The sequence below is a fragment of the Ylistrum balloti genome, unplaced genomic scaffold (assembly GCF_031769215.1).
Source record: "Ylistrum balloti isolate Yb309-2 unplaced genomic scaffold, AGI_CSIRO_Ybal_v1 Utg370288, whole genome shotgun sequence".
In the NCBI taxonomy this organism is placed as follows: domain Eukaryota; kingdom Metazoa; phylum Mollusca; class Bivalvia; order Pectinida; family Pectinidae; genus Ylistrum; species Ylistrum balloti.
In genome coordinates this window covers 35,669-179,847 of record NW_026782219.1, presented here as the reverse complement: position 1 = coordinate 179,847, position 144,179 = coordinate 35,669, and the positions used below count along the sequence as shown (strand labels likewise).

At 35.3% G+C, this 144,179-nt stretch overlaps 6 protein-coding genes across 8 annotated transcripts; 3 read left to right on the top strand and 3 right to left on the bottom strand.

Annotated features, from left to right (window-relative positions):
- Positions 1–12,192: 12,192 nt before the first annotated feature.
- On the top strand, positions 12,193–36,270 carry LOC132552929 (gamma-aminobutyric acid type B receptor subunit 2-like). Its single transcript, XM_060217130.1, has 15 exons — positions 12,193–12,318; positions 17,030–17,167; positions 20,104–20,274; positions 20,460–20,561; positions 23,003–23,188; positions 23,877–24,113; positions 24,782–24,845; positions 25,930–26,022; positions 27,929–28,073; positions 30,558–30,693; positions 31,563–31,670; positions 33,159–33,281; positions 33,977–34,303; positions 35,427–35,558; positions 36,161–36,270. The coding sequence occupies exons 1-15, from the start codon at positions 12,193–12,195 to the stop codon at positions 36,224–36,226; spliced, it is 2,154 nt and encodes a 717-aa protein (XP_060073113.1). The 3' UTR covers positions 36,227–36,270.
- Positions 36,271–39,661: 3,391 nt separating this feature from the next.
- On the bottom strand, positions 39,662–74,166 carry LOC132552910 (cell surface glycoprotein 1-like). 2 transcript variants are annotated; one of them, XM_060217110.1, is made up of 2 exons: positions 74,008–74,166; positions 39,662–43,013 (listed from the first exon to the last, which is right to left on the bottom strand). In XM_060217110.1, exons 1-2 carry the CDS (start codon positions 74,051–74,053, stop codon positions 40,669–40,671), a joined length of 2,391 nt encoding a protein of 796 aa, XP_060073093.1. In that variant the 5' UTR covers positions 74,054–74,166; the 3' UTR covers positions 39,662–40,668. The 2 variants fall into 2 exon arrangements, 1 of the variants encoding a protein (XP_060073093.1); XR_009554341.1 differs by lacking the exon at positions 74,008–74,166 and adding an exon at positions 52,667–53,488 and having other exon boundaries at positions 42,926–43,013.
- Positions 74,167–74,331: 165 nt separating this feature from the next.
- On the top strand, positions 74,332–85,420 carry LOC132552911 (TLC domain-containing protein 5-like). Its single transcript, XM_060217111.1, has 4 exons — positions 74,332–74,505; positions 82,722–82,992; positions 84,109–84,204; positions 84,444–85,420. The coding sequence occupies exons 2-4, from the start codon at positions 82,797–82,799 to the stop codon at positions 85,121–85,123; spliced, it is 972 nt and encodes a 323-aa protein (XP_060073094.1). The 5' UTR covers positions 74,332–74,505; positions 82,722–82,796; the 3' UTR covers positions 85,124–85,420.
- Positions 85,421–93,366: 7,946 nt separating this feature from the next.
- LOC132552916 (small ribosomal subunit protein eS19) lies at positions 93,367–95,829 on the bottom strand. The gene is made up of 4 exons (XM_060217117.1): positions 95,732–95,829; positions 95,221–95,321; positions 94,268–94,336; positions 93,367–93,627 (listed from the first exon to the last, which is right to left on the bottom strand). Exons 1-4 carry the CDS (start codon positions 95,827–95,829, stop codon positions 93,431–93,433), a joined length of 465 nt encoding a protein of 154 aa, XP_060073100.1. The 3' UTR covers positions 93,367–93,430.
- Positions 95,830–102,169: 6,340 nt separating this feature from the next.
- On the top strand, positions 102,170–121,729 carry LOC132552961 (uncharacterized). The gene is made up of 8 exons (XM_060217162.1): positions 102,170–102,231; positions 104,062–104,184; positions 113,237–113,408; positions 116,232–116,391; positions 118,012–118,079; positions 120,315–120,387; positions 120,729–120,911; positions 121,644–121,729. The coding sequence occupies exons 1-8, from the start codon at positions 102,170–102,172 to the stop codon at positions 121,727–121,729; spliced, it is 927 nt and encodes a 308-aa protein (XP_060073145.1).
- Positions 121,730–123,526: 1,797 nt separating this feature from the next.
- Positions 123,527–125,483, bottom strand: LOC132552922 (protein KASH5-like). 2 transcript variants are annotated; one of them, XM_060217123.1, is made up of 2 exons: positions 125,459–125,483; positions 123,527–124,517 (listed from the first exon to the last, which is right to left on the bottom strand). In XM_060217123.1, exon 2 carries the CDS (start codon positions 124,501–124,503, stop codon positions 123,754–123,756), a length of 750 nt encoding a protein of 249 aa, XP_060073106.1. In that variant the 5' UTR covers positions 124,504–124,517; positions 125,459–125,483; the 3' UTR covers positions 123,527–123,753. The 2 variants fall into 2 exon arrangements, with proteins under 2 accessions (XP_060073106.1, XP_060073107.1); XM_060217124.1 differs by having other exon boundaries at positions 125,447–125,470.
- Positions 125,484–144,179: the final 18,696 nt, after the last annotated feature.

The window sequence follows — 144,179 nt, the reverse complement described above, 5'->3', positions numbered from 1 at the left end:
TAACAATCCACATACAGTAATTCTAAACCTACTTCATCCATACTTTCAAATAATTCACCTTGTTCTACATTCCATCGCCAATCTGGACACACAGTACCTGGCGATTTAAGTACCATCGAAAACGTTCAGCTATGAAAGCTGTTCACGAAGGCTTCTAAATACCATAAAATCCTGTCAAGTAATTGGAATATGCAAATCAAGATTTTTGTTGAAAAACCATATCTGAAAGTGGGTAAAATTAGAACAAAAACATAATAACTTTCTGAATTTTTACACATCAGATAAGTTTAAAAGAATGTGAAGTATATGTGCATATTTTTAACAGTGCAATTAATTCGAATGAGTTAAAACTTGGCATGAAGGTTACTGCAAACCTCGGGGACTTAATGTCCTCCAGCAGTGTCTACCACCTGCTATCTTAATGACAGTACAAAAACACACAAGTGAATAGCACCTTTTAATCATTATGAGATACACAATTGAAAAGTACCTGCTACCTACAATGCACATGTCGATAATTTGCAGTAGTCACACAGGAAGAGTATATTACATAACGAATTTCTCGCATCATTGATTCACACATAGTGCTAATGTATAAATGTTACCTCCCAGATAGCATCAATTATTTAAGATTCTGCGGTTGGGCAAGTATTGTTAATTCCTTGGTGACGTGTAACCATCATGATCGAATTGTTTGGTTTAGCTTTGGTTTTTTTTCCTAAAAACATTTATGGCCGTTTTTTGGAATAGGGATGACTCACACGTTAGTTATAATGATAATGGCACAAGGGGATATCAAAAATAAAAAAAGAAAAGAAAATAATCTTGTCAAAATAGCATCTTAATTCAAAGTCAAATTTGATGAAATCATTGCGGAACATGAACACAGGAGAAACTGACATGGAGATTCCTGAAAATTACAGGGAGAATAAGACCAGGTGTTTCAGAATGGTGAGGGTCTTCAGCTTCATCAACAACAAGTAAGTGATTCTCGTTCAGAATAAGAACCAGGAAAATAACAACAGAACCAGTAAAAGACAATAACAGTTAGAAGGATCTAAATCAATTTTTAACAAATATGAGGGCTTATGAGGGTTAAAAGACACGGAAAATCATAACATTTCGAAAATAATTTCGACGTTTTGTTTTATGGTCCTGTTTTTCAAGCAAAGGTATGTGACTCCTGAGATATTAAATATTTTGTTTTGGATGATATAGGAAGATAAGGTGCACTGGTGCTTTTTATGGAGCAAATGGGAATTTTATCTTTCTTTCAAATTCGAAATACAGGTTCATCTTGGTTCCTAGTTGTGCCATTTTGATTTTATGACCGATCAGAAAAACAGCGACCATCCTAGATTTGTCATTTACAGATAATTATCAGAATTTAAAAAATAATCTTACATTCTGCTGCGACAAATATAAAAAAGGAGAAAAGATTCATGTTTTGAAGACAAGATAAAAAAAGAATCCGGTTGCTGGCAAGATCCCTTTGGGATCTCTGGTTGTAGAGTATAAATAAGAACCGTTACCATCGCCGTCACGACAGTCGATCACGGTTGACCTTAGATGTCTTGCTCGAAACTGACCTTGTTTCATGAAATTTGGATTCGTATTCTTTATGGTTCGATTTGTACATTATCTAACCAATTATATTATTATATAACTAAATAAGCACAACCATTGAAAAACAGAAAAATGTTCATTACATCGACCAGTTCAGATACTTCTAGAATGTTGTAGATATTGCGACCTCATTGGAATAAAGAAAAATCAACAGCGTTTTATTATTATGAATAAACTTTTGAGAAAGAATGTGACACGAAACAATGACCCGATACAAAAATAGATTGTTGGTAAACAGTTAAGTTATGGACTCTGTTTAGCGATATTGGTACATCCTTAACATTTTATGTTTCGGTTGACCAAAGCTGGTTTTCGTTAAAAAGGGAACAAATATTTACAGTTGATACATCTCTGCGTCAGTTTGGGAAGACACTTTATCCTAAATGCAGTGGATGCCATCCAAATGGCCTCTCGTATGTTGTTTAGCGAGGTAGCTTCAAGCTTCTACATAGAAACAGAACCCTTGCTGTATACGAGACAATACTCTCCAGCAAAACAAAATAAACTGATAAACTCGTAGACGATGAAAAAATAGACATACCAATAATTGTGTACTGTAAATAACTTCGTTTTCGCGAATACTTTATTTCGCGAACTAATCTCTTCAGAAATATTGGAGAATACATAGTTTCGCGATCGGTGATCAAAATTTGCAAATGATGGACTATTGAAGATATATAGGTAAACGAATCAGCATGTATGTCATCAAGACATCACGAGGGATTTGAATTCGCGATTGGCTTTCCTCGCGTATTAATGTGAATGCAAATCCAACGTGATATATAAATGATTTACGGTATAACAAACTAAGTTAGGATGTGTTGTTAGCAAAGCCTGATAGTTAAGGGACCATCACAGCAACGTAAACAATTGTTAAAAAGGAGAAAAATACATTTTCAATTAAATTTCAGATATTGTCCTCTTCAAAACAAGAATAATGAGTGTCCCTAGCGCAATGTTCCCGATCGGTGCCCATAACGTAATACACTGAAATGATTTATAAAGATATTACTTTGACTTTGACGCAAAAACCCTGGAACTCGAATTTGTTCAATATATTTTGATGTTTAATACATGTGTGAAGTTTAATTCCTTAAGAAATAAAGCCGTTAGAGGCTGACAATGATTTTCAAAAATAGCAGCATTGACCCTGACATTTACCCTATAACGCTGGACAAGTCACAAGATGACAATCACAGAAGAAATTAACCAGCTGTAGCGCTGACAAGGATTTCATAACATAGTAACAGTGACCTTTACCTTCATCTAATCATCCTGGATCTCTAAATTGTCAAGAGATTATGACGTTCGACGGCAGGAAAGGAATACTATCCCCTCCTCCAGTTTCGATGATAGAGGATTAACAATGTTAAACTCGCCTATAGATGAAGATATATTAACACGCAAATTTTTTCAGTCGAAATTGCTAATGCAATTAGTATGACGTAAAGCAAAGGTGTCGTAGTATACCTGAGTAGACACGACCAGTTCCATTATTCGCTGGACAGTCCTTTCGACTCCATCTAACGAAAGTTGTTCCCTTTCCACTTCCTATACAAAACACTTGTTTATTAGTTTGCCTTGTTTTCAAAATATGAAAAAACAGAGATTATGCCTCAGATCAACGATAAAAAGATAGTGGTTAAGATGACGAAATCATTATTGGTTAGTATGATTCCTTTTAATTCACTTGAGCTGTAACACTAAGTGAATGGAAAAATACCAAGACAATGAGCAGGGTCACAACGACTTAACCCCTCCTTCCTGACCTTTCCAATGTGATATGTATTTGGTTAACGTATCGTGGTGTATTTTGTGCACAACCTCTTTAAAGCGGTCAGTATCCCCGGTAAGAGTTTCCTATCTTCATTTGTACATTAGTAATTACAGTGTATTATCTGTAATATGGTGACGTGTTCATGTCAAGTTTTATGTCCTCTGTAAGTCTTTCTTAAATCGTTAAACATGAACCAGGTCAAAGTGTTGGAAATCTGAACACGGCGGCTACGTGAACACAAGACTTAGGCTACCTCTTGCCAATACATGTGTGCACATATTGCGTTATTCATACGAGAATGCAATTCCACTCATTCCGTGTAGCCAACCTCTCGAAATGATTTTTATGTATATAAGCCTGACACTAAGAGAAGGTATAATAATTAGCAACAGGGTGACCAAGATATATGTTACCTATATCAGTGATTGTACATTACGTCAATTTTTGTCGACACGTCACGAAAATGATGCTCAGAACAAAAGGGTATTCTTGAGAGGTCAACGAAATCCGAGTGATACTGGGATCATGAGTCTTTTCGAAAATAAACAAAACATCTAAAAATATCCTCAAACCAGCATCACCAATGTGAGCATGTCCTGTAAATATCGATATGTCTGAAAGATTGTGAAAAAGATATATATGTGAATATCACTTTTTAATAAAAATTAGAATTAGATAAAGTAAAGTCAAATAATGCATTTAACTGCATCCTAGAGGTGGTTCTTTGATCACTTTTGAGGAGGATGGTCTTTCTATTTCTAAAATTTATTTGAATCGTGATTAAGTACACAATGTTTAAAACAAATCAGTAAACAGTCCAAATATTTCAATTTATCAAATTTCAGTCTTTTGATCAATCTAAAAAGTTTAATTTTAAAGAATAAAAAAGTTCTGATTTCAAATTATCTATTTGCTGCACAACATAGCTAGGATCAATTAAAAGTTTTCTTTAATCAGCAGCGGTAGTTATCACATTCAGAAGTTCCAAGAAGGGGTTTACGTAACATTGTTGGACAATTTCACGGTTTAAGTATCGTGAGCCAGTAATCACTCCACACATGAGAACTTCGAAGTTCGATACGATTCCTGAGAACCAACTCATTTCACGAAAGACTTCGTTTTACGGTTTCGTTTTGTTCATTACCAAATTTGAAACATTTTATTCGCTTAACTAAACATGCAATAACCTTCTGCAAATCTGTCCAAAAAAAAAAAAAAAAAAACACACACACACCCACATACACAAAGAAAATGCCAGTGTGTCAGCATGCTCATATTTCAAAATCAAATTCAGTGAAGCCAGGACAAATTTATCCAAAGAAGACATTTAGATATAGAACAAGGAGAATAAGATCAGGTATTCCGAAAGAGTAAGCGTCTTCTGCTTCATCGACGACATCAGCCATGTAAATCTTGGTCAATCAAAGTAAGCAATTTCACGTTCTCAAGTTAGAGAACAGTAAATAACTACGGAATCAACATAGAAAATGGCAACCATCAAATATTTATGGCAAAAGGAATAGAACAAGTCTCAGTGATATCGTTATTGTGAAGGTGAATCTTCCAAGTCATTTTCATCATCCTGCAGGTGCCGACATCGTGCACGAAAGTCGTTATATTGATAGAAAGCCCTTGAATTTCGAATAGACTGTGACATGTAAACTTCATAGATTAGGGATGCAGGGTTGTTACTCTCTAGAAATGGAAACTTAAATCCTCACGGTTGGTGGAAATATGTTGACATCGTAGCAGGAAATGATCGAAGAACACGACTGATGCGGAAGAGTCTGACGTGTCATTTATACCAAACACAGTTAAGTTTAAACGTGTGTCATAGTCAACAAATTTCTTTATCACTCAGAGACAAGACGCTTTCAATATTTCTAAATGTAAAATTGAAAGACTTATCAAGGTATTTGTGACTCATTTTGTAAAGCTCATCGATTACTTCGCTCTTGTATGAAATCAAAAAATAGAATTCTACAAAAGGTGTGATATCTATCTGTCAGGGTGTTTGAAATGTTTTCCTGTTTTTCATGTAATGTAACAAGACATATTTCGACTATGTCACAGCATATTTATGTCCCAACCATGTTAAGGTCGGGTACCACATAAAATTCAATATTTATTCAAATAGTTAAAACCTCTAAACATTTTCTCAATAACCAAAATACCTAGAGATTTCTATTTCTAGGTTAAAGCCGGATAAAGACTGTTTCTTTATTCTTTAAGAGGCCAATTTCTGATTAATAAGAAGATGGAAAGTCTCGATTGGCCGTTAGCTTTCTTGGATAAACATAAAATTTTAGTAAAAAAATGGCTGCGGTCAAATTGTCAAAACCGTCAAATAACTTCTCATTGACAAGACTTTGAATGTGGTTGATATGAATAATATTTTTTTGTGAAAATTTTATTTACCAGTAACGTAAGCAATACAAACCTATTTATCTAATAGTAACGAGCTTCTAGTAGGAAACCATTCTAGCCATTTCTTTGTTTGAACGATATAAAGTAACCAATCATGATTTACTTTACATGTGGTGATTTGAATTCTCAAGTTAAAAAGACGAATCTCGTCCATTATGGATGCCATGCAAGGCAATTTCAGAATTTAAAAAAAAATCAAGTTCAAATGAAATGGAGAAGTACATACTTGAAATGAAAGTAATTGGTGATAAACGAACAAACATCTGAAGTAATAAACAGTAAACAAATAACAGAGATATTTGTAATTGAGATTTATAGACTGGAAACAGATCCTTGTATTTCAAATCAATTATATTGTGAAATTTTACTAAGAAACCTCGCGATATTTAAATTCAAAACGTTGATTTCAGAGACAGAAAGTGCATACTCAGTTATGAAATTTAATTTCTAGAATATATGATGTTTGATTACCAAACACATGATTTCATGCTGAAAAGACTTTCGAAGCTGTATAACATTAATGAATAAGATAGTATTAGAGTCAATAAGTGCAGAAGAATGTCCGTTTCGTTTTATTACCTGTCAATAGCCACACATGACACCAGGACATTTGTGTAGTGTAATAATAAATCATCCAGGACCCTCAGCAGTGTAATTGTTTGAATAAAGGAATTGTACTAAAGACACGATTGAATGATATGTTTTGATACAAATTTAGAACCAAACAATGAATTAAACTGCATCACAGAGTTGTTTCAACCTTCCAGGACTCACCCGTGACACTAAGGGCCTGGATTTTTGAAGTCTGAGAGACGACTGAGCAAAACCCAAATTAGAAAATCTTGGTGGTGAGGTACATTAGCCCGAAGAATCAGTAAAGATCTTATTCGTCATAAAATGACAATTTTAGAACAATTTCAGGTACAAGTATATTTTGAATAAAGCTACCATTCAATTGAATGTATGTTTGCCTTATTTAGTCTATTGAATTAAGCCTTTGGTAGTCACGTGATAAGAATCCATGAAAATACTGACGAAGCTAAGCCTGAATATTAGGTAAAATAACTCTTTCAAATACTCAGTGTTGCAAACAGTTTAACAATAATTATGTTGTTTATACTGGATTATCCTGAAAAATTAATAAGGATTTATGAATCCCAATCCGTTTATCTTTGGCTAGATATTTTGAAAATTTTTCAGTCAACGGCTGAGTATGTCTCACTGGAAATAGGATAAATGATATACATTTATATAAACGTTTCAAGGGTCAGGTCTTCAATTCTAAACCCATCGGTGTTTCCATGTCAACGAACAATGGCAGTTTTGGCGGGAAATAAAGTCACAAAATAAAACGGCATTTGGCAATTGCATTTGGTATCATTACGACTTGTCCCTCTGAAACTATTGCAAGTAGTGAAAGATAGCAGAATGATTTAGCTTTAGGAGAATGGAGAAAGATTAACGATGATGTCGATTTAAAACAGCCAAGTGGAGAACGACGCTGGAAATAAATAAATAAAACAATCCTTATATGACCCTAGCCATTTCAAGGAAAATCAACTGTAAAAAGAAACCCTAGGGATTAGCTAGACAAGTGGTAATCAAGGATGGTTTAATTGCAATTAAGGTTTTTCATGTTCTTGTTTAAGTCAATTACATGATATATTTTAGACTTTCGATTTTCACTCTGAAATCTATTAAATGGTTATCTGTTTTTAATGCAATACACACCAACTTGCGTGTACTCCCTTTGCCATATGAAATGCTACTCATGAAAATATCTTTATCATACAAATCCTACTTATATCAACGAAAATTCAATGCTATTTCTTAGATTCCAATGGTGTTTTTCCTAAAAGATGTAATGTCACAATTTTCACCAATATTTACAGAAAATAGATATATGCTTGTCGTTGGATACGATGCACAAAGACTGGTCAAATCGTTGCCATGGTAATGTAATTAACAGGTGCAGATCCTAAGAGCGTGGTTCGAAGTTACCTTCACAGGGCTGTGATTTTAGGCAAGATGCTTCACTCCGATTTGCTCTGGTTATCTTCCGGGCCTCGCGCATTCGGTACAATGAAGTAGTAAACAGAGTATTATTATGGCTGTCAACTGGGAAATAAACCCATCTGAGAATCAAACTGACAGGCAACTGCGACATTTCTGTGTGACAGCACTATTAAATCGTACGTCATTGCCACTATCCTCTGTAGTAGCTTTCTTTACGTCTATCCCATATCAAATAATACACTTCACAGACGATTCTGGCGATCAACACTTAAGTTTGACCTGAATTAACCGGTGTGATTGTAAAAAAAACAAGCAAACATTTTACGGTGATAAACGAAAAGCCATCAATTTGCAGTTTTAAATGTCCAAGTTATATTCAGTCTTGTTTTGCGGATTGTTTTAAAGAGGAACATCAAGAGTGAAAATCATATCAAGGAAAGCGAAGACAGAAAAGATAGGGAAAAAAACACAAAAGATCGTTATTAGAAGATATATAAGAAAACTAGTGTTCCTCAGAGGTCATACTTTTAATCGCCCCATAAGATCATGGAATATAGCAGGCCGTTTTCTAGGGTTATTCGGTGTTCCCTTAGCAAAGACAAAAGAGACCACCTTCGATCTACAGGTGTTGTCCGATAATTAGTTGCCTTTTACGACTTCCAGTAGGATACGTCTGACAATTTTCACCGTCTTCTTCACAGGCTAATATCTAACAAGACGCCGTGCTGATAGATGTGATCAAAATTTCAGAAAATATTAAAAGAAATTTTTAAATACAGCGAACATTTTTTCGAATTAGACAAAATTAGAAAGAACTAGAAATTGTTGCTAACATTTTTGCGGGCTTTTCACTTCTTTGGCGACAATCATGGATATCGGACAGACTCACCGAAAACAAAACACCAAATTCATCGGAAGGATGTTCTGCATCGATCTTAAGAAGAACATTTCAAGAAAGTTCAAAATTGAAAAAAAAAAAAAGAAAAAAAATTATTAAATTTTGAAAACTTTACCCCACAGAGAGTTTTTTTATTTGACACATTTTGTATAAATATGGCATGGAAAAAAGTTAGATATGGAAATTCACTACAAATAATATAATTGCACAAATTCTGTACAATCAATGGTTTTCGAGATATTGCCGTTTTTAAGTTTTTAACTTATGACGTCATGGCGGCCATATTGGATTTTTGACCTACTTTAAAAATCGGCATCGACAACTTCATATACGTATCTACAAATAGGTGAATAGACTGTATGTCTACTTTTTACAATTTAAAAGATTACGAACCCACAAAATTGGAAGAAGAATAATAATAAGAATAATAAGAAACAGAACAAAAACAATAGGTCTTTTCACCAGTTAGTGAAAAAGCCCTAATTAAAACAACGTCATGTAACTTAACGTGAACACATCGCTCCTCTGTAATTGATCGGAAAGACGAAGCATACACTGTGGGTCTTTTTCTTGTTGTCGTGGATGTGAAGAGTCACGTGCGGCCTGTGACGTAGTAGATTTACCTGGCTGCTGCTGGTGATATACAGGTAGGACTCGCTGGACAGTCGGCTGTGAATACAATATAGACTGACATATGATCGGAGCTGATTATCAGTGTTAGGAATACTGGGTGACACCTGTTGATTATGGTAAGTAATTATGTTGTTTATATTGGATTAATATCATACATCTTAACGAATAACAAAACCACGTCCTTTCATTTCATGTCGTTTATTCTTCAAATAACTCATTCTTGTATATGCACTTTGCACTCTTGGTCTAATATCGTAACTTTAATATACACATATACCAGAAGCTGTTCGAAAATTATCTGAAATATGAAAATAACGAAGTTTATCTAATTATTAGACTGTTGAACCTCCCCGTCTAGATTTTGACTTTTCATTTGATCGCTATGGATTTCATCAGTCGCCTCGTTGGCTCCAAAATTACTGACGAGTCCTAGAAAGATGAAACAGCAGTATATTGTAGTTTGATGAATAGTTTGGTCTCTACAGTGTCTAACTCTATATTATTTGAATAGTGATATTCACGTGTGTGTCATTTGCACCATTTCGAGTATATATCGTTATATCATGGAAAAGAATAGTGTCATGGTAGACCAGAAATGAAAACCAAATTGACCTTGACCTGCAGCGTATTGTATTAAAAAGGCATTTGTACATTTTGAGAAGCTTAGTAGCAGCATAAAAAATATACATGAATCCTAATTTCCATACCAGACGAACCTACAAATTGAGAAATGATTGCAAACATGTTTGTATGCTGATTTTCCAAACCAGACGAACTTACAGATTGAGAAATTATCATCAATATCTTTGTATGCTGTGATCCTGGTAGTGTAGTTTGAAGTAACTGCTGTCTGGTGTTTCACATGTTCCGTTACCCTGACAAAGTAACTATCAACTGGCAGTTGAAAATATCCGTGGTGTTACCAGAAATTAAGTTAAGCTTTCAAAAATTTTAAAAAGATACTAGAACTACAGAAATTTACTTATCTCCACTTATCAACATATATACACTTTTATGTTTTGTAAGAAATCAAACTTGGTAATATCAAATTTTGAAACAAGAAATCTAAAAGTGACCTGAGCCAAACTTTTAGGAGACCAAAGTGTACGATTTTTGTTATATATCAAGTTGATAACAATTGTTTTTAATATATTACCATTACCACGTAAATAGACTATCACAGAGATAATTCCTTTAGTGTGAATTTCTTTTGTTTACCTGCAATATATTTATTATCAATTATTTTTAAATAATTATTTTAAGACGATAACATCATGGACATTTGAGTCACACCAATATCATGAACAGTTTGTAAATGGTGTTGCATTTTGAATGTTTGATATCTAAGGTATAAGATCTATTTTAAACCATACAACGAGGACATGGCTGGGTCCTAATGTAGCTTATAAGTTTGTCATGCCTTGTTAAGCCTATAGTTATGTTAGTAAATAACTACATATAGAAATGGTAAAAGTCATGTGGGATGTTTGTGGTGTCACCAGTTTACAGAAATCGTCAGTGGTATCATCATTTGATAAAATACTGTTTTGTGATATAGGTAATTACAAATGAACAGTAACTCTTATAGAACAATACGTCACATAATGACGTCACAATTGAATTGAAATGTTCTCATACGAACGGCATATTTGACATCTTTACGCTTGTCAAATCTACGGTGTTATAAAATTTTGTCCATGGTTTTCGTATTTGATTGGTAACACAATGGAAATACGGCACATCACTTCTATTTCGCGTGGAATTTATTTTCGCGTTAATACGCTGGGAGAGTCAATCGATAATTTAAATCCTTCGCGATTATTTGTACGAAAATAACTCTGAATGTCACCCATGTTGATTTGGTTACCGATATCGGAGTTTTGAAGAGTCTAGTTCTCTTATAATTCATCAGTCACGAATTTAGTCATTTCTAGATCAGGGTTTGCTTTTGAAATACAACATTTCTATATTTCATTCGTTCGGAGTTGAAATATGTCTTTTAATTCGACGCCAGTTTCGTCGTTACAATATGTTCAATATGAATTTGTAATATCACATGTACCTTTTATGCCTTCTCTACCATCATCTGTCCGTTTGTTTCCATGCTTTTAGTTGTTACGATGTTACAAAATCTTTTACACACAATTATCACAAGTTAATATCCGATTTGTTTGGTACAAGTTCCGGTTTGGACTGTTTGAGACAGACTGAAGTTTTGATACAGGTATAAATTACAAGTTTACTCAATTTTTTTACGGTATATACATTGGATGGTTAGGATAAGTTGCCCAAGTGACCAAACATAGTCCAGTATTGTTATGTCTTGTTATCGCAAGCTGCTCTGAATGGGGGCACTTGATCATAAGTATGGTAAAATGTATGTTCTGTATGTTCAAGTTTGTTGCTTTTTCCGACAGGTAGCAATCCTCATCTTTTTGCTTTGTGTACATTTTATTGTAAATCTAAACAGATATACAAATGTATACAAATATTTGGTATTTTTAGGAAACGGGTCTTTTTCGACAATGCACGTGTTCTTTTGTTTTATTAGCAAAAAAATAGGACATTAACCTGTAGGTACTTGTTCATTTCCAAAATGGTCACCACGATAATATAATCTATTTTTTCCGACTCTCTTCTTCTTTCGACAGCCCGTATTTATAATTAAAGGATAAATGAAGAGTGCGATGTTTTCGTATTTCAGTTATCGACTCCATCTTTAGATTCGTCCACTATTCTCGCATTTGTTATTATCGTATCCCACTTCCAACCAATCAAATCCAAGATACCAATTTACATCGGCGGTTTCTTCCCGATGCAAGATGGATTGTGGGATGGCTCCGGTATACTTCCGGCGGCAGAGATGGCGCTCGAGGATGTGAACAATGATGACACAATTCTGAAGGAATACGACTTAAGAATGGCCTGGAATAACAGTAAGGTAAAATAAATAAACAGTAAATTTAAAGTATATAAAATTGCAATATCTTAAAACAAGATTCCGAAAATACATGTTTAAGACGACAATTGGAAAGTATTTTTGCTGAATTTGTTGCGATATGGCAAATGACGTATCAACTTGTTTGATACCGGTATTATCTTAGACCTAACAGGGAAAATTACCTTTGTAACATTACTTCAAAACGCCAGGGAGAAATGGAAGTGGACCGAACTGTAGCAAGCGAATTTCAAATGCTAAATTTATAAATCTTTAATTACGTTAATGCACGTGAAGCTCAGGTGCTTCCTGGTTTTGTCGTTAATACTCTGATAGGATTATTGATTTTGAATACTTATTTGGGTTCCTAAACGACGGCGCTGATTATTCAGTAGAAGAAAAATCACTTAATTGAAGACCTATAATACATGCCATATGAATCGATTTAAGATTATCACAAATACGAAAGGTTTGAACGCGTGTTCTCAACCCCTTTATAGGTCATTGCACTACGTGTTGTCACCACCTACTCTTTGTGATTAAAATTAGAACATATTTATTGCCAACCTGTCTCTATGTTACAACGCTTGACAGCAAAATTACAGAAAAATGAGAGGTGAAATTGGTAATGAATCCAACATTAAACACTTCACAATATCCATTGATTTCAAAACTGTCGTTTTGTCGACAGAAATGAGAAAACAGGTGAACTCATAAAATTTCCGTTATCTTTTTTTCTATTTTATCTTCGTTATCTGGATTTCTCCCTTCGTCCATCTCACTATCTACATAAACTCTTAGTCAGCGGTACATACATATATATAAGGTACTCCTTTTTTCTGGTCCAGATTTTTATCATGTCTCCCATTTGAACGAAGGGAGGGAGACATATTGTTAATGTACTGGCTCTGAGTCTGGTTTCGCTAATTCCTTGTCCGGCAATAACTTTTAAATCGTGAAATATATCTCAATGAAGGAAGCTGTACATCTTTATTACCTAATGCCGATTTGCAGTACACTGTCGTGATAAACCACTATGGCCTTGACATCAAGGTCAAAGGTCAAATAAATATAGATTTTTCAATGAATTCTTGTCCGGGCGGTAACATTTAAGCTGTTAAAGATATCTTAATGAAAGTTTATATACATTTTTATCTCCTAACGCTGAAGTGCAGTACGTTGCCGTGATATATCTATGTGGCCTTGACCTCAAGGTCAAAGGCTAGAATGTTTGTTCAATGCAAGGCCTAACTTGGAACTCTGCCAAAGTATTAAAGTCTTTCTAAGGATTTCAGTAGCAGTTGCAATGTTCTGTACATACAAGATAATTTTAGTTATCCGAGTCATGATGTCGCTACTTCGAATGAAGAGAGACATATTGTATTATTACGGACTCTTCTGGGTTTTTTCGTCGTTTTGTGTTACTAACAAAACTTCTACAACGTTAAATATATTTTGACAAAACTTAAACGTTTATTTGCAATATCTAAATCCGATGTACTGTGCCATACCGATAGGTCTCTTGATCTAAAGATCAAAAGTCAAGTTAATGCGATTTTTTCCCAATAATACACAAATATACATACTTGCTTCATCTAACAAGGGGAGATATCTGTTTTTGTTCTTGAAGACAAATCGATAGTCCAGCAGATTATGTAAGCCTTCCGCGTCTGTTTTTATAGATATTTTACCCCTTTGCACACACCAAGGCAATACCACATCTGATGTGACCTTTGTCTACAATTATCGATTTGTTTACAAACTCAGACACTGAATCCCTATAAATTAGCTTCAAAAAAACTATTTCATCGACAATGCACGATTCAGCTTAGAGCATTAGTGATAATTTACTAGCTTACATTTTTTTGTTATATCCATTCCTGATGTTATGTTACCCTGTTTAATATGATTTGCAATCACATACGAGGTAGTCTTTAACTGTACTCAAGGGGTAAAGAAACGCAAGGTGACATGATTTGCAATATCTTGCAAGCGTTGTTCAAAAACGATGAAAATCGGCCAGACACCTCTCTAGGTTACAGTACACGTGGTCCTCTATCGAATGATGCATTATTGTATTGTTTGACGATGTCTTCCGGGGAAAGCACGAAACGGGGAAATCTCATGCACAGCAGTGTTGTGATATTGAGTTACACTTCTCGTCATACCATTACATAGTCTTCATAGAGGCACATCATTTTCTGATATTTTGATTCATTTCTGATAGCATTTAACAATGGCACGGCTGACAGAAGTTCAGAGGGGTGCGGCCAATGCGATGATTATGCGAGGTCAAAGGCAAATAGAGGTTACAGTCATTTCCGTGTCCATATTTGCAGTATAGAACTTCTTGTTAGACGTCTTAGGGAAACTGGGCGGGTTGTTGACAGACCTACATCTGGGCGCCCGCCCGGTACTGACTAGCCAACTCCCACAATCAGTCCATTTCGATTTAAGATTACAGAGTTCTCTTTCAGTTCCCTTCAATTACTCCTAAATCACTTACCAGATACAAATTGTTGATTTTGCTATATATTCTGTATGAATTATCTTCATTCTTATTTAAAAATATTGAACATTATACTCAACGTCTTTGTCCCTTGAGTATATATCTGTGTAAAAAATGAAATAAAGACAAATCTAAACAACTACTTATGATAAAATTGATAATTTATCGATTTACCCGACGGTTCCAATCATATCGATTGTTTTAAATATATATTCGTAGATGACAACATGTTTACTCTGTATTTGAGGTTATTAGACATTAGATACACTATAAACGTTTGTTACTTAATTTTATCTTTTATTTATCTATCTAATTTATTCTATTTATCTATTCGTTCATTGGTTATTTATTAATTTTTATTTTTCTTTATTTGCATATTTATTAGATTATTTATTTCTTTATCTATTTATTTATTTTTATTTAACTATTAATGTACTTTTTTATTTGATCGTTTATCTATTTTTTATTTAATATTTATTTACTTATTTATTTATCATTTATATATTTATTCATTCATTTTTATTTATCTATTGATTTATTTATTTTGGATAAGAAAAGAAAGTTTCAGATAAGATAAATAAATATAGCCATTGTATGTATTCATACTTTAGCTTTGTCATCATTCCGACTCGGCTTTATCTATATATTCTATTTTCAAATTAGCATCGCCGTCACAGCGTCCTAACCCGTTTATCAAACATGACCCATATTCGTCACTCCATGTTGTTCGGGCAGACATCACGTATCAGCTATATATATATATACTGAGAGGAAAAAGAAACGCAATTAGGAATTTCCAGGTCAACTACGGGACATAGAAAAGGGTTTTAGAATGTAATCATGGTGTAACTGGAAGACAGTTGACCACTCTGTCATCTACGAGAACTTCATTCGTGTACGTTAAGTAAACCTTTCAAAATTGACGTTGATTCAAGAGTATCTCACTCAAAATGAAGTGCGTTCTGGACCCATCAATATCGTGTGTGCCCCCCGCGAGCTGCAGTAACTGCACGAACTCTTTTGTGCATTGAATTGATCAGGGTATTAACCCTCCTCATTGGTATACGATTCCATTTCTCATCCAGATCCAAAGCCAACTGAGTGACGTTGATTGGAGGATTCGGCCTACGTCTTATCCTTCTGTCCAACTCGTCCCATAAATGTTCTATTGGGAGAGGTCAGGGCTGTATGGGGGCCAGTCTAGGGTGGGGACATTGTTTGCTGCGATATAACCACGGCAAACCCTCGCTACATGCGACCGGGCGTTGTCCTGCTGAAACGTCAGTTGAGGCTGCTGTACTAGAGGAACAACATGCGGCAGCTAGGACTTGATCTCTATAACGGACGGCCGTGATATTTCCCTGAATAACGACCAAAGGAATCTTGATACCATGCGCAATCCCTCCCCATACCATGACCGATCCTCCTCCAAAGCGGTCATTCTCTATCACGCAAGGATCTGCATAACGCTCGTGGGTACGTCTATAGACACGATGTCGGTCGTCTACCCGGACTCATCTGAGAATAAACCCTTCTCCAACGTTGCATTGGGAAGCGTCTCACGGAATGTGCGTTCAGCCATTGCATTAGTCTGGCACGTCGCCGTGCTTTAAGCTGTGGTCCAAGATATGGCAGCCACGGTCTTAGACCGAAGGCACGCAGTCGAGAACGCACTGTCTTTGTCGCACTGCCCTATCCTGCCGACGCGTCGTCACACGCGGGCGACTGCTTCGGGGACGGTCTGCAACCCTTCCGGTGGCATGTAGTCTTTGGATGAGACAGCAAATGTTCGATGGATGGACTCCAAATGGATAAGCGACCTGATTTTGCGGGGTACCTTGCATAAGAAGTGCAATGGCACGACCCCTGTCAACTTCGGGCAGTCGAGGAATTTTTAACGGTGAACTGTTTATGCTTAAAATGTGGGAAGTCAAGATGGATATGTCTGAAGATTCGCACACACAGATTTTGAACCAATCCTTTATACTGGGTTCGAAAAGTCGTGCTTTTGTCTCTTATTCTTTTGTACAAGCGGCGTGCGCAGTTTAGTTATGCATCAGTGATTTTACCATAGGGACCTAACTCAAATTCACACATTTGTCAAGTTTCAAGGGTGTACGTCAAGGATTTAATTTACAATATTAACTTTCTGCTAATTGCGTTTCTTTTTCCTCTCAGTATATATACATTACATTTTTTTGACAGTGTGACACCGGGATTGCTGTTCAGAGTTTGTTTCACCAGCTGTATGCAGAACCACAAAAAGTCGCCATATTTGGACCAGGATGTAGTTCGGCAACAAAACCGATAGCACAGGTAGCGCCATACTGGAACTTGGTTCAGGTACGTGACTAATGTAAGTCTTCTGGGAAACGAGCTCCGCCGGTCTCTCTTACTTGTAGGTTGATAAAACCATAAATTGACCTCATCAAAAGGCAATCACTGTAAGATTTATCATAAAAGTTTACACAACATGCTGAAGATCAAACTAGGAAAACGAACTAACTTATAAATGATTCATCTTTGAAATACTTCTTATCAGTAATCACACGAGAAAATAATGTTTAAAACACTGGACCTCTTTACGACATTGTTTGTCGTAAAGTGTCATCCGGGTCTTTGCCAATAGCGACTATAAGGAATGTGTTTAAAAACATGGTAATTATTGTGTATCATTATTGTATTGGCCTTTTTGTGATGACAAGGCATTTGCTTTGATACAAAAGCGATAGAAGTATGACGTAACTGTGTTGTTGCATTACGGCCGTGTTGTGCATAAGGTGAGAAAAAAGTTAGACATGAATTTTCATTGAAACGGTCTCGGCGGACGAAATAACATACAACACAATATGCCCAAGTTAATAAGATTTTTTATAAGTATTCTTTCACACCATAGGCCAAGTAATTACTTCAGAATTTCTCCTGCAATACTGAGTTATTTCAATTATTGACTGAATTTCCTCACTTTCAACGTTACAACACACCTGGTGTTCGCCTTTGTGTGGTCGCCAAGGGCAGTCAGTGTGAGTCGGTCTACAGAACTGAAGGAGGAAAAAACGGACTTTATCGATCTATTGCCTGGGGCAGTAGATTAGCAATACATAGCACTATATGGAACTTCCGACCCTTACAACCAATGTTTATATCTGATTTCTTTTTAATTGAGGCGACGTTTCCTTTCCTAACACCAAAGGATGTGGTAAAATACCCAGATCTTCATGTGAAATGCCATGAATAGCATCAAACATTATACAGGAAGATAATTCTCCTCTTTTTTGTTATGTATAATTTCAGTTTAAAAATGTGATTACTGGTTTGAATAGAATTGTCCAATTCAACCTTTAGGTAACGACGTTTGGTGTAAATTTTGTTATCATAGCAGAGGTCATCGCTTATTTCAATGCCACGCTAGGGTTCGAACGCGGGGCCCCTGGCTTACTAGACTGGCGCTCAAGCGATCGAGATAAAGAGAATTTTTCACTAACCGAGCTGTATATTGCGGCTTGTATTTACATTATATTGTGTATTTATCTAAATCATATATTCAACTGCTGTTCACCTAGAGGGATATTGATTAACACATAAAAAAAATCCATCCATGATTATCAGCTTCAGACATTGATTTGCGTCTACCCAAATCAGTCAACAGACCCCCCCCCCCCCCCCGACCCCACCGCTGATGACGAGGAATAAAAACAAGGCGTATGAGACAATGGACAGTAAACACAGACGCTCCATTGCCAAGACACGTCCTTAACAGATATCAGTGAAGACTCTCGATTCACACTCTTGAGGTTTCAAGGAGTACACAACGTAAATGTTTCTCTGACATGCTATATCGGCTTCCTTTCAAGCGTCCTCGAAATTATGAATGAAGTCACAGATTTGATAAATGGCTGTATTTGAATCAGATAAAAACATTTGTACACGTGTAGCTATGATTTTAATTACAATAGTGTGACGATGAATATTTAGCCGTTCAATTTATGATTGTTTAGCGTTGTTCTCGCGCACCTTGTGTGATAGTCACGACATGCACATGTATTTTTTTTATCTGTGGTTTATAAATAATTACAGATCTATTTCAGGTTTTCATAACAAGGATTATGTTAGTTAAGTTGAGATGAAGACCCTGATGATTACAAGAGAAAAAGATAGACGTATATTGCAGAATTACGGATACATATGAAGCTTAATTTCCTGTCGGGAGTAGTGATGGAAACATTAGCAGGAGATAGAAATATCACGTGTCAATGTTCGTGAAAGTCCGTCATTAATCTCAACGACTCTTGACGCTAATCCAGGAAGTCAAACCTTCAGGAATACAAATAGTGATGTTTGTATGTGTTCCGACTCGAAATGCCAGCCTTATTAGTTAAGGTGTTATCTTACATATGGCTGACCGAGAAATGACATCACAACCGATTGTCGGTTTATCGATAACCTGAAATATAGGGAAATTAATAAAAAGAAACCTCTTGTATGTTGGCTTATCATCACCATCATGTCGTCCACTTGTCGGTCTCTCTTTTGTTAGCCTCTATTTCGTGAGGACCCGGGGATGAAATTAACTTTTACCATGTTTATATTGGTCGTATCCGGAAGACGGCCATCTTGGAATTTAAAAAATTGAAAACAAAAAACGTCATCGCTTTTTTCCGGAATAGGTGAATCTTCCTCAAAAATCATATGATTATGATCGACTATAACCGGTGTTGAGATCGGTCTGCCCAGCGAACAAAGAAACTATAAATGATCAATTAAACATACAAACATCCCTAGTATTGCCTCCCCTTTTTATTTATCACGAAATATATATCTTTTTCTTTTTGTACTATTTACTTTATTTTAAACGACCCAGCCCGATCTAGTGTTCTCAGTATGTCACCTGTATCACGTGTGATCACCATTTTCTTTCCATCTTTCCTTTGCTTTGATTTGATTCGTTTTTTGGTGTTTCCATCGACAACCTGAAAGTAAACCCTAATAAAATCTGGTATTTTTATGTCTTTTCAGTTATGTTGAATTTTATGTCTTCTCTTTTGACTGTAAGACGATGCCACTATCGGAGAAAAGTAATAAAAACGTGTTCTAAAAACTATTATAGTGCTTTGAGAGTGAATCCCTAAAAAGTCCCTAGTGAAACTGTCATGTGCAAACAGTGCGGTGTAACCGAATAGCTTTGGTTTTGTCCAAGCTAAAATCCGCCCTCGCGTTTTCTCTATATATAGTTTTACACAGTAGATACATAAGACAAACAATACTTTTTTATCTCTAAGGTAACACATGCCGCGAATTCACCAGACCTGAACAACAGGGAATTATATCCGTTGCTGTTTGGAGCCTTCCCGACAGAGTCTGTAACGAACCAGCCCAAAATCGCCGTCATGAAAGCGTTTGGATGGAAAAGGGCGGCATTTTTATACAGCACGGATGGAAGTTTTTCCACGGTTCGTTCATCATCAATACGAGAAATAAAAGAAAAAAATATATGATGCTTTCAAATAGCTTACAATACAATGTGAATTCCGAATCGTTAAATAAAAAAAATATCTATGTCCATTTTGAGAGTTAGCTCACAGATTAAACACGTTTGAAACGCAATTCTGGTTGAAGATATTAAATTTATTCACAGATTATGACTGACCTACAAGCCTTGTTTATCAGTAATGATTTTGAGATCATCACGTCGGAGACGTTTCACTCGGACGCGACTGTAGCCTTACAAAACATCAAGGTGAATAAGATGTGATAGCTATGACGTCAGTGTACGTTTCATGGATATTGTTCAGATTAGCTTATCATTTTATGTGTATGTATCAAATAAATTTGTGGCAGCTATAATCAACATGGAGCTATATTTAGATCGATAAACAAAGCCTTCGTGATTCGTTATTTTTAGAGTAGTTTTTTGTTACATCTAATTTTTTTAATTTCTTGTTAATGTTGGTCACTGTTTAATTATATTTTTTTATTTTACTTTTAATCTTGTGTCAGGTAAATGGATTATCTAGTACAGTATATCTGTGTCAGGTACCACAATGCATTGTGACGTCAACTGTGTCAGGTAAAAGGCTTTGTATTAGGATAAATCACTAAATCATTGTAATTTTCAGCAATTCTAGTTAAAAAATTAATAAACATTGTTTTGAAATATAACTAAATTAAATTGATCTGTGTCAGGTGTCCGGTAAACAGATTAGTCACGTGTAAACTGTGTCAGGTAAACAGATTAGTCACAGAGTAAACTGTGTCAGGTACAGTGTAAACTGTGTCAGGTAAACAGATTAGTCACGTGTAAACTGTGTCAGGTAAACAGATTAGTCACGTGTAAACTGTGTCAGGTAAACAGGTAAACAGATTAGTAAAAGGTAAATTGTGTCAGGTGTACAGATTAGTCACGTGTAAACTGTGTCAGGTAAACAGATTAGTAACAGGTAAATTGTGTCAGGTGTACAGATTAGTCACGTGTAAACTGTGTCAGGTAAACAGATTAGTCACGTGTAAACTGTGTCAGGTAAACAGATTAGTCACGTGTAAACTGTGTCAGGTAAACAGATTAGTCACGTGTAAACTGTGTCAGGTAAACAGATTAGTCACAGGTAAACTGTGTCAGGTAAACAGATTAGTCACGTGTAAACTGTGTCAGGTAAACAGATTAGTCACGTGTAAACTGTGTCAGGTAAACAGATTAGTCACGTGTAAATTGTGTCAGGTAAACAAATTAGTCACGTGTAAATTGTGTCAGGTGTACAGATTAGTCACGTGTAAATTGTGTCAGGTAAACAGATTAGTCACGTGTAAACTGTGTCAGGTAAACAGATTAGTAACAGGTAAATTGTGTCAGGTAAACAGATTAGTCACGTGTAAACTGTGTCAGGTAAACAGATTAGTCACGTGTAAACTGTGTCAGGTAAACAGATTAGTCACGTGTAAACTGTGTCAGGTAAACAGATTAGTAACAGGTAAATTGTGTCAGGTAAACAGATTAGTAACAGGTAAATTTTGTCAGGTGTACAGATTAGTCACGTGTAAACTGTGTCAGGTAAACAGATTAGTCACGTGTAAACTGTGTCAGGTAAACAGATTAGTCACGTGTAAACTGTGTCAGGTAAACAGATTAGTCACATGTAAACTGTGTCAGGTAAACAGATTAGTCACGTGTAAACTGTGTCAGGTAAACAGATTAGTCACGTGTAAATTGTGTCAGGTGTACAGATTAGTCACGTGTAAACTGTGTCAGGTAAACAGATTAGTCACGTGTAAACTGTGTCAGGTAAACAGATTAGTAACAGGTAAATTGTGTCAGGTGTACAGATTAGTCACGTGTAAACTGTGTCAGGTAAACAGATTAGTAACAGGTAAATTGTGTCAGGTAAACAGATTAGTCACGTGTAAACTGTGTCAGGTAAACAGATTAGTCACGTGTAAACTGTGTCAGGTAAACAGATTAGTCACGTGTGTCAGGTAAACAGATAAGTCACGTGTAAACTGTGTCAGGTAAACAGATTAGTCACGTGTAAATTGTGTCAGGTAAACAGATTAGTCACGTGTAAACTGTGTCAGGTAAACAGATTAGTCACGTGTAAACTGTGTCAGGTAAACAGATTAGTAACAGGTAAATTGTGTCAGGTGTACAGATTAGTCACGTGTAAACAGTGTCAGGTAAACAAATTAGTCACGTGTAAATTGTGTCAGGTGTACAGATTAGTCACGTGTAAACTGTGTCAGGTAAACAGATTAGTCACGTGTAAACTGTGTCAGGTAAACAGATTAGTCACGTGTAAACTGTGTCAGGTAAACAGATTAGTCACGTGTAAACTGTGTCAGGTAAACAGATTAGTCACGTGTAAACTGTGTCAGGTAAACAGATTAGTCACGTGTAAACTGTGTCAGGTAAACAGATTAGTAACAGGTAAATTGTGTCAGGTAAACAGATTAGTCACGTGTAAACTGTGTCAGGTAAACAGATTAGTCACGTGTAAACAGTGTCAGGTAAACAAATTAGTCACGTGTAAACAGTGTCAGGTAAACAAATTAGTCACGTGTAACCTGTGTAAGGTAAACATATTAGTCACGTGTAAACTGAGTGACGAGGAAATTCATGGTTCTGCGTTATATAAGATAATTCGTGATGAAATAAGTGACTTTTTTTCGTTGTGATGTTCCCTACTATAGGCGTATAGATTGGGAATGACGGGCACGTCTTACACGTGGTTCCTGCCAGGCTGGTTCACGAGACAATGGTGGAATGTCACCTTCACAGACTGTAACACTGAAGAACTCAAATCTTCAATCGGCGGACATCTTGCTTTTCAAGTTGTCTCTATTGCTGATCCGGAAACTCCAACTGACATAGGGAAGGTAACATTGACTATTAGTATTGACCAAATCACGCACTGTAAACGTCCTTTGTTTAGTTCAATGAAGATTTAATCAATTATCATTTTTTTTTACAAATTAGCGAAATATTGCATTCACGCATCCGAAAAAATTGCTATGTAAACAACAACATACAGATACTGCAAATTGCGCAATACTTTGTGTGCGAAAAGCGCTAAAATAAATTAAAAAATTGATGTTTCCAGTATTATAATGTTGTTTCTTAGTAAATTCGTTTAAATCAATATTAAACCAGCAGTAAAACAACAGTGATTCTGGTTAGTTTATCTGATGGGTCCATTTTAGAAAACATTGTTCTTATTTGGGAACGTGACATTAATTACTTGACCGATATTCTTGTCGATGAAGTAGAAGATGCTTACTCTTCCGGAACACATTGTAATTGTTGAAGGGGTCTCCTAGTAAATCTTTCTCTTTGGTTTTTATTTTGAATTTTGAATAATATGAATTAAGATTCTGTTGATATGTAAATGTGCCCTTTGTTGTTTGTTTACAAAAAACACGCGATATTATGTTGTTTTAACATCAGATAGCATAAACTAGAATAAATAACTGTCTTTTCTATCACCGGGTTTCGGGTGAAATAACATCCTTTTTTGTGTTTGTCTATAAGTATGCTTCTATATTTCAACTTAATCCACATTTTCAGAACCCAAGAGAATTTGCAACTGAATTCGCGGCACGAACCTCTAGTGGGGAATATGGAGGGAAGGAGTACGCCCCTTCCGGTTATGACGGGATATGGATGATTGCCCATGCGCTGAATAAAACATTAGACATAATGGCGGAGCGTGGGGAAGGATGGGAAGACTTCACGTACAGTCGAGATGATATGAAAAACCTGCTATTTAATGCGTTGGGGTCTGTGTCCTTCGCCGGAATATCAGTATGTATCAGTTGAGACTTGCTATACATTGGTCAAATAAGTCAAGCGTATCATCAATTCTGATGGAAGTTGCCTACTTCCGGAATGTTTGAGCTGTTTTAGAATATTTTTTATAATAATTTCAATTAGATATCCATTTTTGTATCATAATGACTGTAAACTTAAACGATCTTAAAAAATCTTTGCAACATTAGAATGGTTTCACGTACTTAATAACAGAATACTGGTAGTAACACGCCCTATATTGGCGTTCGTTTTAACATTAACCCTTTTCATTCCTATCTAACATACGTTAATTATATAATTAATATATGACGAGAAATCGAAATGTATTTGGAAAAAAAGTGTTGAACACTTATATGAAATACGATCCTCGTTATCTCGGACTCCGGCATGACCATGAGAAAACTTCGAGATAATTGAGTATTAGATTTACGTGATTTAGAATGTCTTGTGTAAAGTTAGGCAGAGACCGAGGAAATGCTTCTCAGAAAACGGGAACTTCGAGATAAACGAGTTCGAGATAACGAAGTTCGACTGTACATACATGTATGAAGCATAATGAAATTGTTTGTATTCAACAAGATAGACAAAGAAATAGAAAGGTAGGTCGAGGATTTAAGAGTTGCCCAGCATAGCACTTCAGCACAATCGTTTTATATTTTTAGGGAAATATTCAGTTTGATGGGAACGGATTACGACTTGGTTTGACAAAGATACTGCAGTTCATCGGTATGTAATGACGCGGAACCTATCTAAACGGAACACTCTATATTTCAGACACTATTTGACCAGGATATAGCTTTCAGTTGTTATTGTTAACGTAAAACTTTGTTGTTGTTGTTGTTGTAATCGATAACTCCTGTGGGAAAATCCAAATCGGCACGAATTTGGATTGGTGCTTCGTGTTCATTACAAACGTAGATTTAAGACGCGAAAATGGATCTCATTTCAATCCATTCTTCATGCTGACCCATATTTTGCATTTAATGGGCGTCTTTGTTCTACCCCAAGATCTGATTTTTTAATTATTCTATATCATTGTGCGATATAGCGTTGGATATGACCGATACTCATTAGTATACCTGGTGGTTGTGTTATTACCTGGTTCTGTATTTTGTCATCGATGAAGACGGAGGCGCTTACTCTTCCGGAACACCTGATCTTATTCTCTTTGTACGTTTCCGGGGGTCTCCATTTAAATATTTCTTTTGTTAATATTTTGCCATAGATTTTATCTTATTTGAGTTTATATGATGATGCTGTTGAAATGTTGGTATTTTTGGGTGTTTTTATTCGCCCTTAAATTGTTTTGACGGGACGTATAATAATATGACGTTGTCCTCCCGTCCATCGTCAATTTTAATTTATCCGGCGATCTCCTCGCACAGTTTTCAACCGATCTTTTTTCAAACTTGATAATTTTAATCATCATGACATGAAGTAGTGTTTTCCTGAATGACACTTTGATTTGATAATATTTGGTCGAGTTAATGCCCATTATCTTATTAATAATGTTTGCCTTATCCGGAGACCTCTCCGTTTTCGATCAATTTTTTTCAATCTTGGTACATTGAATGCTTAAATCACCATGATATGAAGTAGCGTTTTCCTACACAACAATTTAATTCAGTAAGTTTTGAAGGAGTTATTGTCCTTTGTTTTTGTTTTCAATAATTGTCGATAATCTCCCGATAATCAGATAGCTTTATTGTCTATCTATATCTGATGTAGAATATCGATTCTAATGGACGAACATGGCGCATCTAGATTATGGATTTTGAAAATAAACGTACGGTATTGTATTTTATTTCAGATGGTGATTACATTCATCTTTCAACGTTTGATTTGACAGTGGGGACGTTGCAAAACCAGAGCGTGGCGTATAAATGGAAAACTAGAAATGGACGTAAGCGACTTTAAACAAAATGTTTACTTTGAAGATGACGTGGTGAAATCATTTTGTTATACATAGTCTGTATCATTCAGTTAGCTCTTAAAATATTATATAAAATGTACTACATTTAACAAACGTATCTTCTAAAACTCACCTGAAAGGTACCTTTTTATAATTGTTATCAAGTTTAAAATGACCGACAGGCAATTATCTTGTATTTGACATTTTTGAAAATTTGTTTGATTTGTGTTACACTGTTTTGTTTCCCTCCACACATGTACGTGTGTTACACTGCTTTGTTTTTCTTCACACATGTACGTGTGTTACACTGTTTTTGTTTCCCTACCCTATGTACGTGTGTTACACTGTTTTGTTTCCCTCCACACATGTACGTGTGTTACACTGTTTTGTTTCCCTCCACACATGTACGTGTGTTACACTGTTTTGTTTCCCTCCACGTGTGTTACACAGTTTTTGTTTCCCTACGTGTGTGTGTTACACTGTTTTGTTTCCCTCCACACATGTACGTGTGTTACACTGTTTTGTTTCCCTCCACACATGTACGTGTGTTACACTGTTTTGTTTCCCTCCACACATGTACGTGTGTTACACTGTTTTGTTTCCCTACCCTATGTACGTGTGTTACACTGTTTTGTTTTTTCTCCACACATGTACGTGTGTTACACTGTTTTGTTTTTCTTCACACATGTACGTGTGTTACACTTTTTTGTTTTTTCTCCACACATGTACTTGCATAATTAAGAAATGAAAGATACTGACCGTTTTTTTTTAAAATAAACATCCATTTCTAGCAAGTAATACACAGATGTACTAACTAGCCCCATAGAAAAACTATCAAGATGTCATATGTTCTAAAACCGCCATCTGTAATTAACTCACAAATATCATCGGAGCTATAATTTGGTGCCAAATTATTGATGTTGCACAAATGAAGGTTTATCTTTTCATCCTGTGCAAAGCTGACAGAATGGAATGGAACTCTTCAGTTTTATTTTAAATTAAAACTCGCGTGTTTTATTACGAATTACGCGATGAAATTCTCTAATACACAAAATTAATTAAAATCGTAAATTCTCATATAACACATCAATCAATCTTCGTTAATAAGATTAAAGATAATTAGCCTCGTTCTGGGTACATATCACATGGCAACGAATCAAGTTACAAATCAATTTCATAGTAATGCATTTCTTAATTATTCAAGTTTTTTTTTTTTGTTTCTTAAATGGCCGTGTATAATGTTTAATTAGAGCAAAATATGGACCATGTGTTCAAACATTTTGGCAAAGTAACGCATATCTTCAATTTGATGAATATTTTTTAACATTAACCTAGGTCTGTTTAGCATAGAAGTGGTTCTCTATGCATGACCACTGAATGACCTTAACACAGTAAGGAGTGGCTTGGTATGTATCTAGGAAAAAACAGATTCGGATCAAGAGAATCCAATTTTTTCTTGGAATGAAAACAAATGCCGAGAATTGTTGAGCTGATATAGAATGTACTTCATTACACTTTATTTAAAAGTTTTTTTTTTAATTTTTGAATGAAATCAAAAGAAAAAAGATATGCCATGCCTTGTCCGCTACAGATACACATTTTAAGAGATCAGAAAGTTTTTTCTCCTCCATCGTATTCTCATGAATAATTCACTTTGATTAAGAAGAAAACACAATTTGATATGAACCTTGCCAGACTTAGTCTACAGTGCCTGAGAACTGAAGGGTTGGTCTTCACATCACATTGAATTGGTCATGAAATGTCAGCTCGGTGATCAGCAAAATTACCAACCTCCTGGCTGATTGCAATTTATGTGTCATAGTTTTGACTATTACACTTGAAAACAAATATTTCTGTTTGTTTTAGATATATATATATATCATATATTGTGTTTCAGTTCCTCCTCTGGATGGCCCACGGGTACTAAGAGAACTGCGCGATGTCAGTGAATTCTTGTCCTATTCTGTGATGACACTGGCAGCCTGTGGTGTTATCTTCACGTGCTTCCTGTTGGGAGTCAACGTCAAATTCAGACACCGGAAGTAAGATAATGATAGCATTTAATTTTCTCGAACAAATCCAACCCTCTCTTTTGGCTAGCTGAAACACCGGAAGTAAGATTATGATATATCTGAGTTCGCATGTTTTTGCTTTGTTAGATTCCCGAGCTGTTATTGCTTTCTCTATTGCTATCTACGGCACAGATAGTCTGCACCGGAAGTAACGGTTTGGTTAAAGATATAATGATGCAATTCATAATCTAAAAAATACGTATATTACGATTCAATGAAAACTCTCGAATATAGCGTATTATGATTAATTGATCTTCCGTCAATCTTACACACCGGAAGTAAAGTTATAGTGGTATTTGTTTTACTCTTCGGTTAATTCACACACCGGAAATAAGGTTATGATAACGTCAAGTAAATTTTCAGCCGGTCCGATAATAGGAAATCAGTATGTTATTGAAATAACTGAAGTCAAGAAAAAAAAGGACATTTTAGGTAAAAAAAAAAAGAAGTTTAATTGCAGACAAAAATAAACTTTGAATTTAAAGTCTTTTTTCACACAAGCAAAACACGAAACAACAAAAACGAAATATAAAGGAAAGTAATGGGAAATATATATATACACACTCAAATAACATTTGAACGTTTCAGCACAATTAAGTTCACAATAATCAACCTAGCTGTGACACAGATGGAAGCTTATCTTGGTGTCTTTTGATGTATTTTTAAGTATTAATGTTACACTATTAGACTTCCGGTTGTCTAATATTTATCAAGAATTCTGGTGATACCAACGTGAGTAAAACTTGGAAGGGTGGTAAAACCAATACTAATTTAGACTGTGTTTAATCTTTTTTATATTTCTCCTCTTCATGGTAGCTGTTTGTTTGAAATTTCCTTTTCTCCATTGCTTTGTTAATGTTTCCAGAATTCAGGATGAATAAAAAAATATGTGTTTACATATACAACGACAAGAAGAAAATATCAACATTTAAACAGAGTCGTTATCCGAAATTCAATAAAACCAGGACAATATATGTACAAAAAAAATATGAAAAAGTATACAGTTAGGATAAGATCAGGCAATCCGGAAGAGTAAGCGTCTTCTGCTTCTTCGGCGATACTCGCTTTGAAAATATTGGTCAATCCAAGTCAGTAATGTCAAGTTTCTCAAATGAGAACATTGGACTGAAGTCAGCAGCACGTTACGAATCCGCTGCGGATTTGTTATTCAAATCTTTTATCCGGATTCTTTATTAGAATATCCAAATTGCTGCTGGCAGCAGATCCCAGATATCAGTAACGAATTCAGCGCCCTAATGAGAAGATTTAAAACAAAAGAAACAACGTGTAAAGTAAGGAATATCACACGTGTCCAGCTCATATCGCACAATATATCTCTATGATATTATTATGACGATCATAAATCGATGCCATAATTTTCACCAACCCGCATCTCTGGAATGCCCGTGTTTTCAGTTGTCTGTCACCATTAAACAAGTAACACCAGTATTCCATCTACATTGGTGTGGATGAGTAACTTTATAAAATAATCCAAACCGGGAAAGATTAGAGACGAATATGAGATAAAGTGTGGAAAATAACATATATCAATCCTGAGAGAAATTTGAAGATTTTCAACAGGTGACAGCGAAATCAGAAATCATGAAATATATTTGAAGACAACAACTAAAGAGGAAATCGCAACTCTATTTATTTATTTATTTATCTATTTATTTATTTATTTATTTATCTATTTTACTTAAAATCCCAAAAAGACAGAAAAGACAAAGCTTATGTCATTTCGTAGAACTAGACGAGAATGGAATCCTCCTCTTTCATTACAAATAAATAGTTTTTATTCCATAACTTATAAATATAATATTATATAATATATATGACAATACATCGTACGTTTGTCCTGAACAAGCCTTTGAATGTAAAGATAGGAAAATCCCCGAGTAGAGAATGAACACACCCACAATTTGTTCAGAAAACTGTAGTATCCAAAGTCACATCATTAGCAATATTATGTAATTACGAGAGGAACACGTTTTATTTTGGAGAAGCAGATGAGTCTATGTCTGATAGATTTTAGAAAAAAGTATATTATTATTAGATAATGGATTCATCGATTAAACAATTTTGTCCATTAGACGTCCAGTCAAAGGAAAGCTTCTGGATTTAAGATTTAAGTGGACCTGTTCCTAAATTGGCTTAGTACCCATTCGGGGCCACATTGAAGTTGATAACTGAGAATTTTTTATAATTATACAACTAGCCAATCAAAAGACGCCATTGATATAATAGCTTATGTAAAGATACTTATATTTAAACCAAGAGAAAAAAATATTAATTTCATCTTTGACCTGTATTTTCAATATATAGTATCAGAAATCCGAGTGCGCCAAGCCGATATATAAATCTTCCATGCATGGATATATATTTGATGTAAGATATTTTCATATAAATGTTTATAAAGTGAATCTTTACCAATGAAATATTTGTCTTTGACAGAATCATGAAAATGTCGAGTCCGAAGGTAAACTACTTGATTTGTTCCGGAAGTATCGTTCTGTATACGTCATCACTTCTTCACGGTGTGGAAGTCATAGAAAATAGGGCGGAAGGCAGCCTTGCTGTAGTGTGTATTGTACGTGTCACTTCCGGTCGTGACCTGGTAAAAAAGATGTACTTTTACAATTAGGCTTTAAATAAATGTACGGTTTACAACAACGGTTTAAATAAACAATAGTCTATCGTTAGGATTAAAATAAATTTGTGGTTTATAGTTCGGGTTTTCACAGACTAATATTTAAAAAAAAAAATGGGTTTAAATAAACAACCAGGTTCAACTACAGTACTACTTATTATACTATTTGTAACAAGGGTTCATAGATTGTAAAGTTTAAAATCGAAGTCTGAATAAATATATTGTTTACAATAAAAGTGTATATCAGGAAAAAGACTATAATTTTGGAATAGATAAATTTAAATTTTAAAGTTATGCTTTGGAATAAATATATTTTATGCATTGAGAACTCATTTCTAACTTCCTTCGCAATTTGCTTTAAATGAAATTTCAGTTACGTCGAATTTTCAATAAAAGTGTATGATAAAAATGATAATGAGAAGTAGTAGATTGATTTTATAGCAAATGTTATAGAATCTTAACGAAATTAAAAAAAATAATTATGATCAGTACTGCTGTAAATCTCAAAGTCAAGTAATGATAATGTTTAACTCTAGTAAATACTAACCAGTGTTTACTATAGCACGACTGGTGATAACTTATCTTTAGCTCGGTCGGTTAGCGTCAGACTGGTAAACACGGGTTCGAATTCTAGCGGATCATTAAGATAATAGCCTCTGTTAGATAAGTGTGTTTACCTATTGGAGAAACAAGTTTCTAAGTTGTGATATTTTGTGAGCATTGTTCCTCTTGTTATGTCGAGAAAATGAAGTATGTTTAAATCAAAGCGTTTGGAGAATCCTGATCTTGTTTTCAATTTCTCCCACTAGCTGAAGTCTTGGTTTCTGAGTATTGGATTTACCGCGAGTTATGGCGCTTTAATCGCCAAGGCGTGGAGGATTCACAAGATTATTACTTACGCCAAGTATAAAAAACAGGTACATGATTGTATATATTGTTAGCTGTGTACACTGCTATCTGTTTACATACTGTAGGCTACAGATACACTCTATTCTATGAGTAAATTCGGATAACACTCAGTTTTGGAATTTCAGGTATTTACACCGACAGAATATTTATTAAATTACCAGCTTTGTAGCTAAAGCCCTGGTCAAATAAATAACATACACAGACGATGAAGAGTCTGCACAATTTGTAATGGTGATGAAAATGAAATTCACTTTGTTTCTAAAAATAGCATATCTCGACATGATTTAGATTTGTCCTAAGATAGAAATCTCATTACCATTTTGTCAACTCATATATATCTGAGATTTTATATAAAAATCGTATATTCATGAAGCAGTTATTAGAAATGGGGAGAATGGGTTTGTTTACAATATCACTCTACTTATTTTGCTAAACTTTTATGTATGTTGATGTAGATATTTCCACGAAAATACTTATATAATCAAAATTATGCAGTAGATATTTGATTTTGAATTTACATGAATTTAGAATATTCCGTACATCATTACATCGATACTTTATATTTGTGGTAATGTCTGTCACTTCGTTATATTAATCATTGTGTAGAAATGATGAGATGTAACCTTACCAAAGTCAGCTGTGTATTACCAGCTCATGAACTGCCAACAGTGTAGTAATATTGCAAGCGATACAAGCGAATTGAGGTATTCTTCACTTATTAGCAAATTGCCTAAATCTACTTTCTAAAATCAAACATTTAAAAAAAAATTAAAAAAAAAACATAAAAAGGAAAAAAGTTAAATACTATGATATTTTTCCTTCTCAGAGGAATGCGTCCTTAAATAAAATCGTTTGAAATTCCATGTTTTCATTTTCCCCCTGACTGAAATCCTGACAATTTAAACAAATTGAGGTATCCTTCCCTTCATAAAAGATGAAAATTGGAAACGGTTAATACAAGCTTTCAAATGCTAACGAAATTCGTTAGATTTGCCCCTATCCAGTTGGCATTCATATGCCCATGAGTGCCAACTGAAAGCAGTTCAATGCTGAATTATTTATCAAAGTGTGGTCATACGAAAAAAAAAGGTGTTTCTATCATAAGATCGTGTGGCTTTTCAGATTAAACGCTATTCCGCCGAGATACGACCCTTACATAGAAGATTCCATTTTCTATTAGGTCATTATAAACACTAGTAATATGTTCACAGTGGGTTAGCTTCATTTTCAAATTCACGATCACATTTTCACTTTTGTTTCGTCCTTTTCCCATTCATTTATGTATTCTTTCATACATTCCTTTCAGTCTTTAAATACAATTTCAAAATTGCATTTACAAAAAAATTGTAAATCGATTATAATATATTAGCTACATGGAGGTTTGGCAAACATAGATTTAAATATTAAATATCAAATATCCATTACCTTTCGTAATATCAGCGTCCACTTCCGGTCTTACTTGTTAACTGTTTACATCGTATATCATTTTGCCACAGAACATCAAGGACTGGCTGCTGTTTTTAATCATCGCCATTCTTTTGCTTTTTGATGCAATCATCCTAATCACGTGGTTAATCGTGGATCCACTCCGGTATCAGCTTGTTAACGGCACGAAAGAGGTAAGCGATGGTCATCTCTGGTCACCTGGATTGTTCTCAGTTATGTTCATCGTCAGTAATCCACGGTCCCGACACTTGCACAAAGAAATCGGGTAATACACGGTCCTAACACTTACACAGTAAAATCGGGTAATGCACGGTCCTAACACTTACACAGTAAAATCGGGTAATACACGGTCCTAACACTTACACAGATAAATCGGGTAATGCACGGTCCTGACACTTAAGCAGAGAAATCGGGTAATGCGCGGTCCTGACACTTACACAGAGAAATCGGGCAATACACGGTCCTGACACTTATACAGAGAAATCGGGTTATACACGGTCCTGACACTTACACAGAGAAATCGGGTAATACACGGTCCTGACACTTACACAGAGATATCGGGTAATGCACGGTCTTTACATTTAGACAGAGAAATCGGGTAATACACGGTCCTAACACTAACACAGAGAAATCGAGTAATACACAGTCCTAACACTAACACAGAGAAATCGGGTAATGCACAGTTATGATGCCCACGAAGACATACCTTCCCTGCGTGAGTGTTAGGGCCGTGCGTTACCTACACTTGTCAACAGTTTTTGGTATATCGAAAAAATCTAGACCTTCTTTTTCGACTTCGTTCTTTTTGTGAATTTTTCTCTTGAATTTTTCACCTGTATTTGGTTACAAGATTCTGATATCATTACAGGACTACGGACAGGATGTATACGTTTCACCATTCACCTTTAAATGTTCCTCAGAAAGTTATCTTTGGGTAGCCGTGCTGTTCAGCTATAACGGGTTACTGATGTTGTACGGGGCAGTGATAGCATGGAACACACGTAAAATCAGCATGACTTTACTAAACGATGCCAAGTCCATTGCTATGACAATATATACCAGCACTGTTCTGTCCATCTTTGGGGTACCGGTGTCCGTTCTTGTGAAAAGTGACCTTAACCTCAATTACGGGATATCAGAGTTCTGCATTGTCTTTGCCACAACGATACTTCTAGTATTCTGCTTCGTACCAAAGGTAATAATTAGTGAATTCACGACAGAAGAAAAATGTCTCACCCGTTGCCATGGTAACTATAAATAGTCTGTATCTTTTTTTTATTTCACTTGATTTAATTTAATTTCAAAAGTTATAAAATAAATTTTTAGCAGGTGTATTTTGTAAACTTATGAAAAATAACTAACAAGAGTGAAAGAAATGCCATACACAGCGACCATGTGTCTATATGACCTAAAATAAAACATGTTCTACTTATTGCGTGAATCGTCCTCGGTCAAAGTTCAACGTCTTAACCAATAAAAAAACCGGAAGATCATATATATCAGTATATATCATATAGTTATCCTAGCGTCAGTACGTTAACAGTGGTCTGAGAGTGGAATGTCACAACGTATTGTGGTAGGAACATGTATATGATCTCATCAATTCATTTTCTCAGTTCATCATCAAAATAAATTTTTCTTTTTGAACACCCATTTTTTCGTCGAAGTGTTCAAAACGGCAACTTTAATTTTTTCATTTGCTTATCGATCAAAAAAATAGATATATGAGATAAATGAGATGCAGAGAAACGTATATGTATTCTAAGTTACCTGTAAATGTGACAAATTAGTAAAAAACAGAAAACATTTAAACTGTTTGTTTTCAGTGTGTAAGGGATGTGTAGTTTCTGTGTAACAAGTATGATTCCTATGTGTAACAGGTGTATGCATTTACTGCTTCTAACAAGCATGTGTTGTTTCTGTGTGTAACAGATGCGTGAATTTGTACCATGCTCGTGGTTTTGTAACAGGTGTGTGAATTATGTTTGTAACAAGTGTGTCATTTAGAAACAGGTGTGTGGTTTAGTAATAGGTGTGTGGTTTTGAAACAGGTGTGTGGTTTTGTTACAGGTATGTAGTTTTGTGTAACAGGTGTGTGGTTTTGAGTAACAGGTGTGTGGTTTTGAGTAACAGGTGTGTGGTTTTGAGTAACAGGTGTGTGGTTTTGTGTAACAGGTGTGTGGTTTTGAGTAACAGGTGTGTGGTTTTGTTACAGGTATGTAGTTTTGTGTAACAGGTGTGTGGTTTTGTGTTACAGGTGTGTGGTTTTGTGTAACAGATGTGGTTTTGTGTAACAGATGTGTTGTTTTGTGTAACAGGTACGTCTGGTGTTGACCACGTCAGTGTCAGATGATAATACCATCCTCGCTAATTACGTCATCAACGTCCCGTCATCAAATGAAGTATCCAGCTTGCACACAACTATGACGTTACAAAGACAGTTGGAGGAGGTATGTTGATGCTGCAGTGCGTGGTATCGCTAACACGACTATGTCGCACGAGACATAACAAACAATCTCTTTATTATTCCATGACCATAAAAGGTTTGTTTTGTGTATGTAAATGTTTTGATCCGGTTGGTGGAAGTCATTTTTCTGATGTTAAAACAACTTTTTTTTGCATTTCAAAAGCCCAATAATGCTAAATAACCAAGCCCCATTTAGGAATACAACCATTTTAGGTTAAGGTTAGCTACTAATTACTTTTCCATTAAATAGCATGACAAAGCATCCTCATATAGCATAGACTCGTTCTTGGCAAGTCTAATGACTATAATACTCAATGGCTTTTCATAGTTAGGACCATTAACATTTATTCGAGTTATCTCCCTTATACCTGGTATGGAGTTCATTTTTAGTTCTCCAGAATACGAATTAAAACACCACTACTTAGTTTTATTTCATTTTGTAGTTTAAATAAATATTTTTTAAAAAATTCTCTCTCAATATCGTTACACGTATTTTTTTTATTTCTTCAGTAGATTTGTTGTCCAAATTCATTTTATTTTCGAATGACCTCGATGACTGTAGAAATAAATGTGTTTTTCTTCCAGTGCAAGAAAACCATCGAAATACAACGAAAACAGCTGAATACTCGGCAGAAAGACGATCGATTCTAAAAATTTAGATGTTTTATCAAACTGGTGAATAAACACGGTTTGTAGTTACAGTCAATATGTGTTATTTTTGTAACATTTAAGATATAAAACTGATATATAAGATATTGAGAATATTGTACGTCATCTTCGATTCTCCAGGGGTTACAATCACTTTCGATCTTTGCACCTCTGGATTGTGTCATGGCAAAATCGAAGACACAAGCAAAGTAATTTCATTATTTCCAGGAGAAAAACACCCTGACCAATAGCAGCCTAATACGCTTCTTCTGAAGATTATACAGGAGGGACACCTAAATTCAAAGCCGTTACAATATACCATTATGCGACCCCGAGATTCGGTTAATGTACATCAAAGGATCATTCTAGTCTTTTCCTCGAGTCCACAAGGTGTCGCACGCAGACCCTTAAATTTTACCATGACATGTTCCAGAGGTGCAAACAGCGAAAGTGATCGTAACCTTTGGAGTATCGAGAATGCTTGTATGTATATATTGGACCTTAATTAGCTTTCATCCATGCAATTTCATGCGTCGAATAATTCTTTATTTAAATTGAAAATATCCTGGCAAATTTTATGAATTTGAGATGAAGAGAAAACGAATACAAGATTCTGTTTATCTTACATATTTTTGCAGATATTCGTGAAAACAGTGTTGTTAGACAAATATAAAATTTTAAACGCGATATTCCATCTTTGATGATCTCTCAGTGTATATGACGACATGAAGCTATGACGTCACAATAAAAACAGTTGAAACCTTCAGCCAATCACAGCACGACTACGTCATATTACATGTGTGCCATACACATGTACATGCATGTAATGGGTGTTATAACACTTGATCAGAGTGTTTGTATGCGATAACGCGTAATATTGGATGTAAATATTATCATGACATGAACATTTTAGCCAAATATATAATTTAAGGGTGGGAAACGCAAAATATAGTTCTATATTCACTAGGACTGACCTAGATATGTATGACGGGAGTCGTTGATAAAGTAGAAAGTGTTTACCCATCCGGAACCAATTGATCTTATTTCATTTACTCATTTATCTATTCTTATTTATTTATTTTGTACTTCTTTTCCCAATATATTCGTGTAACTTTTTTGGTCACGATTTGCTCTCGTTTGATCGATAATCATTTTGGATTAAGATTGATCTACCCATGCTTTCTTTTTGCTTTCTCTAGCTTTTCGTGTTATTTCAATTTACTTGTTGATATATTATAATCAGTCTTTGATGAAAAATTGTATCCAGCCACTGATGAAATGTTATAACCAGCTACTGATGAAATGTTATAACCAGCTACTGATGAAATGTTATAACCAGTTACTGATGAAATGTTATAACCAGCTACAGATGAAATGTTATAACCAGCCACTGATGAAAAGTTATAACCTGCCACTAATGAAATGTTATAACCAGCCAGTGATAAAATGTTATAACCAGCCACTAATGAAATGTTATTACCAGTCACTGATGAAATGTTATAACCAGCTACAGATGAAATGTTATAACCAGCCACTGATGAAAAGTTATAACCTGCCACTAATGAAATGTTATAACCAGCCAGTGATAAAATGTTATAACCAGCCACTAATGAAATGTTATTACCAGTCACTGATGAAATGTTATAACCAGCCACTGATGAAATGTTATTACCAGCCACTGATGTAATGTTATAACCAGTCACTGATGAAATGTTATAACCAGCCACTGATGAAATGTTATTACCAGCCACTGATGAAATGTTATAACCAGCCACTGATAAAACGTTATAACGAGCCACTGATGAAATGTTATTACCAGTCACTGATAAAATATTCTAACCAGCCACTGATGAAAAGTTATAACCTGCCACTAATGAAATGTTATAACCAGCCAGTGATAAAATGTTATAACCAGACACTAATGAAATGTTATTACCAGTCACTGATGAAATGTTATAACCAGCCACTGATGAAATGTTATTACCAGCCACTGATGTAATGTTATAACCAGTCACTGATGAAATGTTATAACCAGCCACTGATGAAATGTTATTACCAGCCACTGATGAAATGTTATAACCAGCCACTGATAAAACGTTATAACGAGCCACTGATGAAATGTTATTACCAGTCACTGATAAAATATTCTAACCAGCCACTAATGAAATGTTATAACCAGCCAGTGATAAAATGTTATAACCAGCCACTAATGAAATGTTATTACCAGTCACTGATGAAATGTTATAACCAGTTACTGATGAAATGTTATTACCAGCCACTGATGTAATGTTATAACCAGTCACTGATGAAATGTTATAACCAGCCACTGATGAAATGTTATTACCAGCCACTGATGAAATGTTATAACCAGCCACTGATAAAACGTTATAACGAGCCACTGATGAAATGTTATTACCAGTCACTGATAAAATATTCTAACCAGCCACTGATGAAAAGTTATAACCTGCCACTAATGAAATGTTATAACCAGCCAGTGATAAAATGTTATAACCAGCCACTAATGAAATGTTATTACCAGTCACTGATGAAATGTTATAACCAGCCACTGATGAAATGTTATTACCAGCCACTGATGTAATGTTATAACCAGTCACTGATGAAATGTTATAACCAGCCACTGATGAAATGTTATTACCAGCCACTGATGAAATGTTATAACCAGCCACTGATAAAACGTTATAACGAGCCACTGATGAAATGTTATTACCAGTCACTGATAAAATATTCTAACCAGCCACTGATGAAATGTTATAACCAGCCACTGATAAAATATTATGAACAGCCACTGAAGAAATGTTATAACCAGCCACTGAAGAAATGTTATAACCAGCCACTGATGAAATGTTATAACCAGTCACTGATGAAATGTTATAACCAGCTACTGATGAAATGTTATAACCAGCCACTGATGAAATGTTATAACCAGTCACTGATGAAATGTTATAACCAGTCACTGATGAAATGTTATAACCAGCCAGTGATGAAATGTTATAACCAGCCACTGATGAAATGTTATAACCAGCCACTGATGAAATGTTATAACCAGCCAGTGATTAATTGTTAAGCTCACATCCCACGTATCAATTAGCGTCGATCTACAAGCATTACTTAAGTTCATGACAAGACATGTGCCTTACTTTAATAGTGACAGAAACACGTAGAATACAACACCGATTTGATTTCATAAACTTAACACAAAATTTTGGAAATATTGGTGTAAAAAATTCTATATGAAATTATTCATATCATTAGAAGCAGACGTAGACTTACAAATTAGCGAAAGGGACTTCATAATCATAGATTGGTGACCGGGACTCACCAACATGTATATAGATCAGAATAAGTGAAAAAAAAAAAAAAAGGACAAAAAAAAACAAAAAAAACAAAACAGAAGAAAAAACCACACACACAAACAAATAAAAGTAAATGAATAAAGAAATGTAATATAGAAAAGTCCTACAGAGCTCCGAACTGAAATGTGAATCGCGTCCTATATTTGCACGTGGTGTATGTAAACAGCACAGATATTACCATGACCTAAATTGGATACATTTTATTTCCTTATGTTCTGGGCAATAAAATGTGTTCAATGCTCGTCAGTGCGCCATTTGATTTCGTTGTTGTTAACCTTGTTCTCATTTGAACAGGCGAGCCTTCCTCCGTGGATTTAACGAAATATACTAGACGGAGACGATGAAGCAGAAGACACTCTAGAATACCCAGGACAGTGTAACATCCTCCTTGTGTCTTTTCGGAATGTCTCGGCGTCCCTTGATGTCTTTTTATCGATTCAAAGTTTGAATCACAACTCTGATAATATGTCGGTGCCTCTTTCTCTTCCCATTCCAGAACATTGACACTTTAAAGTTACTCTTTTCAAGTTAACTGTATAAACACTGTACATATTGTGTCATATGTACGAAAAGAAATCAATGTGGCGGGCATATATATATACATAAAATTCGCTTATAGATATCTTTTTCATGTTAGTCAATTGGGCGCATACAATAACACTAAAACAAACATATTTCATCAGTGGTGTGTCAATCGTCGTTGTTGACTCCAAAAATAAGAATATACAAAACGCGTATTAAAAATAATGCCAGTTTTAATCGATTACAAAAAATGTATCACAACTTGCATCCGTTCTCCTTTATAGCTATAATGCCAAGCTCGTTTCCTAAACTATTGCATATCCTTTTTGAAAGCGTTTGTTAGGAAATGTACGGTTGATTATTTAGAAAGTGATACAGTTTGTCTAACACAGAACAAGCTATTTACAAGTATACACAAATAATATAAATGACATATTACGAATCTTGATTGACATGAAAATATTGGAACATCACAGACTATGATTGGAAAGGATGGAACATTTTGTTCCTGTCAAAATTAATCAAAATTGAATAATATGGAATACAGCCTTAGGAAGACGCCTGCTCGGATGATTGTTCCGGTGCCGCAGACGATTCTGTGTCCTGTTTTGGTGTCTCTGCTTTTGGCTCCTCCGATGTGTTCTCAGTTTGTGCGTCTGCTGCTTGTTCTGGCATGGATTCAGCTGGCTTTTCAACTGGTGCTTCAGCAACTGGTTCTGCGGTTGACTCTGAATGTGATTCGGCAGCTGGTTCAGGCACAGACACAGCTGGTTGTTCGGATGATTCACTGACGGATTCTGGCTGTGGTTCGGCGGCTGTTTCAGCAGTTGTTTCAGGTGACTGCTCAGCTGATGTTTCAGCTGGTTGACCGGTGGACTCGGACTGCTGTTCAGCTGCTGATTCAGGTCCAGATTCTACCGGTTGTTCAGCTGGCTCTTCCGTTGTAGATTCAGTGGCTGGCTCAGATGCTGCTGATTTCTCACTTGGTGTTTCCGCTGCTGGCTCAGTGACAGATTCTTCTGATTGTTCAACTGGCGCTTCTGCAGCTTGTTCAGTGGTTGTCTCTGACTGCGTCTCAGCGGATGGTTCAGGGGCAGCCTCTACTGATTCTGATGGTGTGTCAGCAGGTTTTTCTGACTCAGGTTGTGGTTCCGCTTGAGCCTCAACCGGTGTTTCTGGTTTGCTTTCAGCTGGGGTTTCCGCAGCTGGCTCAGACTGCTTTTCTACTTCAGTTTCAGTTGGAGCTTCTGATGGAGTTTCAACTACAGGTGCTTCTGCAGAAGTATCATCAGGAGTCTGTTGTGATTCGGAAGGTACATCTTCCGATGCCTTTTCCTGTGTTGATGGCTCTTCTGTCGAAGGCTCTTCTGTGCTAGCAGTCTGAGCTACCTCTGGCTCCGTGGGTGCTGCTTCAGGTTCTGTATTAGCCTTTTCCTCGCTCGAAGCCGCTTTTGCCTCGGTTGATGCATCTTCATCGTTTGCACGAAATGCAGGATCTTCTTGTTCTTTGTTATCTGTTTTTGATGAAGATACTGCATCTGAAGTTGCTTCTTTTGTGGGTTCTTCTTCTGATGTGTTTACTGGTGATGAATCTTCTTTTGCAGACTCTGGAGAAGCAGGTTGTTCTTGGGAAGATTCTTCAGCTGCAGATTCTTCTTGTGAAGCTGGCTCTTCAGGTGTAGTTTCTGCAGTTGCATTTTCGGTTGGCGCAGGTTCTGATTGTTCAGGTTCTTTTTGAGTAGAGTCTGCAGGTACAGTCTCTTCTTGTGTGCTTTCAGAAGGTGCAGACGCCTCTTCTGCAGGTGCAGGTGCTTCCGGCACCTGTTCTGCAGTTGTGGACTGCTCTGGTGTAGATTCTGTTTGTGCAGGTTCTTGGGATGCAGGCTCTTCTGCTGCTTGTTCCTTGGCTGCAGGCACTTCTGTTGCGGGTTCTTCTGCTGCTGGTTCCTTGGGTGCAGGCACTTCTGTTGCGGGTTCTTGGGGTACAGGCTCTTCTGCTGCTGGTTCCTTGGGTGTAGGCTCTTCTGGTGCAGGTTCTTGGGTTGCAGGTTCTTCTGCTGCTGGTTCCTTGGGTGCAGGCTCTTCTGTTGCGGGTTCTTGGGCTGCAGGTTCTTCTGCTGCTTGCTCTTGAGGTGCAGGCTCTTCTTTTGCTGGTTCCTGGGGTGCAGGCTCTTCCTTTGCTGGTTCAGGGGGTGAAGTTTCCTTGGCAGGCTCTGGAGGTGCAGATTGTTCGCTTGAAGATTCAGCAAGTATAGACTCTTCCTGAACGACTTGTTCAGATGAAGGCTGAGCGGGTTCTTCTTGTACAGCCTCTGCTGGTGATGACTCTTCTTGTGTAGGTTCAGCAGATACAGGTTCCTCCACTGCAGGTTCTGTGGATACCGGTTCAGCAGGCGTCCCCTCTCCAGCTTTTTCTAACACATCAGATTGTGTCTCATGCGGTTCCGTTGGTTTTGATATTACCACCTCGGGCGATGCTCCATTTTCAGCTGGTGTTTCTGTAGCTTCAGTGCTTACATTTTCCACCGGCGCTTCAACCTTTGATACTGAATCCGAATCAGCAGGATTTACGTCCTCTTGGTGTACAAGTTGCTCTGTCTCACTGTCTTGTTTTTCTACTTCACCGTTTGCTTGTGATTCAGAGGCTTGTTCAGCTGTTTGGAGTGCATCTTCAACAACAGCTTTAACCTCTGCCGGTGTTTCTCGGCCTGACTCATCTGCACCAGTATTTTCAGATACCTGTGGAGCGACCTCCGCCATGGTCTCTAAATCTCCAAGAGACTTTCCCTTTTTCTGGATATCGTCGACTTCCGAACCAATGAGAGCTGGCTCGCTTTTTGCTCTGTCACCAACAGCTGGCTGATATGACTCCGGAGTTTCGTCTGTTTTAGCCTCTACAACATATGAAAAATACAAGACATAATTACTAAAAGGGAATACTGTATAGATGAACGTCTTCTTTTCTTATCATCGTTCTACATGTACATTATTTATTAGAACAAACTTGTGATTACCTACTCTAAGCAAGAAAACAACATCTTATTGATAAAATCGTTTTGTTAAGACGAAATAGGCATGATATACCGATATTGAAATGGTTTAGATATGGAAGATATCTAAAATGAAATGAAATGTATCCTTTGTTCAGCATGCTTAATTTCGAGGATAATTTTTGTCAAGAGCGGAATAGGCTCGTCACAAATCAAGCTCTCCGTTGTACCTTGTGCACAACCAAATTTGAGCCAGATCGGAGAAATAGCGAACAGCTAACATATGTTTCTTTATCCTGGGTTTTAACGCATTTGATCGCTATTGCCAGGGAAGCAACTGATTTCCTTGGTCTCTTGTTGTGTCTAACCAATGTTGAGACTGATAGACAAAATAAAACAACCGATAGACGGCGATCTTGGATATAAAATTTTGCTGTCATTATTTCGTGAAACAAATTTGATGAAAATTAAAATATAATATGTAGGTTCATCAGAAAGTTCACGACGGGTAGTGATACAATTGTATATGTAAGAATATGGCGGTAATATATTGTAGAATTCATTCTCTTGATGTTGATCCGAGTTATACTCCATAGGTTATTCAGTGACAAAGACCTAGAGATTTGGCTAGTGTTGTCTTTTTTTTTTTTAAATATTGTGTTCTGTTATAACGCTCAAAGACACGTTATAAATGTGTATTAGCGGTTGCTGTCAAAGTTCAGATATTCGAAGGCTGGTTAGAGATAATCAGTGGGTAGTGAAAATTTTCAAACGAAAATAAAACAACATAAGGAACGTTATTTATCATTTCCCAGCTGTAGGTTTGTTGCGACAGGTCAGTGATAAGAGGCAATGTTGTCTTTAAAGCTGTTTTTTTCAGTTGCAGCAATTAAAATTTTTCATTACTATTGGTTAAGTATAACAATCAGGATATGGTCTCTGATTATAAGGACAAAATTATTGTCCTACATCTCCATCAACAACTTTTCCCTCTGATTACAATTACGTCACGACATTGTGCCATACCTTGGGATGTGAGAAAAGTTTTGGCGAGTGTAAAAAAGGATTTCGTATATTCTGAGTCTGCCTCATCAGGTAGTATTACACCGGAACATGCCAGAATCTGGCATTTACAATGGAAGACACAACGAGAATTCCAGCACCGGCTATAAAAACGTAAGTGCTGAAATCCTCGGAGATAAAAAAAATATAAAAAATCAGACAGTGAAAGATAAGAAATTAATCTGGTACGTAAAACACGCTTAGAAAGTCTTGATACTGCTCGACTATTTTTACACGATATTCAATTACCTGAAACAAGGAGTCACGCACGAAGGGGCACTAAACCATATGTTTATAAATTCATTAATAGAACAAACGTCAATGACCTACTGCGAACCAGGAGGCTGGACACGAAATTGAAAAGGGTATATCGGACAAGATTTCACAGATTAAGACCTACAATGAAAATTTAGTTTTCGGTGATCACTTACAGGAAAAGTGATATCATGATATTTACAGTTATAGTTATTTACAAATGTTATATATCATGAAAACTAATATGACGCAATCAGGTTGTTATTTGAAATGTCAAATTTAACTTGTATCAAATGTATACAACGAAGGATATAATTATACGTTATACAACATAAAAGAGTATAAGGGTATAGTCTTATTTATATTTTAGAAAAATATGTAATGCTTGTCCAGAAACTGATGTTCAATGATGAACATTTACTTTGTTTATAGTGGATATATGCTAACTAACCACAAGAGGAGGCTGAAAGGAATTGACTTAGTCTATAACAAAAACCAGTACACCAATAAAAATCAACTTCAGGTCAAATGTAACCAATGAAATTAGGAAACAGTCAAAGGGCTTCAATTAAGAAATTGTGTGCATGATTGACTTCGTTGGTTTAAGCAACTGCAGATATGGAATGTATAGATCACCTGGACATCGCAATACAGACTCATCCGATACCACACCTCTAGTAATGCCATACATGTGTCTAAAGTACACAATATGTTAGGTGGAATTCTGGACAGTCGCCAAATAGTAGGCAAATTATGTGTGACTATCACGAGAAAGCATCATATGTTCCCATAATTAGCGGACTAACTCGATATGTGATTGATGAAGAAGACTTCGTAGTAGCTATTGCGTTGTTTTCTGTTGTGGTGATAATTGAGATTTAGGGTCGGTATGAAATGCAGTAGATAACATCATATTGGACACTGCTGGGAAGAAATGCCAGAAATAAATCTGTATTGCTTGTTTAACAGTCAGCAGTTTCAAAGTTTTCGGGGTAGGCTTTATTGCTTTGTTTTGTCACAGAACTTGACACGGTGCTACGTGACCGCAATAGCTAAGTAAGTTATGGACCTGCATACGAATTCAATAGTTGAAACACACACGTTGAAAACTTAATCGACATTTGTCAAATCCTCCTTTCTTCTCTAAGATCTAGAATCAGAAATGGGTGTTTGATACTTAATGTGATAAACCGGTTTCTTAAAGATTTGCAAAGATTATCATCTTTATGTTTAGAGCCAAACATGGCGTTACACGTGTGGATAATATTTCATTATGCAATAGAAGATGAAAATTAGTTCAATATTCGAAACACATACTTCGATGTGATGTTCGTTAACTTCTGACACAATGCTATGTAATTATTTTTATGCTGACTAGGTAGGATATTGCAGCGTTTAAATACGATAAACCGGTTTCTTAAAGATGAACATCTTTTGTCATAAATATTAAAATTCATATTGTAAGATAAAAAATACTTTACAATTGCTTTAAAATATTTTCAATTCGTACTAAATTTCATTGATTTATATTACATTTAAAAGACCCCATGAACGATTTAAACTGGATTCAGAAACAAGTTCTTTAACTTCTATATAAAGCCATCACCAAAGATATAAAATCGTCAAACTTTGAGCTAATGACAGCTATTATTGACGCTTTTAAAGCTTCGTGTTAACAATACAAACGTATTCACAAATTCTTCAAAACAAAAACACGAGAATAAATAGAGCATGTCTGACAGCAGAGTGTCCTCTAATTTCGGGAATGCTGAGTAGCATGTTTTCATGGTGCCCATAATTACCTACATTATTGTCATCTGAGCAAATATCTAGGTACAACGCGCCATACATATATAAAACAATGTTTGTAGAAAGTATTATAATTTATTAGCCAAATGTATTCCGTATTGCAGACCTGTACGCTAATTTATAAGAAACTTATTCAAATTACTATGAATTCTTTATGAATGGAATAAACGGCTAACTGAATCTTATGATCATGTGTGTCATAACCATACGTTCTAACGTAACGCTACAATAAATACAAACAGAGAGATTGTGAAAAGTCAGTCAGCCACAGCGACATATTTGGGGATCAACACACAATTGTGTTTTCGAGTGGGGAAGTTTAAAAGTGTTTTATTTCAGACAATAATACCTCATAAATCATTTTACTAGGTCAGCGCCATTCACCTGATAACCGGTATTGTTGTTCATAGAGATGTTTACTTATGAGCATATGTATTGCTGAAAGACCACAGGGCGCTCAGTATTTTCACACAATGGACAGGGTTGTGTGTTTTAGTGTTTGCACATTCGACCAAATATTTACAAAGTACGTTCAATGAAGATATCGGTGGCGTTATAACAATGTGGTACGTTGACTGAAATGAGGAGATACAACTCGTGATGTAACTTGTCCTTCAAATATAACACAATTTTGATTTCCATATTAAAAAGTTAAGATATTGCCTTATCCTAGAGGAATATAATGTGACTTGTGAATTGTTATATATATATAACCCTCAGACAATGTGACCGATATTCTAGATTGCATATATACACTAACATACGTGCGACTGCACCTCACACAATCAACACAGACAGACTGAGTCAGCTTAAACCATTAATCCGAAAGTAGTAGACAACTCATAATGAGTTTTTGTTGACTGTGTGAAAATTTGAACTGACGTTATCCAGTGCTAAGGATTTACGGTTCATTCATGTTTGATTTAGGCTGTGGGCAATGTCTTATAATAAACTGATATAATTCAACAGTAGGGGGTAAAAGAAGCAGAGAGAACTGTCTGTCGTCCAGGGATACTCTGTACAACGTCTGTTTACGGTTACTCGGCAATCTCCGGAAATGTGACAGTGTGTTTAGTGAAATATACCTGTCAACCGATAAAAGGACATTACAACATGCTACGTACCTGTGACGTCTCATGAAATTGATTGAATGAAGCTTGTGAGATACAAAGTACACTGGTTATTAGTCACTACCGGTAACAAACAGATTTTCTTTAAGACAAATCAATAAAGTTCTTATAATGTTATGCAATGATACTATGTTTACCTCGGTGAGCTGTTTGCTAATGTTGCATTTGTCTGTCTGCACTCTTAGCATTTCTTAGCATCCCCGTGACGATTTTGTCAGATAATACCCCTCACCATCAAACACAGTTGTTGATGCACGTACAGTTAAACTACATTTGCGCTTCTCGGGAACGTTCCAAAACATCCAAAGCATTCTATGTCTAGGCCAAATTTCCAGTCAAAAGGGCACCATGATTCATAAGATAAACCAGTAAATGACAATGCACTAAATACGATTCTTTATCATGGAAAATTTGCAAAGGTGTCCAGCCAAATTTCGCCCACCACTATTGTCTTTTTATGTATATACCTCTTACATTATGTTTGAAACCTAAAACATTATTAAACACGTTTTCTTTTTCTGAACTGTATATACAGGGCACAATGGCGCCCAAGAAAAGGCGCCAATATCATTTACGCAATAAATGTTGGTGGAACATCGAAAGAGGTGGGATAAGATGATATATCAAAACGGAATCGTTGATACCTTTTAATTGAAAGGTATAGGATTTCGATATCATACACTAGAGATGGAAGTTGATAGTTCTTGATACTACAGTAACCATGTGTATAGTAAGATAGTGCAATACATTGTCAGAAGAAAAGATACTGGTTTGTTGATAAAGAAAAACCAGAAGAATGTATCATAAAAAAATATCAACACAGCACGAAATGAATAAATACATGCTTTTGATATGTTATTGTGTTGGTTACTATGACATTTTGTAGTTGTATGATGCAGTTTAATTCATTGTTCGGTTATACTGTATCTGGAATTTTTGGATAGCAATATCTCTGTATCCCCAACCTATGGTATATACATTTCACAGCTGATTCGATATCCAAGGGGCTGTGCTCATTATCACGATTTTCGTACAAGAAGTCGTCAACTGACTGACAAACTCATTACACAAGGGTTCAAAAGATGCAGGTTGATGGAAATTATGGGGAAGTTTTAAGGTCGCCAAAGTGATCTTATATAGGTTAATATTCTATTTCTTTGTGCGACATGAAGGTGGACGTGTTTGATCCTCATTAGTTTGTCTGTTGGTTCAGTTGTTGAATACTTTGTTCTTATTTGAGAACGTGACATTACTTACTTAGATTGACCAAGGTTTACATGGCGGATGTCGTTGACAAAGCAGAAGACGCCTACTCTTCCGGAACACCTGGTCTAATTCGATTTGTACTTTTCAGAAGTTTCCGTTCTTTGTTTATATTTTGCCCTCGATTTATGGAATTTTAGTTTGAATTATGATTTTTTTGTCATTTTGATGTTTTCTTGATATTTTTATGTATTGCAATGTGCTCTTGACGTATGTTTTTCGCAATATATGTACAAACCATCTAATTCATCATGTGTCGGAGCTCGCGGTCTGTCTATAATTAATTCTAAAGTCAAGTACTACGCGAGCACTTTTTCATTTTATCTGTAACATTCCATGATGCCACCGTGATACGATGATTATAGGGTTTTTTGTAGTTTACATTCAATCGACCGATTAACGAGCGAGCAGTGACCCATTCAACTAACTCAAGAATGAAACAGGCTCCTAATAAACGAAAAAGGTTCGAAACGTACCAGCTAGGTCATTACTTACTTCTATTTTAAACCATTTTTATAGTCATGTTTGGATAACATACTGTCCAAAATATGTAGTATGGGGTAGTCCCTATCCACAGTTATCATATCATATCACCAAGCAGTAGTACTGGTGAAACACGCCCATTCATAAAGGATACCGAATTGGCAAAACTCATTAGATGGGGTTTTTTTTTTTTTTGAAAATTACCATAACCCATATATTTTATTATAGATAACGTTATGTTGAAGGTAAAGGGAGATGTTAACTCCCACGGTGTCAGTGACACTGAACTGGATCATCCCATCTCTTAAAATGACACACAAACAACATAAATCTGATAACATGCAACCCTCGTGGATTTTTTAGGTGTGTATGATAACAGAAACCTTGCATCCGTTAACGAATATATATATATATATATATAGCTGAGGATTGACCGAGTTAAACAGGGCTATTAACATAACCTCGTCCTGCGAAGGTAAATCAAAATAACGAACATGTATTATTTTTTCTGTATCTATATCTAAAGAGATCAACTATCTATCTGATCTCTCTACTCTATGTCTGTCAGTATGTTTAGATAGGACAGCAGTAGAATTGATTAAATTGTTATCTATGTATAACCAGATTCGAATTTTTGTCAGAAATGTGTAAGCGATGTTCTGCAAGAGAGACTGTGTTCAGTATGGCCTATATACTATATTTGAAGCGGTTTGTTCAGTTTAAAAATACTTTTCAAATCTACAATTTCAATCTACATGGGGTGAGCATCACTCTAGATTTATCAAAGGCCTCACAGGATATCGAATCAAGACAACACTAACCAAGTGTGTTTGTACGATAAGAAACAGTAGGCTCACATGCCATGTCTCCAGATGCTCTAGTAGAATTTCAACCAGACACGCATCTACGGGTCACTTATCGCAGATTTCTTCACAAAAAGAATTTTAGGTGAAACGTTGCTTCAGTAACTCTTTCAAAATTGCTCAATGCACTGTCAATCTGGACATATGGTGTTCTTTTTACGACTTTCTTAACGCCCTAGAAATAAAGGAAATATTTGTCATGGTGTCGATTTCATAGATACACCAAACTAAACCTACTATTAGGTTTGTCCTTAATTATTGTTTTTGGCAGAAATGAATGAGTAAAGGAGTGTCTATGTGTGTGTGTGTGTGTTTGTCGATAAAATGGAAACCTGACAAAGACGTAGTTAACTACAGCAATTGGCCGAGTATTTAAAAAGGTTTCAACGAATGCAAGAGTCGGTATATCACAACAAATTGCCGGCATATATTAAATGTCAAGGTGACATTTTTGTTGTTTAAGCGCAATGTAAAAACAACTAAATTATCCGTTACATCTATTTACTTTCAAATTTGCAGTGTTAAATGTTGATAAATCATGAGTTGATGTAAAGATACCCTACTATTGTATGTCAAGTGAGAAGGTAACTTAACGCCACTGGCCAACTCTAGGTAAAAAACAAATCAAAATTTGAACTGGCATCATTTGTATTTTCTGACATTTACTGAGAAAAAATGATCAGAGCACGGGCATTGCAATTAAAAAGCAGAAAATGTCAAAAGTTGTGAAAGTTGTGAGTCGAAGCATCTAAAATATATAAAGTCGTTCATGACAAACGTTGTTAAACCAAGCCACTAGTCACAGGTGAAAATAACATTAAATTCTGATGGAAATTCCCTTGACACCTGAACACTGTAAAACTGATATGACAGCCTTGACATATGAGGACGTTTGTCTGTCTCGTATATAGAAGTTAATCCTAATGCGAAAGTGTGAACAGCTTTCTTTTTTCATTCATTTTCTCAAAACGGCACTTTTCCATTCGTTTGCACTGAATGCAATTGCATTTATATGGAATCAATATAGTGTATTTCGATAAAATCTGCAGCAGAGAACATTTGACAAAAATTATTTGCATTACATACTTCAGCTTTGGCGAAAACGTGCTGATAGATTACGGATGATAACAAGGAATAAATAATTCAATATTAAGTGAGGGCAGAATATGATTCGACATGAAAACACCGAAGACCAGAAAGATAATGTAAATCCCCATTAAAAAGACAGAGTATTTTCTAATACCATTTAATGCTGATGCGCTGTTTGGGGTTTTCGGACCTCTCGTATAAACAGACATAGAAACTGTTTTAAAAAAATTGGTTACATTTGCAACAGCCGCTGATTCTAATCCGATCAGATATAAGCTTGTCAAAGTGTGACGCACTCCTCAACGCACAGTACATTCCTGCATAAGCTGTAAAGTGACGAGACAGCGAAAACGGTCGTGTGCATTGCAGGTACGGTGAGAGTATTGTCAGAAAATCGCGACAGATACCAACAAAGTCTACCAGACATGCTTAAATTTCACTCATATTCGGTTAATCAACATATTCCTTAAACTTTTTTAAAGAATTCCTTTGGAACAACATCAAAAATGCAATGCATGACTCAACGAACTTTTGCCAAAAATACATTTATTACAAGCGCCTTACCCCAGCAATGGAAAGAGCCTGCTTCACATAAAAGAAACGGAGTCGATAAATTTTAAATGTTTCGTCAAGAGTTTCAAATGATTGCATACACCACGCGCTACTACTTGTAAAAATATTAATAGGTTTGAAATGAATCCAAAACCGAAGTCTTAACAGTATCTACAATCTTGAAGCAATTGTTTACACAAGGATAGTGCTGTCACACAAAACCATCAACAAACCACTAGGTATTTTAAAGAGAACAAAGTCGGGAGTCATGAAAACCCTTGTACTTTAAGTATCGCCTATCGCATCTTCTAGTCAATCCTCGTTGTTTTGATGTTCCAATATAATGAAAGCAGTCTATTAATTTGTGCAATGGAATTTAGTTTGTAGTGAGAAAAGTAAGAAAAAAGAAGCAGGCTTTTATGATTACAACCGCTTTCCTTTGAAAAAATATGCGCCAAGTAACTTTTTATGTGTATAAATTTCGCTCTTAGCGTTTGGAGATGGGAATCCACTCATTTGAAAAGCATTTTCTTCTATTTGATATTAAAATGTGAACACACTATCATCTTCAATCTGTATACATGATGTAATTTGGTTTATCATTTATTGAATTGTTAGTGATAATTAGTCATGTGACGTCTACATTATCGTATAATCTAAACCATGGATCGTATGCTTTATCTTTACAACAAGGTATCACTGAAGTCAAACTGCACAGGTCAGCAACACCGATCAATACCGAGTATAAAGGTCACAGTGACAAGTTAATCATTTTAAGTTAATACAAACTTGCGAATTAAAAAAATGTTAAAAGTAACAAAACATATGTTAACGAAATACGTCACTTTCTCGAAAAAGTTTATCGAAAACCCTTGATTGCATCGTTTCATCCTGTCGTGCTTTATCATCTGGTCACTCGCTCCAAGTCAAAAGGTAGAAAAATGAAAGCAAAATAAAATATTTTCTTGAAAAAAAGCTTGAAATGAAATAAAACATTTTAAAAAAATCGAATATACTGATAACAAATATTTTGTATCAAATTTAGTCTCACCTTATTCGCCTCAAATTGCTTTCTTTTCTTGATTTCAAATGGTGATGTATTTTCTCGAAAACAAACTTTGTCCGATTCCAAAAGATTTTCGAACGAATAACTCACATGGGTTCTACAACTGTACCTACGGCTTTGCAAACAGAATGTAGGTATATACGTTAACACTGACACGAGCCCAACCCATCGATTCGCCAGTACGTGACGTATTCAAATGCAAAGGAGGCTCGTGGATAGTGCCATTTACAACTCAGGGGTGTACCATGCTGACCCACAAACCGATATAGATATATATATATATACACATGTACAAGAAAATAAGCCCGCCTACCTTCTGTTACGTTCTATCTTATTTTTGATTGTAAAACTTCCCTATTTAGAAAGTTTTTTTTTTTGCTAATAACGGGACTTTAGCGAAATTAGCTGAATAAGCATACCTGAATTAAACACAGTAACATAACACTACACATCACAGATAATTCAGCCCAGGAAAGTAGTGTGTGTATGTAAACAATTCATTCGCTGTATATATTAAACAACATAGGATGACCAAAGCCATGACAAGGAGTGAATGGGTATATTGAGAGAGAGAGAGAGAGAGAGAGAGAGAGAGAGAGAGAGAGAGAGAGAGAGAGAGAGAGAGAGAGAGAATTGAAACATTAAGTCATATTATAGAAATTTGACAAGTTGAACCAAAACGAGGATAAGGCTAGTTTTACAGCAGAAGTTACACAGGATGGGTAGAGTTTACTTTACAATGGATGAGTGAATACTTATGACAAACTACACACGACGCTTTATAGTAAATTTTACGAGAAATCAATAAAGACAAATGATAAACTATAAATACGGATTTTTTAACGTGGATGACAGAATCTACGGTGAAGTAAAACTCCCACGGGATGACTAGAGACTGACGTGAAGTAAAACACATCGGACGAGGTTAGCGTAAAGTAACAATGACATGGGACGAGAAGGGATTAGCGTAAAGTAACACTGACATTGGACGAGAAGAGATTAACGTAAGTAACACTGACATGGGACGAGAAGAGACTGACGTGAAGTAACACTGACATTGGACGAGAAGTGACTGACGTGAAGTAATACTGACATGGGACGAGAAGAGATTAACGTAAGTAACACTGACATTGGACGAGAAGTGACTGACGTGAAGTAACACTGACATTGGACGAGAAGTGACTGACGTGAAGTAACACTGACATTGGACGAGAAGAGATTAACATAAGTAACACTGACATTGGACGAGAAGTGACTGACGTGAAGTAACACTGACATTGGACGAGAAGTGACTGACGTGAAGTAACACTGACATTGGACGAGAAGTGACTGACGTGAAGTAAAATTGACATTGGACGAGAAGAGATTAACGTAAGTAACACTGACATTGGACGAGAAGTGACTGACGTGAAGTAACACTGACATGGGACGAGAAGAGATTAACGTAAGTGACACTGACATTGGACGAGAAGTGACTGACGTGAAGTAACACTGACATTGGACGAGAAGTGACTGACGTGAAGTAAAACTGACATGGGACGAGAAGTGACTGACGTGAAGTAAAATACATGGGACGAGGTTAGCGTAAAGTAACACTGACATTGGACGAGAAGTGACTGACGTGAAGTAACACTGACATTGGACGAGAAGTGACTGACGTGAAGTAACACTGACATGGGACGAGAAGAGATTAACGTAAGTGACACTGACATTGGACGAGAAGTGACTGACGTGAAGTAAAACTGACATGGGACGAGAAGTGACTGACGTGAAGTAAAATACATGGGACGAGGTTAGCGTAAAGTAACACTGACATTGGACGAGAAGTGAGATTAATGTAAAGTAACACTGACATGGGACGAGAAGTGACTGACGTGAAGTAAAACTGACATGGAACGAGAAGTGATTAACGTAAGTAACACTGACATGGGACGAGAAGAGATTAACGTAAGTAACACTGACATGAGACGAGAAGTTATTAACGTAAGTAACACTGACATGGGACGAGAAGAGATTAACGTAAAGTAACACTGACATGGGACGAGAAGTGACTGACGTGAAGTAACACTGTCATGGGACCAGAAGAGGCTGACGTGAAGTAAAACTGACATGGGACGAGAAGAGATTAACGTAAAGTAACACTGACATTGGACGAGAAGAGATTAACATAAGTAACACTGACATTGGACGAGAAGTGACTGACGTGAAGTAACACTGACATTGGACGAGAAGTGACTGACGTGAAGTAACACTGACATTGGACGAGAAGTGACTGACGTGAAGTAAAATTGACATTGGACGAGAAGAGATTAACGTAAGTAACACTGACATTGGACGAGAAGTGACTGACGTGAAGTAACACTGACATGGGACGAGAAGAGATTAACGTAAGTGACACTGACATTGGACGAGAAGTGACTGACGTGAAGTAACACTGACATTGGACGAGAAGTGACTGACGTGAAGTAAAACTGACATGGGACGAGAAGTGACTGACGTGAAGTAAAATACATGGGACGAGGTTAGCGTAAAGTAACACTGACATTGGACGAGAAGTGACTGACGTGAAGTAACACTGACATTGGACGAGAAGTGACTGACGTGAAGTAACACTGACATGGGACGAGAAGAGATTAACGTAAGTGACACTGACATTGGACGAGAAGTGACTGACGTGAAGTAAAACTGACATGGGACGAGAAGTGACTGACGTGAAGTAAAATACATGGGACGAGGTTAGCGTAAAGTAACACTGACATTGGACGAGAAGTGAGATTAATGTAAAGTAACACTGACATGGGACGAGAAGTGAATGACGTGAAGTAAAACTGACATGGAACGAGAAGTGATTAACGTAAGTAACACTGACATGGGACGAGAAGTTATTAACGTAAGTAACACTGACATGGGACGAGAAGAGATTAACGTAAAGTAACACTGACATGGGACGAGAAGTGACTGACGTGAAGTAACACTGTCATGGGACCAGAAGAGGCTGACGTGAAGTAAAACTGACATGGGACGAGAAGAGATTAACGTAAAGTAACACTGACATGGGACGAGAAGAGATTAACGTAAAGTAACACTGACAAGGGACGAGAAGAGACTGACGTGAAGTAAAACTGACATGGGACGAGAAGTGACTGACGTGAAGTAAAACTGACATGGAACGAGAAGTGATTAACGTAAGTAACACTGACATGGGACGAGAAGTGACTGACGTGAAGTAAAACTGACATGGGACGAGAAGAGATTAACGTAAAGTAACACTGACAAGGGACGAGAATTGACTGACGTGAAGTAAAACTGACATGGGACGAGAAGTGATTAACGTAAGTAACATTGACATGGGACGAGAAGAGATTAACGTAAAGTAACACTGACAAGGGACGAGAATTGACTGACGTGAAGTAAAACTGACATGGGACGAGAAGTGATTAACGTAAGTAACATTGACATGGGACGAGAAGAGATTAACGTAAAGTAACACTGACAAGGGACGAGAAGAGACTGACGTGAAGTAAAACTGACATGGGACGAGAAGTGACTGACGTGAAGTAACACTGACATGGGACGAGAAGAGATTAACGTAAAGTAACACTGACATGGGACGAGAAGTGACTGACGTGAAGTGAAACTGACATGGGACGAGAAGAGATTAACGTAAGTAACACTGACATGGGACGAGAAGAGATTAACGTAAAGTAATACTGACAAGGGACGAGAAGAGACTGACGTGAAGTAAAACTGACATGGGACGAGAAGTGACTGACGTGAAGTAACACTGACATGGGACGAGAAGAGATTAACGTAAAGTAACACTGACATTGGACGAGAAGTGACTGACGTGAAGTAAAACTGACATGGGACGAGAAGAGATTAACGTAAGTAACACTGACATGGGACGAGAAGAGATTAACGTAAAGTAACACTGACATGGGACGAGAAGAGATTAACGTAAAATATCACTGACAAGGGACGAGAAGAGACTGACGTGAAGTTAAACTTACGTGGGACGAGAAGAGACTGACTTGAAGTTAAACTGACGTGGGTCGAGAAGATATTAACGTAAAGTAAGACTGGCATGGGACGAGAAGTGACTGACGTAAAGTAAAACAGACATTGGATAAGCAGAGATTAAGATAAAGTTGCAAAAATGAATACAGATAAAGTAAAAGTTACACAGGATGAGTAGAGACTAAGGTAAAATAACAGTTATTAATTATACAACCTCAAAGAGGAGGCGAGTAAAAACATTTCGTTTCACGTAAAGTTATTGTTAAATATACCTATTTGTCATTAACAGCTTCCACGATTCCGAAATAAAATTTCAATATTTCTTAACTTTTGTTACGCTAAACATTTGCATGGGGTGCTTTGATGTATTTGTATTAAAGTAACAACCCTTTCAAATTATACAAGGGATATGCTGAAACGTCACAAACGTCAGGTCTGCATTGTCAAAACTGAAACAAAAATTGTAACAGATGGTCTAAATTCGACATTACAATTTCTGAAGAAAAAAACATACCCATATGAGCCATCAAACGTCCCGTATGATACGGCAATACACCATGGCATTCCTCTTATAACGATGGAATGTGCTACATCCTATTTGCCGAAGCATATTAGATAAGGTTTCACAGATAATAACCAGAGTTAGTTTTGTCTCATTTTACTTGATCTAGTGTCAGAAGCAATAACGTGGGTTACATTTGTCACGTCCTACTAGATACAGTATCACAGGTAATTATCTTAGTTACATGTGTCACATCCTACTAGATACAGTATCACAGGTAATTATCTTAGTTACATGTGTCACGTCCTACTAGATACAGTATCACATGCATCTTAGTAACATGTGTCACGTCCTACTAGATACACTATCACAGGTAATTATCTTAGTTACATTTGTCACATCCTACTAGATACAGTATCACAGGTAATTATCTTAGTTACATTTGTCACGTCCTACTAGATACAGTATCACAGGTAATAATCTTAGTTACATTTGTCACATCCTACTAGATACAGTATCACAGGTAATTATCTTAGTAACATGTGTCACGTCCTACTAGATACAGTATCACAGGTAAATATTTTAGTAGCATGTGTCACGTCCTACTAGATACAGTATCACAGGTAATTATCTTAGTTACATTTGTCACATCCTACAAGATACAGTATCACAGGTAATTATCTTAGTAACATGTGTCACGTCCTACTAGATACAGTATCACAGGTAATTATCTTAGTTACATGTGTCACATCCTACTAGATACAGTATCACATGTAAATATCTTATTTACATTTGTCACATCCTACTAGATACAGTATCACATGTAATTATCTTAGTAACATTTGTCACGTCCTACTAGATACAGTATCACAGGTAATAATCTTAGTTACATTTGTCACGTCCTACTAGATACAGTATCACAGGTAATTATCTTAGTAACATTTGTCACATCCTACTAGATACAGTATCACAGGTAATTATCTTAGTAACATTTGTCACATCCTACTAGATACAGTATCACAGGTAATTATCTTAGTAACATGTGTCACGTCCTACTAGATACAGTATCACAGGTAATTATCTTAGTAACATTTGTCACATCCTACTAGATACAGTATCACAGGTAATTATCTTAGTAACATTTGTCACATCCTACTAGATACAGTATCACAGGTAGTTATCTTAGTAACATTTGTCACATCCTACTAGATACAGTATCACAGGTAGTTATCTTAGTAACATTTGTCACATCCTACTAGATACAGTATAATTCGTAATTATCTCATGTTAATTATTTTTAGTTATATTTCTCATAACCCACTTGATAAGGAATTACATACAATCATCATAGTAACATTTGTCATAATCTTCTTCATAAGGTGTCATATGCAACAAACTTATTTACATTTCTCATAATCTATTACATAAAGTGTCAAACACGAATTAGTTAAATTTCTCATAATCTGCTTGATCAGATATCATAGGTAATTACTTTTTTATTATTTTTTTTCTCATCTTACCTGGTACCATATACAATTATCCTATTTAACTTTGTTCCTGGCCATTAGGTATGAAAGGCAATTTTCTGAGTTATATTTGTCACGATTTACATTATTTACAATCTTTCTATCATCCATCATCCAAGTTACATTCTCCCTGCCTACTTAGTAGGTTGATATCTATTATCGTCCAAGTTACATTCGCCCATGCCTACTTAGTAGGTTGATATCATCGATCATCCAAGTTACATTCTCCATGCCTACTTAGTAGGTTGATATCTATTATCATCCAAGTTACATTCTCCATGCCTACTTAGTAGGTTGATATCTATTATCATCCAAGTTACATTCTCTATGCCTACTTAGTAGGTTGATATCTATTATCATCCAAGTTACATTCTCCATGCCTACTTAGTAGGTTGATATCTATTATCATCCAAGTTACATTCTCCATGCCTACTTAGTAGGTTGATATCTATTATCATCCAAGTTACATTCGCCCATGCCTACTAAGTAGGTTGATATCTATTATCATCCAAGTTACATTCTCTATGCCTACTTAGTAGGTTGATATCTATTATCATCCAAGTTACATTCTCTATGCCTACTTAGTAGGTTGATATCTATTATCATCCAAGTTACATTCTCCATGCCTACTTAGTAGGTTGATATCTATTATCATCCAAGTTACATTCTCCATGCCTACTTAGTAGGTTGATATCTATTATCATCCAAGTTACATTCTCCATGCCTACTTAGTAGGTTGATATCATCGATCATCCAAGTTACATTCGCCCATGCCTACTTAGTAGGTTGATATCTATCATCATCCAAGTTACATTCTCCATGCCTACTTAGTAGGTTGATATCATCGATCATCCAAGTTACATTCGTCCATGCCTACTTAGTAGGTTGATATCATCGATCATCCAAGTTACATTCTCCATGCCTACTTAGTAGGTTGATATCATCGATCATCCAAGTTACATTCTCCATGCCTACTTAGTAGGTTGATATCATCGATCATCCAAGTTACATTCGCCCATGCCTACTTAGTAGGTTGATATCATCGATCATCCAAGTTACATTCTCCATGCCTACTTAGTAGGTTGATATCATCGATCATCCAAGTTACATTCTCCATGCCTACTTAGTAGGTTGATATCATCGATCATCCAAGTTACATTCTCCATGCCTACTTAGTAGGTTGATATCATCGATCATCCAAGTTACATTCTCCATGCCTACTTAGTAGGTTGATATCATCGATCATCCAAGTTACATTCTCCATGCCTACTTAGTAGGTTGATATCTATTATCATCCAAGTTACATTCTCCATGCCTACTTAGTAGGTTGATATCTATTATCATCCAAGTTACATTCTCCATGCCTACTTAGTAGGTTGATATCTATTATCATCCAAGTTACATTCTCCATGCCTACTTAGTAGGTTGATATCTATTATCATCCAAGTTACATTCTCCATGCCTACTTAGTAGGTTGATATCTATTATCATCCAAGTTACATTCTCCATGCCTACTTAGTAGGTTGATATCATCGATCATCCAAGTTACATTCTCCATGCCTACTTAGTAGGTTGATATCTATTATCATCCAAGTTACATTCTCCATGCCTACTTAGTAGGTTGATATCATCGATCATCCAAGTTACATTCTCCATGCCTACTTAGTAGGTTGATATCATCGATCATCCAAGTTACATTCTCCATGCCTACTTAGTAGGTTGATATCATCGATCATCCAAGTTACATTCTCCATGCCTACTTAGTAGGTTGATATCATCGATCATCCAAGTTACATTCTCCATGCCTACTTAGTAGGTTGATATCATCGATCATCCAAGTTACATTCTCCATGCCTACTTAGTAGGTTGATATCTATTATCATCCAAGTTACATTCTCCATGCCTACTTAGTAGGTTGATATCATCGATCATCCAAGTTACATTCTCCCATCAGTAGGTTGATATCATCGATCATCCAAGTTACATTCTCCATGCCTACTTAGTAGGTTGATATCATCGATCATCCAAGTTACATTCTCCATGCCTACTTAGTAGGTTGATATCTATTATCATCCAAGTTACATTCTCCATGCCTACTTAGTAGGTTGATATCTATTATCATCCAAGTTACATTCTCCATGCCTACTTAGTAGGTTGATATCTATTATCATCCAAGTTACATTCGCCCATGCCTACTTAGTAGGTTGATATCTATTATCATCCAATTTACATTCTCCATGCCTACTTAGTAGGTTGATATCTATTATCATCCAAGTTACATTCGCCCATGCCTACTTAGTAGGTTGATATCATCGATCATCCAAGTTACATTCGTCCATGCCTACTTAGTAGGTTGATATCTATTATCATCCAAGTTACATTCTCCCATGCCTACTTAGTATGCATCCTCAGACAAAAGACGGAATTCCGCTATGTTATAAAAATGGTTTCCTCTTGAAAACATCTCTGACCGAAATACCATGGTGACTTCTTAATGTAATGTGTGATTGTGTAACGTCATTATATCATCACCTCATGCCTTCTGATGTAATCATATAAACACAGCATTTATATGCATATATATATATTGATGTGGTGGTGTTTATTAACATGAAAATATGACTTCATGATAACGTCTTTAATCTACGATAAATCTATGACTGATCAATGATAATGTCTATGACTTATACATATGTATGTGATAATGTCCATTATCTATAATAATATATATTATCTATAGTAATGTCCATTATCTATAATAATGTATATGATCTATAATATGTCTGTGATCAATAATATATATGATCTATAATATCTATGATCTATAATAATATATATGATCTAGAATATGTATGTGATAATGTCCATTATCCATAATGATATATATTATCTATAGTAATGTCTATGATCTATAATAATATCTATGATCTATAATAATATCTATGATTTATAACATGTCTATGATCTATAATAATATCTATGATCTATAACATGTCTATGATCTATAACATGTCTATGATCTATAATAATGTCTATGATCTGTAATAATATCTATGATCTGTAATAATATATATGATCTATAATATGTATATGATATATAACATGTCTATGATCTATAATAATATCTATGATCTATAATAATGTCTATGATCTATAATAATGTCTATGATCTATAATAATATATATATGATCTATAATAATGTCTATGATCTATAATAATGTCTATGATCTGTAATAATATCTATGATCTGTAATAATGTCTATGATCTATAATAATATCTACGATTTATAATAATATCTATGATCTATAATATGTCTATGATCTGTAATAATGTCTATGATCTGTAATAATACCTATGATCTGTAATAATGTCTATGATCTATAATAATATCTATGATTTATAATAATATCTATGATCTATAACATGTCTATGATCTATAATAATGTCTATGATCTATAATAATATATATATATGATTTATAATAATATATATGATCTATAACATGTCTATGATCTATAACATGTCTATGATCTATAACATGTCTATGATCTATAATAATATCTATGATCTATAATAATGTCTATGATCTATAATAATGTCTATGATCTATAATAATATATATATGATCTATAATAATATATATGATCTATAATAATATCTATGATCTATAATAATGTCTATGATCTGTAATAATATCTATGATCTGTAATAATGTCTATGATCTGTAATAATGTCTATGATCTATAATAATATATATGATTTATAATAATATCTATGATTTATAATAATATATATGATCTATAATATGTTTATGATCTATAACATGTCTATGATCTATAACATGTCTATGATCTATAATATGTTTATGATCTATAATAATATATATGATCTATAATAATGTCTATGATTTATAATAATATCTATGATCTATAACATGTCTATGATCTATAACATGTCTATGATCTATAATAATATATATGATCTATAATAATGTCTATGATCTGTAATAATGTCTATGATCTATAATAATGTATATGATCTGTAATAATGTATATGATCTATAATAATATCTATGATTTATAATAATATCTATGATCTATAATAATGTCTATGATCTATAATAATATATATGATCTATAATAATGTCTATGATCTATAATAATATATATGATTTATAATAATGTCTATGATCTATAATAATATCTATGATCTATAATAATATCTATGATTTATAATAATATCTATGATCTATAATAATATCTATGATCTATAATAATGTATATGATCTATAATAATATCTATGATCTATAATAATGTCTATGATCTATAATAATATATATGATCTATAATAATGTCTATGATCTATAATAATGTCTATGATCTATAATAATGTCTATGATCTATAATAATATCTATGATCTATAACATGTCTATGATCTATAACATGTCTATGATCTATAACATGTCTATGATCTATAATAATATCTATGATCTATAATAATATCTATGATCTATAATAATGTCTATGATCTGTAATAATGTCTATGATCTATAATAATGTCTATGATCTATAATAATGTCTATGATTTATAATAATATCTATGATCTATAATAATGTCTATGATCTATAATAATATCTATGATCTATAATAATGTATATGATCTATAATAATATCTATGATTTATAATAATATCTATGATCTATAATAATATATATGATCTATAATAATGTCTATGATCTATAATAATGTCTATGATCTATAACATGTCTATGATCTATAATAATGTCTATGATCTGTAATAATATCTATGATCTATAATATATATGATCTATAATAATGTCTATGGTCTATAATATCTATCATCTATAATAACTATTACCTATAATATCTATTACCTATAATATCTATCATCTATAATATCTATGATCTATAATATCTATTATCTATAATAAAATCTTTCATCTATATTAATGTCTATTATCTATAACATCTAAGATTTATAATAATATCTATGATATATAATAATGTATATGATCTATGATGAAGCGTCTATCATTTATTACAATGTTTGTGCTCTGTGATAATGTACATATTTGAAATATCAGTTGCGGACGACAGGTATAAAATTAGTAAAGCATATTGAGCAGGTGCTATGAAATAAGCATCCGCTTGCAAAATTACTTTAGATCACAGAGGTCTGGAAAAAATACAACAATGTATGGATATTTTTTCTTTTATCAACTCGGGAATACGTCTTGTTGTAAAATATTTTGAAGTATGTTTTCAGTATCCCGCACCCTTGACATTAAAAATTCTTATCACAAGCTTTAGAAGCCAGACCTCAGAAAAATACACACAAGGAGAGCAATGCTGCTGATAAAGATAACTAAGATAAATAAAAAAAACTAGATTAGCTACAAAACTACATGTGTGTATTTATCAGTAAATAACGTTTCGGTGTATCTACATGACTAATACATCGGGAGAATATCTGTTGGACCTCGAGCACCTGTTACGTGTATTGTACCGCCGGATTATATATGTGTGTTTACTGAAACCCGCATTTCATATATAGAATAGGTTAATACAACACACGTCTCCACAAATATAACAGATGGTCAGTTTATTACAGTGTATAGGTCTAACTACAAACGAAATGATATATTTCAATTAATGCTGGGATTCAAGAGGTTGAAGATATTTTCTTTTCATAGGCTACTATTCCAGTTTTGTTCAAATCACAGAATCTCCTCTAAAATGTCATATATTGCTTCTCAAGTTAAATTACACAATGTTTAAGTATTTCCCATTTACAATATGTCGATTTTTTTTATCTTGAGGAATCACAACACTATATTCTTAATCAACAATGTCTGAACCAACTCAAACATGAGGATAGGATTATTGAAAGGCGCTTCAACAATGCTTTTGGAAAATTATAAAAAATGTTTAAAATATTCAGTATATCACGGTGTCACGTTTCGCGATCAGACTGCTAATGTATTACGGCAAATGATAATTGCAACCTGTCGTTGCTTCAGGATATATAGTCTATAGTATGTCATTTTAGAAATACATATTTGTTTTGGAAAGTTTCGTTTAATTTCTAAATTCGTTATCAAAAGAATCGTCATATTAAAAAGCAACAGAATATCTATACTACGTTGTAAAATTTTGCCGATTTTGCAGAAAAATCGCAATGAGAACCAAAAGTTCGCAAGCTGTCTCTGCACTTAACAGTTGCGATGACTCATTCAAGCAAACGACCCCATTGATTGATCGAAAAAGTGTAGCTATAGGTCATGCCTGTATCGTCTACCTGTCTGAAGCACAAACAAACTTGTCTATCACAAGTAGGTTGTACGACAAATTTAAGGCCGACCAGCGGGCCTGTTGTACCCTTAAAAGCGTAATATTACGTGCGTTTCGGCAGAAACTCTACAAACAACATAATCGCTTGCATTTAAACAACTTTCACACCAGCGAACACAATGATAAATTAAAGTCATATTGATCTGGTCAGCAATATAAATCTGGGTTATCTCTTGTCAACATAACCGGGAAATCATTGACTGTTTTTCGTGGCTACGTGTGTTTGTTTTTGGAATAGAGTAAGGAAGTTTGATTTTGCCCAGGTGATAGGACATATCATTGTCAATTAGTTATCATAATGAGAATATCCTTTACCAAGCGTCATACCGAGCAGGATGACATTAGTGTACTGATATCTCGTCTAAAGTTAGACCTAAAATTATATACAAAAACAGCAAGTATTTGTTTAATTAAAGCAAGGAAAGACACCAATTATAATTGTTGGAGCAAGATCTGCACCGATCCGAATAAAGTATATGCTGTGATATGAATATTTGATAAAATGATATATGCAGCTTCTACTTAAAAAAAGATATTTCTGAGACGTATTCTATAGCTATTTGTATGCTAAACATGCTTGAGACACCCATATTGTGAACAAGAATGGCTGTTTGTGTTCAAAATACAAAGCAGGCTACTTTACACAGCGTGATGCTGACTCACATCTGGCAGTGAATATATATCACAGCGACAACTTATCAGCTGTGACCATCACTGACATAGGGTGTAAGAGGGGCGTTATGAGTCATGATAATTATATATAACGTGTTATAATTCCTTAATTTGCATCTATGATTCCTTCAAAATGTACATTTACTCTATTAGCGCCCATGCCTCTCTTACTTATTCGCAATACAAGTCGCGCGATGAAGTTGTGACGTCACGATGCACCATTGAAGCAAACTTTATATGAAGGGGAGATAACTACGCTCTCCGTTCATTTTTACACCTATATTGCGGTATGTATGTATAATTAGTGTTTATATCGTCGGAAATATATCTTACAAGTTCGGTTACTCGTCATTATGAAAATTAAATCTTATAATAGCAATATTTCCATGGGAGAATTACTAAAAATGTTTATTCAAATTCCAAAAACAAACTGTTATTTAAAAGCATCTATTTTCAGTCGATTTTGTACCTCCAAACATCACTCCTTCATTTGTGACGTCAGTAACATTCGAAGTTTAGTGACTTTACATTGCATTTCAGTAAAAATCACTATTGCGGGTTCAAACTTGCAGATGGTTGAACGTAGCTTTAGTGTAACAATATAGTCCCAGCAAATTCCGCGTTTCCTGTTAGCAGCGCAAAGGCGGCAAAACATCCTTACGGCACACAAGTGACATTCCTTTCGGTACAAGTGACAACCACTAGTTTGAAATAAACCAACTCAAATGTTTATGTCGTTTTCAATTGATTTGTTTAAAAGAAGCTAAAAATGTATTAATTTACGTACTCAAAAGTTGACGCAAACTTAAGGTTATCGGTAACTACTCGAGACTCAAAACTGTTGTTTTTTCCGATATATTGGTAGACTTGTAAAGATGTCCATTTATTTTGAGGAAATAACATCATCAATGAATACAAGTTAGAGTTATAAATAGACTAATTTAAAAAATGACAAAATATAAAAGAAAGATTTTATAAATCATAGCTTCAATATTGAATGTCAAGACTTGAGTTATAAGTTATGTTTGGTATAAATCTTGTTGTTGTGGTCACCGTGTACACGACTTGAACGATATCTTTATGTTGTGTTACCCTAGTTCTGACTACGGAGAATTGTCTATAACATGTAAATATAACAAGTACCTGTCAGATCTCCTAGGTCGCTGAGAAGGTTTTATTAGATGTTACGACAGCTTTAAACAGAGGTGTTTATCATCTGTGACGTTAAGTCAAACACATTAAAGTCAGACGTATCCATGAATCTGTCAACCTGTTCTAAACATATTAGGTTTTACATTAAGTAAATTTCATATCAACAAATAGATATCATTTACATCACCGACAACCTTCAATTTAAAGAACGATGACACATACGGCCCAATAATCGTTACATGGAAATTTTTTTTTATAATAATTGAGGTTTATTTTTCCTGTACCGAGTACAATATATTTGAAATATATCCTAACATAAGTAAATATGTTGCAAACACTTATATATTGCATTGTATATTCAATTTTACAAGTTTTATAAGTTGTATTTATGACGGGGAAATCTCATATACCGGAAGCGGATGTCCAGGAAATACCAGCTATTCCGGAATATCACCACAACTTTAAACTTAATTCGGCCAGTGGAGCGACTTTATCGTTTACAATAATCTCGTAATGTACAGCAATCGTGACCAGTGACGTGAAAGAAAACAATTATTCTGTGTTTTCTCTTATAAACAGCCATATTGGTAGTAGTATCTACTTTCCAGACATGGACAAGGAGATCTTACAACTGACACACATGTGAATGGTGATTTCCTATACATTTGTAGAAACAGTTGAGCCAGCTAATGCATTAAACTATATCATATAGCTATTTCGTACTTAAAGGACTCGTCAGTGTTACCGAGGGTTTAAATTTTGAAACCTATAAGACGACTGCAGGAAATCCAAAGTATATCTAGATGGGGAAGTGGACTATCCCATACAGCTATTTCGTACTTAAAGGACTCGTCAGTGTTACCGAGGGTTTAAATTTTGAAACCTATAAGACGACTGCAGAAAATCCAAAGTGATATGTTGATGGGGAATAGACTACCTCATGGTGACTACAATACATATTTGTTCCTAAAATACCTAGATTACATGCAACATGAATGACATATCAACCATCATATGAATAATCGTGAAAACAAACCAGAAATTATACAATGATACAAACAACAAAATATCTATTCGATGATTCAAAGTTATGACCACGTGCTCTGCGAATGTGTAATATCTGTGACCTCCGCGCCCAAAAATATCCCTAACTGGGTACTGATAGCAAAACTGTATTTCTCATATCTATTGGCATGTCAGATCTGCCTAATGAACCGACATGTATACATTATCATGTGGTTTACCCATCCCGAACACTTAGACAGACATTAGGGGTGTCCGTTATCTCAGTACGCTATACCAACAGTCCAGGTCGGGGTCACACATGGACAACAAGCTTACTTACACGTGTATTTAGTCTCTGCCAGTCGGTCATTAGGACACAGCATTATTAGCAATATTGGCAAAGTAAAGAACAATAGAGGGAAAATCTTGATGAAAACACCTTTATTTAGAAACTTATCCCAAGTTTCATGAACACATGTACCAAATCAATCAGTGGACCATCTCTCAAAACAATTATCGCTTAGAGGCTTCTACGATCAAAATATTTCATTTGTCTGCACTATCTACAAAATAATATCAACAGAACGACTTGCAAAATATATGTACCAGCATCTATCAAGTCTTTGATTTGATATATCAAGACGAAATTAATATGTACATGAAAGCAACATATATCTTTATATATATAGTGTGTAGTTGTTAGCTTTACAACTCTTATTGATGTAACTGTTTTGAGCACCTTTGGCTACAGGACCTCGTTTTCTATTTAAGAACACTAAGTATGATATCTCCAGTAATCAAGAGAAGTCTGTTAAACGTACATGGACAATATGTACATTTGAAGCTTTTGCAGTGTTGTAGAGGTACGTATATGGTTTAACAAAATTTTTATTTGTTTATGATTTTCAGAAATCAAATGTTACAAAAACTAGTGCACTTCCCTAGCTAGATTGTGACATTTCTGTCGATCACGTTGTATTTTTTCTCAGATTCCTTCAGGCTTCAAACTTTAAGCTCATGACATCACCGACAAGTCCTGGGAAGACGAAACAGCTGTATGATGCGGTTTTGATAATCACTGGCTCTATCTGATTCTTAATTTGTATAAAAAGGTGTTTTTCACTTGTGTCTTTGTTCACTCTTTAAAATTATTCATACAGAAACTTTAACGCTCAGAACAATACGACTAACACATCTCCACAAGAGATCTTTAAAGAAATGATAATAATTTCAAAAAGCATATATTAAGAAATAATTTTATCTGTAATATGTGCAATTACTGCAAAGAGGTAGAAAATAAACGCAAATGTGAATGACCTAAGATACTAACGATAGCTCAGATCGAAATTATCTCAGCTCAATGTGCCATTTACATGTGATCTTGATGATATTAATGTAAGATTGTGGCAATATCTGCCTAAAATTGAGACAATTATGTCGATTGTCAAGTAGAAGAGTCATCATAAGAGGTCAAATAAGTACAACGAAGGTGTATGTAAGTGGTTGAGATGTTTGTGGTAGGGACGTGTTAGTGGTAATTATGTCTGGTCAAATATAGAAAACACACTTAAGTAAAACTTTCGATCAAGTTCATGTTAGCATACCCTAAAACCTCGAAAACAATTCGACCTCAAAAATAAGCCTATCATACATAAGCATGCATTTGCCTACTTTTAAAGATTGTACAATAGACACACCAGTGAATAGCAACTTTTAAATCAACTTTAAGTAAGATGCAGTTGTAAATAAATTAAACTGCGTCATACAGCTATTTCGTCCTTCTAGGACTCGTCAGTAATGCTACACTATACAGCTGTTTCGTCCTTCTAGGACTCGTCAGTGATGCTACATCACATAGCTGTTCCGTCCTTCTAGGACTCTTCATTGATGCTACATCATACAGCTGTTTCGTCCTTCTAGGACTCGTCAGTGATGTTACACTATACAGCTGTTTCGTCCTTCTAGGACTCGTCAGTGATGCTACACTACACAGCTGTTTCGTCCTTCTAGGACTCGTCAGTGATGCTACACTACACAGCTGTTTCGTCCTTCTAGGACTCTTCATTGATGCTACACTATACAGCTGTTTTGTCCTAAGACAAGTCAGTATGCTACAATATACAGCTGTTTTGTCCTAAGACAAGTCAGTATGCTACAATATACAGCTGTTTCGTCCTTCTAGGACTCGTCAGTGATACAGCTGTTCTAGGACTTGTCATGCTACATCACATTGCTGTTCCGTCCTTCTAGGACTCTTCATTGATGCTACCTCATACAGCTGTTTCGTCCTTCTAGGACTCGTCAGTGATGTTACACTATACAGCTGTTTCGTCCTTCTAGGACTAATCGTCAGTGATGCTACACTACACAGCTGTTTCGTCCTTCTAGGACTCGTCAGTGATGCTACACTACACAGCTGTTTCGTCCTTCTAGGACTCTTCATTGATGCTACACTATACAGCTGTTTTGTCCTAAGACAAGTCAGTAATACTACAATATACAGCTGTTTCGTCCTTCTAGGACTCTTCAGGACTCTTCATTGATGCTACATCATACAGCTGTTTCGTCCTTCTAGGACTCGTCAGTGATGTTACACTATACAGCTGTTTGTCCTTCTAGGACTTGTCACTTATGCTACATCACATTGCTGTTCCGTCCTTCTAGGACTCTTCGTTGATGCTACATCATACAGCTGTTTCGTCCTTCTAGGACTCGTCAGTGATGTTACACTATACAACTGTTTCGTCCATCTAGGACTAATCAGTGATGCTACATCATACAGCAGTTTCGTCCCTCCAGGACACGTCAGTGATGCTACACTATACAGCTGTTTCGTCCTTCTAGGACTCGTCAGTGATGCTACATCATACAGCTGTTTCGTCCTTCTAGGACTCTTCATTGATGCTACACTATACAGCTGTTTTGTCCTTCTAAGACAAGTCAGTAATACTACAATATACAGCTGTTTCGTCCTTCTAGGACTCGTCAGTGATGCTACACTATACAGCTGTTTCGTCCTTCCAGGACTCGTCAGTGATGCTACATCATACAGCTGTTTCGTCCTTATAGGACTCGTCAGTGATGTTACACTATACAACTGTTTCGTCCATCTAGAACTAATCAGTGATGCTACATCATACAGCAGTTTCGTCCTTCTAGGACTCGTCAGTGATGTTACACTACACAGCTGTTTCGTCCTTCTAGGACTCGTCAGTGATGCTACACTACACAGCTGTTTCGTCCTTCTAGGACTCGTCAGTGATGCTACATCATACAGCTGTTTCGTCCTTCTAGGACTCTTCATTGATGCTACACTATACAGCTGTTTTGTCCTAAGACAAGTCAGTAATACTACAATATACAGCTGTTTCGTCCTTCAAGGACTCGTCAGTGATGCTACATCACATAGCTGTTCCGTCCTTCTAGGACTCTTCATTGATGCTACATCATACAGCTGTTTCGTCCTTCTAGAACTCGTCAGTGATGTTACACTATACAGCTGTTCGTCCTTCTAGGACTTGTCACTTATGCTACATCACATTGCTGTTCCGTCCTTCTAGGACTCTTCGTTGATGCTACATCATACAGCTGTTTCGTCCTTCTAGGACTCGTCAGTGATGTTACACTATACAACTGTTTCGTCCATCTAGGACTAATCAGTGATGCTACATCATACAGCAGTTTCGTCCCTCCAGGACACGTCAGTGATGCTACACTATACAGCAGTTTCGTCCCTCCAGGACTCGTCAGTGATACTACATCATACAGCTGTTTCGTCCTTCTAGGACTCGTCAGTGATGCTAAGAGCCTAAATCCTAAGCCTAGTAGGCGACTGAGGAAAATCCAGGGATCGAAAGACGCGTCTTATTTTTGAGTTTTTAGTGTATTCCCCTCTGAGTCAGGATTTATTGTGATGAATTTTCAGTCTTATCGCGATATTTTTCACACTTCATTTATATCAATCACACTTTAGTAAATAGACACATTCTCCTACATGCTTGTAGATGTTTGATTGCAGTTTTCTGGCAGCGTTTACATTATGGAATGCGTCCTAGTGCCACGATATGTGTTACCAGATACGTGATATGATGACAAGTGCTGTTCGCATTACTGGCATACAAATCATTACTCGGGATGTTCAAAGCTGCGCATCAACCAACAGTTACCATTACGTAATATCGACATGCACGCAAACATATGCTGCAAATGTATTCTTAATTAAACTATATAATGATTGGACACACGGCATGTTAAAACAAAAAACTATTTGGACTACTTTTATTAACAGCCACGCCTAGAAATAGTAAGTGCAGAAAAAAATAATAGTATTGGAACCGTGTTCAGCGTATTCTGTCACATAATCTTTATTTCCTTTAGTCGTCTTCTATGTTTCAACACATCTGGCTCTTAGCACGAGTCTTAGGACGAAACAGATGTATGACGCAATTTAATTTTTGACACTACTTTATCGTCTCAAGTGTCATTCGTACAGTTCTTGCGGGGGTTTTTTTACACAGAGGTCACCAACATTGTACTAGATCTTTCGATTAAAATTTATGATCTTATGGGGATTTGAAATCTTCCTTTTCATCATTCTTAATCATGACTTCACGGGCATTTCCTTACTTTTAGATTTTGAAAAATAAAATATTTTCAACTATATACGAGATATGACGACTGTGAAAAATTTTCTGCTCTTGTTTCAAATTCGCCAATACTGGAAAAATTAATCGCAAATAAAACTGCAATGTAACGTTTGTAAACTCATAAATATTTAATGTTTAGTACACCTGTGCTGATATAAATACACAAAATCACTTAGGTGAAATGTAAATGAAAACTAAAGAAATTTTAAGTGACGCTGTTTGCAACATTAATCATATTTTTACGTGAAATGCAACAATGTAAGTTTGATTTTATTACTGTGAATTTTTCATTAAAATTGATGGTAACTTTCAATTGAAAAGTAGAATTAGATGCAGTGAAGCCAAGAATTCAAGTGCACAACAAGGCGGTGTCTTTCTTCTAGGACTCTTCAGTGTTGTTAGGGGCCTTCAATGTAAAACTCTATGAGTACATAAAAGGGAATGAAAAACAGGCAAATGAAGATTGCCCAGTCTAAGTGTCAAAATATTGATTTCAAATTCATAAGCAAAATTAAAATTTTCCATACAGGATAAGTTCAAAGTTTATCAGGAAACATGCGTGATGGGGATGTATGAGTAGCCGAAGAAACTAAACCGAAGGATCGAACCCAGGCCGTCTTCGTAAAAGAACAACTTCGTTTCTCTGTCACCATGCTTTACGCAGTTCCTTCATGTTCTAATCCAATGAACATAATATACATGAATGTAGTTTTTTCTGGAGAAATGTCATCGTGGTTTTATATAGATATACGTGCATTCTTATCTCGACCAATCCCAGAGCAAGATGATAGCACAAAATAACCGATAAACTGCGAGGGGTCCCTTGCTTGCGAGATGACCAGACAACGCAAATATCGAAGGAGGCGTGATTCATCCAAGAGTTCGGCAACTACGTACTCGCATCTGTTTCTCTTATAACACACTGCACACACAGACGGCTCGACACGTGTACCTACATTACAGAACCAAGATGTGTCTGCCAGGCAGTACATGCACGTGCATTTATCAATAACATCATTAGGATAATGTTATGTGTTCTTTATGATACAAAATTACTGAAGTTTAATAAACCAACACTTTTTTTTAACTTAATCAAATTTCTTATTCTCTGGAATTTGTTAGATGAAGGGATTTCGGGTTGAGAAAAACTGAGTCCTTAACCAATTATAGTAGATGAAGTGTGTCGATCTCTACATTAACAGACGTATAAACCTGTCTGTTTTGTATAAACGAGTTAAAATGTCTGAGTTCTGATGTATAGACGATAATAGATATGTATGAAATGTTATATGTGTAGAACACCCGACCAGAGTTTCAACACTATGCATGTTTACTTTGTATGTATTGATATCAGCAGGAAATACATGGCCGCATGGTGTACCTAGTATATATATTGTGTATACGTATCAAATAAATGCATGATTACTTACCAGCGGACGAAGGCGCATACCGGAACTTTGAAAACAGTATCCCCATGTCTTAAAGTTATAATTTTCAAGCAGATCTTTTCACACAAATGTCTCACAAATGTTCAACTGATGAAATTCTGTTAAGTCTACACAGCACGAGTAATGGGTATGATTAACGCTGCAATTATTCCCGTGCTTAATGGAGAAGGGAAGATAATTCAAAAGCCTTGCTGTAGTCTGTATGCTGCCAGCAAAATGTCTGCTTCCTCCGATCAGTATTTTGTTTAGTCACCATATGTGTATATACGTAGGAAGATTATACTTGTAATGCATGTAAATTTTAACGTAAAACAACGATGAACTTAACACAGGTAGATCTCAGTACATTTCCGTGTGGGATATATTTCAACAATGACTTTTTTATATTTATTTTTGTTCGGCTGATTTGGATTTCCTTGCATGTGTCACCAACTAATTGCCTGCAGAACTGTCTGATAGCGTCAGATCAATATAACACAGGTAAGGCTATGGAAACCCATTACGTAATGTATACACTTTTAAGTAACTACTTAATATCTGCCACGACTAGTTTTTTGTATTAATCTATGTAACATGTACATGTACAGCATGAGAAAAGCTGCTTTCAGCTTATTACATTGATCAATGCATCCTTCCCAGCATACGATAAATTTGTAAGCTTTTCACGTACATATTTTATATGACATGTCCCATAAAAATATTTTAACAAAACGGCTATCTTTACAATTCATCAGAAAAAGTTTTGCTTGAAAAAACATCACATGCTTATTTAATTTATCCCCGTGACGATAATGTCAACATGACATTTCCCTTCAAAAAAGGCCTACATTTCTGTGGCCCTGAAATGTTTTTGTGGTAATTCTAGAAAAACGTATTAGTTTTCTAGTTTAATTCACACGTGATGTATCAGGAAAAAATCTTATACAAACGCGATTTATTTGTGCACAGATGACCATAACTTAAAATATTGACCAATCAGAACGGCGATTTCCATTCGTTTCAATGAAATGTGGAATCACGTGAAGTGATATCGAATCGTTCACTTACTATGAAAAGGTAAGGGGTCACCTACCCGACCACGTGGGTTTTCCCCGGGTACTCCGGTTTCCTCCCACAATAAGACCCCTCGCGCGCTTATATCCGGGCCAACAAGAGTGATTAGTATAAGTTGACATAACTTGTTTCGCAATTGTTGTAAAATAAATAAAGTTTATATTTATATACTATGAATTTCATTTCGTCATATCTTATTACAGTTTGTAAATAATAAGTGACGAAGGATACTTGAAAATAGGTAGAATTGTGAAGAGCTGTCACTAGAAAACGATGCTGCCTTGTTGTCAAGCGTTACGTCGTTATAGTACAACACAAAATATTACTAACACTACTCATCCCAATGCTGTTTAGTGTATATCGTAACTGTTGCTATGTGAAGATAAGAAAATCAATAATTGTCCTTAAAATGTCACATATATTATATCAAATTTATATGGGAGAATACTTTTCATTCAAATATTCGTGAAAATAGAAATAATGGAACTTCAACGTAAACCATTACATATCTTCTATACAAAATCGAGGTGAAGTTTTTTTTTTTTTTTTTTTTTTTTTTTTCCTTAATGGTTCTCAAAAACAATGAAAAACATAACTAAAATCACATCATTTACGAGCATGATGGATGCTACATAGCCTATCCGTAATATGTCCATATGGACAACGGAAATGGAGGGGTCGGTGGGGGTGAAACATACCTTCACTCGGTTCTGCTACATCAGATTGGCTCTCTTTCCTCGCCATCATGCTCTTCAAATAAGACACCTCGGGAAGGCGTTTGACAGCAGCTTCAAGAGACAAGAAAACACAATATGATTTATAAATGGTAAAAAGAGCATTGGTAAATCGTCGTGAATTTTACGTTGATTGATAAAACTAACGATGTTTGGGAAAACTTAAAATACAAGTTAAATTGAATGAGGTTAAAACACCGAAACATTTTCATCAAAACGACGCATTGATTTCCATTCATATCAAAATCTAATCTCATAATTCATTTTCACGCTCATTTTTCAAAGAAAATATCCATGAATGATGATCTATGAAACCTTAACATGTGTATTGAAGGCTTGCATACTATTTAATCAATTAACAACGAGAGTGAAATAGAAAAAAAAAATATTACATATACATAAGGTCTGCATTAACATTCATTTCTAATAGAAAATTGAAAACTCATTCCAATCATATTTTGTACATATTCTAAGGTAGGTAGGTAAATTCCAGGTCAAATTACATTCTTAAAACATAAACTTAATCATTTAAGATTTATCTTATTAAATAAGGTCAACACGGCAGTCAAGATAGGAAAGTGCTTTGTCCGTCTTTCTCTTTGTTTTCAGTACAGGTTGACTAGACTGGTCCCGTTCTCAAATTAGACTATAAATTTCACAGGAGGGGAAGATAAGCTAGTCTGGTAAAAAAAGGCTGTGGACATTTCTCCACAAAACTGATGGCCAGAACACATGTTGGCGTATAAAGAAAAGTAGAAATGGGCAGACGACAATCTTTGACTTCAGAGGAAAATAAATCAAATACAGGCATTTGTCTGATTTTACACAACAAAGAAGTGGAGCAGACATGCCTATAAGGAAAAAAAACCTTTAAATTGGTAATCATTGACGTCCAGATAAGCGGACAGTTAAAAACATTGAGAATTCTACTACACTCACTGAGTCAGATGACTGATTGTATAAAGCTTGGTAAACCTCGAGGTCACCATCACAAAACAAACGCAGTGTGATCAACTGCTAGCTGGGTATAAAGATGGCCGAAGTTTGAATTATCTACTTCTGTTCAATAATCAATTATATTTCTTTCTGCATTGAGGAAAAAAATAGTCATTAAAATAACATGAAATTGTAAAATCAAACATGTCCATCTTTAAAAATCCCCATGCGAAAAACATGAATGCAAATAAAAAAAAACAGAATTGGACTTGTTCTGAACACGGACAACATCGACCATTGTGCTTAATCTTCAATTCAGATAAAGGGAAGAAAACCGGAAGCAAACACGTGGGTGATTGGTTAGGTGAAATTATCATCGAGTAAGTAAAGGTATTGGAGGTGAAAAAAAATCTAAGCTGAATGGCTGATTTGTTTTACACAAATTTCTGTTATCAGCTTTATATATTACGCTCTCTTGTTATAACGGTGGAATTTATGTACTTACTATCAAAGTGGCCGTAGTTATTATAACGATAAATTTCTTCTGTTAGCTTTAGTGTTTGGAGATTTACTATATCATGGATAGAAATATTTACAGGGTAGTTAGGATATATAACTACATCTATTTAGAAAATTATTAGCAGTTAAGATAAACAATTGCAGGAAGTACATGTGTACCTATATTCAGAAGAAATATTGTGGCAAAACGCTTTATAAGTATGGGTCAGCGGGTACGTTCTATACCAAAGATTTTGATGATACAAGGGAGCTAATCCCTATCTACCGTATGTCTAATACGGGTGCAGTAAGAGGGTCGTTTATTGTGGTTAGCTGTAGTGTGTACGGTTAAAAATGGGAATTCCACTTAGCACAGGCACTCAAAAGGATTATGTTCCAATTATCTTATAAAATAAAATCTAACAAACTATTTGAAATATGTGCCATGTGACCAAAATTACCTATCCAAATTTATGGTCGCCCCAGACGAAGTACAATTGACAACTACAAATGTGATTATGTGTCATTATCTTGTCTCCTGACAAAGTTGGATTTTTAACCCAGTACAAGACTGTGAATTACCTTTAAGATAGTTACTGGTTTTTTTTTTTTTTTTTCCGTTATTATTATTTTTGTTTATAATAACATTCGTGTCCTACCATTTCTCTCGACTATCTTGGCCTCCAAATACACAGCTGCATATTCGTAAATGGATTCTGGACGACTTCCAATGACACTCCGGGCCAGAGATTCCATATAGTACTGGAAGCCTGGCGGCAGCTTTCGCCGCCAGTACAGCTTCTCAGCTGTTGTCATATTTTCTTTCGGCTCTGAAATAATGGGAATGGGAAAAATAAAGAATGATAAGTAGAGAATGCATAATATTTCATGACATTTTTTTCCAATTTTCACAATAAACTCATCATATAATACTAGTAAGGAAAGGGACACGTGATAATTAAGGAAAGGGGTGGGGAGGACTTGACAATGTCGATGAGGCTATAGATTCTAAATAATAATAATAATGAACTTTATTTTCTGAGGATTACATATTTAGCCAACGGCTAATCTTCCATATGATAATTAAGATAACATTTCATATGAATTTACAGCATATTTTCTATAGAATTTCGGTCTTTTTTTACATTTCTTGACAGAGATCGATTTTCCTGATGTAATAAAATTATATGCACCACTTAAACATTTTTATCACCAATGAAATTGAACAAGTGGCCAGCTTCTGGAGAGCCACTTTTGTATTTCTGTCTCGAGCCAAAATGCAGCTTATATTTTAAGACACTGACCATGTACAATATTCTGTTTATCCTGCAACATTGAAAACAAATTCAGACTATCTGAACTTCAGCAGTTTGATGTTCAATTTTTTTTGCATGACTCTGACGTTACGCTGAATTTTGCCTGGTGACGCACGCCAAAATATCTGCTCCGCGCTAAGTATAGATCCAAATTTAACGGAAAAACAACAACTTATGAATTTTCTTAAATAAACTTGTTCTTTACGACATAGCGAATCGCTTATCGTATTAGATGTCTGATTAATTAGATATTAATATTTCATGCGAAATTTTAACGAAATTCAGAAAGTAGCTCTGTCCAAGTTTTCCATCATTGCCAAATACAGCAAAAATAAAATAAATTTTAAATTCTCTGAATTGTCTGAAAAAAAATTGCTATCTTTTGAACTGACCTTATATTTTAAAAAAAAACAACAAATATCCAATCTTGAATTAGGAAATGGGACAGTAAATCAGTAACAGCGGACGACGGTAAAATCCAGGGGGTTTGATAGAGTCTTCGTTAGAGTATTAATAATGATAACGGTTCGATAAAAATACCCAGCGAGCTATTCTATCATGGTGTATCTAAACGAAAAATGATATATTATGAGAGAGGTCAGACTCCCATAGTTTACAAAGGAGCTGGACAGAACATCAAACTCGAGGCGTTAAAGATTATACACGAAGATACGGGGAGAAACGATTGCAGAAATTTCTTTCATTTTGAAAAGGGAAGCAAATGTCAATCAACATCAGACCAGTAAGCCTCTTTAACATAGTAGTAAAATGATAAGTCACTAATTTGGGATTGTATTAAGGACCGGTGACAGGGAGAAATAATTTCTTCGGAATTCATCGAGTTATTCACCAGATCTTGGGTGGCATAGCATGATTACCAGGTAGATATCTTAAATTTACTATAAAATAAACAAATAAATAAATAAATAAAATAATACAATTTTGACACTGCCTCACATAATGGACTCGTCAGGGAATTAAAATCAGTTGGGATGCAATAGGGTGAATAACACAATTCCTAAAAATGGGGCGAAACTGGAGATTGAGTGCCCAGTCGATTCATTATTGGGGTACGAGTACAAAATTCAAGAAAGCTTTGAGACACTTCACTACAGACAGGCTTTAATTAAAATTATAAGATTGCATCCATCTGGTCCATTAGCCCGGTTAGTTCTAAGTAATTGTACTTTTGATCTCTGTCAAGTTCCATAATGAAATTGCGGATGGCAGATATTCCAAGTAACAAATCAGAATTCTACTGGATCTTAAAATTCAGTACGTAAGGAAACTTACGAAACGTTCCTCAGTCAAAAATATTAAGAACAAAATATTCATAATGTTTTGTAACATTACTTTCAGGTAAACACTTCAGAAAATATAATGTGATATGATACTCATGCCATAGACGTTAATTAAACGTTGCTTAAATCATATTACATTTTGCTTCGTAAGAGAAAATATCTTCATTTTTAAAAATACAATCTTCCATCGGGATAAAAATCCGTTCAGGAACGAAACCGATGAGTCACTGTGACATGCGATTGTAGCATTAATGTTTTCTTTTTTCGATAAATAAAAAAAAATGCACATTACATACATTACCCTTGATCGCAGTGGCTTCTATTCTTTCGGGAAAAAAAGTGGAGGTCCCCGTCCCTAATCCCGGCAAACTGTCTTTCCTTTTAACATCCCATCTCAAAATTGAAAAACGATGAAAAACAAACTTCCTGTTGCTGTTGCCATGGTGTGGTTCATTAACGATGACGTCACAATTTAATTAAGAAATATATAAAAAAAAATACATAGCTTTGTTATTTTAATAACCAGTTCGTTGCTATTATCTTTTACCAGATAATGGCCATAGCAGTATTATTATTCACGCAAGGTTATGATGGGCAGCTGGAATCTATTTTAACCAACCAATGTGTATTCGTTATTTACTCCGTGATATACGGCGTTGTGACTTCCGCTTCATAGTTGTTGATCGAAAGTAAACAGAGCAACAACTAGGGAACTGACGAGAAACAAGAGTAGCGTTATTTATTGTGAAAATTCTGCGATCTTTCAGTTGAGACTGGTGAGTTTTTATCAATTCATTTTGAACAGTTCTTGATTCGTGACAATTTTTTTCTCCAAATATGAGCAATAAGAGGCCGGCTTCACACATGACATGTGCGTGAAAGTTCATCGGTCCTTGTCCTAATTTTCACGCGGGTCTTAGCTTGTGAATTTATGACCATGAAGCTATTAATATTTGTCTACGTGATTCAGTACTTATTTTATTAATTAGTTTTTTTCTTTATTTCGATTTGCAATTAGATATTGTATTAGTGAATAGTGAGTGACCCAAGCCCAAGGTCCTTTTCACCTTTGAACTTAACAGTAAGGAAGGCGTTCCGCTAATTTTTGATAACTTATTTTCAGCATACTCTGAGAATTCTTTTTCTGTAGTGAAAATACGTATTAGAACGAAATTTGAAAAAATCCATTCAAAGTTTACCTTCAAAATATTGAGAATATATTAAAATAGAGCTATGTATAATAGTCATGTTAATCGACATCAAATTCAACTGTTCTAATTGATCATTTACAATTACATGCAAGCTTAGAGAAACTGAAAAGATATTTTATATGTGAATTGAACATAGGTTAAATATGTATACATTCTTAGTCACTCAGCTGAGGGAGCATGCATGCTTCTTTGTCTAAGTTGGTAGAGTCATGGAGACCCAGATTTGTTTCCTGTCTGGGTACTGGGCAGAACATGTTTTTTCCATGATTGTTAAACGAGTATGCAGAGTTGGATAAGGAAAAATACAAAAATGTACTAAGAAGGTAGAAAATCAGAGTGAAATAATGGTACTGGATGTGAATAAATAAATAGATATATATGTGGGCCATGAAGTAAGGAAGTGGAGAAATACATTGTCAAATTTTCATAGGAATCAACTCCTTTGTTCAGACTTGGAATATTACAAAAGATACATCACATCCATAGAATGTAAAACAAAAGTAAATACAACAGGCTACAGTTTTTATGCATATACAGTGTATATTTGTATATTGAAGTAAGATCTGATAAAAATCATCTGTCTGTGATACTGATTCTGGTGAAAAATGAGTCCAGATTTAAAAACCATGACCTTGATTGATTTTAGGTAACATTTGTAATAGGAAGGAATAAATGAAAATCTAACTATCACTAGGCTTGGCTTAGGAGAAATTCCCATTAGCCTTAGTATGTTGTATAAGGTAGTCTAAACTTTTTAATTTCTTATTACAGTAAAACACTTATCTTGAATCAGAAGTCAAAAAAACACAAATTAAGTTAACAGTTCATTTCATTTCTTAGAAATAATATTACCATGTATGTGCTTTTACTTGTTCTAGATTTTGTGAATTACACTGAATTTATTATTCCTGCTGACTATTTAGAAGACTCAAAATTACTGTAATGCTTATTTTGAATGAAGTTTTATACATCCTCCGTACGTAACAAGAGTGAGGGTTATTATAATTGTATTTTTTAATTACCATACCATATTTTATTTAAAACTTCTTAATCACAAATTCACATACAAAAGAAGGTCACAGTGACATTTTGAATTAAAGTCTTATTCACTGACTTAATCAGCCTGTGTGATTTAAAAAAACAGTTCTGTTGAAAAAAGAATAAATAATTTTTAGCTTTTTGATTTACAAATAATGGCATATATACATTAAATTTTGATATTACCTTTCTGATTAAACAAAAAAAATAGCTTCAAACATCAGATAAATACCAAATTCCACAATTAAAACGCTATTGATATTGTTAGTAGGACCACGCAATGGATCAGTTACACATTTTTTTATCAATTCATTTTGAAATAGACCTCATAACTACAGTGCATCCTAGGTCCCTTCAGATTTATCAACAGTGAAATCGTGTGAACAAATCTGAATTATGTAAGTACATCTGACATGTAACAGATAGTACATATATCTGTCCAATGTACAACATGTTATGTACAGAACGTGGACAATGTTTGATTGTAGAGTGATAATGTAATGAATAGATATCTTTATCAAACACCTCAACAAGGGAAAGCATCATATAGGAATGAGAATTAAATTTATTGTAAATTTTGGTAATATATCTTGTTACTTTCCTTTTCAGCTGCAGTAGCAGTGTTGTGTAGCTGTGCTCTACTGATGACAGTGAAAATTTAACTACCAGTTAACTCCACTCACCATGGCAGGGTCTATATTAACCGCCCTGTGTTACTGCTTCATGTGGAGTACAATGTATTTCACACTGTGCCTCATTAATTCAAAGAAAAGCTACGAGTGGCACTGTCGCACTGTGACGGCCATTCATGCTGCTGTGGTCACAGTATTGAGTGGTTGGTGCGGATTTGTCCAGGGTCCATGGCCTTTCACACATGCAGGTATGTATGGTTCATTCTAGTTCATGATGGAAATCAATCACTTCATGTTTTATAATTGATAATTGATTACACATAAACAATTGATAATCAGTTTCATGTGTTAAAATTATTTCAATAGCTCTGGTTGTTTGTTTCTTACTTTCAAATTTTTTAAAATACTGAAATAAACATTTTTAGAAAATTTGAATCTGTTAAGAGGTGACTTTAAAGCCTTTCAAAACTACTATTTGTCAATTACGTCTTTATTAATAACTTTACTTACAGAATTGCGTTTGGTTTCTCAATTTCTACGATATCTGAATCATACTTGTACTTTTCTGATTAACATTCTCTGCAATATTAGCATCAATTAATTTGTTTTGTTTTATAATCATTTACTTTTTTTCTTATCTTTTTATATCATTGGCCCATCACTTAGTATTTATTGAAGGAAAGTGAATTTTTTTATGATGAATTATAGACGTTTATTTATTAAGAAATTACAAACCTGAAGGCCTGAATTTTTTTAAGTTTTCATTTCTCATTGTGATAAGGGAATGCTGTACCACTCAATAGTTGGTAGATATTTATGCTGGACTGTACTTTCTGACATCAGGGCTTCACCTGTTGGGACAGATACAATAATATCAGTATTTGATATGATTTACATGGCACACTAGAAGTAAAAGTCATAAAAGAATTATTCTAAGAAGGGAAAAAAATGTGTTCACCATCACTTGACCATTCCTAATATTACATACTCAGGGTTTTCCATAAGAGCCGGTCGCCGGCCAATTTGACCGGCTACTTTGATCATTTGGCCGCCTACACCAATCCAGTTCCGTAATAATGTTCCGTACACGACTACACGTACACGGCTGGTTAGCCTCCTACTTTCACTACACAGCCTACTGCTAACAAAATTATGGAAAACCCTGCATACTACCATAGAACCTACTAAATAATTGGGATATCGGAATCATTAAATTTTTGAGAGAAAAAAAATTGCATTTATTTTTTAAACATCGGCAATTTCGACATATATATATATATTGACCTATTGGTTCACTATTCCGATTGTTGTCTTTTAAAAGTGTATTTCATAAACTGTGAAATGGCATGTTCTTATCTTTATAGGTGGGCCAAGTACACCTCTTCAGCTGTTCACCACAGAGATCTGTCTGGGATACTTCTTATTTGATTTCACCTGGTGTGTTTATTTCCGCTCTGAGGGTGAGTTTTATTTACCTTTCATTGAAATGTAACATTTGATGTTATTTTCAATTTTTAAAAATTTGAATGACCTACACCGTGATTCCTATTTCATAATTGAATAGACACGATCCACCAATTATGCAGTTGTAAGTTTCTGGATTTACTGTAAAATAGTTACAGTTGTTTGTTTCTAGGCTTGCATACCTTTAGAATTATTTTGCTATGTAGAGTGATGTCCCTTTGTTGTGCTGTTGTAGGAGCAGTAATGCTACTTCACCACACTGTCAGTATAATTGGACTGACCTTTTCCATTATTTTGGGACATTATGGAACGGAAATGATAGCCGCAATCTTTGGGAGCGAGGCTACCAATCCGCTATTACAGATGCGATGGTTTCTGAAGGAATCTGGGAAATACAACACCTTATTAGGAGAGATTGTAGACCATGCTTTTGTATTATTGTTTGGTTTTCTACGAATAGGAATCGGGTCTTATTTATTGTATTGTTACTTCCAACAAGATACCGACTTCCTCGGACGTCTGTCTGGCATCGTCCTCTATGCAATCAGCTGGTTGTTTTGGATAAGTATCATGCAGTATGGTATTCGTAAGTATCGAAAGAAGTTCCGAAAATGGGCTGAAATTAAAGATGCCAAAAAAAATGAAACAAATGAATCAAAGTCATTGAAAGTGAATGAACAAAATGAGTTAACCAATGGTGGCCTTTGTAACAATAAGACAGCCAATGACGGCCTTTCTATCAAATCCTTATCTCAGACCAAGTCCAATGGAGATTTGAACTTCAACGTCACTGATCACAGAACTGAAGTTGTCGCTAATGGTGAGATAGTTACTGCAAATGATGGCGCTGGATTGTGTGACAACTCACAAATGAACGGGGAACTACATAGAAGGAGACCAGCTAGTCAGTCATAAATCTGTTACCATTGTAATGTGTGCAATGTGGATTTTTGCTCATTTTATTTTGATATTGTCAATGGTCGTGCAGTATATAACATTTAGACTTAATTACCAAATCTATTGGACAATCAACCCATTTCTGGTAATAAGCCCACCCTCGTCTATTGTAGTTCAGTGTTGTATGTAAATTCTAACAGATTACATTATTCTACAATAAGCCCACCCCCTTCCCTGGATCAGAGTTTTTTCGTGTTGATTCTTAGGCTTGTTGCAGAATAAATACTGTATCTTATTTTGTAAAATTTTTTTCCGTTATCACCTTATATATATATATATATATATATATATATATAATATGCTATTTATTATATTACACTTTGAAGTATTTTTGAGTTTTGCACAAATTTTTTTTTTGAAAATGACTATTTCCATATCGTTTAAATATATATATAGTGATGATAATTTAGAATCCAATGTGCCTGTTTAAATTTCATTGATTTGTGAATATTGAAATTGTACTAGGTATGATATGATCAAAATGAGTGTTTGTGTCCCATGCTTAACAAAATTTTGAACATTGAACAAAACCAACGGATTCTATATTTTTACGCGGTTGTGTTGATAGGGATATCTTAAACGGAGTTGAGCTACTAAGCACAAGCTTGTCATGCAAGACTTTTCAGGGCTCTCGATCTGCCAGATTTGGGGTCGATATTCGGCCCCATTCCCAATGCAAAAAGTATCTTTTTTTCCCAATTTAGACCCCAAGTTTACCCAATTCTAAGGAAAATGCTGCTATTTTTCCCAATTCTATGGGCTCCGGGCCCCAGTCCCAAAATGGGATGTGAGAGCCCTGCTTTTACATGAGGGTTTAGGTATTGTTGTCCAGGAAACAGACCCACGCTTTATTTTCTCACAAAATTAATGGAATATTCCACCCAAGTTGTAAAATTTCTAGAGGTTCTGTACCTTTTAAGACAGGCAAAATGTCAGGGAATAGTCGCAGCCAATGGAAATTTAACAGTCTAAATATAGTGTATCGGAAAATCGGGAACTCAAAGATCATTGGATCATAGGTTTGTATGATTTTATGACTTCATTAGGTTTATTTTCTGTTGAATTTATAATTTCCGCAAATATTTCACTGTTTGGCCAATAACCACACAAACTTTTTATGATGCAATCAGGGTCACTCAAACGTTTGTAAATCACTAGAGCTAGATCTAGATCAATTAAGAATATGCACAAATTTAATTATCATATGATTATAAAAGTGTTAAATTGATTTCCATAGGAACATAATTAGATAATTTTGTACAAATTTCATCAAAAGCATCTTATGAAATCCTAACTTGTGGGGAATATTCCTTAAAAAAAACAAAAGTAACAAATTATAAGTTGTTGTGAAACTTACAAGTTTTGTCATCGTCAGTGTAATGTTTTGTGTGTTGGAGTAATGGCATTCTGGATTAGAGGCATAGTCACGCTGTGTAAACTTATGACACTACCCTATTGTGAGTAGTGTCATACTGCATGCTGGCTTTGTTTCCCTAACCTGTGTTAGATATTTCATTCCGTCTTTAACAACCACAGGATTACCCTCTGAAGTATGTGAGGATAGAAATTGTCCATTAGAAATGTTGTGAATATCAAAAATACAAAAAGTAAAACTGAAATATTGAGTCAAACTCAATATTCAAACAAGAAATTTATATGAACCTTTGTTTCAAATTCAGTATTAAATATACTGTATGTGTTCCGTTTCATTCAACAATAAGCCAATTTGTGGTCATAAGCTAACCCACATATGTACAGATTTTGTTTTTTCTGATGAAATGTCAAAATAATATAATATTGCCTTATGTGATCACCACACCTATTTAAGAAATCTGAAACGATTGCAGACAATTCTAATTCTAACAGTGTTTGTGAATTCTTGAAATACGAGAGACACATTGTTAGGATATTTAGCTAGTCTACAGGAAAATTTAGAAGTATATTTATCTTCAATATTCACCAAATGTAAGTCAAGCCAATGTGTGGCTATAGATTGCTAATAAGCATATAGAATTTTTAAATGCTTTTTTTTTCATATTCTTTATTGTAATCCATCATTTTTGAGTTGGTGTAAAACTCTGTCTGACAGACATATCTGGTACAAATATATATGTATTCAGACATGTGGCATCTTGTTGAAATTTTGGAAGTCCTTTTTGGTCTAGCAATCCCTTTACTCCAACCATGTTAGGTGTTTTTACAGGGAAAAACTTATTACAGGATCTTTGACAGGCGCAGTGAGCACACAACATCGTCAGATCATAAATTGACCTACCAACAGCCTTTTGTGTTAACAGAATTGTTATCCCTAGAAAAGTGCCCTCGAATATGTTGTATTAGATGACAGGTATTCTTGTTCTTAACAGGTTGAATTTCTAAGGATTCTTAATCCGGTTCACTCCTGTTAAACTTTAAAACTCTTCGCCTCCTGTTGTATTTATCATATATCACATAAGAATATCATTGCATAATTATTGTATTTTTATATCTTTTTTCATAATTGTTTAAATGCCAAAATATTTCTATTAAAAATGAACGGACAAAGTCATATAAATATGTATCACTTGGCCAAAAAAAATTTGAATAATTTTGATATAGGTTACTGATGGAATCTAACAACGTACTTTCAATGTAGCATTTTACGACAGGAAACATTTGCCCAGTTTTTTTTCCCTCACATAAAACTTTATTTTCACCCTAAATTACACACAAATTTTTTGAAATAAATTTGTAGTTAGGCATTATTTCATTCCAGTGGAGTAAAATAGCAAAGATTTACCTGTGTACTCTGGCACAATATAGTGTTCGTTTCTGTAGGAAATAGAAAATATCTTAATAATAGTGAACTTTACGATTGTTAACGGGATATTCTGCACAACTTATGATTTCATTTGATGTTTTTTTTGTTAAAATAAAGAATATGAAAGGTACTTAAAGAAATTGGACATCTCAGTTCACCATATCAACAACAAAATCATATGATATTTGATTTATTGTGTTTAATTCTGTATAAATCTAGCTTGATCCATTTACAAACATTCGCTAAACCTTGATAAAATCATAACAGGTGTGCATGTCATAAGTCAAACAGTGTGAAAGATTATGGTATGATTTGCAATTGACAAGAAATAAGCCACAAGCAGACATTATCAATGAACGAAATGCAGACTTGTATATTAACCCATTACATCACATAAAATCTGTAAACCAGTTTGTGGCCGACTTTTGGATTCCCCAATGTGCTTTCTTTATACAGTGTGAATTTGTATCGTAGGAGCATCGCTTTGGCCTGATATTGACGAGACATCACTTTCGTCTGTCCATACTAACCCGAGGAAATATATTTCGATGCTGACAGCAGTTTCAAAAGTCATCACAAAAAGAGTTCTTATTAGGTATAAAGCAGACAGGAATTTTCCAACTTGTGCAGAATATCCCATTAATATAGGCCTTTATGTTAGTGCTTTGTATAGTACATGATACGATTACAAAATTTTATTTAAAGAGAATCCATATTTTTCCATTGCAACAACAAAAGGTGTGAAAGGGATCTACAGAAATATCCCCCACCCTCACCCATGGAGCTGTAAATTTTTTCCTGAAATCTTAGATTTGATAGTTATCTCCCTTTATATGAGCCCAGTAAATACATAGTTTATTATAGAACAAGAACACACGGTATATTACTTTATATATATCCATTAATTACAGATACTTGAAAATCAAACAATTTTTTTTCATTTTCGGGCAGTATTTTTTAAGGGCATGGGCGGGGTTTAGTACTGGACCATGCAGTGAAAAAAAGTAAACAACAATTTTACTGATTTAAACATGTTGATCCTGAGCTTTGCCACAAAAGAGGAGATGATAGTGTACAGATGGAGGAATGTTTAGTTTGAATATGATGTGTTGAGTTTAACTTTTAATAGAAAAAGTAGAGTGAATGTTGTAAGCATTTGTATCCGAAGTAATAGATTACAGATTGATAATCTTTATTTCATTCAGGGTATTAGTGTAGACCTGTGTTCTCACATGTTTCTTACATTCCAGGCAGACTGCAGTTAATGAAATCCTTATTAGAGTTATTCAGCAGCAAGTTAGAAATGTCGGTCGCTGAAAAAATGGGAAAATTAATGTTGACGATGAATTTACCTTTCCTGACAAATCTAAAGCTCTGAAATGATCAGAATTGTTTTTAGTTTTGTTTTATTCAGAATTTGAAAATTTTCACTAACCACTGGTCTAACCAGGATTTTAACCAGCTGCAGTCAAGCCCTGGTTTTACAAAGAATAGATAGAGATAACTAGTGCATAGAGAAAATTTTCAACCATGAATTGAAGGAAATTGAAAATATTTTTTATCATTTCACAGATGTAGGTCTGTTGAGACAAATTAGAATTTTTTTTAGTGTTAATTTTGCTGTGCTCTTATACTTTTTGCGGCAATAATTTCTATTTTTTCAATAACTGCTCGTTAACTTTATTTTTCAGCAACTGGAGTCAGATATCTTAAAAATTTACTCATCAGCCGTGGAAATCGTTGATGTTAGAAAGTAATCTTTTTGTAGTCTCTAAAAAATCTAAATTACCAAAACGATTACAGTTTTACCGTAATTGTTTATATAAATATATAAGTATTTTAAATCTGTTGGAAAGATGCTTTATCCTCATTGCTCCAGATAGCATGTGATGGACCTCCTGTATGTTGTTCAGTGGGGTAGACACCAGTTACTTCAAAGAGATCTGCCTCAAAATGACACTGGCTGTTCACAGGACAGCAAACAAAGTATTTTATATGATATTCAATGAAATGAAATTTACGATATAAATCTATACGAGTGATATTTCATTTACATATATTTATTGCTGTTGTGATGTTTACATATTTTGTTTAACTATATCAGATTGTGACAATGGAAAAAAAATTAACATCCTTTAAGACAAAATAACAATAAAAAGTACAATTTGGATTTTGTTAATTAATAATTATGAAACATTGAATTTTTTAATTAGCTCCACATTGCATAAGCTTTCTTTCTGTTTTAAGTGTATAGGCTGTCATGAGAAAACATAGAATTTAATTATATAACCATCCAAATACATTTCAGATTAAGAATTTCACCCAAAGTTTACTGTTAACTGGACTTTGTGAAATAGAATTAAGCTCATCATAGCTTTAAAAGATACAATGATTATATCTCTGTGTATAAAACAAAAAACTGTCATGATTAAGGACTGTACCAGTAAAACATCTACTCCACACCAGGTTTTAATTAAGGGAATGATCCATATCAAGAATTAAATTGATAATTTTCTTTGAAGTAATAGGCAGTAAACCAAATCATGTATGCAATTTTTTTTTTAATTTTGGGATCAAGTAGATGTTTTACTGGAATAGTCTTTTTACTTTTATGATGTACACTTTCCTCTACCTATTCCTTAACATTCAATGAAAAGGAATTTTTTCTTCACTAAATAAACATGTAATTGTGAAAATTTATAATTTCTTTTAAAATGCTTAATTACCTTCAGTTGTGTGTGGTGCAAATTAACCATTGGTCAATGTGGAGACAAGGTCTCAAACTATTTATAGATTGTGTTTGTTGAATGTTAAAACCCATGGCATTTAAATTACTTTAAATATCTGTAGGGTAAGTGATTGTGAACCTTGGCTATTTCAAGGATGTGAAGATATTTCTTTATGTGAGATATTGAATTCAAGAGATTTTATGTCCTACCTATTAAACATTAGATGTAGACTGTAAGGGAGAGATAATTTCATTATTTCTGATCCATCAAGTACCTTAGCATTAGACCTGTGTTCATCTCTACTGTGATGTTTTAATTCATTTACATAAACATAAAATTATTTTCTATCAAATCGTATATTCTGTATATGTTTTCTTTATATTATTTTCATAAATACAAGAGTTGATGATCTAACATTACATATGTGTTGTCTTTATTCTTTTGCTTCAGTCATGTTGATTATCTCCCTTGTAGCTATGCTGCTGAGAGCTCTGGTCTCAAGAGTATTGCTTCTAAATACAGTGAAAGGAATTCTGCATGGAAAGGAGTTAGCTCATTACCTATTAAGATGGAGTTTGCCCTGCGAGAACTTAGTTCATTACCTATTAAGATGGAGTTTGCCCTGCGAGAACTTAGTTCATTACCTATTAAGATGGAGTTTGCCCTGCGAGAACTTAGTTCATTACCTATTAAGATGGAGTTTGCCCTGCGAGAACTTAGTTCATTACCTATTAAGATGGAGTTTGCCCTGCGAGAACTTAGTTCATTACCTATTAAGGTGGAGTTTTCCCTGCGAGAACTTAGTTCATTACCTATAATGGTGGAATTTTCCCTGCGAGAACTTACATCATTACCTATTAAGATGAAGTTTTCCCTGCGAGAACTTACCTCATTACCTATTAAGATGATATAGTCGTACCTTGATATTTCAAAGTCAACAGGGCTACAGGGAAACTGAGATATCCGAGAATTTAAGTAAGTTAAGTTACACAACACTGAGATAACAAAGTGCGGATGTATTTATGTACTGAATGCTATCAATACCTGTTTACTGTACAAATTAGATAAAGAGTGGCAAAAGTTATTTTCATTTCAAGATATGTCTATAATAAACTTTATCTGGAAATAAAGGTGCAATAGTCATTGAACATTCATTAAGTTCTATGTAATATGAACTTATTTTCAGAACTGGATGGGTTCAAATTATATAAACAATAGTGAATTCATTGGTAGCAAGTAAGGAGGGAATGGAGACAAAGAAATATAGATTGGGTAGATAGGGTCAGAAATCTACAACTTTTAATCATATTCTGTGGCTTAATTCATGTGTCGTAAAAAAAAACCCAGATAATTCATTCACAGTTAAACTACAACAGCAATTTGAGAAGAAATTGGAAAGACAATGTGTGGTAGCAAAACTTGTCATTTTGAAAAATGAAACGTTTACAATAATTATTTCTTGTTCACTTCTAAAGTGATAATAAAAATTGCTGGTATTGTTAAGTTAAATCTAACAACTTCAGTCTTGATCCTTCCTTTGAAGATGCCTCCTACAACAACACATCACTGACAAGGATGTAATCCTATTGACCATCAGAAATAAAATGACCTCTATAATCGCCTATTTGATCATCAGATTTTACTGAAAACGGCTATGGACAAATTTCATTAAATCATTAATCCCAACTCGGGGCTCCCGTCCTCAAAACTCCAATGGTTATGATCACTTCCACTCTCTGCACCCCTTGAACAAGTTATGGTGAAATTGAAGGCACAAGAAAAGTGATTTAATTGGTTCCAAGAGAAAAAAATTGACCAATCACAAGCTGATATGGTTTATTCTGAAGATTACAAAGGAAAGACACCCAACATCAAAGCTGTTACAATATACCATTATGCAACTGTGAGATTCGTTTGCTGTACATCAAAGGATCAAACTAGTCTTTTCATTTTGTTCTCAAGGTGTGGCACATGGAAACTTCAGTTTTGCAACATGTTTAAGGGGTCAGAAAGCGAAAGTGGATATAGCCCCTGGAGTATTGAAGATGAAGTTATATGTGTAGACAGTCTTACTGGCTAGTCAACAGATTAAATATGTGTAGACAGTCTCAATGGCTAGTCAACAGATTAAATTGATAACTTTAGATACTGCAGTTGCATTTCATGTGTTGACCCAAGATAGGGCATGCAATGGTATAGTCTCCTGTCATTCCTCAATGTCAGTAGCCAGGTAAGCTGGTTTCTTAAGTCTTCAAATAAACTTATTACATCAGTGTTTGCCTTTATAGAGTAAAATTTGGTTTAGAAACATATTCAATTCAATTAAATGAAACAAGACATGGCTCCATGAAAGATATTTTGAGAACTGAAATTCTACTTTGACTTAACCTGAAGTCGTAACCAAGAAGCCAAGCCTCCGTTATTCAACGGCTAGTCAGAGATCACCAGTGTTGAGTGGAAATTTTCAAATATTAATTTAACAAAACTGGGAACATTCTCCATCGATTCATAATTCTTGCCTTGTTTAAACAGGTAAAATTGATATATATCGCCCTTAACACATAACTTGAATTCTTAATTCAACCACTGGTTTACTTTCACTAACTTTTGAGCAACTAGGATCAGTTTATAACAGTATGATCCCTTATATTTCAAAAATGAAAACAACAATATTTTTTTTCTTTCAATCATTATTTATTAATGATTCCCCCAATGTTCCCCATCACAGTTCAAAGTTCACTTGGACTTTGTCTTTTCCTTGACCTGTGCGGCGATTCTGTCCAGATCTTTCTGTCCTTGGCTGGTCAGTTTACGTCCACCGTTAGCATCCTTCTCGACCAACTTCTGTGTTTCCAGAGCCTGGAGGACTCGCCTAGCCACAGAGCCGGAGGCACGGCAGTAATGGCTTGGGACTGTTCCGTTACGTTTACGATCTGAAAAACAGTAGTTATGTTATTTCATACCTAAAATAGACCATCATTAAATGATTCGATCAATGATGGGCTACACGAAACTAATCTGGTAAAACCATATTTACACATATCAGTGAAAAGATAATGTGCTATATCAGTGTGTATTCAAAACCTGTACAAATCATTTTCAATGTGGAGGTTCTCATAATATTTAGACCTAAAATAAATACCTGGTCTGCTATTTAAACCAGACTGACTTGATATTTTACAGCCTGTCTTGTTTTTTTAAATTATTTAAGAAATTTCTCCTTCTCATTTTCTTTTCATTACTGAAAAACCAAAAGCCTGCAATAGTGGACTTCAGGAAATTAAAAAAAAAAAGAAGAGAAAAACATCAATTTTCATTATATTGATGGTGTTTAAAAAACTACTTGTAACAAAAAAAAAAAAAAGACAAATTTCAGCACCAAACTATTCTATTTTAATTAATTACCATGTTAAACGTAAAAACATAAACCTACAGTATTATTTTTCAGGTCTTATCGGTTAAAATAATTGCCCATATTAAACCAATATATATGGCTAGAAAGATCTGGACATAATTTTCGAAATATATACAATATATATAAATACACATGTTGGTGTTCTCGTTAATTCATACCTCCGTATATTTTGGTCAGAGCACCGACTCCAGCTGGGGATCGGATGTACAGATGACGACAGATAGAAGCTGAGAATAAAGAAAGACGTGTGTCCATTATCATCGGATATACTTCCACAATTTATTGTCCTGCTAACACCACAGTTGAGCAATGAAACAAGTTAAATAAATGGTCAAAAGAGAATTAAGATTTAAAAGCAAAGTTATAGCTAGTCTAATTGTTCACATAAATTGGCAGTGTCATCTTATATTAACTGATAGATACAACACACAACACCATTACAAAATTGTAACTTCAGACAAAAAGAGTATTTGAGATGTGTACTCTTTAACTTTTGAAGGTCACTTCAGGTCTCTCGCATCCCATTTTGGGACTGGGGCCCGGGGCCCTTAGAATTGGGAAAAAAATGGTGTTTTCTTTAGAATTGGGAAATCTTGGGGTCTAAATTGGGAGAAAAAGATACTATTTTGCATTGGGAATGGGGCCGATATACCGCCCCAAATCTGGCAGATCAAGAGCCTTGCACTTAAATCACTTCAAAATATTAATTTGGTAAAATTTCAGGTAAAAGAAATACTCTACAGTTAACTACAGTTAATTATTTTTAAAATCTTTTATTCCATATTCTAAATATAATAAGCAAAATACATTATTTTCATGCACCTAATTAGGTTTGCGTGGCAAGCCATGCACTTCATATGGTAGAAATTCAGTGTTTCTTAAGTAAGAATCTGTTTCAAAGTAATAAATACATGGACTTCCCTTCTGATAATTCTGAGGATTTCTTTTTTCATTTTTTTTTTCCTAATTAGAGTTTTCCCCCTATATTCTGTATCCTGTACATCAATTCATTGGCTTAAGCATATGCACTTTTTGAGAAACTGAGGAAATTTAAATTTCTTATAAAGGATGTCCTACTCCTGCTCATAAATTGTAACAAAACAATTATTACCTGCCCTTGTGTAAAACCAGTCCTCATCATAAGGAGACAGCTCATTAAACTTAGACAGCTTGACAATTGTAGCCCATTCTGGGATCTTCATCTTTCCAGACCTGAAGAACAATGGGTTTTTTACATTTACCGTAAGTGTTTTAATGATTTTTTAAAACTACGAAATGATTGACTTTTAAAACATATTTCATTTAGCCATGTTAATGAAAGGGTTATTCATAATTTGTGGAACCATCTGTTAAAATTCCCATGGTAATTGATTACTTTACTAATTCATAACAATTCTTAAAAATAAAAGAAATCAAAAGCCAACTGTTTAAAGATGTTCATAGTCAAAATATTTCACTGGAAGTAACAGAAGTTGGCACAAGCCTAAATATATCATCATCCAATAACACTGTACAGTGAAATCATATATTGTTGTTGTGTTTAATTTTTGTGGTTTTGTATAATTCTATTATCCGTTCCTTGTTACACACCAAAGTGACATTTTCTTAATGGTTTAACTCACTTTTTTAGGAAGGCTGCCAAAGCCTTGGTGAATGTGTGGGAATCCACATCCTTCACGGAGATACCCATTTTGTTCTGAAAATGCAAAAAAATCTTCATCAATGAAATAGTTTTTCCTTCCACATTATCCATGAATGATGGTACAAAACTAACTAATACCATTTAAAAGATGAAGTTATATTTGTTTAAAGTCTGATATCCCCTCCATAATAGCAGCCATATAAGGACGGATGTCTAGAATGACACGAACAAAAGAAAGAGTTGAGGAAGGGCAAGAAAGGAAGGGTTAATAAATGATTTGATCCTAACCAATTCAATAGAGACCGCAGATTAATTTTGGTCTTTTTGATATTCTCTGTAGGGCTCTCACAGCCCATTTTGGGACTGGGGCCCAGGGCCCTTAGAATTGGGAAAACTTGGGGTCTGAATTGGGAAAAAAGATACTATTTTGCATTGCGAATGGGGCCAAATATCGGCTCCAAATCTGGCAAATCGAAAGCCCTGCTCTGGCCTTGGCAGATGGCAAATAAGAAACTCAAGATTCTTCAGGAAGCCTTACATATTAGTCACCTCTCATGACAAAAGGTTTATCCTTTCATCTCCTACTTGTTTAAGGAATCCATTACTACATCATTAATATATGATTGTGATGTCTGTTCGTGAATGATAACGTATAAAGAAAATCTAGATTTAAGTCAACAAAGGCTGGACAACATACATTTGTTTACATTATTGAAAAAAAAATTAAGAAAAATATCCATGTATTTCAAATAATCAAAAGGTGGAATATCACACATTGGGGGCGCACATCTGTCATCTTGTAGAATTTTAAAAGTTATTTATCAGAGCAAAGCTCTATACCAGTAACATGTTTAAGAACATGATTTTTTGATGTCCAGGACAAGAGGTCCTTGGACATGATCTGAGAAAGATTCTTCTGAAAGAGAAGTGCATGGAGTGTAGGTGCTCTGCATTTATCCCTTAGCCAATTCTAATAAAAGGTACTTTTGACACCATTTCTGCTTTCCTAAATTTATTTAGTTTACTTTCAATCATAACTTAATATGAAGATGAACTTACAGTAATGAAATTGTCACAAATTAGAATTTCTTTATTACTCCAACCAGTATCCTGATGTTACAACATATACACAGAACATCAATGTGTGATCAATCACTTGCTGTGGCGTGTCAAATTTTCTTGCAGCACTAACCAGTTAACCAAAATTTATTTGGGTTTTATTGTCTTAAAACTTTCAACCATGAATGTCTATATGGCATGTTTTTTGGCATGTTTGTTCAATTTTTGACATTTAAAAAAAAATTGCTTTATATTTTCAGCATCCACGCACTCGCTATTTAGTAATAATCACTATAGCAAGTCTGTCAAATTTTGCGCCATTCAATTCTTGTGACATCCACAGGAAAACATCCCTTTGATGTTTCCATGTAAAAAAAACTTGTAACTCAGGATGAAAGGATAAAAAATTGCAAGGACAAAATTCAACCAACTCACAGGAAATTTTCTTCTGAAAAATATCATTTGTTTTACCAAAGCATTCGATTCGTTGTCCATTTTTTTTATGTGAATACAAGGATCGCGACCAGGTATGGCTCAGTTGTTTTAATTTGCCCTTTATACTCAAAAGTCAAATCTGCCTATATAGCCAGACCTGCAGGTGCTACAGCAGTACCTGCATATATTGCACGTGGGTTTTACCAGTTGTTCATCCCTACAAACCCACCTGCAAGTCGGAAAATTAATACTATGTATGTATAATATCAGTGTGTGATCTCCGTCGACTAAAAGTACAGTATCGTTAATACTCGTCAGTGATACGTGTTGCATTGAATCTGTCGAAATCGGTCGCTGATATAAAGAAACCATTGCTAAAGAGACGCATTAACAGGAAATAAAGAATGTTTTACATCTTCCTAAACTTCTGTAAAAGTCTCAAAAATTTAGAAATAAACATACTTGTCACTGGAATTCATTAATCGCACTACATATAGTTGTAACTTTCCTTGCTATATGGGGGCCGCCATTTTGCTTTACAACATGTGGACCGAGAACGTCAACGGATATATATTATTTTTGTGTATATTAAGAAAAAAAATACACTTATTTATAATTTCCCTCGTTTAAATTTTGTCTTTTGGTGTGACGAAATAAAGGTTAGTGGGCAGATTATACAGGAAAGTTGTTAATTTTAAAGATTTATACACAGTTACTAGCTACACCATGCTTACTTTCAGGAGGTATCGAAAAAGAGGCCGAACAGGAACCACGTGAGTGGAACGAGGGGCGATAACTGCATAATTCAGGTAGCACTACACAAAATAATTATACATCTCACATCAAATTTGTTTTTTGTCTGAAGCATAAGGTGTTCACTGACACTGAATTTGAATTTGTGTTTATCTTTATATATATATTTATCTGATCCGGTAATGAATTCCAATATCATTTGTAACAGAAACGAAAAAGGTTGATTTTTCTGTACCGGTACGATTCTAATAGTAAAACTCGAATTTCCGGATCTAGTATCACATAATTTTCTGTTGTTAATGGAAAAGAAATCATTCAGAAACCGGGGTCAATTTTATTATAGATTTTAATTGCGTGATTTTAGCTAAGTTGACGATGGCATACCAAGTCTTTGAAGTCCAAGCAAATCTGGTCCTATATAATTTTAGAGTGAAGCGGACCGACCACTTTATTTTGGGTTATTTGTTTTGATTTTTGTTTTGTTATTTAAATATCAAATTTAGAAATATCCTCATACCAGGAAGAGCAAGCAAATTCGGTATGACACTTTATGAGAGCTGAGCATTAATATGTTTTCTTCATTATTTGAGAAAGATCGATATCCTACTTCTGTAATGACAGCTTAGTCTTCGATCCGTTTTCTGAATAACAAATTAATTCTTCAGATAAAGAAATGTCTATCATCACCACGAGGTACAGCCGAAAGAGAAGTTTTTTACCTTTGCGCAAGACATGAAATCTCTCCTCAGATGTTTGACTTTTTTTCCCCCGAAAAGGATCATTTTTATCTTTTCCCTAATTTAATGATAACTCACTGTTATAACAGGATTCCAGAGCGAAGGAAAGTCTAAATGAAATTGTTTCAAGTCATTTATGTAAGGACATGATACAATATAATGAAAATTCGGTGTGATATTGAACTGTAAGACGTTAAATTGAACATAGGATTAATTAGATTGAATATGGCAGCTTTGTCATCCGTACAGATGAGTAATTTACACAAACTATCAAATCTAATATCCATGTCATTTACTTAAACCAAATACAAAAGTGGTCCCATTAAACCATTTCAAGCAGAAGCCCGCAGTTGAATATGTATAACTGACGGTTGCTCCTCATAGACACACGCTAGTTGAGATCTATTTTTTAAAGAGGACTTGAACCAGGTACATGATTCAAAATCGATAATGTCCGATTTGTTGCATAATACTGAATGATATACCAATAAACCTTTTCATACTTGAGTTTTTTTTTATAATTCAGATATAACAAACAACAGAATGTAAAGTATGAATGCCTGAAATCGGATTGAAATTCGTACAATATGTTAGTTTGACACGAACATATTCTATTAACAATCAGGAACCCTCGGCACTTTCCGCAACCGAGAAAATACTCGCTAGCGGAAAGTGCCGAGGGTTCCCGATTGATTCTAATAATAGTAGACTGCTTTATCTAATTTTTGACGTAATACTATAGACGCTTATAGTTTTTTCCCTTACTTGTGAATAAAGGGATCACCTCGGTGGTCGTTATATCAACAGGGGCTGTACCTTCAGATATAGATAAGTCTATTATAAAAATGTTTGAAATTTTGACATTAATATGATACAGTCCTGCACTTTCACTAATAACTCATTGTTTGTCCAGTGATAAATCTACATGCGAGTCTTGAGTCCAGTACTCACAGAATTCTAAATGGAATCAAAGGATTTTTGAAAATACTTAAATTCTGCATTGTGGAATAATAATAGTAATAAAATTGCAAGGAACTAGTGAAAATAAATTAAAGATTAATCACTTTTGGCTCCGAAGTAACTATAAAGTTGTATGAAAAGGTGCTTTTTAATTGTGTGTCTTTTGTACAATCTTAATAACAGACTTTAAGGTTTTCTGTCCGGAAACAGGATCTACAACATTTGGTAAAAATATACAAGATGTATAATCAGAACACGGACGTTTTACCGACTTGGAACACTAGACGGATGTTTTATCAACTCGGAACACTAGACGGATGTTCTATCGACTCGGAACACTAGATGGATGTTTTACCGACTGGGAACACTAGACGGATGTTTTACCGACTCGGAACACTAGACGGATGTTTTACCGACTCGGAATACTAGACAGATGTTCTACCGACTCGGAACACTAGACGGCTGTTCTACCGACTCGGAACACTAGACGGATGTTTTACCGACTCGGAACACTAGAGGGATGTTAAAGTGACTCGGAAATATCGACGGATGTTCTACCGACTCGGAACACTAGACAGATGTTCTACCGACTCGGAACACTAGACGGATGTTTTACCAACTTGGAACACTAGGCGGATGTTCTACCGACTCGGAACACTAGACAGATGTTCTACGGACTCGGACCACTAGACCGATGTTTTACCGACACAGAACACTAGACGGATGTTCTACGGACTCGGAACACTAGACGGATGTTCTATCGACTCGGAACACTAGACAGATGTTCTACCGACTCGGAACACTAGAGGGATGTTTTACCAACTTGGAACACTAGGCGGATGTTCTACCGACTCGGAACACTAGACAGATGTTCTACGGACTCGGACCACTAGACGGATGTTTTACCGACACAGAACACTAGACGGATGTTCTACGGACTCGGAACACTAGACGGATGTTCTACCGACTCGGAACACTAGACGGATGTTCTATCGACTCGGAACACTAGACGGATGTTCTACGGACTCGGACCACTAGACGGATGTTTTACCGACTCAGAACACTAGACGGATGTTTTACCAACTCGGAACGCAAGACGGATGTTCTATCGACTCGGAACACTAGACAGATGTTCTACCGACTCGGAACACTAGACATATGTTCTACTTACTCGGAAATCTCGAAAGATGTCCTAGTGACTCGGAAATCTCGACGGATGTTCTACGGACCCGGAACACTAGACTGGTGTACCAACTCGGAACACTAAACTGATGTTCTACCAACTCGGAACACTAGACGGATGTTTTACCGACTCGGAACACTAGACGGATGTTCTACCGACTCGGAACACTAGACGGATGTTTTACCAACTCGGAACGCAAGACGGATGTTCTAGTGACTCGGAACACTAGACAGATGTTCTACCGACTCGGAAATCTCGAAAGATGTCCTAGTGACTCGGAAATCTCGACGGATGTTCTACGCACCCGGAACACTAGACTGATGTTCTACCAACTCGGAACACTAGACTGATGTTCTACCAACTCGGAACACTACATGGATGTTCTACCGACTCGGAATACTAGACGGATGTTCTACCGACTCGAACACTACATGGATGTTCTACCGACTCGGACCACTAGACGGATGTTCTACCGACTCGGAACACAATGTGGATGTTCTACCGACTCGGACCACTAGAAAGGTGATCTAGATACCATCACCCTTCCCCTACCCAACTTCACAAAAAAAAAAAAAAAACAAACAAACAAACAAACAAAAGCAAAAACAAACGAGGGAGTCCTGCTCTCAAAACAAATATTTCACGTACTTTAACTGTTATAGACGCCTGTCGCAAAACGAAAATATTAGGAGTCTACAAGTTATAATACCCTATCCCAGCCCCCAGATAGGAACCACAATTAACCCACTATCTAACTATATATTGTCTTTCGTTTCTCTAACTCGCCTATACTTTGTTACCGTGTGATGTCATATACTTATATCGACGTGTATATGTAGCAAGGTAGGTATTGTAAATTACAGAGCGAAAGAAAAAAATCGAAACCCACAGATAAAAGTAGCCTTCAAAATGAGTAAAATTTCCGGTCCTAGTTTTGGCTTAAAAAAGACAACTGCCGACTGCATATTCGCCAACAATGTCAAACACTTCATTGTTAACACTTATTGATAAAATACTTAACCGTGCTGGCTGGTAGCATTTGGCAATGAATTTATAAATTGTTTTCAATAACGCCGCTTTATGAGTCTTATCAATACTTCTCAAGCGTTCGGTAAACTTAGACCACGTGCCGGCAAGAATTTTTCGTCGTCAAGAGGATGTCGCTGCATTATGACGTCATAATCAATGGATGCAGTTGCTACGGATTGGTATGAACGGGGATCACACACGCAATATGTTATAGATAAAGTTGTTGAGATAATATAAGTAACGATAGGATTTTAACGTGAATATGTTGGAGCGAGAGCACCGTCGGGTGAGACAGAGGCCGAACGTGTACCCTTACAATGCAAGGTAAGTAATAGTGGTAAGCTGAAATACTTGAGGTATTATATAAACATTTATCTCCCCCTCTTCCTCCTCCTCCTCCTCCTCCTCCTCCTCCTCCTCCTCCTTCTTCTTCTTCTTCTTCTTCTTCATTCTTCATCTTCTTCTTCTTCTTCTTCTTCTTCTTCTTCTTCTTCTTCTTCTTCTTCTTCTTCTTCTTCTTCTTCTTCTTCTTCTTCCTCTTCTTCTTCTTCTTCTTCTTCTTCTTCTTCTTCTTCTTCTTCTTCTTCTTCTCTCTTCTTCTTCTTCTTCTTCTTCTTCTTCTTCTTCTTCTTCTTCAGTGATAGACCCTAGGTTCTTTTACGAGAAATGAGAGGTTTTGATTGATGGGCAATATTGTCTCGTGTTTTACCTGTATATTCCCCCTCATCTCTACTCATTCCTTCTAATGTGGGGTCCTTTTGAGACAAATACCGATATCTTGATTTCTGGATTTTTGGACTATGGTACAATTTAATGTCTATAATTTTTGGTGATCCTTTGGCTAAGTGGAGAGAGCCCAGATCTTTCACCGAAAAGACCAAGGTTTGATCTTTACGTACAAGAAAAAGAAGTACTCTCCAGACATTGACCTGAAATTTTATCCGGTTTCCATGCACTGAAAAACAAGACTGACTGATGAATTTAGTTTTTAATAATTACTTTTCTAAAAAGTAGTGGTATTATGTAACAAATATACTATATAATAAATATTCGGTATTCTTTGTAAATAAAAATGACAATTTAATCTTCGTGGGTCTTTTCATAACAAACTCAATCATAAGTTCCCGACAACATTACGCCCCTAAAACATGTTTTTTTTTTTGCGAAGAGCTATCATCACAGAACAATAAACAAACGATGGTTTCTGTGCAGTTAAATACCTCACGCTTAGCATGGCACCGTTCAGACGATCGTCATATATCGATCTTGTAGAAAAGAACAGTAACATTTATAAATTCATAAGGAACTATTATAGTATTGATGTAGCTTAAAGAAACAAACCTCGAGGCTCTTTCATACGTAACTTTCTATACATCAGCACTTCATACTTAAGTTTTCAATACCTGTGCATGTGTACAGTTGGTGTTTCTTTTAAAAGGTTTTTTAAAGTTGTCTTTAATATTTTCTTATGCTTTCTATAAAATCAATTTACTTATATTTAAATAAATAACATATATTATTACTATCATAGACGAAGTTTGTTTAGGGGGAGTACAATTACAGTCTGATCACACATGAAAATATATCCCAAATCCTTCTGCCTTCGCCTCAGTCCTCTGCCTTCCCTGCCAGTTCCTTGATCTTTCCCCTCCCCTTCACTTTTCATTCCTCTAAATCACATGTCTTCCCCTTAGCCTGCCCCCCACCCTACTCCAGTTCCCCGCCTTCTCCCCTTAGCCTTCCCCCTACTCAAGTCTCCCGCCTTCTCCCCTTAGTTACCCGCCTACTCCAGCCCCCGCCTTCTCCCCTTATGCCTCCCCCTACTCCAGTCCCCTGCCTTCTTCCCTTAGTTATCCGCCTACTCCAGCCCCCGCCTTCTCCCTCAGTCCCCAGCCTTCCCCTCAATCACCCGCCTACTCCAGTACCGGCCTACTTTAGTCCCCTGCCTGCCCCTTAGTCCCGCGCCTACTCTGGCCCCCTGTTATTTCCTGGTCCCCGTCTACCCGTCCCCCTCTTCCCGGTCAGTACACAAGCACCACCCTCATATACAATAGTATTTAGTCACACCACCCTCATAATTGATTTCACTTCTTTATCATTTAAAATACAATGCGTTATGAATTAATACAAGCGGATTATATCATTGTATTTCAGGGAGGAAGGAATCCCCAAGAACCGGACCACGTGCCCTTTGTTTTATCAGCAGGAGAAGGCATTGATAAAGGACCAGGAGTACATCCCTGGGGCCCCCTCTCTGACAGGTGAACATGTACCAAAGTAAGTGAACTCGTCTAATATTCTAAAAATAAACTGAAAATCATAAGGGTAACCAACTATGTAGATATGTATATCCAGACTTTATAGCGGACAGTCTGTCTAGAAAAGTGCATACTATTTTCATAGAGGCAAAACTTTTCTAAGAACACGTGGTGTCAGATATTTACATATTATATATTTTATATTATATGTATTGTGTTGTATTGTGTTGTTGTGTATTTGTATTGTGTTGTATTTGAATTGTGTTGTATTGTGTTGTGTTGTATTGTATTGTATTGTGTTGTGTTGTGTTGTATTGTATTGTGTTGTATTGTATTGTGTTGTGTCATTGTGTTGTATTGTATTGTGTTGTATTGTGTTGTGTTGTGTTGTATTGTATTGTGTTGTATTGTATTGTGTTGTGTCATGTCGTGTTGTATTGTAATGTATTGTGTTATATTGTGTTGTATTGTGTTATGTCGTGTCGTGTTGTATTGTATTGTGTTATATTGTGTATTATTGCATTGTGTTGTGTTGTATTGTATTGTGTTATATTGTGTTTTATTGCATTTTGTTGTGTTGTATTGTTTTGTATTGTGTTGTATTGTGTTGTATTGTATTGTGTTATGTCGTGTTGTGTTGTATTGTATTGTATTGTGTTATATTGTGTTGTATTATTTGGTATTGTGTTGTATTGTATTGTGTTGTGTCGTGTCGTGTTGTATTATTTGGTATTGTGTTGTATTGTATTGTGTTGTATTTGTATTGTATTGTTGTATTACTTTAAGAACACTTTAAAAAGTATATACTGAAAATAAACCCTTAACATTCACATAAGAAACAAGTTAAATAATATTTACCAAAACTTTCATCGTCAGATACTCGTTCTTTGTTCAATACAAATTACGTGCAACAGTCTCGATTGGTAAATGGCTATACAGTGTACTTATATACATCGTATCAGACACGCGTGCTGCTACTTTTCCACCAAAACAATGATCTCCCTGACTAAACCTTTCTATTATAAAATACATTTCTTTATCAGTCTCATTGAAATTCATTATACAGTGAGGTTCAACCAGTTGTAATTCTTTGAAAGTGTTAAATAAAAGTGACTTTTCATGTTGAAATCTTGACAAAGGTGTAGAACCTAAATAAAGCATGACTTGTTTAATGTACAAACGACATTTCCTCGCACTTAAACAAAGTCGATTGACGAATTTACATTTGTGTTAAAGCCACGCGGGTAGGGTCTTAGCACGAAGTGGGATTACAATCCACTAGTAATTGTCAATCTGTACTCTCATAGGCTGTTACGTTTGTTTACCGTTGTAACAGTAGAGCACTAGAAATGCTATACAAAGGGCAAATTGTTTCTCCACTTGGTTGGATCATACAATTTGCGTCCAAGACAACGTCAGAGCATACATACTGTACTTCCTCTTAGCCCTCTTATTTTCTGATTTATTATTTATTTATTTATTTGTTATGTGCTCAAATAATATATTCCCAACATTTGATCGGTAAATTGAACAAATCACCGTCCGTCCGTGGTCCGATGTCCGCCTGTCCTGAAAAACAGTTCTTGTTATCGCTATATCTTGAGAAGAACTCGATGGATCAATTTCAGATTTCATATGTATGTGCCTCTTGAACCCTAACCGTGCATTGTTTGATATTGAGAAATATCTAAAAAAATATATATATACAAACAAACAAAAAAAAAACCCCAAAAAACAAAAAAAAAAAAACCAATGTGGCCGACACACGGCCATCTTTGATTTTGACAGTAATTATTTTTATAAATTAATTTACATTAAAACCTGCCCTATCTGACATTCTTGGCCATAACCTATGTATTGGTCACATTAGAAAGCATGGCGGAATAGTAAGGTGTTCACTGGAAGTTTTTCCCAGGAAAATAATAACATAATTGATTGGATTATACAGATTATCGGAATATACAGTTGGTTTTAATTTTGACAGAATTAAAAATTGAAGTATTTCGAGAGTACTTTTCTAATTAGAAAACATTACATAAAACGATACTTTTATTTACCAAACAATGTTATGCACATATTAAGACAAAAATTTGATAAACTTGACAGGAACTAATCCGTTTCCTAATGTTTTGAAGGACAGAGTGAGAAAGGTGCAGAAATAGAAAAACAATTTCAACATGCACATACAGATTTTGAACGCCGGGTGTCATTTTCTTTCATTCTTTCTCGTTTTCTTTCTTTTTTCTTTCTACATATTTTTGTAGAAAGTACGTGTATTACGATTTCGGTCTGGGAATTTCGTTCTTTCTTTCTGTGCTCTCTCTCTCTCTCTCTCTTGAAGTACGATAGTACTGTAATCAAAACATCCGACCCACTATCTAAACCGACAGGAACTAATCCGTTTCCTCTCTCTCTCTCTCTCTCCCTCGAATTTCTCTCTCTCTCTCTCTCTCTCTCTCTCTCTCTCTCTCTCTCTCTCTCTCTCTCTCTCTCTCTCTCTCTCTCTCTCTCTCTCTCTCTCTCTCTCTCTCTCTCTGTAACTCTCTGTCTCTCTCTCCCCCCTCTCTCTCTCTCTCTCTCTCTCTCTCTCTCTCTCTCTCTCTAGATATGTCTGTAGAAAGCACGCGTGCAACTATTTCGGTCTGGGAATTTCTTTCTTGCTTTCTTTTCTTTCTTTTTTTTTCAATTTTTCTTTTTCTGAAAATATTTTTGTACGAAAATAGGAATTTATGATGCACTTTTCTTGTCACACTTTAAAAAAATTGAGCCGAATGATTTACCAGCGTTTTGTCAGAACCATATGTACGGTGCTGGTATGCGCTTACATATACCTGTCATCTTCACAATTTCACGAGATTGAAACGTTTGTCATTAGGTGAATGCATTTATCAAACGGTCTAACGACAATTTAAATCGTGTAAGCTATGAGGATTTTAAATAAATCGTTGAAGACGTTCTGATATACATGTTGAAAGAACTTGATAAAATTAAATTAGTTAGGACATTTTCAACTTTTTATATTGCTTCTGAAAGCAATAAATTTTTAAACATTTGATAGGATATTTTAGGTCAATTTCTTCAGTTTGTATCTGATAATCGTGTTATCAATATGAAGGTTCGTGTCATGGCGAGATGAAAGTGTTTTTATCAAACTGGTCCCCGCGTATTATTAACTATATAGGATTATCCACCTTTCCAGTGATTTAATGGAAACTTAAAGTTACAATATTGGTAAAGTTTATGAATTTTATGTTCGTCTACGAAACTATAAAAATGTAAATAATGAAGGGAAAAAAAAAAACAGAGAAATTTCGCTTGACTGAAAGTCACAAAACTGATCAAATAAATGAAATTATCAGCATTTGGTAACTCCTGTTTGTAGATATTTGGTGAAACTTTTTGGGAATTATCTACAGATACTAAAATGAAGTTAAGGTGTTATGACTTTTGTGTGTGTGTGGTTTTTTTGTTTTTTGTTTCCGTTTTTTGTTTGTTTTGTTTTTGTTTTTGTTTTTGTTTTTCTGTTTGTTTTGTTTTTGTTTTTGATTTTAATTTTTATTGTGTTTTTTGTATTTTTAAAATTTTTCTCTCAGTGATAAAATTACCATACATACATGATAATGTAAGTTGGTAGAAGGATCTTAGATCATTCATAGTTCAACAAAAGTGTTGTACCTCTAGATCGAACGATTTGCATTTAAAGAGTTTTCGTAGGAGTCAAGTGTATCTGTAACAGCAAGAATAAGGATTTTGATTGAATGGAATGAACTTGGGTGCAAAATGTTCTGCGAGTCTGAATGCACGTGTATCAGAGAGCCAAAACAGAAGATCTGGAGAAAAATTTGAAAAATCAGATTCATTCTGTTTAGAATAAATTGATTTCTTCCAGTCAGGCACCCGTGCATGTCATATTGATCACTTGGTTTGATAAAACGAGTCTCTCTGCTGGAGCTAATTCTAGATATTGGATGCAGACACCTGGGACAGGTATAGTTCTAATACTGACGACTGTTAATAAATTACTATGATATACTTAACATTAAACAACCTGTCATCTACATGGTGACCTCCCCTGCCTCGACCAAAGGTCCACAGGCACAACGCTAGGAGATCGAGTCCGTAATCTCAATCCCGTGCTCTCTCGACGTCGTGATGTCTCTTCCCCGCTTAACGTTGTCGATCCCTCGTTCATTCGAGGAACTGTATTGCGAGATGGCCTTCACGGATCGCCATATCTACAACAGACGACTGTTATGTACGTGTAACAGAGGTTCAAGGATTCGAACCCGGGGCCTCTGGTTTACACGTCTGACGCTCTGTCGATAAAGCTGAAGAGGAGTTCTCTGTAGCTAAACAGTATATTGCGTCTAGTATTTTATCAAGGATACATACGTGATCCGGAGGGGACATTTCACGATAGCTGTATCAAAGCACACTTTATGGTAGATCCGACCTTACAATCCTTGTACGTTATTCTTTCATTTTCTGTAGCTGAAATATCCTGACAGATGTATTTAATGTCATCATCTTAACGAAAAAAATCGACCTTCAACTATAGCAAGATTGATTCGAAACTGATGCTTATTGTAATTTAGAATCGCATGGGATGTTATGAATTTTTATTTTATTCCACAAATTTGCCTGCTTCCTTTGTTACACATGTCATGTTGACAGTTTTATTAAACATACCGTTAATACCGAAATATTGGTTCAAAAGTGAAAGCACTTTCAACGGAGGGGACATCTTAACCGAAAATTGAAATACAGTGTATGTCCCCTCCATCGAGACATATTACTTCATCTTAGCAAAAATAATTATACATATTTGGACATAAAATGATTGAGACGAATACTACATCATCCAACATGCACAAGCCTTACTATGCATTCTTACATTTCAACTCCAAATATAACACACATAAGTTTACTTTCAGTTTAAATATTGGTCTATACTTATATCGATCAAAGTCTTATCGGTAAAAGAAAATATCCTAAAAATACCAAATAAATGCAGTGCAAGTAAATGCGTTGCTGGTCGGTTGTTTATATGCCGCCATCTTGAAATGTCCCCTCCGGACCACATACACGACAATGCCAACCGCATCACCTCGAACGAGGAACAAACGCAAACAAACCATTTTATCTCGCATTATTAACGTTTTGGTTTTTGACCCTACAGTAAAGCTACTGAAGAGTTAACGTATAAAAGTATGTCTGTTGTCGTTTTCTCTGCTGTTCTTCTTATTTGTTGTATTTGGTGTTAATTCTAGCAGCTAAAATGGCGGGAAAAATCGATATATGTCTTCCCACGAATCCTATTTCCTTTTTTTCGTTTTTGACTGACTATTTCAGTTATGTCGATTTCTACCCCGGAAATTAGCTCATCAACCCTATTGGCTTTGCTCTTCGTCATTTAAATAATTGATCTAATTCATGTTTCAAAGTAATGCTCAGTTCTTTACCACGATAACAATAACCCGACAAGTCACGTCAGTGCAACACAACATAGCAAGTGAAAGAGAAACTATTACGATAATGGTGAGAATTCAAAGAGATTTTTAATGTTTAAACATAATTACGTTTTATAATGAAAATGTTCCCTATCATTTTAATATGTCCTCAATAAACTTTTCTTATTTCAATTAATTGTTTACTTTAAGACCCGGATGAAAACACCACAGTAATGAATCAATTTTTTCCATAGATTTTTATATTCTCCACGCGATTTAAACTAAAAAATACTGATTTAGGAAACAGTTATTTATAATATGTTTTAAAACAAGGAAGCTCGGATCAGATAAATTTTTTGAAAGATTAAACAACCTTCCCACACCCGAAAAATGAATAACTGTTCTTTCGAAAATTTTGGACAATTTTCGCGTGGAATTTTCAGTGTAATCCCGCTAAGCTAACAAAGCATTTTATCGCAGAATTGAAAAAAGTGACTTCTGGGTAGCATCGTCAGCTTGACGTGTCGCTAAAACGCAAATCACATTATTGGCTCAATTGATCTCTTAATTATCTTAAAGATTTGCTGAATAGTGGCTTACTTTTCTTAAGAAATCAATTTGAAACAGATCTATTGAAATACCTGTTTGTTTATACCAATGAAGTTGTGTGTTTATTCGCTATTTCTCAAATACAGTTTACGAGTCGTTTGTGGATTGTATCACTTTGTTTGAATGTATATATCGTCTGGAAGTTCAAATACGTTTGTTGAATAAAGCACAAGAAGAAATTTTATAAACACCGGAAAACTAGAAGGAAAATATACAAGGCTATGTGATGCTAGATCGTGAGAACGTTTCAATACAATCGTCACTAACATTACATGTTTACGTCACCTTGCTGAAAACTTTACCTCCTTTACTAGAGAATTCCACAAAACAATAAGAAACATGTCATGAATAATTATCACTTATATTGTGTAGATAGGATATGCATATGTAAATATAAAGTATCTTAGGTGAGATTTGTTTTTTGTATTAAGGGGGTATAGTACCTTTGTTATCCTAGGTCTCTCTCTTCCTAAAATACGGTACGAACTTTATAGCATGGTATTTTTTTCATATTTAAACTTAATACGTGCACATCATTCTAAGCAAGACACATGTTATTAAATCCTTCAGACAAATTGTTGAAAGAAAGTTTTAAAAAATAGTTCCATGGTAGATTTAATTTTGGTTTCGCTCACTCTACACTATTATTGAAAATGTTTCAAATTAATCATATGTTAGTTTCAAAACACAATTTCAGTGTCATTGAGTTTATTTGTAAGCCCCAGGGCGTATGAGATACAAGATACATGGCCTGATTCTTTCAAAGTTATTGAATAAATTAACTGTGGAAACAGTACATAAAACAGCACTAAGACTATCAGAATGCCTTTGAAATGCGTTTGTTTGTGTTCTTTTTTTATTTATCAGTTGAACCAAAAAGTGAGTTGAGTCCATGGTGATACTTAATCTTTTTTATATGTGGCGGTTCGCGAATTGGATTTTAGAATTCACTTACCTTATCAGGATTTAAACGCTAAAACAAACGCATGACTATTCCTGTTTTTATCTGGTAAACACATTTGTAATCTTTCACTATATATTAATTCTTAAATAAAGCCTTTATCTAAGTTGCTAAAAGTTTTTTGTCAGTTTTATCTTATCAGAAAAAAAATCGAAGACTGGAATTTATCTGCGTTCATGAAGCTTTAAGAAACCGCATATTCAACGAGGCTTGTACAACATAATGATAATACGAGTTAGGGCGTTGTTTGGATTACAACCAAAAGTGTAGTTACTTTTTTTCTAATCGAAAACGGTTAGGAAAGCAAATAAACCATAACTGATATAACTAAACATTATCTAAATCAAAATGATGCAAAGTTTTTGTCTTTTTAAATATTAGAACCTTAGTAACGAATTGCAGTCATGCAAATCTATTACATATTTATTGAAGTGATCTTTGTATGTGATCATAAATGTCTTTCTACTAATGTTGCTCACTTAGAATCACTTTATGACTGAATTTGTGTTATATCATCCAAACTATGGCTGATTTAAATCAACTCTGCAGTTTTTATCTACGATAAATGCATCTTTTTGGATAACATAATCAGTACGGAAGTCTTAAAATCCTGTTTAGAAAATATTTTCGTGAAATGAATAAAATGCATATGTTAATTTGTGGACCTTTGTCAACTCTCATTTTCATGTGAAAATACACGTGCGATGTTCAAACGAAAGTAACCAAACTTTAATCTGACGTGTTCAATGTGTATGTATTTAGTGTTGTAAGCTATTGGGCGGGTTTATCTTTAAGTAAAGTTTGAATATTATCATACAAGTAACCCCATATCAAAAGCCTAGTCAGCTTAACGTGCATTAGTCCAGTCATTATCTGTGATCTGCGACGATCAGGCAGATTTCCGCCGAAAATAAAAAAATGAAATATCATTTACGAATAATGACACAAATATATACTAAATATAATTTGAAAAAGACATCAGATTAGTTTGAAAATGTTACTTTATGTCTTTCTTATTAAGCTGTTTAAGCTTTTTATATAAAGTTCTGGACAGGATTGAAATATATATACCCTAGATGTATTGGGTATATTACCCACACGCCCGCGAGATATCGAAACGGTAGTCAGCTAAATGGTAGCATGTGAAGGGATTCAAATTTGAAAATCTGAGCTTTCTAAAGGGAAGGAGAAAAATAATTTAATTCGACAAATAGATAACTTTTACTGGTATTTGAATTCGTTCTTCATCACGTTGTGTTCGGATATCTGATTTAAAGGACTTTGTAGATCAATACACAAAGAACCTTGTTTCTAATACGGAGAGACATGTTCAATATGTAGATGTGTTAAACATATCACAAAGATGATTGGAAAATTTCAAGTTCAATTAAGGATTCTGACTTTGATCTGTCAGTGAAAATTATTATGGAGATTTGAACTTTGATTTTGAACAAACATTACGAGTAGAAGAAATGGGTCAGTGTTATAATTCAGTGTCTACTTTTCGCGTCATAATGGATAAAGTTTCCCTTCACGTGACTAAAAACAGGAAATACTGTTAATATGGCTGGAGGTTTTTGTCCGAAAGTTTCACTCAAACGTCGGACTGTTATGCACGATTCTTACGACAAACTGCATGGTCAGGACAGGTATGTAACCAGTATGTAAATCTGTTGTCTTTCAACAATTGTCTGTCTTAAGTAAAAAGTATAAACACATAGATATGGATCCTCGTTTTTAAAACCATCAGACAAACTATATTTCATGTATTTGTTGGATACATTGAAAAGATGTACTCAGAGTTGTCGTTCCTTGAAAGCGAGTGTCAAGAACGATAACTCTAAATAGTGGTGACTCCAGTCCCTCTGTTCGTCCGTCTATTAGAAACTAATGAACATGAATATGATTGTGGTCGCAGCTGTAATCCTACTTCAGATAAATTGAAATCTACATTAGCAAATAAGTCGCGAATGAAACTTTAACGCATTGGACCGATGCGTTAGTGTAGCATAATAATACAAATTAATGATGAAAACATTGTCACATTCCAGAAACAAATATAACAGCGCCTCCTGGCGGTCAGAAAACCAGATGAGGTACAAGGTCATCGACTTTTCTCGGGTATCTCCGGACAAGAAACCGTTCCTCCTGACAACACTCGATGCAAGACGTCACAATCCACAATCGAAAAATATTTTCCATATACATCGAATTAACCAGAAGGTATGGTCTTTTTTCCACTTGCAGCTGTATCTTTGTAACTGCAATACTGTTCTCCCCTTCTTTTAATCAACTCAACTCAAATCACTCACTCACTCACTCACTCAACTCACTCAACTCACTCACACTCGCTCGTTCGCCAGCTCCAAGTTACCATATTGTTTTGGTAGTGACAAGAAAAGTGTTGGTAATGATTGCGTACTTAAATGATGGATTTGACAAGGGAGATAACTCTCAAACAAACACATCCTGTCTGAGATAGCATACACCCTTAAGAAAGTAGGAATTTCTATTACCGTCTGTGAATTCTGGCATTACATTTTGTAAATATAGCTTTTCCATTGATCGATTTTATTGATTTCTACTTTATTGATATATTTAGTCGATTTGATATTTTTAAATGCCAGATTTAGCTATTGATTACGGCTAAATATTCACTTATCTGAATACTGATAACTGTGCACACATATACTCACAATTCTATCGTGGTGTTATTGTCGGGGACGTTTTAATGTCACAGTCAGGCGTGTGAACCTATTCGGTGTAACAATATTGAAGTAAACACAAATGTTTAGTCTTTAATGCTGTATTTTCACAGTATTTTCCCAACAATGTAGAACGCGGTATTGATTTCAACATTTGCCTTTATAACGAATTCGACAAATAGCATTGATGTGTTTACATTAGATGTCTGAGATTTGAACCAATTATAAATTCACCTTTAGCACTGGACATGTACCCTTAACATATAAAGAAATTACCAAATATCAAAACACAATAGCGTATGAATTGGTTATGAATTCTATCTTGGAGTTTACTTATTTAGATTGTTATTCTGCATTATAGAATTCAAATACAAACATTCCACTAGTGATAGGAACGAAAACCGTTTAGGCGCTTCCAATTGGCTGATGTGACCGGTTAAAACAGACCGATTGAAATTAGAGCAATGTTTTCAAAACACAGTTCACTCTTCCAATACATAATTTAATTATTTGGTTTATTATGTTTTAAACCCATTTTAACATTGTCCACCTACAATTAATTCAAACACGTATATTTTATTATCCGTTTTGTAACCAAGGGATATTTGATAATTTGTGCCTTGGGTAAACTGAAATATTGATACATTTCTTTGAAAATAAATTTGATAGTTACATAATAAACAAATGAATAAATAACAAAATAAATAAATAAATGAATAAATAAATAGATAAATGAAATTGATGCGTAGTATATGAATGGATGTTACGAAAGGTATGTCCATTGGTAATTCCAACCTGAAATAAATACTGTGGTCGGATACATATTCAGATCCCTGAATTGGTATTCTTTGAGCTATTGTTGGCTGACATCCAGAACTGATAAGGTACTCAATTTCGATAAATCAGAATTTCATTACTATGCGCTAATATATTTCCCGTTTTCTCGAAGTCTTACAAATTGGACCATTCTATAATGTCATGCTATTCCGTGAAGGCCGACATGACAATGATTTAATGTAGTCTAATTTCCAAAACTAACAGAGTTATTGAAGACGATATATATATATATAGATAGAGTGAAACGAAGGGAAGTAACCCTATGAGATTATCATGCTAATTATAATATGTTATATCTGCTCATATCGAACGACACCAAAAACACCCATATGCCTTTTATTAAAAATTAAATGTGACTGGTACCTGTTCTCAAATTAAGAATAGCTATTCTCTACCAGTATTACTAAAGGTGCAGTGCATTGTCAATACACGTTAATGCTAGATCAATTTTTTTATTTGCAAATTCATGGTCCGTTGAGGTATGTAGCACGAAATTAAGGCTATCGGTACCATTCTAGAAAATGAAGAAAGAAAATAGCTTTTAAAAAGATTACAATATTCATACCACGAACCGAATAATTACAAATTAATATTTAAAAAGTAAATCTCGTTCAGTTTCAGAGTTTTTGCCTTCAACCTGCTTAAACACGTTCCGTCTGTCAAAGGAGCTAAAACTTTAAGTTACGGTTCAATCGGTCATGCCAGCTAATGGCAATACATTTCAAGTAAACAGTCAATCATAAAGTCGATTTTCACTTATCGAATATGGTGGCTAATAGATCCTAAAGTACAGGTACGTTGTGTGAAACTATTTCTGTGTGTACAAGTACAGAGTAAATGTAATTACGTTTTTTATGTTGCAGTATGTAGATTAAATCGGGAATATACTTAGGTTTATGAAAGAAATGGTTATAGCTAGTGTTCTGCTGTACAAGAAAATTCGTCAGTTTTGGAGGATTTCTTAAGCATTTTAACACTATGTCTTATCAATAACACAAATGTATATTGATATTAAATGACGATGTACAGGTTTGGAGGAATATGTTGCAGGTAAGTGGGGTTTTTTTTTATACTTATTGGGGCATGTGTATATGTCTGTGTATGTGTATAGTGGAGGTATGGTCACTAGGGGTATGGTCAGTGGTGGTGGGGTTGGGGGAGGTATGGTCAGTGGGGGTTGGGTTGGGGGAGGTATGGTCAGTGGGGTGGGGTCGGGGGAGGTATGGTCAGTGGGGGTGGGGTTAAGGGAGGTATGATCAGGGGTGGGGTGGGGTTGGGGGAGGTATGGTCCATGGGGATGGGATTGGGGGAGGTATGGTAATGGGGGTTGGGGTTGGGGGAGGTATGGTCAGTGGGGTTGGGGAAGGTATGGTCAGTGGGGTTGGGGGAGGTTTTGTCAATGGAATGTGGTTGGGGAATTGGAGAATGGGATGTGCTTGTTTAACACGTGTGGTTCGTTTAATATAACCTGTTGGTACTTAATGGTGACCTTTCCTTTCTGTAGCCGATATGTTGCGTCCAATCATGGCCAGATGATCCAAAGGACATGGATAAAAAAGATAAAGGAACATCCATATATATGACGTCATTTAAAGAAAAGGCAAATTCAGAGTTGCCCAAGTTTATTAACAGAAGCATGAAAGAAAGGAGAGCGGAGGGCATAGGTAAGTAGATATCACAGACCTCATGTCCCTATTATCTACAGCTAACGTCTTGAGTTTTGTATCTGTTTCTGCTAATATTCATGCAACCGTCAGGACCTTTGAAGACGGGGGTCAATGGGGAAATCAAAGCACAGATAGTGAGGAAAATATAAAGTTTTCGGGGGACTGCAATGGGGGCCGCAATGGGGGCCGCAAAGGGGGCCGCAGATGTACTTTTGTCTGTTATTTATCTCCTCGGTAAACGACACGGACGAAAACCAATGATTGCACAAGGAAACCTGTATATGTCACTTCTTATGATAATGCACAAACGTATTGTTATAAATGTCTATTGATGTAAGGGAGGCAATTGTGAATTTTAATGTTCTTATTTGTCTCCAATATTGAACTCTTTTGTAAAAAAAAAAAATAATAATAAAAAGGTTTGGAAAGGAAGGAGATTAAGAACTTACCATTACAAAAGTTAATGTAAATTTCTGCCAAAGAACTATCATATTACACAACAATACAGGAGGCCATATGTGCTCCAGTTTCTCTTTCACGGTAGACATTTTAGAAATCACCCCGACCTGCAGAGGTTGCCATACAATTAGGGGCTTGTTACAACAAAGTTAGCTACAGCAGGGGTATAACTATTGCTTCCTGGACTCCAGAACGGCGTGTTTGAGCTATGACTGTAGAAAAGCGAAAACCCCGTAAGAAGTAAAATGTCTTATATGATATAAAAAAAATCAGTAAAATTTCCGTAAACTGATTACATCTCAAAATAACAACTGAAAATCTTTGAACTGTTTGCCCTCAATTTAGGAGGGAATTCTTTTCGTCAATTCTTCAAACGAGTTTTCTTTGTTAAAATGAATTGAATGAGTATCAGACTATCACACAGTGATAACGTATAGAAACAGCTGTCTTTTGGCTTATACTACACCCTATTTTATATTTTATACTACAACCAGCGCTGCGTTTATTTGTACACATCTGTCATGTTTACTTTTACTGTATTCGGCAATGACGTTAAATTGCAATCCATCCCAGAGTGCATTGCGGTACCCCAATAGTATATCTGTGAACGGTTCATGCCATTTCAAGATTCTTGATAAAAAACGTATTGTGTCCAATAATATAGAATTTCATCATTTCTCGGTATTGTAATTTGTGCAGTTATTTTGAAAATAGATGTTTGTTCATCTATGAAAAGACTATATTAATGTATATGGTTATAAATGTTATGGATTATATCGCGGAAGATTAATTTGGAGTAAACAGTCACCAACCGTCGTGTTTACATTTTGTACCTTCACTTTATATCTACCTACGTGTTCTTTACACATATTGTGATATACTGTAACATCAGTGATAACTGATGATAATTAGACTGCAATATTAGCACATAACCTCTCAAAAAATCCAAAACGTTGGGGTTTTTTTTACGCTGATTGAGGGCACACAAAACGGTCTACAGCTGTGTCCTTCGTTAGTGTTGTCAGGGATGCCACGATAGTTTTGCATGACGTCAATCTTTGACCCTGGCATTAAGGTCAACTTTTGCTTTGAGACAATGACCCTGTATTATTCTATTTATTAACTGTTCATGCTTGTATGATTTTAATTTTCTTCTAGTGCCTTTCAATCTTCCTGCCGAAAATTTTGATGTCAGGTCAGAGATGATGCTTCCCGTCTGTGAGACAGTGAGTATCATACCAACCCTGTACCATATCTATACCATCCCTGTGTAGTATCCTACCATCCCTGTACCATTCCTGTACCTTCACTGTGAAGTATCATACAATCCCTGTACCGTCCCTGTGAAGTATCATACCATCCCTGTACCATCTCTGTATCATCCCGGTGAAGTATCATACCATCTCTGTACCATTCCTGTACCATCCCTGTGAAGTATCATATCATCCCTGTACCATCCCTGTGAAGTATCATACTATTCCTGTACCATCCCTGTACCATCCCTGTGAAGTATCATACCATCCCTCTACCATCCCTGTGAAGTATCATAACATCCCTGTACTATCCCTGTACCATATCTGTACCATCCCTGTATCATCCCGGTGAAGTATCATACCATCAATGTACCATCCCTGTACCTTCCCTGTGAAGTGTGATACCATCCCAGTACCATTCCTGTGAAGTATCATATCCTCCCTGTACCATCCCTGTACCATCTCTGTACCTTCACTGTGAAGTAATATAACATCCCTGTACCATCCCTGTGAAGTATCATACCATCCCTGTACCATCCCTGTGAAGTATCATATCATCCCTGTGAAGTATCATCTCATCCCTGTACCATCCCTGTGAAGTATCATATCATCCCTGTACCATCCCTGTGAAGTATCATATCATTCCTGTACCATCCCTGTGAAGTATCAGTATCATAACATCCCTGTACCATCCCGGTGAAGTATCATACCATCAATGTACCATCCCTGTATCATATCTGTACCATTCCTGTACCATCCCGGTGAAGTATCATACCATCAATGTACCATCCCTGTACCTTCCCTGTGAAGTATAATACCATCCCAGTACCATCCCAGTACCATCCCTGTACCATCTCTGTACCTTCACTGTAAAGTAATATAACATCCCTGTACCATCCCTGTGAAGTATCATACCATTCCTGTACCATCCCTGTACCATCCCTGTGAAGTATCATATCATTCCTGTACCATCACTGTGAAGTATCATACCATCCCTGTATCATTCCTGTGAAGTATCATACCATTCCTGTGAAGTATCATACCATCCCTCTACCATCCTTGTGAAGTATCAGAACATCCCTGTACCATATCTGTACCATCCCTGTATCATCCTGGTGAAGTATCATACCATTCCTGTACCATCCCTGTACCATCTCTGTACCATCCCTGTACCATTCCTTTACCATCCCTGTACCATCTCTGTACCTTCACTGTAAAGTAATATAACATCCCTGTACCAACCCTGTGAAGTATCATACCATTCCTGTACCATCCCTGTACCATCCCTGTGAAGTATCATATCATTCCTGTACCATCACTGTGAAGTATCATACCATCCCTGTATCATTCCTGTGAAGTATCATACCATTCCTGTGAAGTATCATACCATCCCTCTACCATCCTTGTGAAGTATCAGAACATCCCTGTACCATATCTGTACCATCCCTGTACCATCCCGGTGAAGTATCATACCATTCCTGTACCATCCCTGTACCATCTCTGTACCATCCCTGTACCATTCCTTTACCATCCCTATGAAGTGTCATACCATCACTGTACCATCCCTGTGAAGTATCATACCATCCCTGTGAAGTAGCATACTATCCCAGTACCATCCCTGTACCATCCCTGTACGATCTCTGTGAAGTAATATAACATCCCTGTACCATCCCTGTGAAGTGTCATACCATCCCTGTACCATCCCTGTACCATCTCTGTGAAGTAATATATGTAATGGTATTTTTCTATATCAGTCAAGGTACCATCTCAAATCAATTCAAATGACTTTTCAACCACAGCTGGTTGAGATTTCGGGCAGTTGGAAAGAATTCTGTGAACTCATAGTTATAGACGTATAGAGTTTAAACCTGCTTTCGCTTTCACTAGCTTATTAGACAAAAATTGTTCAATCAATGAGATAGAGAAATACAAAAACATGTCGCCACTGTTCACAACGCGACAAAAATTCTACCCTATTTCATGGTATTATTGGTGAACAGTTCCGTGTTCTGAATCTCAGTCATCGGTCGATCTGGCCCAAAACCATTGCTAGATATACTCATAATGATATCTTGTTTCTTTGTCAATATTGCTTGTGCTTTCACAAGACATACGGTACCTTACGTCATCAACATAGTCTTCAAAGAAAATTGCAGCTCTAAATGTTTGTTTCTAAATGAGCCAATCATAAGTGCCGTTACATTTCAGACACGGATTCCGTCAGCACCACACCCACACAAGTATTTACTTCGGAGGCGGAAAGTCCCGCCACAGTTTCAGTGTAAGTAAACACATTTGATAAGACATGCACAGTTCACTACATAATCGTGCTGTTATGTAAATATTATAGTACAATATTATATTTTGTCTGTTATATGCCTTTCAGTTTTTACATTTGTTTCAAAGACGTGATAAAAATTACGTTTCATGCAATTAGAGAGCAATTGAGATGGAAAATTCCTTATATGGTCTTCTAGAATTAAAATAATTAAAATCGCAATTTTGGTTCACATGAGTTTGTCAAGCATCGGTCAAAATTGTGGTAGTCGCGACATAAAGCGCCACCTAGCGATTGCGATTAAAACAGTTTGTTGACTCTGACTTTTATTGTACTATATACAGCCTACGGGATATTCTATAACAACAAAGGTGAACCTGTGAGGTCCCAGTCTGTAGACCGCCCCCTGTCGAGACCTCCGCCCATGAACGACAACTCAGCTCACGTGAGCATCACGAGTCTGTGTGGACATGACTTCACGCGGAGGCGATATATAGCGCCACCTTCTGGTATCTTAAATGTCACGAGTAAGTTTCTCACAGCTTTAATATTATTTTGCAATTACGCACCAGGCTTGTTATGAGGGTAAGTGTTCATTGTGTAGGAATAAATCAAACTATACTGGGAGGTAGTGAAAACCCTGTATACACATTGCCAACACTTTTTAAGGTACTTTGGCGACATCTGGCGGAGGAGTCCATCAGTATAGGGGCGATAGTGTGTACGAGGAGATTACCGTAATTCGTGTTTTATTTTCTAAGACAGGAAGTAATTTAATAGGATTCTGGATTTTTAAAAAATGAGGTGTACTCTTTCCGTTTTAATGCAGCGTGCCAGATAATCGTGCTGGGAAATCCCTTTCCAATTAGCATTTAGCCGCAATACACTACTCGCCTAGAGGAATCGTTTAGATCGGTTCAACGGAAAATTGACGTCTTGAATAATATCACTAGCGGAGGCGTTGAAATGAATAATGACTTGTTGCATAATACTCTCTGTAATTGTGACGAGTTTAAAAAAAAGTACGTCCTCATTGCTTCAGGTTGTGTAATTTTTGGTTCCGTGAATTTACGTCATCCACGGTATAAGCCTATATCCCAGGGTGTGTAGCTGGTTTCGAGATCATAACCGTTTGTGTACATATGTAGCATGTATGATATTAACGGCAATGTCGGAATTTATTATGTTTTTTTTTTTTTTTTTGATGAAAGGAAGAAAGTGTCTCCGTACATTTGAGAATATTTTATATTTCATTTCAGATTTTGATGGTGGCGCCAAGGCGATCGGAAGTCATCGATTTGACGAGAAATACTTACCTTTTATACGGGCAAAGTCGGTCATCTGAATCCCCACTGCTCCGTTCTCCGTGCCGGAATTGTCATGTAAAACGCGGGACTGTTTACTGGAATGAAATTTCGTTGAGGAACAATTTTAAATATATACATTAAAAGTTATCTATAATTTGTAAAATATATTTTATTTACATATTAACTGTGATAAAACAACAAAATGTATTACTGCATATTTTGTAATTTTTCCACATTTTTTTTTTATTTTAATTTAATTAAAAAAATTATTGATGACAAGTATTATTTTAGATGTGTTTATTTATTATGAATTTTGAATAAGAGACACACTCGTATCTAAAATCGCAATGCCTTCTTTGTTATTTATTTAAAATATGGTTTCATAAACTTTCAAGATTTGAACATATTCTTGTTATATATGCCAGACTTGACGAAAACAGTAAAAAAAAACCCGCAGGGATCGTGCATGGCTGCCAATAACATTTGCTCTTTATTTGCTTTATTTTTCCACTTCTTTTCTCCTTCCTTCTATCCTCTTACTTTCCCTGATCACTTGATAAGGACAAAAGACAACAAGAAACCAATATACATAGACAATGAAGTTCAGCAGATAGTGATAGGAAACTGTCAAAATCGGAAATAGCTGCTGGATATTTTTCAATCGGCCTAAAAATGTTCGATGCGTTACTAAACTGTATTAAGCAAATGGAACCCTGCACATTTGAGAATTATTAATTTAAATGTAAACGCTAAGAAATCCTATAAATATAAGATGTTAAATAGCATATAACCTTAACTCAGAAACAGCCAAATAATATATTAACTAGCACATCTATATTGTGTAAGGTAGTATATATCCTAAGCTCTTACACAAATCTCAGGTATAATGTGTAAGGTAGCATACATCCTTAACTCTTACACAAATCACAGGTATAATGTGTAAGGTAGCATATGACATGAAGTCTTACACAAATTACAAGTATAATGTGTAAGGTATCATACAGCCTTAACTCTAACATAAATCACAGTTATAATGTGTAAGGTATCATACAGCCATAACTCTTAACACAAACCACAGGTTTATTGTGTAAGGTAGCATATGACATGAAGTCTTACACAAATCACAGGTATAATGTGTAAGGTAGCATATATCCTTTACTCTTACACAAATCACAGGTATAATGTTTAAGGTAGCATATATCATTGACTCTTACACAAATCACAGGTATAATGTATAAGGTAGCATATATCCTTAACTCTATAACACAAACCACAGGTATAATGTGTAAGGTAGCATATGACATGAAGTCTTACACAAATCACATGTATCATGTTCAAGGTAGCATACAGCCTTAACTCTAACACAAATCACAGGTATCATGTGCAAGGTAGCATACAGCCTTAACTCTAACACAAATCACAGGTATCATGTGCAAGGTAGCATACAGCCTTAACTCTTACACAAATCACAAGTATAATGTGTAAGGTAGCAAACAACACAAACAAAATTCAGACATATCCTAGAACTAAATATATAATGTAATATGATTATATTGATTTTTAACTACAAATCATAAGTGAAGAAATGCATATTGTAATGTTAAAAACTTCATATTTGTGATCCGACCTTGAAATTATACATAGCAAGGAAAACCGATATTTACGTAGCGTAGAAAATGCCACCTTTTCAATAATAATAGAAGGAGAACATAGGATTTAATTTGACGAGATTCTGTTAAATTTGTTAAATTTTGTTTAAGTTTGATAAGACAAAAAAAATATTAAAAAAAACTAAAAAAAAAAAAAAAATGAAAAAGACTACAATGACCAGTCTTTTTAATCTTTCGATGTTTCTGGTTGAAAGACAAAAGAAATGTACAGTATAGAACAGGTGATAGGTAATATCAATGTTTTTGCGAGCAAAGGGACGTAACCGTCGCGTGAAATACAAAAATGATTTGATATCTGAGGCATAAGGTCCACATGATATTTTTATAATCCTCGGAAAATACACTGTAGTCAATAGAAATATATTGCATTATGTAAACATGGTACCGGGAGCTCATTCGTCATCTGAACTTGAGCTACTTTCTGATTCCGCTTCAGGCTCCGGTTCTGGTTCCGGTTCTGGTTCCGGATCCGGTTCCGGTTCTTCAATCGGATCAGTCATGACTTCTGCTTCCGCTGTTTCCAATTCTGTCATGACCTCAACTTCCGCTGTTTCCAATTCCGTATTTGTTTCAGCTTCTTTTGGATTCGAGAAAATATTTTTCAATTGCTTCTTAACTTTCTTACAGTTTTTCTCGTGAACTTTTTCTCCCTCAATGTCTTCCATGATATCTTTGAGACCCCGCCAATCTCGGCAGCAGACAGACGATATAGATATCCCCGCCTTTTTCATTTCACGCAAACCATCTCGGTTTTCCTCGTCGTCGCCTTCGCATTCAACGCCGCGGAGTTTTACAAGTTTCAAACTAATACAAAGTTTCTTTTCTTGTTCCTGTAGTGATACAACAAACTCGCTGAAAGGCTTCGAGAACGAGGCTAACGGTGAATAGTTCATGTATAATTCTATATGGATATCGTCACCTTCTAAAATGAAGGGATCGTTTGAAAGAAAATCGAAACATTTTTCGTCTGCTCTCTGTTCGTCGCCTGCTTCTGAATGAAAAATATTATTCTGACTTTGTTTCCCGCCATCTTTCTTCACCACGCAAACAGTCACTGTATCTTCCGGAAGTTCATCCTCCTTATATCCGGTGTCCCACAGGATGTAGAACTCTGGCAGGTAAAGACACCTCTCGTCCGCCATTTTGAAATGTTGAGCTACAAAATAAATATGAAGATGTGTTTAGTATAACTACAGATTTTACATTTTGAGTCAAATAATGTCATCCAAGGCTTCACCAATACAGCGTCATTATTGCGCACGTGTGCATCGAATCGGCGACGGTTTGCCGTCGAGATGACTTTTCCGCTTGACTGATTACACCGCTGTTAGGAAATAATTTATGCTAATTTAAATTAGTTTTAATCAACAGAAGACAGTAACATGCACGGACAAATAAATATATGAACTGAATGTTAACGAGAAATATGTGTCACGACTGCCTGCGAATCGTTGTCCTTAAAAACGACAACATATGCTGTAACATAGGCGATACAATATATGTTAGCTTTATGTAGGCCTACAATGCAATCTATGGGAGAAGGCATTTCTAAGTTTGGGATAAAAACAAAATTTGTTTCTTATCCCATTTGTTACATTGAGAAATTAATGTAATTTTGAAATCAAATGCATGGATTTGTCAGATTGGATATACTGAGGGGAATTCGAAAGATGGACTTTATCACAGTGTTTTTGTCAATTCTTTATCACTATATGAAGTGACTGTAAATTCAATGACTTGCATACGTAAATAATTTAAACCATCAAGTTATGTTTGTCGTTTGCAGAATAAATGATGAAACAGTCTATTTTAATAGTTACACATTCATGATGTATACTGAACTATATATAGTGACATAGGTTTGCTCCACGTGTGACACACGTGTAAGGACATAGGTGTATAAGCTGATCCGGCCGTACACTGATTCACCGGAGTCAGCAATAAGTTGATACATGTATGTGGGATTCCTGAGAGAAAATGATGAATTTTAAACAATATACTACGCCTAAGTAATATGCCACGTACATGTTGAAGATACTATTTATCAATTGGAAAGACAATAAGATATCGTAATACAGAACACACCTATACACTTACCTGTCTGTTCCGCTACGTTCTCCCCGCCTACCTAACAAAGATGGCGGACACAGGCGTAAGCTATATTTACACAGTAAGAGTGAGTTATACCTATACAATATTGGAAAGTAAACAATCACACCTTTTCCGTGTCTAACTAGCCGTAACCTACAGTATTATATGTGTGACACATTGGATTCCAAACGTTTTACCCAAATGTTTATCAGTGAATACAATTTGTTTAAACCAACTTTGACACCTAGTCTACCTGCAGAGATTCGTGTTTTATAAACACAGAAAGGTTGAAGATGTTATCGGAGGGTTTTTTTAATTTTCCCGAAGATATTGATTGAAGATTTATATGTAATTAAAAGGTATAAAAAGCCGAATTCTAGCGACCCAGCCACATTCGACATTTAGAAAATTGTTTATATATTTTACAACAACGCGATGGTTACAAATCCTACATCGACAGAAAGAAAAATAATATTCTTTCTACTAATTTGCATATGTGCATATATGTCAAAGCATGTTCTAGAGTATTTCTTCTCATTTCTCCTAACCACTTTACTTGTCATGAGGCAAAATATTTTACTCCGGTCAGCCATGGGTCTATATATTTTACTCTGGTCAGCCATGGTTCTAAATATTTTACTCCGGTCAGCCATGGGTCTATATATTTTACTCTGGTCAGCCATGGGTCTATATATTTTCTCTGGTCAGCCATGGGTCTATATATTTTCTCTGGTCAGCCATGGGTCTATATATTTTCTCTGGTCAGCCATGGGTCTATATATTTCCTCCGGTCAGTCATGGGTCTATATATTTTACTCTGGTCAGCCATGGGTCTATATATTTTCTCTGGTCAGCCATGGGTCTATATATTTTCTTCGGTCAGCCATGGGTCTATATATTTTACTCTGGTCAGCCATGGGTCTATATATTTTCTCCGGTCAGCCATGGGTCTATATATTTTCTCCGGTCAGCCATGGGTCTATATATTTTACTCTGGTCAGCCATGGTTCTAAATATTTTACTCCGGTCAGCCATGGGTCTATATATTTTACTCTGGTCAGCCATGGGTCTATATATTTTACTCCGGTCAGCAATGGTTCTATATATTTTATTCTGGTCTGCCATGGTTCTAAATATTTTACTCCGGTCAGCCATGGGGTCTATATATTTTACTCTGGTCAGCCATGGGTCTATATATTTTCTCTGGTCAGCCATGGGTCTATATATTTTACTCTGGTCAGCCATGGGTCTATATATTTTACTCCGGTCAGCCATGGGTCTATATATTTTCTCCGGTCAGCCATGGATGTGTTTAACGGGTTGGTGAGTTGGGACAGCTGTAGCGTACTTGTCTTTCACCTAGATGCCTGGGGTTCGATACCCCGAGCGGAAGTAAAAAGGTGTAAGGTTCAACAGTTCGACTTGAGGGTTTTCTTTGGTACTGTATTCCAGCTAATTTGATTTAAACATATTTATTGCCCCAATATTGAGCAGAGGATTAGGCACAAGTTATTTCAACTTATGACCGCCTTTTCCTCTAATACAATACATGATAAATATTTACATGATAACATTAACAAGGCATACATAATATATTTAACATTTAGTACATTTTACTTAAAATCTGTTGCTGGATTTGATAAAAATTTGCACGTGTCTGAATACTTCTGTATTGGTGGTTAGGGACAGATTTTCATTTCCAAATAAAAATAGATGTAAATTCACTTGATCTAAATTCAACATGTTTATACTTTGAAAAAATGATATTCTTACTCTATTATAAAGCTTACATTCTAGGAAAAAATGACCAACATCCTCACAGTAGTGTCAACAAGCACACGATGGGTTATCAACAATCTTAACACGGAACAAATCACTTTTCAAAGAGCTGCACTGATGTCTGAGTCTCGTATGTAATATATTTAGCTTACGTTCGCCAAAATTATAATAAGATGGAGGACAAGAATTAGCGTCATTAGATAAAGAAGATTTAAAAGCATTCAAAGATGGTAATGTTCTTATTGAATTGTCTAGCGAATTCCACAGACGTAAACTTGATGGCAGAAAAGAAGAGTTACTTAGGGAGAGTCTGAAAGAAGGAATGATATAATCATGTTGGTTCCGTAAATTATACTGATTGTTGTAACCCACTGTGTTTGGCAAAAAGGGCCGATAAATAAAAAGGGGTTAAATTATTTATCATTTTGTATAATACATTTAACTTTCGTGTCTTCCTTCTCTCTGATAATGTTTCCAATCCCGTTTCAAAATATAGTGATTCATTACTAGCATACAAAGGTAAACCTGTTATAACTCGAGCCGCTTCTCTTTGTGCTTTCTCTAATTTCTCAGAATCCAAAACAGAGCAACCATCCCATACCTCACAAGCATATTCAAAAACAGGTAGAATGAAGGATTTATATATTTTTAACAGAGAATCTCTTTTTAACAAGTATTTCAGTTTTCGTAAAACATTAATTTTTTTCATAACCGAGCTATATATTGCCTCAACATGGCTCCCCCACTTTCCACTTGAATTAAAATTTACTCCTAAGTGTCTGTGAACTTCTGTAAAACTTAAAATTTCTCTGTCAAAAAATAAATCTAGATCCCCGTCAGTATTGACTGAATTTGAAATAAAAAGGACATCTGTTTTTAGAGGGTTAAAAGAAACCAACCAACGTTTAGCCCACTGATTTAAAGATTCAAGGTCCCTGTTGAGAACAGTCTGTAATTCGTGACATGAAAAAGCAGAATGAAATAATGATGTATCGTCTGCAAATAACCTAGAGGCCGACTCAAGAGCATCTGAAATATCATTGATATATAACAAAAAAAGAAACGGCCCGAGTATTGAGCCTTGGGGTACACCAGCGTCGATATTACCTAGACCGGAATAAGAATTTCCAATTAAAACTTTCTGTTTACGCTGGTGAAGATAATTTGTGAACCAATTTAACAATGATCCCGAAATTCCATAAGATTCCAATTTAGCTATCAGGCCCCTGTGCCAAACACGATCGAAAGGTTTAGATATATCACAAAAAATAATACAAGTGTGTTTTTTTTCTTCTAAAGCAGTACAAATATTATGGTAAATTTCAATAAGTTGATAAACAGGAGAATGACTAGGCATAAAGCCGGACTGATAGTGATAAAACAAACGATTGTCAAACAAATAATTATACAAGTGTTTGTAAACTACACGCTCGAAAACTTTACCTACTGTAGATAGAAGGGATATTGGTCTATAATTACATGGCGTATGACGGTCACCCTTTTTGAAAAGTGGCATTACAGTTGCAAGTTTCCATTTGTTTGAATACACACCTAAAGAAAGAGACATGTTAAAAAGTAGTTCAAGTGGTTTACAGATAGAATTTGCAGTGTACTTCAGCACATGATGACTAATCCCATCCCCTCCCGAGGCTTTCCCTAGTTTTAAAATCTGTGAAACATCTTTTATTTCCAAATAGTTTAACCTGAGAGATACAAAGCGTTTATCAGTTTTGGATTCAATAATCGGAACTGGGACATCAACATCATTAACATGAGTAATGCTACAAAAATAGTTATTAAGTAATCGCGCTTTATCGTCATCGTTAGAAAAGGTAATATTGCTCGTTTGGTCCGTCATTGAAGGGATGTGTTGATAATGTCCGCCGGATTTCATAAGTCGTTTTACTAGTTTCCAGTAAGATTTAGGATCAGAAGAAAGGTATTCATCAATAAGTCCATGGACATTTTCGTAAAAGAGAAGTCTAGCATGTTTTTTCATATAATTTACCTTGTTCCTCTGAGCTTTAAATTTGTCAATGTCTGAATGTCGGAGTGTTGCCCTGGCAATTTTGTGTAGTCGGTCACGGATTCTCAAATTTTTTCTAAGTTCAGATGTCATCCAGGGCTTGTCGTTAGGTCGAATTGTAACTGTTTTAGAGGGTATACATCTATTAATAAAATCTAAAAAAATGTCAGTAAAATTGTCACACGCAGCATCAACTGAATCACTGTTAGAAAACAAGGCAGTCCAGTCATATTTGTCAATAAGATCATTTAGCATGTCAAAGTCAGCTCGTTTATATAACCACACTTTCCGTCTGTAAATAGGTTTTGTGAAAGAGTTTATTTCGATTACTGCAATGCAACCCTCGTGGTCGCTTACATTCCTTATTATAGGTAAAACTGACGATTCTTTACAAATAAGAGAGTCTGATAATAAAATGGGGTCAAGTAAACTAGATCTGGATGGACCAATTCTAGTAGGTTCAGATATAACGTTTTTCAAGGAAAACGTGTTTATATAATCAATAAGGACATGGTTATTAGAAACAGAGAGTAAATCAACGTTGATATCACCAACAATAACTACATTTTGAGACATATCTAATGCACTATCAGTAGATAATTTTAAGTTTTGCCAAAACGAATTTATCGAGTATTCAGGCCTGTAGACAGTGCCAATTATGAGATTTGAACTAACTAAAGTAATTTCTATCCATATAACTTCATCCCCCGGATATTCTATAGCATGTAGACGAGAAACTTTCAACAAGTCATTAACATAAACTAATACACCACCCCCAGCAAAATTTCTGTCATGTCTAAAGGGTTCATGAAAACCGGCTATAAGTAAATCGTCAGTGGAGACGTTATCATCTAGGTGTGTCTCAGTCAAACATATAATGTCATATTCACTAGCTATGCCCTCGATATAATCTAACTTGTTTCTAAAACTCCTAATATTTACATGAAAAATAGAGAGTTCTCCACTATTCGGACCAGGATTTGATTCGACATCCATGTGCTGAAGCAGAAGTAATAGCAAAAGTAGTATAAAATTATAGTTTCGAAAACTAATTAACATGACACGATTCAATAACGTGAGCAAGTGTATGAACCAGTCATGTAGTAACAATAATAACTTAAATATTGAACTTATACAAAACGAGTAAAAAATGAAAGATTTTACAAAATATCTGCCGTAGACCTTGGAATAAAATATACCAATCGCCATTCTGTGACCCAAGTAGTCATCATCCATTATCGAGAAATGAATACCATGAGGTCACAGAAAGGCGAGGAGGATCATTTATATCAGAACATCGTGCGATCCAGCAACACATAAAGTTTATAAATGGTTTATGTACAAAATATGCAATACAGATATAGCAAAGTAAAAAACACTTTGCATCCATCGACAAGGAAAAACAAATAGAACTTATAAAAAAGACAGTGGCTAGGATTATAAAGAATGACTTTGATGTACAGTTTTCATTTGTGAAAAATATATATAAATACAATCTAAAACCAAATAAGAGACATTTTTGATAGTTTTATAGCTCGAAGGTCTTATTTCCGTACTAGATATAGATACTGAAACACAAATAAAGGGAATATTCAATACCCAAAGAGGTATTATTAAACCCATAGACGAGATATACTGAAAGGAATGACAGAAGGATAAAGTAGACTCAAATACAACAAACGGTAGAGTTCGTATTTCTTATTAGAGAAGGCATAAAAATACATATATAATAATATTGAAAACAAACATGTACATGTATGCTACTAACTTAAGATAATACTGACGATACATGATACTACTGACGACATATGATAATAATGACGACAAAAGATACTACTAGCGACATATGGCACTACTGACGACATACGATAGTACTGGCAACACAATAATAATAATGACGACAATTGGCGACATATGATACTACTGACTGCATACAATACTATTGACAAAAGTATGATAATGACGACATATACTACATATAATACTAATGACGTTATATGATACTACTAGTGACATATGATGTTACTGACGACATACGATATTATTGTCGACATAATTATAATAATGACGTTATATGAGATAACTAGTGACATGAGAATACTGTCGACATATGATAATACTAGCGACATATGATACAACTGGAAACATATGATACTACTGACGACATATGATATTACTGACGACATATGATATCATTGACGACATATGATAATACTGGCGACATATGATACTTCTGAGGACATATGATACTACTGGCGACATATGATTATATTGACGACATATGATAATACTGGCGACATATGATACTTCTGGCGACATATGATAATACTGGCGACATATGATACTTCTGACGACATATGATAATATTGACGACATATGATACTACTGGCGACATATGATACTTCTGACGACATATGATAATATTGACGACATATGATACTACTGGCGACATATGATACTTCTGACGACATATGATAATCCTGGCGACATATGATACTACTGGCGACATATGGTACAACTAGCGACATATGATACAACTAGCGACATATGATAATATTGACGACATATGATACTTCTGACGACATATACAACTAGCGACATATGATAATAATGACTACATATGATACTTCTGACGACAAATCATACTTCTGACGACATATGATACAACTAGCGACATATGATAATAATGACTACATATGATACTTCTGACGACATATCATACTTCTGACGACATATGATACTACTGGCGACATATGATTATATTGACGACATATGATAATACTGGCGACATGCGATACTTCTGACGACATATGATACAACTAGCGACATATGATACTTCTGACGACATATAATATTGACGACATATGATACTACTGGCGACATATGATACTTCTGACGACATATAATATTGACGACATATGATACTTCTGACGACATATGATACAACTAGCGATATATGATAATAATGACTACATATGATACTTCTGACGACATATCATACTTCTGATGACATATGATACAATAGCGACATATGATTATATTGACGACATATGATAATACTGGCGACATATGATACTTCTGACGACATATGATAATACTGGCGACATATGATACTTCTGACGACATATGATAATACTGGCGACATATGATACTTCTGACGACATATGATAATACTGGCGACATATGATAATGCTAACGACATATGATAATACTGGCGACATATGATACTTCTGACGACATATGATACTTCTGACGACATATGATACAACTAGCGACATATGATAATATTGACGACATATGCTACTACTGTCGACATATTATAATAATGACGTCATATGATACTGCTAGCGACATATGATAATACTAGCAACATATGATAATAATAACGACAAATGATACTACTGACGGCATATGATATTTCTAGCGGTACAAGATTCTACTAGCGACTAATAGCTACTACTGACTTCTACAGATACTGTAGGCGACATGTGATACTAATGACGACATGATGCTTCCGGCGACCTAATAAATCCCATAATTGGTAAGACAGTAAAGCTTGCTTTACTATCATACCACGTGTAATTATATAAAAAAAATCATGACTTCGTCAAAGGGATCGTTATATATATATATTTTTAAACAAAGATGTCATGATAACGACATTTTACGCCCGAAATATTTGAACATTTTTTCCACAACAAGGAAATGGTGGAAATTGGAAAAACATTTGACAGAAACAAATGAACTTTAGATGATGTATGTTATCGAGAGATGATTAAATACTAAAACCATAACTTTTATTCCATGCTAAATCATCATATAAGAATGTCAAAGACCGCTCCACGCTAAGCACATTTTACTCCTGGTTTATCAAGTCTTTGTAACCGGAAATCAAACGCTCGATGTCGGCGGATGATTTAATGATAATTTTCGAAGATTCAGGTTTCATCTGGAGGAAAATACGACCATCGATTGTCCAAAAGGATCTAATTTGGCGCTTATATCGAAGTTTGTTCAAAACATTCACCAGAAGCTGGCGGAATTTGGTGAGAGCCTCTACGACCATTGTTCCGTCCCGATTTCCCTTCAAACGTTTCTTATTATCGAAAACAGCTTGTCTATCCTGATAACGCACAAAACGGGCAATCAGCGTTGTTTTCCCATGTTTGACGGGACCAAGAGGGTGGCAACGAGATATGTCCTTGTGCGACAAATTATCATTAAGTTTTGAACGGCAAAGATCGAGAACTGTTTCAAGCGCGTCAAATTTGTCGGCGACAGGGATGTTGAGAAATTTCAAACAAGTCCGTCGGGAGTATTGGGCCGCTTCCTCGAGGTCAGCTTCATGGGCTAGCTGGACTTTCTCCAAACGTTTGATGGTTTCTTGTAGGGAGGAAATTTGTTGTTCCAACTTACTGACGAGGTAACGGATTTCATATTATCTGACACCAAATTTCCAACACTATCATGGACAACTTTCTTTATTTCATTATCATTTTCTATGAAATGTTTCATCTGCGGCTCGAGTTGGGAATTTATTTCAAGTGCAATCGAATTTGAAAGTACAGCAGAAAGTGCGTCAGAGACCGGCTTGACCAGTAACTGCACCAGGTGATTAACAAATGACGGTTGAGACATAGCTTGATAAATAGCGTCAGAAAGTTCACACACATGTTCCGACACCTGGTGTAGCTGGTGCTGAGACTGGGCATCAGGAGGGGAATCGTAAGGTTGGAGCCGTTTGGAATCCACTTGAACAGAGTTATCGGGTTATATGAAGTCAATTGTCCGTTTGCCGGACAACACAGGTGTAGTGTATGCGGTAGCTTGGTCGTGAGTGATAAACTCACCTGACACAGGCGTGTTAATCTGGACAGGTGTTTCGCTTGACTGACCGCTCATAGTCTATATTAAAGTACCCGGATCAAACACAAATATCAAAATACGGCTTTTAGATATTACAAAATCGCAAACAGACTTGGATAACGTGAAATAAGATTGTGACCTCTCCTGCCGGTCAAGGAAATATAGAGAAATATTGCATCAATCATTGTACATACCGTCAATTATGTCACCACTGCTTTTTGCTGTCTGCCTTGCTAAGCCATCACGTGACGTATTCTAGCTACCTTTCGCGCACTCTTCCATCCGATCAAAGCTGAAAGCTTTTTCATGATTTGGTTTAAAACAAAGCGAATTTAAACCTTTCGAAAAAAAATGGATTATACGGATGTCATTTTACGTTAAAACATTTGCACTCCATGAAAAGCTGGAACCTCTTCTCCAATTTAACCTAAGGACGAAAAAATATGGCATGTGAATGATGGGGAAATATTTACTCCGTTGAACTTTATAAGGACCTCATCACATTATACGTAACACGTTAAAGGTATAGAAAATATTTGTTCTCAAGAACACGCGACATTTAATTTCAATCCCAATGTTTGTTATCCTTTTCAATCCCCAGTTTAGAATAATGACGCCGCTTTGTATAAAACACTGTTCAATAGTGGCTGGCTGTAAGGTTGTTTGCCTGCGCGATAACGCACGCGCTTAATTGTATACTCCATATAAATAAGTGTCAGAAAAAAAAACAAAACCACACTGCATTTATCCATCAAAGAGAACTGCGATAAAACTATTTAAAAAGAGACAGCACCATACATAACCAGGGAAACATATAGTCAAACAATTCTTTAAGCTAGAAACGAAAAGAAATAATTGATTTGTTTTAATTCACTAAAATAAAACCCTACATGCGCTGAAAATTCAATATATCAAAAACACAAAAAAACATTAATACCCTAATGGTATTTTGAAGTGGTTCTATTTGCAGTTATTTTCGCGGATTTTATAAAACTGCAAAAAAAAAAAAAAAAAAGAAAAAAAAAAAAACATGTAATTAGAAATTAAGAAAGTGTCATGATACAAGTACATCCATTTTAACGTGACAGTTGTTAAACCGCGAAAACTTTAACTGGAAGAAGAAGAAGAAGAAGAAGAAGAAGAAGAAGGAGGAGGAGGAGGAGGAGAAGAAGAAGAAGAAGAAGAAGAAGAAGAAGAAGAAGAAGAAGAAGAAGAAGAAGAAGAAGAAGAAGAAGAAGATGATGATGATGAAGAAGAAGAAGAAGAAGAAGAAGAAGAAGAAGAAGATGATGATGAAGAAGAAGAAGAAGAACAACAACAACAACAACAACACAGTAAATTATTAAATGTGTCTATAGATTCAAATCACGTGAGAGAAAAAAAAGGTACATGATGCGCATTTTAAACAGATATTATTTTCTGGCGTTAAAGATATCCTGAAGGACTGTTTTGTCTGTACATTCATGGAAGTGTGTTTAACGCGCACCAATGCCTAGATGTAAATATACTTCGATTGAAGTTACGTGACGTTATCAAAATTTGAAAACTTTTTGAAAAAATCTGCCGGATGTTTTAATGCTGTACTTTTTCACAAAAGGATCCCTTCAGCTTGCTATTTGTGCTTTGGTTACATGACAACAACACACGTACTCATCGAGGTTGCAGGTACAGAGTGTTTATAGAAATCACTGACATAATACAATATAAATATTTATCCATATTTATCATAAGCAACTGATTGGCTGAACAGAGCGCTACCTTGTGTTACCCCAAGGGAAGATCTGATGTTGTGACTGACATCCCCTAACCGTCAGAAAACTGAGAAATGGGCCTCTCGTATGTTGTTCAATGAGATTCCCACCAACTACTACAAGGAGACCCGCCTCCTAATGAAGGCTGTTCACGGAAAGAGAAACTCAGTAAATAATCGAACAGGGTGTTCAAACAAAAATCCCTTGACACGTAAAGGACGTGTAATGCAGATTATAAAATCTATTATACATCCTTGACTGGGTAAAAAAACCTCGTATTTTCTTTAGGATATAAAGCAAAACAAAACCTGAAATGCTGATCCTCGGTCATATATATATATACGGAATGCTAATTACATCATTGTTTGGTAAATACTTCTGGTTCTATTGAATTAAAAAAGTTAAATTTGGAAGTTTGATTTTTTATTTTGAATAATAAACAGTTCACAGTTCTGGTTATAGCCCAGGGAATATGAAGATTTATATAGCGTCAAATGTCACAACTTCTGAGGGCTAAATAAACTTTCGTATCAAACCACACGATGTTATGAACTATGATACATCATGTGTAATTTAAAAAAAAAATTGAATACAGTTGGCGCTTATACAAATGTTGGCGTATTTTGCTCGTTTAAGGATATTCACCTTTAACTCTAAACAACACGGAATTAACATCACGTACCGTTATTTCCTCTTTCTTTCATTTTATTCGTCCTTATTCGGTTTCATATTCTATCACCCTCCTAATAAATATTCAATAGAATGATATCTGTCTTTCCTTGGAGTGTGTTAGAAAAATATTTTTCTTGAAGTGTTCTAATAATTGAGCCAAGTAAAACAAGAATGTTAAAAAATCGGCTGCATCTCATTCACTGTTCCGAAATCTTCGACATTAATTAATGTAACATTATACATTTATGGTTAATTTGCATAAATAATGAGAATTAAACTGAATATACCACATGCATATTAAACTTGTTTTATGTCTGTCAGGAAATGTCACGTGATACCTCTGGGAGGATACTTTATAATTTCATCTAAATATTGATTTTGACTCAACGTTACAGGTAATACTGATCGGGTACGGTACCATTTCTGCGAGTTGTGGGACCGCGTGGCTGTGAAATCTTATCCCAGGAAAACGTTAATATATTGAAACAACATTTCGGGTTTGTAGTTATTCTGAAAAGACTAATATTGACTCGATAGATCTACCATGAGTTTGTGACGGATTCATAAAATGAGAGAAAGTTTCTCATGAGAGATATCACATATCGAAGGAAAGATTGAATAAGTGAAAAATACCTGTTGAAATACATTCTTGATAACGCCGGCGTGAGATTAAATACAATCACGTTTGTAACGAGGAACAGATATAGCTGATAATGCCGCTTTGTTCTGTTAATCACTTTTATGACGAAAATATGTGCTGGAGTGCGCAATCATTCTGATGCAGACCACAGGTTGTTGTGTTTATGCAAGTGAAATTATTTTTTACTCTTCAAGGTCTTGGAAACGTTTGAAAAAATGGGTAGTACCAATGTATTGCAAAACAAACTGTAGTTTAGGTAAAATCAGGTTTATCTGTTCTTATGTTTAGCTGTGCCACAGAGAAGACATTTGATAAACAAAAAAATTGTGAATATTATTGTAAACAACATTATGGATGTGTTTCGAATGCTGATTCTTGCTGTTATGGCTATGCACGTGAAGTCCGATGTGTGCCATTCGTTCTTGCGTGATGAGACAGATGACGGGAATTTACCAGACCCGTCGTCAGTGTTGAAGCATACAACGCCTTCAGGCTACAGTCAATGTATCAGAGAATGTGCACGACACTCCGACTGTTGGACTGTATCATACACCAGGGAAACCCTCACGTGCAGACTGGTCAGGTTCACGAACGGGACATCCGTCAGTGAATTAATCATGGTGATTATAACTCTTCAATGTTCCTATTGCCCCCTCTCACACTTTTGACCCCTTTTGCCCCTGTTTGCCCCTGGAAATTGTTCTTTCATTCAGTCATAGTTTTTTAAACATATTTATTGTCAAATACAGACAGTGGATTAGGCACAAGTTATTACAACTTATCAACGCCTTCTCCAAAGATACATTACATATGACAATACAAAACAATATGACAATACAGTACAATACTGACATTACAATACGATACTGATAATACAAATGTTGATATATATTTACTCAAAATCTGTTGCTGGTTTTAAAAAAAGATTGCACATGTCTAAAAATGGTTGAATTGAGGTCCACAGAAAAATTACAATTACCATATAAAAGAAGTTCAATATCAAACAGAACATTCAAAATATTTAGATTATGTACCAAAATACGCCTTTCAATTGAGAACAGGGGACATTCAATAAAAATTGTTCGGTTTCAGCTCATGTTATCTTTGGTACTGAGAGATAATGAGTTAAAATTTGTGTTGTTGTCATATACTGACAAATTTTCTGTATATCAAATTATGTTTTACTGGAGTTATGACTTCGCAGAATTCAAAAAAACTTTCAATACAAGGTTTTTTTTTGTGATGGATAGGAATACTGAATTGTGAAGCTGCATTGTTTGTAGCGAATTAGCTGATTAACTTTCGTCGTCATCCATAGATAATCCGTACATGACACCTTCTAAAAGTCACAAGGACAAAAGATAATAACATTTAGCTCCATGCTGGTTTGTTCCTGGTGGGACATTTGTGTATTACCGTCACTTCTAGCTATATAAATTAGTTATCAGGTAGGTCTGCGTGTCATTTGAACAGTCATTTTATCAGTAATTAGGAAAAAAAATATTACTTAAAAGTGATAATTCAAAAGTATTGCCGACAGCTCAAATTCGGTTGTTGATCAATTAGCAGTGAGGCCGATTGCGCTACTTTTTCAGCCTTACATTAACCAAGAAAACAGAAAACTGTATTCAACCGAAATTCGTTTTCTATATTCATCTTAGTTTTGTAATAAAACCCGATTTACGATATTTGCAATTTAATAAAAAAAAAAAAGGAGGTGATAATATCTACTGCTTTTTTCATATAATTTGGATGAATGTATTTTTCTCCGACACGTGAATGATACATATCATGATTCTGTGGCAGTGTTAAGCTATAAATCCATATTTGTAAATATTGTTAAGTTAATTGTCGGCAGATGTAGGAATAGCTCATGTCTTTCATTAGGTGCTTTTTTCTATACTCAAGTCTTACCTCTACACTCCAATATGAGGAAAAGACAGCGTTTAAATATTACTTGATGTCTTTACTATAAAAAAAAAATCATGTGTGCTGATTTTCCATTTTTCAAAATTTATTCCTTGTTATCGACCCTATCGGTTCGTAAAATTATTGTAAAATCATGGAAATGAAACAGACGTACGGTGCAGCTGTGTTCATGACTCGTTACATATTTAGTTTATATTTAACAAATATTTGTTGTGTCCATTGAACAATAGACAAATTATAATTTACTCTAGGAACTCATGTTGCCATGACGTTGTCAATGATGCTCAAGTGGCGCCACCTACTGCTTCCGGAATACTTTTAGTATGGCAGATCAATCAAACTCGCCGATATTATAACGGTTTATATATTACATCACATATATTTTTCAAAATTAGTCAAAATTAAAAAAGTGATATTATCTCTGGAAAAAGTTATATGATCATGGGAAAAAGTGATATTGTCACTGAAAAATTGCAGTGATGATATAATTTTTATCAGTTTGTTAAATACCTATATATCACGGGCAAAAAATAGAATAGAAAAAAACTTTATTTATTTTCTGCATGTACATCGCTGTATATTTACATTGGGATGCTAACGCAAATCTAAATGACAAGGCGGAACATTAACGCATTTTCAGCTATGTTCTGAAAAGTATTCAGGGATTTCATTTATTTATTTATTTTTGTGATTTCGTTTTTAGGTGGACGATGGGTCATGTTCTGGAGTAGTATGCAACGCGGGCACCATGTGTGTAGCGCTGACACAGGGAGGGTATCGCTGTGTCGCCCTAAGTGAGTATGACGTCATTTGATGTGACGTCACGGTATACCGATTCCTGCACAACATCTTTTATGTAATCATCATATGATATAGAACTGAAACGTCTGTTGCAGTTTTTTTTTATTCAAATTTGTTATAAATTGGGAGGGTCAAGAGCGGCTTAAGGATAAACAATCTTTATTCAAGAAAGGGACAAAATATAGATTCCAGGTTTAATCACTTCGTATAATCATTTAATGTTGGCAGCAAGTACAGTTGTTACGTTACAGACATGGGAAATGACGTCACTGTCTGTTGCACTATTTTTGACGTTCATGGGCTAAATGAAAGTGCTCTTATTATCCAGCTGATCATAGTTATTGACGAGACACAGAAGGACGAAAGAGTAGTATGAGGCAGTTCAATTAATTTGTTGTCTCTTTTGTATTTAATACTTTTGTAACGAAACATCCCATTCACTTGTAGGTCATTTGTGCAGTCTTGTTATAGTGTCAAATGTATATAAAAAAGACAATAATAATAAAAAAAAACCCAAAAAATAAATAAATAAAAAACATTGCATAATACTTTATGATATTGCATTGATTTGACTGTGATATATGTATTTATGAACAGATCAGTGGTGCCCAACTTATATAGGAGAGAGATGTTACACACTCAGTCAAAATGTCACCACCTGGAGCCAGGCAAAGGTAACACACCTATTCATCAGGCAAATTTTTGGTCAAATGATGTTTTTTTTCTTTTTTTTTTCCTATATAATTACTGCTGCAGATTTTGATAAATCCTACCAGGGTTTATGCATTACTTATGCCATATCCCTGCATAACAGTAATGGCGTCGTCACACACGTGATGCAATTCACAAGAAGAAGCTGTGCAGATAAGCTGTATGCTCTCCTGTCTCCTATTCAACAATAGTGAACATTTTCTTTTAAGGATCTTAAAGAGAGTAATCTTCCTCATGTATGGTTTTGTAAGCTGCCCTAGGATCTTGTCGTTGAAGTATTTTGAGATGAACAGAGAAACATTGTGAGGACTCTATTTTCATTCAGGTTATATTTTTTTTTATTAAGATTGAGAATGTTTTTTGGATATATTTTCTGAGTATGAATCACAAGAATTTTTTTCTAGAAAATTTGTACTCTTACATGAGCGGACGTTAAGCATACCAAGAAAACACCGCTTATTTCATAAATGACTTTTCTGATATTCTTAGGGTGAATATTGCACTGAATAAATTTTAGAATGATCAGAGAAAATATACATGTATTTCCCAACGACAATTAAAATCGGTTTTTGTCACTTTTCTTTGAAACAAATACAAGAATATACTGACATAACAACAAAATGTCAAATCAAAAATCTATTAAACGAGAGCAAAATAAAAAAATTTAAAAAAATCTGTAGGTAAGCGTATGATGTTCCATCGAAACCACCTGCCGGTGTACATTTTGGCTAATCCAAGTAAGTGATGTCACGTTCTCAAAATAAGAACAATGTTTTTTTTACAATACGCATATCTTTACCTACTTACATAGTCTATGGTATTGTCTGTTGAAGGCTGAATGCGAGATGATTGGATACACCTTAGCAAAAATTGACTCCACAGATCTAATGATGGCTTTGGCGAGTGATTTACCTGATGGTACTGGTAGGTATACACACTGCTCAGGCCAGTTTCGTTGCTCTGGATGTGTAAACATTGTGTTTCGTCCGTTGTCTTGTGCTGTCCCCCCGTCCGTGTAGGTTTACGTGGACATACGCTGAATATTTGCATTCATTTTAGACATTTTAGGGAGTTCTGATTGTGTTGCCATGATACAAAAGGCGATATTTGAAGTGTTTTTCTATCTAATGTTTTCAGTAGCCTTCGTGGGAGCGACCTTCATTAATGAAGACGGACAATGGTTTTGGACTGACGGTCATACTTCGGTCGATTTACATAAAATTCCACACTATTTGGAAAATCAAGATCAAAAGGCTTGCCTTACTATCAACTTCATCAGTTCTCCACAGCTGGAGAATACATGGTGCCATGAATGCCACTTATACATATGTCAGTCACCGCGAGTCAATTAAGGTTTTATTCGTGACGTCACCGAAACGAAAGAGTTCCATACTTCGAGATATCATCTATAGATAAACAATATATTGTTTAACTAGTTAAAACAGTGAACAATGGATTTCGCTGATCATCGATTTCCGCTGGTGATTCATTTAAAAAATGTGTGGGTACGCTTAATTTACGAATAACCACAAACTAGAAAGGATAAAAAAAGACATGTTTAAAATGTTAGATAATTTCGCGAGCAAGGTATATCTATGAAATAAAGATTCAACAAAAATACTTTTGTTAAACCACAAAATTTAGTCCCGCGAAAATAAACAATTTTACAGTAAGCGTTCTTACCTAATTATAGATAGTTTCGGTTGGTAATATGTCCCCTAATTTGTGGGTTTATAATGTTTTCAACGTTGTCGAGTTACTTTTTTTCAAGATCAAATTTTAACTTATCAACAGGTAAATCATTTTCTACTTTTACATTCTGTGAACACAGTCCAGCGTGGTTATCGCTGTCAGTATTTAAAGAGAATTCCCTCAATTACATTTCTGGAGCAGTTCCGATTGGCCAGTTGACGAAAGTGAATTCAATGAAGAAGAGACACGTATCTTAACAGGATTTTTGTTCCTTATGTTTAGCTACTTCTGCAGGTTAGTCTGTCCCCTAATCCCCGCTCTTCGAATATCCTTAAAATATAGAACACCTAAAACACGTATCACTGATTTGACCTTGCAATTAAGAAAAAATGGTAACTTGAGTCATGTGATGACGACATATATGTCCAATCCTATATTTCTTCGGCGAATAAGTTTCGGATGCTTTCAAATCTGTGATGCAAGAAACTGTATATAAGGGTTTCTGTTCTGCTGTTCAGCATTTAGTGGTCGAAGTCAAAATTCCGTGGAAATAAAATCAACCAATCACAGGTCACTGATGACAAACCTATAAGAGCTTGTCTTATCGGTGAAACAAGGACTGGAAGACATAGACCAATTCGGAAAGAGGTATGTTTTAAAGTTTCACAAAGTACCTCTAAATCCTAACCAGCTGCAATAACCTGATGATGTTATCATTCACCTTGAGAAAGACAGGTCCAACAGGTCCCATATCACCGGGAAAAAAATGACACCGTAGGGGAGACCCAACTGTTGTGTCGCATTTGTAAATAGAAAAATCATGTTCACACTGTATGGGTCTTAACTGACTCTCCTGCTGTGTTTGAGCTTTGTACAAAAATGTCGTTTATGTCTTATTCTTTATTCATAGTACCATTTACTACACATGGGAAATTAATCCGAGAGAATTTGTCGATATTAAATACTGGCTTTAGACTCTCACTAAAAAATGGAAATTAAATGCTTACATTTTTTTACATCTTTAATGTCCAGCTGCTTGTAAAGTTTACACATAAGTTTCTGGTATGTAATAGAAATTTAAGATTAAAATTTTAAAATATTGGTAATGAGAATATTCAAATTGTGTTGAGTTAATAATGGTGTCAAAATAGCATATGACAGACCAGACTAGCTGGATGAAGTCTAACTTGAGGCAGAATTATTACCAATTTGATTAAAATGCAGATCCTAAAACCCGCTCCGATGATGGCAAATGAACACCAATCTCCATAATCAAGACATAATGGATTTACTAGTTTTGTGCTTACAACAATACACTTTGCCTCACAAGATACCATCTGTCAGCAACGGTTTGGTACAGCAATGGGCTGCCCTGTGTCTCCGATATACACCGAAGGAATCCCAAATACACAGAGGAAATCCCAAATACACCGAGGGAATCCCAAATACACAGAGGCAATCCCAAATACACAGAGGGAATCCCACATACACAGAGGCAATCCCAAATACAAAGAGGCAATCCCAAATACACAGAGGCAATCCCAAAACACAGAGGGAATCCCAAATACACAGAAGCAATCCCAAATACACCGAGGGAATCCCAAATACACAGAGGGAATCCCAAATACACAGAGGGAATACATCCCAAATACACCGAGGGAATCCCAAATACACAGAGGCAATCCCAAATACACAGAGGCAATCCCAAATACACAGAGGGAATACATCCCAAATACACCGAGGGAATCCCAAAAACACAGATGCAATCCTAAATACACCGAGGCAATCCCAAATACACAGAGGCAGTCCCAAATACACGGAGGGAATCCCAAATACACAGAGGCAATCCCAAATACACGG

Excerpts from the sequence above, each read along its gene's own strand:
- LOC132552929 (XM_060217130.1), top strand. The coding sequence starts at position 12,193 with ATGCAAGATGGATTGTGGGATGGCTCCGGTATACTTCCGGCGGCAGAG. Across the intron at positions 31,671-33,158 it reads ACGCCAAGTATAAAAAACAG|AACATCAAGGACTGGCTGCT; the intron begins GTACATGATTGT and ends ATTTTGCCACAG. Across the intron at positions 33,282-33,976 it reads TTGTTAACGGCACGAAAGAG|GACTACGGACAGGATGTATA; the intron begins GTAAGCGATGGT and ends ATATCATTACAG.
- LOC132552910 (XM_060217110.1), bottom strand. The coding sequence starts at position 74,053 with ATGGGGATACTGTTTTCAAAGTTCCGGTATGCGCCTTCGTCCGCTG. Across the intron at positions 43,014-74,007 it reads GTATGCGCCTTCGTCCGCTG|AGGCTAAAACAGACGAAACT; the intron begins GTAAGTAATCAT and ends CATATGTTGTAG.
- LOC132552911 (XM_060217111.1), top strand. The coding sequence starts at position 82,797 with ATGGCAGGGTCTATATTAACCGCCCTGTGTTACTGCTTCATGTGGAGT. Across the intron at positions 82,993-84,108 it reads ATGGCCTTTCACACATGCAG|GTGGGCCAAGTACACCTCTT; the intron begins GTATGTATGGTT and ends TTATCTTTATAG. Across the intron at positions 84,205-84,443 it reads TGTTTATTTCCGCTCTGAGG|GAGCAGTAATGCTACTTCAC; the intron begins GTGAGTTTTATT and ends GTGCTGTTGTAG.
- LOC132552916 (XM_060217117.1), bottom strand. The coding sequence starts at position 95,829 with ATGAAGATTTTTTTGCATTTTCAGAACAAAATGGGTATCTCCGTGAAG. Across the intron at positions 94,337-95,220 it reads CTGGTTTTACACAAGGGCAG|CTTCTATCTGTCGTCATCTG; the intron begins GTAATAATTGTT and ends CTTTATTCTCAG. Across the intron at positions 93,628-94,267 it reads TCTGACCAAAATATACGGAG|ATCGTAAACGTAACGGAACA; the intron begins GTATGAATTAAC and ends ACTGTTTTTCAG.
- LOC132552961 (XM_060217162.1), top strand. The coding sequence starts at position 102,170 with ATGTTGGAGCGAGAGCACCGTCGGGTGAGACAGAGGCCGAACGTGTAC. Across the intron at positions 102,232-104,061 it reads GTGTACCCTTACAATGCAAG|GGAGGAAGGAATCCCCAAGA; the intron begins GTAAGTAATAGT and ends ATTGTATTTCAG. Across the intron at positions 113,409-116,231 it reads TACATCGAATTAACCAGAAG|CCGATATGTTGCGTCCAATC; the intron begins GTATGGTCTTTT and ends TCCTTTCTGTAG.
- LOC132552922 (XM_060217123.1), bottom strand. The coding sequence starts at position 124,503 with ATGGCGGACGAGAGGTGTCTTTACCTGCCAGAGTTCTACATCCTGTGG.